At 40.8% G+C, this 128,640-nt stretch overlaps 5 protein-coding genes and 1 long non-coding RNA gene across 13 annotated transcripts; 2 read left to right on the top strand and 4 right to left on the bottom strand.

The window, feature by feature from the left end:
- Positions 1-12,107: 12,107 nt before the first annotated feature.
- On the bottom strand, positions 12,108-14,650 carry LOC145440995 (amine sulfotransferase-like). The gene is made up of 7 exons (XM_080318782.1): positions 14,289-14,650; positions 14,104-14,217; positions 13,932-14,041; positions 13,669-13,810; positions 13,488-13,606; positions 13,269-13,425; positions 12,108-12,639 (listed from the first exon to the last, which is right to left on the bottom strand). Exons 1-7 carry the CDS (start codon positions 14,509-14,511, stop codon positions 12,527-12,529), a joined length of 978 nt encoding a protein of 325 aa, XP_080174908.1. The 5' UTR covers positions 14,512-14,650; the 3' UTR covers positions 12,108-12,526.
- Positions 14,651-23,307: 8,657 nt separating this feature from the next.
- Positions 23,308-59,426, top strand: LOC145440980 (amine sulfotransferase-like). Of its 3 annotated transcripts, XM_080318765.1 has the most exons (8): positions 23,309-23,677; positions 23,751-23,864; positions 23,927-24,036; positions 24,146-24,287; positions 24,352-24,470; positions 24,530-24,686; positions 36,393-36,554; positions 36,695-38,618. In XM_080318765.1, exons 1-8 carry the CDS (start codon positions 23,458-23,460, stop codon positions 36,949-36,951), a joined length of 1,281 nt encoding a protein of 426 aa, XP_080174891.1. In that variant the 5' UTR covers positions 23,309-23,457; the 3' UTR covers positions 36,952-38,618. The 3 variants fall into 3 exon arrangements, with proteins under 3 accessions (XP_080174892.1, XP_080174893.1, XP_080174891.1); XM_080318766.1 differs by lacking the exons at positions 36,393-36,554; positions 36,695-38,618 and adding an exon at positions 58,793-59,426 and having other exon boundaries at positions 23,308-23,677; XM_080318767.1 differs by lacking the exons at positions 36,393-36,554; positions 36,695-38,618 and adding an exon at positions 27,715-35,464 and having other exon boundaries at positions 23,308-23,677.
- Positions 39,398-40,435, bottom strand: LOC145440983 (uncharacterized). Its single transcript, XR_013915669.1, has 2 exons — positions 40,279-40,435; positions 39,398-39,988 (listed from the first exon to the last, which is right to left on the bottom strand). It is a non-coding gene; the product is annotated as an uncharacterized LOC145440983 (long non-coding RNA).
- On the bottom strand, positions 40,597-49,216 carry LOC145440979 (uncharacterized). Its single transcript, XM_080318764.1, has 2 exons — positions 48,946-49,216; positions 40,597-43,364 (listed from the first exon to the last, which is right to left on the bottom strand). The coding sequence occupies exon 2, from the start codon at positions 43,265-43,267 to the stop codon at positions 41,369-41,371; it is 1,899 nt and encodes a 632-aa protein (XP_080174890.1). The 5' UTR covers positions 43,268-43,364; positions 48,946-49,216; the 3' UTR covers positions 40,597-41,368.
- Positions 59,427-74,608: 15,182 nt separating the features above from the next.
- On the top strand, positions 74,609-87,479 carry LOC145440982 (sulfotransferase 6B1-like). Of its 5 annotated transcripts, XM_080318772.1 has the most exons (8): positions 74,609-75,722; positions 76,119-76,257; positions 76,314-76,427; positions 76,490-76,599; positions 76,729-76,870; positions 76,937-77,055; positions 77,116-77,272; positions 79,825-80,601. In XM_080318772.1, the coding sequence occupies exons 1-8, from the start codon at positions 75,684-75,686 to the stop codon at positions 79,935-79,937; spliced, it is 933 nt and encodes a 310-aa protein (XP_080174898.1). In that variant the 5' UTR covers positions 74,609-75,683; the 3' UTR covers positions 79,938-80,601. The 5 variants fall into 5 exon arrangements, with proteins under 5 accessions (XP_080174898.1, XP_080174896.1, XP_080174899.1 ...); XM_080318770.1 differs by lacking the exons at positions 74,609-75,722; positions 79,825-80,601 and adding an exon at positions 77,427-77,634 and having other exon boundaries at positions 75,764-76,257; XM_080318773.1 differs by lacking the exons at positions 74,609-75,722; positions 79,825-80,601 and adding an exon at positions 86,079-87,479 and having other exon boundaries at positions 75,765-76,257.
- Positions 87,480-99,065: 11,586 nt separating this feature from the next.
- Positions 99,066-122,060, bottom strand: LOC145440992 (SRSF protein kinase 1-like). 2 transcript variants are annotated; one of them, XM_080318780.1, is made up of 19 exons: positions 119,268-122,060; positions 119,113-119,194; positions 118,070-118,218; positions 115,626-115,734; positions 114,695-114,782; positions 112,655-112,742; positions 111,643-111,749; positions 110,840-111,005; positions 110,162-110,193; positions 109,967-110,086; positions 109,182-109,497; positions 108,118-108,151; positions 107,893-108,057; positions 107,006-107,095; positions 104,712-104,841; positions 103,698-103,805; positions 103,569-103,638; positions 102,042-102,134; positions 99,066-100,204 (listed from the first exon to the last, which is right to left on the bottom strand). In XM_080318780.1, the coding sequence occupies exons 1-19, from the start codon at positions 119,281-119,283 to the stop codon at positions 100,020-100,022; spliced, it is 2,148 nt and encodes a 715-aa protein (XP_080174906.1). In that variant the 5' UTR covers positions 119,284-122,060; the 3' UTR covers positions 99,066-100,019. The 2 variants fall into 2 exon arrangements, with proteins under 2 accessions (XP_080174906.1, XP_080174905.1); XM_080318779.1 differs by lacking the exon at positions 102,042-102,134 and adding an exon at positions 101,700-101,792 and having other exon boundaries at positions 119,268-122,044.
- Positions 122,061-128,640: the final 6,580 nt, after the last annotated feature.

Below are 128,640 nucleotides of genomic sequence, written 5' to 3'. Positions count from 1 at the left end.
CAGCACAACCTATTTCTTGGGTACAATTTTCTCGTTCGCATGATGTCAGGTAAAGGTAAGCGTTTAAGTGAATCCCAAACATTGGAAGTCATCGCCAAGTTGTGTGTGCCGTCCGCTCCGAGTAAAAGAAGTATCGTAAGAGAGTATGGCATGAGTGAAGCTGATTTCCGAGAAATTTTGAAAAACCGGGAGGTTAATTCGAAAGCGTTCTGCTGCAATGTCTGCAGAGACAAAGACAAAAAAATTTCGAGCATCCGTTGGTCGGCTTCCTGAGCGGGAAGATATTCTATGTCTTTGGATTGATAGCACGCGCCATACAAGTCTTCCTGTTCCCTCTCACTGCTCATTGCAAAGCCAAAACAAATAGCTCAACAATTATCGATATCAGAAGATGATTTTTCAAGCGCCGTCGCAGTGGCTTAGCCGATTCAGAGCACGTCAAGGTTTGCAGACAGTTCTTCTTCGTGGCGAAGGAGCTGAAGCGGATAAGTAAGACACAAAGATTTTGGCTAAATTAAATGATTTACATGCTATAATTGCACGGTATGATCCTGAAAATGTGTATAACATGGTTCAAACAGGGTTGTTTTTTCGTCTGCTACCTACATAAACCTTGCTTATGACATTCGAATATGTAAGCAGCATCCTGGGGAAGAAGAAAGCTAAAGACCGCATGTCTCCTGTTGTTTGTGCAAATTCCACATGAACATACAAAGTTGCATGCACAATGCACATTGATTGGGAAACCTAGATCTTAGGAATCGAGGAGTGCTTCAAGTTGCGCATCATTTGCTGTGTCCTGCCTTACAAGATCAAGCAGGAGGTGCTTACGACAATCTCAAAAGCACTTTTGAATGCTTTCAGCGAAAACTGAGACAGATGACGTGGGAAGCCAAGCGTAAAAAATAACGCAAAATATGCATCAGATGACTATGCACAACATGAACTATTGTTAAGTTGACGTTTAACTTTTCCTGGCATCCAGTTAATTGTGCTTAGCTTACTGCTTGAAATGAATCAATTGTTGAAAAAGTTGAACCCACAATTTCTGAAGAATTTTTGCGTACTTATCTGGGATGCGAACTTAAACGGGTGCGTACTTAACCGGGAGTTAACTGTATATAACGTCTTATCTGACAAAGCACGGTTTTGTTTTTACTCCTCATCCTAATTCCTACGTCCCTCGATAAAAATAATATTATTTCCTTAATTATATACTATATACGCAAATCCAACACGTGCATATATTATAATACTTTTTTCAACGACATACTGCAAATAGTTCGAAAACGTTTTTTCTTATTATTAATTAACGGGTATTTGCGCATCATGAATGGAACATGAATACTTGAATTGTTGTTAATTACGACGCTACGGTTGTCAAGGAGCACGGTTGAATTTATGATTATTCAATTACATGTTCAACAGCAGCAATTGTAATTGTAATTGTAATGTAATTGAAGCATGCAAGGAGTAATGTAATTGCAATTGTAATTTGATATTTTTAGCATGGAGTAATTGTAATTGTAATGTAATTAAAACATGCATGAAAGTAATTGTAATTGTAATTGTAATTAAACTGAAATAATGTAATTGATCCAACTCTGTCACAAAGTATTACGAAGTAGAAGTACAAGTAGAGAAAATCAGATCTACTTGAGTAAGTACCAGAAGTAGAGGAAAACTACTTGAGTATTTTCAAAGAGTAGAAGTACTTCGTTACTGACCACCTCTGCATATATATTATACTGATTTCCCTCACTTTTAGTAGTTTCTATAGTCTCATTTTCAAGTACCTGTATCGATAGATGAAATCCCAATAGTGTGGTTACTTTAGTATTCTTCAAAATTATAATGAAACATCGGTCGTGGCCGTCTGAGCCTCGAGTCATGCGTAGTTTGAGAAAATGACTCGAGTCAAGTCGAGTCATCAGAAAATCGTGACTCGAGTCATTACAACCCTGCTAGAGATGATGGGCAACCCATCGGGACTCGAGCATATATATTATAATTATCAACTTCTGCACTTTTCCCAACTTCATCATCAAACCCAGCTGGGCATTGTGAGTTGGAAAAAGAATTTTCTGAGCATCTACTATACCGAAGAAATGTATAACATCAAACTCAAACGTAACAATTCCACTTTCGTTTTAGTCTGTGCCCAAGTTATAGGAATAGATATGTGCAAATATATTTGTGTTCGTCATTTATCTTTAAGCTGTCAATTGCCTCGTGTATTTTATACCGCGCTTCATGTGTTTACCGCCAATTGCTTGAATGCGAATTGTCTATTATCTTCATGTCGTGCTTGCGTTACAAGTGTTTTTCTTTGGCGAGATAGCGTAGTGTTTGATCCTGCAGCGTTAATGGATTGCGGGTTCGAGTCTGACCGAGGTCGACTCTAGAATTCCTGCCTAAGTGTTGGAAGTTTATCAAGGCTACTCCTAGCCACGTGATCCGCGTAAGCGGTGTCTTATAAAAAGTCTAGAAGTGAGCCGTGCTACAAATAGGGAAATACGGTATAAAAATAGAGAGTGTCGGCCTGGTGTAAAATGACAAATGTAGTCGAAACACCATGAATATCAAACAGGAAGACGTGTGTTTTTGTTGCTTTTTCTGGGCATGTGCTTATCACGAGAAATGAGACGAAGCAGTTGCTGTCTGGCACCATTAGACCGTGACGACATGACCTGTGTCTTCCGTGCTGGGTCGTCATCAGAGGTCGTTAGTAACGACATACTTCTACTTTTTCGAAGTACTCAAATAGTTTTCCTCTCCCTCTGGTACTTCTGGTAGTGTAATCCCCAATAAGAAAGATAGCCGAAGGAATTTCGCGGCTGTTTTCACATATAGTACCAACATTTAATTTTCATGAAGGTCATGTATTACTCAGAATTTTCGTTGCGCTTCGCGCACAGTAGATATGGAGTAGCAAATGTGTTTTAACGAAAGTACCGCTGAATATAATTTAGATACCGGGTTGCGTGGTTCCGTTCACAGCGCATTGTCGCCTATACCAAATATTTTATCACAGTAAGTATGGCACCCATAACGTTTGAAACTACCGTTCTCAATCTGGCAGTTACCTATTCTACCTAGCAGCCCATGACGTGTCCTAATCTGGAAAAGTGGACTTTGACTTTTTTTTAACGTTAGACCTGTTTTAGCAGACCAAGGTTACAACTTTCTGGACAAAAGACATAAAATATATTTTCCGCTTTTTAGAAGTAGTATTTTTATTTCAATTACGAGTATTATACGTTGAGTTGTAATTGTAGTTTCAGTTCTTTTGTCTTGAAAACCTACATGTTGAAGTATAAAAGCAAGTGTAGTAATGCCTTATATTTTCTGAAAATACAGCTGTACACTATATGATATTCTTGCGGTCTGCCATATTTTTTAATTAACGAATACTAATCGCGCAAAGTGTAAAAGCCGTATCCGACACAACTTCTCCGTATTGCTATTCGACTGAACAAAGGGCCTTATAATATGGGGGAGGGCGACATGCCATGATATTCTCTAGATCAGGGGTCACCAACCTGGTGCCCGCGGGCACCAGGTAGCCCGCGAGGACCCGATGAGTGGCCCGCGAGCCTGCTCTAAAAATAGATCGAATAGCAGCATTTGCCAATATTCGTCAGATTATCACCAGTGAGCTTTTAAATATATAAATTGAGTGATTTAGCTATTCTTGTTTCAATCAAACTATAACATGTGACTTAGAAATGACAATACATATATATAAACACTCAAAATGATGATATAAAATATCACCGATTAAAATTAGTAATATACCAACATGTAATAGAATAACAAGAGATCGAAGACGTAGAATACGGCGTAGGCTAATGCCCATACATTCCATATGACGGCATGCCATCCACGGTCTTCTTGAAATGGTGGGGGGCTCAGTTATGGTAGCCCGACGTCCCGGACAATGCCAAAGTAGTAAACAACATTAATATCCGGTAGCAGATAGCGATGACGTACTAGCAGATGCAGTATGCCCATTACGTGTTGCATCTTTTGACACAGCTTGTCCCTCTTACATTCAACGCAGTTTATAGTACCAGGTTTCTAACTTTCTGTAATCGATGCTGCTGTCAGGTATAATGAAATCTGTCATGTCTGGATGCTGAACAGTCCGAGATTGAAATTGTACCACTGCAAAATCACCTCTACGTTAAAGCCCACCAGGCTGCAGCAAACTTTTGGTGCCTTGTTGACACGGAAAAGTACAGTGGTGAATGCGCACTTGCGCAGCAGCGATGAAGGTTGCAAGCGTGTTTGGTTCAACTTATCGTTGTATATCAGCCTTTGCGGACACGACATTGATCAAAAAACAAACGCAGAACACGCCGCACTAATGCACATTGCACAACTGCAACACTCACTCAGAGTTCAAGTGTAAGTTACATACCAGAGTACAGCGCACTAGTTGATAGCATTCAATGCCAGGCCTCCCACTGACTGGTATAGAAACAGATAACACGATGTCCAGTCTAACGTATGACGTGATTTATTTTAAAATCTGAGCTTAGAGTTGTCATATAATAATTTATATAAACACGGTGCGAAGTAACTCGTGATTTCTTAAAAAGTCTTTGTGGCTAGCTGGTTGAAATGAGATGTTTTGAATTAAAAGAATCTCTTGGAAGTCTTACCGCTATGCGATACCTGCCAAATGCTATGAATATCAAAGCGGAAATTCCGTCTGACACAGGTAAACGGTGGGAGTAAATGGTAGCCCGTCGCTTCAATCAGTACCCAAAAGTAGCCCTTGGTTGCAAAAAGGTTGGTGACCCCTGCTCTAGATGAGGTGTTTGAGTAAACAAAGGATTAGTATCGCATTTCCATATCAATACTATCATTTACATCCCATGATGTGGACGATTGCTTATTCTGTCAAAAATTTACGCCTCCTGGGATGCATCAATATCAATCAAGCTTTCTTCACCTTCCGCATAGCTCCATTTGCAGCTTTTGACAGTCCATGCGAACGAATTACGATCGTTTTCACAACTACTTACTTACTTGAGTAGATTTAAAGTCAGTCAATTCTACTTCTACTTCAAGTAGTTTTAGGTTGCTTATGCAAGAAGTACTTCCACTCGTACTTGAGGAGATTTCGTCTTCGCTACTTCTACTTTTACTTGAGTAGCTTTCTTGACTACTTTGACCACCTCTGGTCGTCATTGAATAAATGGCTGCTTGAGCACTTACACGTCTCGTATTAGAATTAGACGAGCTACTGCTACTGCTGTACTTGCATGATATATACTATATTGTCCAGTTATGCTCCCTCAGCACATGTTATCAGATTTAACTTCAGAGCAGATGAAAATGAGGACTCGGAAAGCGATACTAGGAATATATCGTTCTCTCGTAATTGCGAACTGTTATTTTTTGACCTAGTGGCAAGAACTCACGTGAATCTCGAAGAAAACTTTCGACTAAATCTGCCAAAAATATTCGACTTTATATCGATTAGCGAAATAATTTTGGCCCCCTACGAGCTTGACCATCAGATTGCGCCTGATATGGTTATGTGCGTCATATTTTGCGTTTTCTTACTTTGCAGGCAAGGTGGGTGTCTGATCGATTGGGTATTTCAAGTCGTCCTTTAGCATTATATCGCAATCTTCTGGTGTTTTGAATCTGAACTGAACGAAACTGTTTTTATTACCGACTGGAAACCTTTCACCAATATTCATAGTAGATTTAACACATTGCCACCATGGCGTCAAGGTTCTTTCACGCATCGCAGCGATGTAAATTTGACCGCGATCTGAGAATCTAGCCCTAGAAAGTAGGGATGGTGTGAACGTGAGGTTCACGTTCGCGTTCTGTGTGTGAACCTCAGAAATTTAGAGGTTCACGTTCACAAACGAACCTTGGTAGGTTCAAGACTGTGAACCTTTTTAATATATTTCAATTTTCACTTCATTATAACATCTTTGGTTGAAATTTATCGCATTTCAACTGCGGGCCACTATGCATGGCGCTGGCAGCATGATAATATAAATGAACATGCACCTTGACAATCTCAAATATTTTACTTGCTTTGTTACAAAAGTTTACTCGAAATATCCAGCTTTCCGTTTGTGAATATTTAGCGACTCTCTGCTGTGAGCTTGACCCGCAATCACACAACATCTAGAGCAGAGGTCTCAAACTCAAATGTGCTCGCGGGCCATTTTCTAGTTTTTGATGACGTCGCGGGCCGCAGCCTCAATAATAGGGATATTCAATGTATCATTTCCAAGTAGGCCTTATTTGACGGGACCTTGCAGACATGCATTCCACAAACATCGTGGAAATTTAATTTAGGATTGTATTATTCACGCTTGACACGAAAAAAATCACAGTTTCAAATATTTGAATAAAATTGTTTTTGGATCGGGAACAATTTTTTTAATTAATGAGTTTGCATCATGACATCGTAAAACTGTCGGGCTATAATATTGTAACTAGTGGACCTGTGACGTGCCACCATTTTATGTAGAATATTTTAAAATCTACTGAAGATTGATCTGATATCAGACATTTGAGCGGTGTAGCCTAATCCTGGTTTTGATAAAGTCGTCATAAGTATAGGCTATTGTCATTGCCAACTTCAAATTAAATCAGTGTTAGATTTTGCTTTCGATTATTATTGGAACGTATCAATAACAACTTAAATATAATCATTATTGAGCTATAGTAATAGCATTGCTTCTTAATCTTTTTGGCAATCGTACCCCATGTACTTCCAATGAGATTTCCCGTAGCCCCTGTCCATTTTCAGCACAATTTCTGATGGTACCTATATTAAAATCAGAAAGCGTATATTCACATAAAATCGCGCGTAGCGTGAAGACTATTTTCCAGTTGAATTAAATTGGCCAAGAACATATTCCACAACATATAGGCCTCATTCCACAATTCATCTCGCACACCCTGATGTGGTGCTTCGTACCCGGATGGGGTCTACGAACCCTGGTTAAGAACCGCTGGAATAGAAATGTCCAATCGGCGAATAATTCATTGGTGTTACAGCTGTAGAGCGTACTACTACCCTACTCGCCACCAGACATGGGGTAATCGTGATTAGTAATCGTAATCGATTACGACGATTACAACATTTCCAAGTAATCGTAATCGCAATCGATTACATTCAAAAAAAATCCGAAGTAATCGTAATCGTAATCGACTACTTCCCATATCTAATCGATTTCTCTGTGAAAGAACGATTACTTTTTATTTGTACAAGGACTATGACATAACTGAACATTCAGGAACAAGGTAAAGAAGTTATACCAGGTTCGTGACAGCACAAACGTCTGATTTTCAAACACCACTGCTCATTATTACGTCAGAAGCGGCCTATTAGCTTTGCGCGTCATTGTGTAAGAAGTATCCACAGTAAATAGATATTCGATGTACCTACGTCGCCCATTAGTCTGATTGTAAGAACACCCTCCGTGCTGTATATCAGGTTATCAACGCGTTTCACACGTCACTACCTCGCAGCTGTATAATTTATCTCCGCTCTGCCTATAGTTTAAAATATTACCTTATGTGTTGATGTTTGGTTATGCTTATGCTTAGTTAAACGCAGTTTGACCGTTGCTGTTTGGCGAGCAGTAGGCATATCCAGTACGTACGTATACCGGACAAAGATTTGAAATTTTGTACTCGTCAAATAAAAGTTTGCGGTTTCCACAACGAAGCAGCTGGTGATATATAATATCATAAGCGAGCCGTTTTGTCATTTCTCGTAACGACAGCTTTCAGTACAATATCTGTATTAAGTTGAAGGCCGAATTTTATCTTCGCTCCGTCTTATTCTCACATGACTCTACTTGAAACGGACACCTATCGTTATTTCATAATTCTTTATTCAACATTGGGACCTGCAGCCATGGCCATGGGCTTATTTATCATGTTAGCGTGGGTTGTAGCTGAAGCCAGGACCAAAACAGCAATTCGTCCCCCAGTCCAGACGTTGGTCTTTGGCCCCCGTACGATGGTAATCTCAAGTTGAAGACTGAATTTAAAGAAATTTAGTAATTGCTATATATTACTATTAATTTTCAATCATCTCTCAGCCCGCGATGGTCAGATATACATGTAGTGTAGAGTTTATTTGTTTGAGGTAATCATGGTGTTTGTCGACTGCCACAGACATTTACACCGGACCGATTTTAAGCATTTTCGATTCCGTATCTGCCGACTTGTAGCACGGCCTACTTCTAAGCTTTTTGTAAGACACCGCTTACGTGGATGAGGCGGCGAGGAGGAGCCTAGATAAACCTCCAACACTTAGGTAGGATTTCCGTAGTCGACATCGTTCAGACTCGAAGCCGCAACCCATTGGTGTTGCAGCCGTGGATTATACCACTGCGCTATCTCGCCACAAAATGACCTATACCTGTAGAGCTGGGGGGACGCAATTCATAATTATGACCTCTGGTTTCTTGTTATAATTACTTTAGTGTATGTTATTAATTCGTGACCTCCGGTTTGTTATATAATCAATAGATATTGTAGTGGATCAAACGTAGCAAACTAAAAGAAAAACTTTCGTGAGACGCATAAAGAAATTGTCATGTCTTTATATCTGACTCCATGTCTAGCAACTGAAGTTGTAAATTACTATATGGTCAGTGGCCACATTAACTACAACGGGACTTGAAAACATTTTCATCATGGTTAAAAAGCATTCATTTAATGCGGCCGTTGAATTTAACAATCAAGTCAAATTAATCCATTGGTTGGCTGGTCAGATAGCGTTGTATAAAACGTGTTGTAACATCACCTGCACTTAATTAAGTCTGGTGATGAGCAGACTAAAATTTGAGTGACGATCCAGACGCATTTGAGTGTCAGCATACTTTTTGACGTGAGTTAAGTAACGAAATCGTTGCTGAGTAGAGAATCGCTACTCGACATCAAAGGAATTGGTCTTCACCCTAAATTATAAATTCCAGATTCCAAGCAAAGCAAGTGAAATTTTTGAATATCAAATTTTGATTGTTATAGATTGATTTTATATTATTTTTGTTGGGTTTTCCAACGTCAAGGGGAGCCGCAAGTTGGCTAGCTGAGAGACACATGCGGCTCTCGGACCCGCGGTTGGCAATCATTGATCTAGAGACGATTTTCAAATTAAATAGATCTCTCGAAATTACTCTAAACTTTTTGAGTCCCCTTCGAGCTCGCTCTCCACCCTATAGGGAAATTTGGGGTGCGGCAGTTATGGCCCTGGCAAGAATGCAAATCGGTTGGCGCGATAAATTGACCTCTATGAAAATGGGCAACGGATATGACGTAACAGAGAAATGACGCATCTTTTTTAAAGGGAGTTTGTTATCTCATTAGGCCTTTTCAGCGCAATCCATATATTGTCTTCCAACACAGCTTCTAAGATGCAATATAAATGTAATCGTGAGTAATCGTGATTACATTTCCAATGTAATCGTAATCGTAATCGACTACTTCCTGATTTTGCTGTAATCGTAATCGTAATCGCGACATTCAGAAGTAATCGTAATCGCAATCGATTACATTCATGAAGTAATCACCCCATGTCTGCTCGCCACCGATAAAAACATCGATAAAGACAACAAACAACACCCAGCATGTAACCAACTATACGTCACGGGGGTCATAGAATGCCACTGGTTGCCATACTGACCTGATTAGATAGCTATATACCCTACGCAACGCAAGCTACAACCTTTTGATATATTACTATTCCCATGACAGTTTCATAGATTGGTACGTCCGCCGGATTAACAAGTCGCCGTTCCGAGTCGGAAGTCCTTTTCTGATTTTTACGTTTGACCCGACTCAACTCGAGTCAATTATACCCAATCAATCCAAATCGAGTAATTTTACGAAAAGGTCGCACCAAACCAAATCACAATTTTCAGTCACGAATCATCAACGGGTAATGTTTTATCGTCATGAACTAGATATGTGACGTAAGCTGATATTCTACCACATGGTAGCTTTTAAAAGTGATGTGATAGTGAAGTTTGGTGAGATGTCAGTGATTTTCATAGTAGTTTTAGGGTGAAATGTAAGTTCTCACCTATAAAAAATATATCGCACTTGAATATCTTGTTGAGTACTTGAAATTCCAAAATGTCGTCGCGGGCCGCACAAAATGCTCTGACGGGCCGCATGCGGCCCGCGGGCCGCGTGTTTGAGACCTCTGATCTAGAGCGAAATGTAGACAGCGAATGATGATTTCAACCAATCAATGGAATTGATATCGTTGTCTGATTTAAAAAAATATAGGAGGCGTACGGGGCCATGGTGAATGTTGACTTCATATCTTTATTGTATCATAAAAACCAAATCCGTGCAATTAGGGTGTTGACTACTGCAGTATAACTAGTTAATGGGGTAATATCGGTAGCAAGTATATAAACCCGTTTTACACCCTGCACATTATCAACATAGCAATACTCAGACGCCGAATGCATTGTCCGGTCTGGCCTAGACCGTTAAGGCGTAAGCTTACATCCCCTTGTAAGTCCTCGTCGAAATTGCTGGCAGAGCGACGGAAGGATTATTATATCATTTGATTGTCCCAGTTGATACATTGGGCGACGTTTGTCAGCATTGTGGCATTATGAGGCTCGAGTCGTCGCTAGGCATCACGGGCATTAATATAGGCTATCACTTCACTGAAATGTAGGGTTGGAAGTAGCAATATGACGTCACGTGACGTCATGAGGTTCACGTTCGCGTTCACACAGAACCTTTCAAAAAGGTTCGCGTTCACACGAACCTGAACCTTTCAGAGGTTCACACTAGGGATGGTGTGAACTTGAGGTTCACGTTCGCGTTCTGTGTGTGAACCTCGGAAATTTAGAGGTTCGCGTTCACAACAGAACCTTGGTAGGTTCCGCACTGTGAACCTTTTTCATATATTACAATTTTCACTTCATTATAACATCTTTGGTACAGATTTATTGCATTTCAACTGCGGGCCACTCTATGCATGGAGCTGGCAGCATAAATAATCAACACTAAACGAGCATGCACCTTGACAATCTCAAAAGTTATACTTGCTTTGTTACAAAAGTCTGCACGAAATATCCAGCCTTCCGTTTGTGAATATTTAATGACATCTGTGCTGCGAGTTTGACCCGCAATCACACAACATCACGAGCGAAATACGTAGTCAGAGAATGATGCTCATTCAAATTGATATCGTTTTCTGATGCAAAAAATCTTTACTGCATCATTAAAACCAAATCCGTGCGATTGAGGTGTTGGCTACTGCTGTAAAACTTGTTAATAGGGTATTATCGGTAGCAAGTATAAACCCGATTTACACTCTGCTCAATATCAATGAAGCAATACTCAGACGCTGAATACATTGTCCGGTCTGGCCTAGAACGTTAAGGCGTAAGCTTATATTCCCTGGTAAGTTCTCGTCGAAATTGTTGGCAAAGCGACGAAAGATATTGATTTTATGGGAGTATTATATCCTTTGATTGCCTCAGTTGATACATTTAGAGACGTTTAAACGCCAATATGTACTTCGGCATTGTGGCATTATGTGGCCCGAGTCGTTGCTAGGTTCGTCTACATTAGTATAGGCTATCATTTCATTGGAAGATAGGGCTGGAATTAGCAATATGACGTCACGTGACGTCACGAGGTTCACGTTCGTGTTCACACAGAACCTTTCAAAAAGGTTCGCGTTCACACGAACCTGAACCTTTCAGAGGTTCACGCCATCCCTAGTTCACACCATCCCTACTAGCAAAGCTAATAGGCTACTTCTGACGTAATAATGAGCAATGGCATTTAAAAATCAGACGTTTGTGTTATCATGAACCTGGTATAATACATCTTCCTTGTTCACGAATGTTCAGTTTATGTCATAGTCCTTGTACAAATAAAAAGTAATCGTTCTTTCACAAAGAAATCGATTAGATATGGGAAGCAGTCGATTACGATTACGATTACTTCGGATTTTTTTCGAATGTAATCGATTGCGATTACGATTACTTGAAAATGCTGTAATCGTCGTAATCGATTACGATTACTAATCGCGATTACCCCATGTCTGGCCTGATGTAAATCCATCGAATGACAACTTTCCGGTATGGAATTTTAGTTCATATATTTAATAACTTTAACAATACGACAAGAATGTGAAAAAACATCAAAGGGGCTAGTCTGCCTGCTGATGCGGCCACTTATCAACCACGACCACAACAATACATATAAACTGGTATAAAAGCATAATAAAATGATGCCTGCACATTGCATGCAGCGCAGTTCACACTGAATGATAATTTTTATACCCAAGTGAGCGAGGAATAGCAAGTCAAACACGTGCGTTATGTCAAAAACAAGACCATAGCTAATATTAACGTACGAAGGCTATCGATTCAGTAAAACTAGCTTAAATTTTGATTTGGATCGGGAAGCGGAGCTCCAAAGATGCATTAACATCAGCATTGATATGGACTGTAAGAAGTATTAATAAAAAGAGATCTCAACATGTATAGCCTTATAGGACATAAGTAAAACTGATTCCTTTCCCAGTCATCTTTTCCTCCATCACCTTATCGATTAATTCTGATTGTGACACGGTCAACTGGTCCTTCCAGCCTCCCACTTCGCCTGTTATCGAGACAAGAGGGAGTTAATCGGAGAACAGACTATAAGGCTACGACATCGAAATGACCTACCAGGCACACGTCTCAAGAATAGACAACATTAACTGGGGTTGCTTTAAAAATCAACAGTGTTTTAAAACACTTTGTTTAAAACATATTTTAAGCAGTGTTTTAACCAAATGCCTTTAAAATAAAATTTCAAACGTTGTATAATCACGCCATAATTGTCCAAATACTTTTGCAAAAAACATGTAGTATGAACATACGGCCGATTTGCACCCGATATAGTTGACGTAGCCTATACGATATGAAGTGGCTGCAACCCTCGAAATCGTCGTCGGTTTAACAGTTATAGCAAGTATATATAGATCATTGATACGCAATGGGCGTTCTGATGATGATGACCGCCGACCGTTAAAATGCTGCATAAGGATGTAGTCCTGGTTAAAGATATTTTGGGTCTGTTTATGATAGTGTACGTCGACGGAGCCATATTTCGGTTTCACTGCATTGCTTTCAGGCGAAAATGACTACACACCACCAGCACCAACTACATCGTAATGATCATACGATTTCTAGACTGTATCTCCATGATTATTGTAATATGATAGATAGTTAAGGGTTTGACGTCACCTTTACGGACGTTCATCTTCAAAAATCCAGTCTTATCTGACGTCGCCTCGCTTTTCATGGCGGAAACGGTGCAATTTTCCGTCACTCTTTTGACGTCATCAGCGCTCAATTCAACTTCAAGGAACTTGGCAATTCTGCAAACTTCTTTCGGAAAATCCTATGATTGTGAACAGTATATTGGAATCCATGCTTAATCATCAACAATAGCTTCGCGTTCACCTTCTTCAGGGATTCGTACTCAACCGACAAAACATTCTCGTCGGATTTGACGTGTTCCATCCATCCAATCACATGATCCGGATACCATTCTCCTTTAGCTAGCCCCGTCGGGTGTTCGCCTGCAATGTTTTGGACATGACTCGTGTGCATTCAACTACTATACACACTTATGCCGTCATACCAGCAACGTATTTGGCAAAGAATTCGTTCCATTCCTTGCCTAGCACTTTCTCTTTCTGCTCTCTCGTCATGTTCGGAATCTTGTTGGCGAAATGGTACCATGACACTGCCTGGTCCTTGGGGTTTCGATACACGTATATCACCTAAATTACATTACTGGTTGTAGTTGTCGGGATCTAATATGTGCAATAAGCGTATGCCCATCGGAATAATGAAGTCCTTGTCAGGGACATCGGAAAATAGTAGACAGCCGGCTAGGAGTACCTTGGAATTGCTTTCTCTGACTTTGTCGAAGTTGAAAAGATCTGCTGCAATGTGAGTGGCGAAGAATTTGCGGGGAATCGGGAGATGAGGCAGGAAGTCGAATTTTTTCTCTGTAAAAATGCGACAAAATTTGTGTGGATGTCAGTACTTGTTTCCTGGTACACGCCCTCACTTGAGCCCAACTCCAACAGATGAACTGGTATCGGGATAGACTTCGATTTGTTTAGCACAGCCTCGTCGTGGCCGAACAAAATCTGTCGAACGATCTCCATACACCAAGCGGTTCCTGCAAAAACAACGGAGCGTACTTGATTTACAATCAAATAATACTCAACAACAACATGAGAGAATATTCACCTGTCTTGGGATAACTGGAAACGATCACTGAATTTTGAGGCATGGTCCACTCGCCCATCGCGTGTTCCACGCATTCCACAGAAAACCCTGGCATGAATTCCTTGCCTTTATATTGCGTGATTTCTAATCCATTACCAGCCTGCATATTCTTTAGGGAGTTATTCATTTCTTCTAGCATTCTCTGAATCATGTCGCTGCTGACAGTGCCGTTACTTTGCGCCATTTTCGCAGATCTGTTCAATTCTGCTTTGAAATCTGATTCCGGGAACTACTCGCTCGACGTTTAACTTATATAGCGTTGGTGAAGTGACTTTGTACCAAAGCATCGACCAATCGCATGAAGCCTGATCGGCAACCCACCCATTACCCTGTTCTCTCCAATCATTCGAACTTGCATATCATTACATAATTAGGTTGTTAGCAGTTAAGTAGGTGAAAGTTCATATTTATATAAGCTGGTGAAACTCGCTGGTGATCGAACACGTCACACAGAGTTACGTGGAAGCAAACAAGCGGAGAGAGTCCATCCATTCGAACACATGATTTGGATGTATCATTCTACTTTTGCTAGTCCAGCTGCAATATTTCGGATCTGCGTAAAACACATTTATGACGTCATACCAGCAAAATATTAGGGAAAGGATTCGCTGCAATCATTGCCTAGCAATTTCATTTTTCGAATCTTGTTCACGAAATGATGCGATATGTCAATGCCACTATCTGACTACCTTGGGTCCTTGGGGTTTAAGTATACAATAAATGTACAGCAACTTAATCACAATGCTGGTATTTCATCGTGATTTATTTGAGCACATACTAATCACGAAGTCCGATATCGGGGTATGTATAATCGACGATTTAGTATCTCGATGTTGCATTCTCGTACATTGATCGAATTGCACTGCCTGTCTGCTGGAATGTGAGTTGCCATTTTCCTTAGGGAGCATGCTGCTCCGACGATTGTGTAATGTGTATGCATACTAGAAGACACTAAGCGTTATACTGATTCCGCATTCGCCAATTTAGTCGTCTCATGTTCTCGCATTGCGCATTTTGTAACGTCTGTTACATGGTATATTCGTTATATTCGTTATAAAGTCCATCTATATGGTGACCGACTGTAATCGATTACGTATATTCCAAGTAATTTTCAGACGGACTCGCGATATTACTCGAAACTTCGTATCTCAAATTCTTAATACGCGTGATTTGGATCAATTAGCCTAGAAGTGGGCCGTGCTACAAGTCGGCGGATACGGAATCAAAACAAAACTTTGCGGTCTGGTGTAAATGACCATTGCAGTCGAAACACACAATGAATACCACAAACATCAGCAGATTTCAGTCACACGGTTTAATGCGCAGCACAAATTTCCGATATGATAATAAGTTTTGAACTTTCACCTACATAAATTTAGCCTTTGGGCCTCGATTAATATGACATCATTTGAATATACCACGTCATAACGATTAAACAAATTTGTTCGATCTTTTCTCGCAACGTCTCGTGGTCAGAATGACACGAATCTTATTCTGTGGAGACTATTCTGATTAGAATGTTAATATCATGTGTGACCCTCCGGTGAAAGTGCATGGTTAGACCAGGGGTGAGCAGACCTTTTAGCTCGCGGGCAGCACTATATATAAAATTGGGATATTAAGCCTAAACCCAATATTGTTATATAGTGATAGTGATTACAGAGTGACCGACGACATGGAAATAATATATATGTATTTGTATATTTAAAACAAAACAAACATTGATTTGATGATAACGTTCGCGCGTCACAAACATTGATGACAATATATAAGCTGGTCGTTGCTCGTCAAAATTAGGAATGAAAGTCAGTTGTCCCGATTGCTAGAACTGGATGAAAATTGCAGTCAGTTAGCAGCAATCTGTTCACAGATTTGCTGATTGTACTTTTGGTTCAACTCCAGCAGGACACACAATGCTGACACTCTGACAGCATCATAATCATGACCATTTTACCTTTAAATACGCTTCCACAATATATGAATTAGGCCTATATAACTAGACATACGAAGAAGGAATCTATCTAACACACTTGCGAATCGGTTTTCCCAAGTACAGCACTGAAACTTGCTCGTGTTGTTAATCTAAAATCACACTCGCCGTCATTTACGTTCCACTTTATGTGATGTTTAGACATTGAAACCTTTCAAAATGCACGGGCTCGGCTATCGCGCTCTCAACGAAATAAAAATACTACGGTAACAATGTAACTTATCATTACCATGTTGAAATATATTGAGAAAAAGTTTAATCAAGTACCCACAGTAATTCGATTTTTAGTACGCATTTTATCAATATTTTCACATTTCTTTAGGCTTTAGCGGGCCGTACAAAGCGGTGTTACTGGCCGCATGCGGAAACGGCGACACGCACCACTTAAAAATCGTGATTGATAATAATAATAATAACAATAACAAACACCACGGTGGCGTTTTTTGTCTATTCAGGTCATGTGCACCATGGCAATGACATTCTTATTCAGTGTGCAATTGTGTTTACATTTTTACTATATATTTGTAGGCTATCGGTATGAGTTTGATTGACTTGACCAAGTCGTTTCGATAACGAACAAACAAATGAATGTATTTTATGGATTTCAGTTGAATGCAGACAACCTCTCTGACTATACATATATTCTCAGTAGAGGTGGTCACTGTCCATTGGTCAATGATGAAGTACCCACACGTTTTTGAAGTACTCAAGTGATTTTCACCACAGGTACGACTTTCTGTGGTAAATATAATTTTCGGCTAGGCATCATCTACTTCGCCTTATATTTCGTGACTTACTTACTTTTCACACTTACTTTTCACTAGTAACAGTTTTTCAAGTAGAAGTATCATTATGTGGTACCATCCCTGTGGTCGACTCAGTTTTTGACCAGGAGAAATAGCCAGGGATCCTATACGACCCTATGGGAGAGCAGAGGAAAGATAATGAAGCAACTAATGGATAAGCCTCACATCACTGCAACGACGTAGACTGCGTAATAGTAGCAAAATATTGTTCAGTGAAATGTCCATAATTTGATGTTGTATAACTTAATTATAATGCGCATGGCCTGAAATAACATATCAAGCTTGGCCGCGTAGTTGAGTTAGTTCAAAACAGATACTGTTCAAGAGTGCTGCAAATGCGCCGTTTATGAGATGGCTATGTTACATATATCTATTACTGCGCAAATGTTTTCATGAATAACTCGTTTCTATCAATCCAATATCGTTTACTTCACTGGAATCGCTCATAAGTAGGTGAAAGTTCACTGCTTCGCAGCGAGACACGTCGCAGGCATTTGCGTGGAAGCGAAGGAAGCACGCAGAATTCTCCGAGAACGTTCAACTGTCGTTTTAAGATTACGACAATTACGGAGGTTAAATTACAGACAACAGGATGCGATGCGTGTTAGACGGGCTCGGGCATAATGTACACAGCTCGACTACACTTCTGCCATTGGCTATACCGTGAAGTCTGTAATTTAGTTTTTTGCTATGTCTGATTACTAATGTGGTATACAACTATTGAAAAATATACTCACATGGACTTTTATTTCGGAAAATGGTGGGAATGCTGTATCCATTACCTTCAACAAGCATATAATCCAACAATATCATCCAGACCATATTATACAACGTGCATGTTTTGTGTTGTCAGATGATCGAGATAAAGATGAAGAAATATACTAATAAGTTGATTCTGTAACTCCTAAATACGAGGATATTGAGTTAATTTTCTGGAGAGAAAGCTCCTTAAGTGGGTCTACGAACAATCCGCTTTCCTTCCCAGAATTGGTAATCGCTCACTTTCTCAGATTAGGACACGTTTCCCGCTTAAATATCATTTTGTTAAGAGAGGTGCGACTATACAGCATTACAATGCGCACGTGAAGCACACAACTCACATTATGCATGAATATTAATGACCTCTGTATTCGACGAGCTTCTTGGACCAACCAAAACTCTGTCAACAAAAGGAGTTCGTGTACCACCTAAAAATAGTACACTGAACGCTCTCTCATTCGAAATTTCATGCTGGTGACGTCATATTTTGTGATACGATTGTTGATATACAATGTTCTTTCCAATTCTCTACTAGTTGCTGACGATTACCCCTGACGAGTGTCAGCCGAAAATATTCGGGTTCATTTCAATATGAATATACTATTTAATTGTATACCTCTGTATTCGTGAAAACATATAGCTTAGAGTCAGTATATTTCGCGCGAAAAGCGACGAAAAATGTGGATATTTGATAATCTTGGTGAAAAGATTGTTTTCAAGTAGAACTATATTGGAATATTGCTAGGCTACCATCTTTCTCCAGCGCTCCATAAAATCCCAGCACCCACATTTCGCCCATTCCCAAGTATTCCTGTCTCCTCGAAAACCAAAAGCCACCCCTCCGGAACGCCTGCGTCAAGGTTGAGAACCATTCTCCAACTGTTACTGCAGGCGGTACCCTGTGGTAGCATATATGCGCCGGGCTACAATCATGGCTATTGCTCCTGAATTAGCATACGGAAGTGTAAGTCATCGTTCCGTAATACTTTTGGGTGGAAAGGTGGCCCAGCTATCTGTATCGCAACGGGTCTATCGACTTTCAGGGAAAAATTGCACATTATATTTACATGCTCGGCAAAATCGACTTCCCACGGAATATGCATCATATCTGTTCATACTGTGACCACGATAAGCAGGCCGTGTTATTTTTGGCATTTCAGGAGCCAGATGCCAAAACTGCCAAAATTAAAATTTCGAAAATGCCAAAAATAACTAATTTTTGGCATATGCCAAAAATAACACGGCTTGCCAATAGTGTATTTCTTTCATGGTGTTGTGTTAACAGGACCGCATTAAAATCGAGAAGAGCGTGTGTGAAGGGCAGGTTTCTTACTCTATGGGTCCAGCCCACCCATTAGGGGAGAAAGCATGGTGTCCTAAATGTAGTGGGCACAGAGAGATTGAACGGCTGACTTCATTTGGTTTACGTCATACATTCCATTTGTCCAAAGGCAATTTTACGGCCATTTTTGACCGGCTTGCCGAGCGCTAAATTTGATAAAACAGGTATCAATGGAAAGCTGCCGCTGTACTGATTACTAAAATATAAATTGTATTCTGCTCATGGATCTGGAACCTCCAAATTCAACCACGATTTTTGCATTGAGTTGAACATTGTGACCTAACAAACAGTCCGCCTATTTCTGAGCTGCAGTCTCGTTTTGCCAGACAGTCTTGTTGCGTTAATGTTCTTAAACAAGCTAACCTTCCCAGGACTCTTCCATGTGAGTTGGTAATACTAAAGTCATCTGACGTGACAAAAGTCCTCCTAAAATATATCGGTAGACTGATGGAGATGGGATGGTCGCGCTACAAAATAGAATGTGTTGAGAGACAACACAGGGAACTCCTGGAAAAGTATCGGGAAGAAAATTCTTTCCGCGATGAGATCGATGGCACTAGCGCAGTGATCTCTTTTCATGATGCTTGGAAGACGGTTCTGCCCTCCGAAATTTTGAAGCTCTGAAAACCGTTTGTGGAGGACTGGCAACATTCTTTCCCTCAACGGCTACTGTTGAAGCCGATATTTCCCAGATTCGTTGGGCGAAAAATTAATTCAGGAGAAACTTTGCTGACCTGAGTTTGGAAGCACTGTTACAGTGAAAACAATTTAAGTCTATTCAAAAGCTGTAACAATCAGGTGTTGAGCGTGTTTGTTAGGATTCTCATTATTTTTGCTTATTGGCACCGATTCCGAATGGATACTGCACATTTTGTGGTTTCGTTTGATATTATTAACCTATGTAATCGCTAGTTTTTTTCTTCTTCTTATTGTTTGTTGGTACTGATTATAAGTGGATGTTGCACATTTTTTGGTCTCTTTTGATAAACTGACCCAAATAAAGCGTTTTTATGACTAATTCGAGTCTGAAAGTATCTATTTAGAGGTCGATGCCAAAACTGCCAAAAATAAAAATTGAAAAATGCCAAAAAGAAGCTATTTTTGGCAGTTTTGGCATATGCCAAAAATAACACGGCCTGACGATAAGTATCGATAAATGATCGTAAAAGTTCATTTCATCGCCCTGACGCAATTTAAAATGGGTATTTCAATTGCGGTCCGACGGCTACATTTATGTAGGTGAAAGTTCAAAACAGATTATTTTATTGAAGATCTGTGGTGTAACGCGTCGCGTGTCTGGAATTCCACCGCTGATTCCAGTGGACCGACGAGCTACAGTAAATAATATTCCCTCGCGTAACAGAGGCTGAATCGAGCAATGCTAGAACATGAACGAACTAAATTTGGAAATACGGAATCAGACCACTATATTTTTTGAATTGTTCTATTACTGTCTTAGTCGCAGTATATCTGGTAAATATACACATAATGAGGGGTAGGAATGAGTGAAAGTCGTAAGAGTCATTACGATAAAATAGCTCGTATAGACCATCCTATCTACCCAAAACTGCTACGGATCGACGCCTCCGACGACACTTCCGTATGCTGAACCAGGTGCAACAGCCATGATTTTAGATCAGTCCCCATACCGGCTAGTACGTTGTATCATATGCAGAACACCTGGTACATCGGGGACCCCCTTAGGATCGTCACGGACCCCCGCGGACCCCCCAGTTCAAATTTAGTTCAACGTTATCTCGATTATCGTGCAATCGTCCCCTGTCTTGTGCAAATATTACCCGTATAGGGTAGTAATAAACAGAAGCAGAATGACTTTTCTTGAAAATAACATTATAGGCCTACTATGTATGTAGATATTAATCCGCGTCGTTGATTTGATATGAACGAGTGCCGAAAATCCATTTCCACAAAGATAGGTGGTGGTGAATGTAATAATAACGCCGAATACATCCGACGACACCATTGAGTATGATCGCAACATACATGGCACCAAAATTGGGAAACAGATTTTTAACGAACATATAAAGCCCAGCATCGTCATTTTCATGTCGCAGCCCATCTTGAAGTTATTTTGAAGTCGCGGTTATTTATATCATTGGAGAAAATGAATTTTTGCAAACATCTTCAATCAGCGATATGTTTGTATCAGTAGGCTATTGGCAATTTGACGGCTTACTATATGCGAACTGAAATCTCGAGTAGTAGATACGTTTTGTAGTCGCGCGTAGCGCTAAAATTGTTTCATATTCATGAGTGAATTTAGTCTGAAATATTGGTATAGTTTCACATATTACTATCAAATATTTATCCTTTCTCAGCCCATGTGATCAGATTCCCTGGTAGCGTTGATGCAGGGGGTGTCTTCAAAAATGTAGGGAATAACTTATTAATTCTGTGCTGCATCTTTGGGAGGACCAATGTCAGATTATAAAGGACAGTACTGTATGAAAATCGAAAATCAACTCGCATTGAACCGCGCGTAGCGCGAAGAAAATTTGAAGAATAATTTGAACCTTTCTTAAATTAGGGAGTCAGTTCGTAAATTCAATTTGCGTCTTCACGGTCGCCATGCGCCAACACATCCTTCATAAATTAATGTAGTGTCGACGGCCGCATAATTTTTCTTTTACTGTTGCAGATTGGCCACCCACTCAACACCAAAGAATCGATATCAGGGTTAGCAAGACGCGGTACTTGCTGGAAAACGATCTCTTCATAAAGCTTGGTCTTTTGGGGAGCCCGATGTAGATTTTTAAGCGTCTCGGTCTAGGCTAGGGTTATGGTAAAAATCAATTTGCCTCTGATTCTTTTTTTATTTTATATGGTTTTGCTAATAATAAAAACAATAAAACAACATACGATGAAGGACGACCATGCCAATCAAGGTGCTTCAGCGTATCGCATCAACTCAATACTGCAAATCTCCATCGCAAAGTTGAAAATGCTCAACCTCACTGGCAACAATGGGTCGCTAGAATCGCCACTAACCCGTTCCGAGACATTATAAGTATATAGGTGTCGTATACTGACTATCGCGTTGACATAACTACCTGAAGTGTTATTGAAGTAAATGTAACCAATGTGGCTTTAAGCAGCATACAACAGAACACAGCATACCGCAGAACAGAAAAGGATAGAATGACAAGACAATGGCGACAATGTAACTTGCAACAGAAGCAATCAGAGGAAAGCAATGATTGCCTAATTACGGATCATCACAGTGGGGCTGGGGCAGGATTGTAACCAGGTCACAAGTCAATCTCATTTTCACAGTATTGACTCGAGTCAAGTCGAGTCATTTTCAAGTCACCACAGAGTCAAGTCCTAGTCCAAGTCAGGGTGGAGAACGGGCATTATATTTTTGTGGTCGCATAAAGTGTGGATTTTTGAATTTTCCATGTTATTTATGCAGTTGTGATTTCAATAATGTGTGAAACTCGAATACTTAACTAGAAAGCCTAATCCTCAATTTAGAATCGAATCATTCAGATATACTCGATTTCGATCAGCCCTAATGTTGAGTCAAATCGCAATCATCCATAATACGAGCATATGTATCCTATGAGTATCATTACGGATATATAGAGTAGTCTCTGGATGCGAAAAACTATGTCCGGTTTATGTACAATGCACATGGTTGTTCAATAAAACAGCCACAAAAAAATCAATCAAATCAGGGCGGCAGAATTGTCAGGAATAGTGATATTGGACACAGCAAAAAAGCTTAGTGTTATGCTTAAACTGAAATCAGTCCCATCATTTCAAAATGCTTTACCAAGCGTTCTTACAAAATTTCAAATCGGATCGAGAGCCGCATAATATGACCTCGCAGGCCGCGTGTTGGTGACCCCTGACATAGACCCACGAACAACCATCGCATCCTGTTATCTGTTATCAAATATCTTGAATGTCTAAAAACAGAACGCAGTTCACGTGAAGTTCCGCGCGGTTAACTCGCTGCCACGCACCTTCGCGTGACCTGTCTCGCGACGACATATGAACTTTCACCTACTTACGATTGTGAACTTTTTCATTCTATGAAACGATAGAAGAAAACTGAATTAGTTGGTTAGTCAGATGCCAGGCGATTGGTCGATGCTTTGGTATTTCATCGCAACAACTATATAAAAGCTTGACTTCGAGCACTTACTTCAGTAGTAACGGTATAGCATAGTAAACTGCGACGCAGAATAATTCAACTGAAAAGCGAAGATGGCAGGAAGAGACGATATTCCCAGCGAAACAATGAATGGCCTGCTGGAAGAAATGAATAACTCTTTAAAGAATATGCAGGCTGGGAATGGCCAAGAACCTATGCACTACAAAGGCAAGGAATTCATGCCCGGGTTTTCAGCAGAATGCATAGAATACGTCATGGGCGACTGGGCTATGCCGCAAAACTCGGTGATCGTTTCCAGCTACCCGAAAACAGGTATACCAAGTATAATATTATGCAGAAAACTTTGCGTAACTTGCTGGTTATGCTCGCGCTATGTTTTTTGTAGGAACCGCATGGTGCATCGAGATCGTTCGTCAGATTTTATTCGGTCACGACGAAGCTGTGCTGAACAAGTCAAGGTCTATTCCTATGCCATTTCATTTGTTGGAGCTGGGTTCAAGTGAGTGCGTTTGGGAAGAAACAAGCATTGGCATTCGCATCACCGCTGCCACATTATTGCAGAGAAAAAATTCGACATCCTGCCTCATCTTCCGACACCCCGTAACTTCTTCGCCACTCATATTTCAGCAGATCTTTTCAATTTCGACAAAGTCAGAGAGAGCAAATCCAAGGTGTTGTTCGTCGGTTGTCTACTAGTTTTCTGTGTCCCTGACTTCAATATTCCTATATACGCACAACGCTCATGTTGCATCCTGATGAATAGCCAGCATTGTAATTTAGGTGATATACGTGTACCGAAACCCAAAAGACCAGGCAGTGTCATGGTACCATTTCGCCAACAAGATTCCACACATGACGACGGAGCAGAAAGCGAAATTGCTCGGCAAGGATTGGAACGAATTCTTCGCCAAATACATCGCCGGTATGACGGCATAATTGTGTTTCTATATGTTGAATATACACGAGCCACATCCGAAATATTGCAGGTGAACACCCGACGGGGCTAGCAAAAGGAGAATGGTATCCAGATCATGTAATCGGATGGATGGAACACGTCAAATCCAACAACGATGTATTACCGGTTGAGTACGAATCCATGAAGAAGGTAGATATTGATGATCAATTGATTACTGATAGTTTTCGATATGCGGTTCACAATTATAGGACTTTCCGAAAGAAGTCCTCAGAATTGCAAAGTTCCTTGAAGTTGAGTTGAGCGATGATGACGTCAAAAGAGTGACGGAAAGGTGCACCGTTTCCGCCATGAAAAACGAAGCAACGACAGAAAAATCTGGCTTTTTGAAGATGAATGTTCGTAAAGGTAATATGAAACCAGTCACGTGCGGTGAGGTTGATACTATGTGAGGCACTGACCCCTTTAGAGTCAGATTTGCAAACATATAAACTTGCTTAGCTTCAATAAATGAACCGCCGAAAGTATCCGCTTAATTAGCGTTCTTGTTGTAGTCATTGGTATTGAATTTCCGTCTCGGCGACCCCAGAGTAGAGGTCGACCGATATTGATTTTTACAGGCCGATACCGATACCGATATATCGGCTCACTCACAAGGCCGATACCGATATCATAGGTCGATATTAATATGGAAGGAGCAGAGAACAATTTCACCAAAAATATTATATATTAGGCAAGATGGCACTTGTTCATGCCACAGAAAGCTGAACAACAAACGAGAAAACTGAAATTGAAAAGAATTATTGCTTAATTGTGCACATTCGATGAAATTTGGGATAACCCAAAAAGCAAAATATGATACAGAATTGCAGATCAGTCCAGAAAAGGTAGATTGTAGTGCAGGAAGCATCTAGTTTCTCTGCATGCTCACCCAGTTAAACTCGTCCTGCAAGGGTAAATCTGTCATATATCGCCCTTTGCGTCGTCGATTTCTTGAGATTGAGAACACGGAGCATTGAATTTCCGAAATTTTTGAATTTTTTTTAAATATAAAATATCGGCCACGATATCGGCCTTCATAGGCCGATATCGATAATCGGAAAAGCTCTAAATATCGGCCTCGATAATCGGCCATGTCGATAATCGGTCGACCTCTACCCCAGAGCAATATCTATTTGACATAAGCATCACTGTAATTCAAAAATATGTAGCTCGTCTTGGAGCGATGTTACGACATGCCTGCCTCCAACGGGCATTGTACCTTCATTTATTCTGGTTATCTCTAATAAAAGAATGGATACGGACACCCTCATGTTGGCTAATGAAGCTATTGAGTATGACCCACACATATGCGGGGGAATCGGAGATTTGAAGATCCGCTGTCGCAAAATCCCTGATGATGAAAGCGATGTAAAATTGTATTCTAAGATATATTCCAATGGGTCAATACCTTTGTTTTATGTAATTTTGCAGATTATATTACTGCAGTGCGTTACAACACTAGTTTTACATGTCACGAGCTTATATTGTGATTCCGTAATGATTCCCTAATAATATTTTACGTTCCGTCGTCGATGATTGGCAACCTATACATTCAATGTTTCCTATAATTTTTCACGAGTTTTCGAAAACACGCCGACTCACTGCGCAGGCCCTTGGACAACAGTGTGCAACCAGCAACATAGGCTGATAAATCAACCTTATGGGGGGCTACGTCCCCCAGCCCCCCTCGGTCTATGCGCTTTTTGCCGCTGCTTAGCATCTAAATACGGTGTCCGTTTAGTGGGTGTGGCGCCTGATCGCGCGAAGCGCGAAAAATTTCTATAATTCATGATTGAGTCGGTATATTGCTATCAATTTTTATGCTCTCTCTCCTCACGTAATCAGATTGACCGGTTGGGCTGTTCGAGCCTGGTGTATTGGAAAATGTAGCACCCCTAAAAAATAGTTAAACGTCTTCGGGCGTACCTAGTTTTGTCTTCCGTTTTCACATGCTCCGACAACCATTCCATGTTAAACGGATTGCACTTCTTTGTTAATTTGACTTGGTGAAGGGATGAGCATGAGAAACTACCCATTCGTTATGCCACCATTAAAAGCGATCAGTATAAACAGTGACAAGCAGAATTAGCAAGTATTGTCTCAACGTTGTCCACACAGGCAAGCAGCTAGCCAAACACTCGTACCGACACAAATGGACGTTTGTATCTGTGACGTCACAATGAATTCTTGTACATGGTGACATATAGACTACTAGTATTTGAAGAGACTCTTTGGGGTACAGAACTTTAATATACATTTTAATAATATATTCATATTAAAACCCGAAGCTTTTCGAGCTGACACTTTTCAAGGGCAATCGTCAGCAAATGGAGAATTTCAAAAACATGCATCTAGCTACATTGCATACAACCAATTATGACGTCATAGAAACAAACAACATGAAATACAGGCAAACCGCGAGCGCAGCTAGTGGACAATTTTCAGATTCACTAAAAATTCCTTCTGCTGACACAAGCGCGGTCGGTGGATTTTAATATAAGTCGATTCCAGTGCAGACAAATGGAAATTAGTGCGGCCTCTACCTAATATCGAAAATCTTTCATCGCGATAGTTTTTAGCGCAAGTTGCATTCTCAGCCAAATGCTTGCCGATGGCAGAGTTCATAGCCATGGCCTGATTACGTTCTAGTAATCGGAGATCAGTTACGGCTGCGTCTTCGCGAGAGTCCAATATGCGTGATCTAATAACGCTGGGGACATGTTGTTTGATGCGTTCCTGCAAGCGCTGAGTTGTTCTTCCCACGTACCGACAATCACAGTGGCACTTGAAATCATAGACTATATTGCTTTGTTGAAAAGCAGGAAGAACATCTTTGCGCGTTGCAGGAAGCAATTGTTTGGTGGTAAACACAACATTAGTTTTTACGTTATCGTAACAGCGATTTACAGCAGAAATCAATTGCTTTTCAAACCGGGAAGAGATGGGGCCCAGCCACGGCAAATGTATATATACATTTTCCTCAGACCGTGTGTTCGTGTTTTGTGATTTGTTGGGATTGAAATTACTGAGTTTTCTGTCCACAGAACTCTTGATGATGTGTTGGGGGTAGCCGTTACCGATTAGAATTTTGCGGATATATTCTAGCTCCGCGTTTAATTTTATATCCGAACAAATCATCAAGGCTCTGTGCACCAATGTGCCAATCAAATTTAATTTACGGCGATTCGGGCTAAAAGAATTCCAGCGTATGTAATGCCCTGTAAACGTTGGCTTCCGGTAAACCGAAGTGGCAAAGCTAATACCCCGTTTTTCCACCAGAACGTCTAAGAATGGTAACGAGTTAGCACGCTCTTTTTCAAATGTGAATTTTAAAGACGAGTGTAGAGAATTCAAGTTAACAAAGAAATCATCGAACTCCGTCTCATTTTGACAGATAACGAAGGTGTCGTCGACATAGCGACGGTACATGAATGGAGGCTTGGTTTCATCTGCGGCGAAAAGTCTGTTTTCATGAAATCCCACAAATATATTGGCTAAAATCGGGCCAAGAGGGCTACCCATAGCTACACCGTCGGTTTGCATGTAGATGGTATCGTTAAAACTAAACTCAACAGAGCAAGTAGCCGTATTAAGAAGTTCAACGAACACTTTACGCGAGAAGGAAGGTGGTGCTAAATCACCACCACCATATAGCGCGTCCGCACAGATATCAATGGTCTCCTTCAGCGGCACGTTCGTGAAGAGGCTAACGATATCATACGAACCGAGAAACATATTCGGGTTTGGAAGGTCGGTGGTTTTCATCTCGTGCGCGAATGTAAACGAATCAGCGACACAATGCGAATCATACATGGAACGGACTGGTTCCAAAACATCGATAAGCCACTTCGCGAGCTTGTGCTGCGCCGATCCAATCATAGAAAGAATTGGTCGAACGGGCACATTGGTTTTATGAGTTTTTGGCAGTCCGTACATACGTGGCCTCTGTGCTCCGACCGGTCTGATGGAGGCATAGACCTCAGGTGATATGGAGCCGTTTTTCTTGAGGTTGAATAGTCGGCGCTGTATCCGTCTTTCGATCTTGGCGATGTTATCAAATTCAGCAGCGGGACCAAGTGTCTTGAATTTTGATTCGTCACCCAAGATTGCTTCCATTTTGAGTGTGTAATCCCGTTTGTTTAGGATTACAACCCCAGAGCCCTTATCCGGTTTGCTAATGTGAATGTCTGGATTTTGTCGCAATGCTTTTATTGCACGAAAACATTCCTTCGTCATTAAAAAATTTCCCGAATCAATAGGATATCCACAATAGGCATGTGCCAAATCACTCAATCTTGCTTTGAGGGCTGGCAAATTATCAGCGGAGTTGGCCTTGCGATGATATAGTTGAGCCATTAACACTTCAAATTCTGCGAATACCTCTTCACTTTTTATGGTAGTCGGTGGTAAACAAAAGTTGAGACCATGAGACAGTACGAACTCTTCAGTGGACGTGAGCTTGTAGTCCGATAAGTTAACAATATTTTTCCCGTCAGGACTAGCATTGTTACCAAAGCGTTGGGTAATAAGACGGCTCAGGTTACGTTCATTCTTAGCCAAGTTCTCTTTTTCCTTTATGGTATCTATAGATGCCAGGTACCGGGTGAACCGAATCAAATCAAAGAATGACAAAAATCCACGAATTTCTTTCTGTAGTGACCGACATATACGATGTAAGGTAGCAAGCAACTTGTTGTTCTTGTCGATTTCATCATATATAAATGCACGCTCAATATTTGGGGTGAGGCGTGCTCGAGACCTCTCTATCCTACCTTTGATAAACTTCGGTAACGTCTTTTTGGCGATGCAAGCCTTCAGAAAGGCTGTTGTAGATAAAGCTGTTCTCAATCTTCCCCGACTCTTTATCAGCGTATTGATGGTATTTAGCTGCTGCTTGTTGTACCGTTTTCGGAAGTATTTGAAGAGACTCTTTGGGGTACAGAACTTTAATATACATTTTAATAATATATTCATATTAAAACCCGAAGCTTTTCGAGCTGACACTTTTCAAGGGCAATCGTCAGCAAATGGAGAATTTCAAAAACATGCATCTAGCTACATTGCATACAACCAATTATGACGTCATAGAAACAAACAACATGAAATACAGGCAAACCGCGAGCGCAGCTAGTGGACAATTTTCAGATTCACTAAAAATTCCTTCTGCTGACACAAGCGCGGTCGGTGGATTTTAATATAAGTCGATTCCAGTGCAGACAAATGGAAATTAGTGCGGCCTCTACCTAATATCGAAAATCTTTCATCGCGATAGTTTTTAGCGCAAGTTGCATTCTCAGCCAAATGCTTGCCGATGGCAGAGTTCATAGCCATGGCCTGATTACGTTCTAGTAATCGGAGATCAGTTACGGCTGCGTCTTCGCGAGAGTCCAATATGCGTGATCTAATAACGCTGGGGACATGTTGTTTGATGCGTTCCTGCAAGCGCTGAGTTGTTCTTCCCACGTACCGACAATCACAGTGGCACTTGAAATCATATGCCCGTATTTTGAAAAAATTGCTAACACGAGAATTACGTAGTACTCGTATTAAAACGCGATTTAGGACTGACGGAGTTTGGCATTACAAAAATATTCTTAGTCGGCGCCTATCAAATACTCGTTTCAGCTTTAGAACCGGGGAATCGCGTCAGAAAGGTGAGTAATACCTACGTTACCGGTTCGGCACCCTAGCTTATGGTTACTCGAGCGGCTCATTTTTCTAGTTCTGGACAACAATGGTCGGTCACACCTGGCTCGCCTATAAAACAGAAGAGAAGCAGTTCATTTTCGGATTATTTCAGTCAGACTGATACACGCAATGTTATTGAATATGGATTCTGAGAAGAGGGGAGAAAAGAGAGCGAACTATTCAGAATATGAAAAGGAATTATTGGTCAATTTGGTGCCCAGGACACCGATTTTGTTGGACAAATCGACCGCTTGATCCGGGCATCCCTAAAAGACGGAGAAGCGGAGGCAGCGGAGACAGCGGAGGCAGCGGAGAACGGACCCTAAAACGCGGAAGCAACGGAGACGGCGGAGAGAGCCAAAAATGCCGATTCCTAAAAGACGGAGATAGCGGAGGAAACGGAGAGCGGAGCTTTCGGTCATTAACCTTTACAGACACGCGCGACATAGCGGACGGATACTGAAAGCGGAGTTCGGGACCCCGCGAAATGGACATAGCGGACGGTTATATAATATAGAAAGCGGAGATCAGGGCGTATCGGAAGATGTTTCGAAGCAGTGGAGAATAACGGAGAAGTCAGCCACGCGAGTTCAAGGCCAATTTGGCGACTGACTGCCCGTCGATGAGATGACATAGCGGACGGATACTGAAAGCGGAGTTCGGAGCCCCGCGAAATAGACATAGCGGACAGATACTGAAAGCGGAGATCAGGGCGTATCGGAAGATGTTTTGAAGCAGTGGAGAATAACGGAGAAGTCAGCCATGCGAGTTCAAGGCCGATTTGGCGACTGATTACCCGTCGATGAGATGACATAGCGGACGGATACTGAATGCGGAGTTCGAGGCTCCGCGAAATAGACAGAGCGGACGGTTATATAATATAGAAAGCGGAGATCATGGCGTATCGGAAGATGTTTCGAAGATGTGGAGAATAACGGAGAAGTCAGCCATGCGAGTTCAAGGCCAATTTGGCGACCAATTGCCCGTCGAAGAGATGACATAGCGGACGGATACTGAAAGCGGAGTTCGGGGCGTAGCGAAATATATTTCGAAACAGCAGAGAATAACGGAGAAGTCAGCCATGCGTGTTTCAGGCCAATTCGGTGATTGCTTGCCCATCGATGAGATGACAGCGGACGCGTTTCGTATGACAATTTAACTGATGATAGTTGTGGAATATTATACTGAACTACTTTCTACTTTACAAAAACCGAATTGCAAATGTAATTAGTTCATCCAGAATACTGTTCAGGTAGATTTCGAAGTAATTGCGGAACATTACCACATCAGTAAGTACGGGAAATAACCCAAATCTACTTGATTACCCCGAAAAAGTAAAAATATTCAACATATATAATATCTGAACAACGTGATGTGATGAAGCAAAAATAACGTCAGATTCGTATTCAGCGCCCCCAAATTAGGTATAATTGACCTGAAGAAGTCCTGGCGCAAAAATCCTGTAGATCAGCGTTATTGGTGCTGCGGCGTGCGACGCCATCAAACCAGGAAATTGGCCCGTGAGCACATTCTAGTTTGAGACCTCTGCACTAGTGACTATAATGCGAACTCCGTAACAACTTGCTATGAACCTAATATCGGTGCATTTTGCCTGGCCTTAACAATCCACCTTTGCTCGACTCGATCTTCTCCTTATTTGCTAACACATGTCACTTCATTAACGAAATATCTTTTACAAATTATATACAGATGTTACCAAAATGAAACGATGAATGAAACGAAGAAAATATATACAGTCATGATAAAAGGTTAAATAAAAGTTCACGGCTGAATTTTAGCAGCTAAGCAGTTTTTGCGGTAGCAAATGAAGTATGTCATCTCATCAGCCTTTTCATCGACTAGGCAGGACTTGTGGAACCATCTTCGACATTTCACACACATTATTTGCTGATCTTGGTCTTTACTACCATTACATAAGCTGCTGTCGCAATTATCCTATTTCGATTTATTCATGACACCAATGGCAGATGAGGAATCGGCTAGCTCTGCATATGTAATATCACTTTCTGATATTGCATTCCAATCATCCAAAATACAACCGGATTCTGATTGCGTTTCGTTAGTCGGTCGACGGCCGGTTGGCAGTTGGTTCTCAGTTGACCGTTCTCGAATCCCTGCCAAGTAATCTACCCAGACTCGGCACTTTCCAGACGGAAAATCACGCGCTAAAGGTAAATTATTTGTCACGCAATAAGCATTTGCTATCACATGTATGCCGCGGTCAAATGTGTTCTCCTGTTGTTTAACGTCCCTGCACAGAAAGAACTGCCAGTCGTCAATTGTGCATCTCACATTCGCAACCCTGAAGCAAGCACTGACAATTTTGAATGAGTTGGCGAAAAATACCCTCATATCTCGTCCGATTATGAGATATAAAAGAGTCCATCACCAGTACAGTTTTGGTACTCAAAAGTTAACTACTGTCAGTATCCAGCGATTTGGAACATGCACTAGAAAAATGAAGAAGTCTTTGTTCGCTGCTTGGTGCTTACGCGCAAATCGGCATAGCGACGGCACATTGTGATCTTGTTCAGTCCATTGATACCTGTACGAGGTGAAAAACAAAACCAAAGGTTTTTCAGTACAAAATGCTTCTATCGCTCGCTCTATTGTTTCATCATCTAGCCATCGCTCAGGTTTCAAGCATTGGCGTATCACATGCTGCGGATCTTTATCTTCCTTTGACGACGAAAGCCAAGGGTAATCATTGAGGGCGGGCAGCTTCACAGAGTCGGTCGTCAAGTCCAATGGCGCTGTTTCTTCATTGATTTCAGACATCTGCTCGTCGGATATCATTGATAGATCAGAATGCAATAGCGGTTGTTTGGGTTGCTGTTTTCTTGGTGTTGAATGGTGAGCTGGTGTACTATTTACGGTATAGTCAAAATCTACCCGGCGAGGCCTTTTCCGACCGGACTTCCTGGTCCTACCCTTGCGATTTTTCAGGAGCTGACTCAAATTGCAGGGGACCGCTTTCTGTGTGCTGTTGTCTTTTAATGACATGGCTACAGCTAGAATATGATAGCATATTGTTGTGCTTGGGCAAGTACATGAGGAAGGCTGTGGGAAATACCTGACGCAATGAACTTGACGTTGAGTCATTGAAGCAACGGTGAACACACCATTGGTCGACGAGAATCCAACCATATTATTTATCCCGCACCACCTCGCCATAGCGCGCTGGGAGAATCTTTGATTCAACTTATTGTTTGACCTGAAGAATTTTGTCACATTATAGGATACGGTGTAAACACCTTGCGCGATTAGTAAACGCTAATAAAAATATGGTGCATCGTAAAAATGCCATATAGTGTAGCTTTATTTATGCCGCATCCACTGCGCGCGAAACGCGATGAAAATTCTGGGCTTTACTCAACTTTTATGAAAATTAGATGTGGATACTCCGTGAAAACAGCCCCGAAATTCTGCAGGCTATCTTCCTGATTAGAGGATTAGGCTACTTCTACTTGACAAACTGAAAATAGCGAAAAGTAAGTAGATCACAAAATTTTACGAAGTAGAAGTAGTGAAAATCAGATCTCCTTGAGTAAGTACTAGAAGTAGAGGAAAACAACTTGAGCACTTCGAAAAAGTATAAGTACTTCGTTACTGACCACCTCTGTATATATTACAATTGAAATTGTGAATTCAGGCACCAAACATGCTCACAGCACAATTTCCATGAACTCAATATTATTGGCCAAACCGTAAAAAACAAGTGAATGAGTAAGGCCTCGAGTCAAAGGGCTTGACTCGGAAAACGCTTGCTCAATGCTCCAACGCCGCATTTTGAGATCGATCCAACCTCAGATCGTATCAGACCTCGAGTCAAAATTGAGATTGACTTGTGACTCGGAGCCTTGTGACTTGGTTACAACCCTGTGTGACAGTAACGTTAGATGAGCAGTTTCAGGTTTTTAGAAAATTTTGGAGTGAATTATTAGTTCTCAGATCGAAAAAAATATATGTGCCGGTTATTATATATTGTCGAATAGTTCGAAATACACCAAATTGGCCTTGAACTCGCATGGCTGACTTCTCCGTTATTCTCCGCTGCTTCGAAACATCTTCCGATACGCCCGGAACTCCGCTTTCCTTGTATTATATAACCGCCCGCTATGTCATCTCATCGACGGGCAATCAGTCGCCCAATTGGCCTTGAACTTGCATGGCTGACTTCTCCGTTATTCTCCACAGCTTCGAAATATCTTCCGATACGTCCCGATCTCCGCTTTCCTTGTATTATATAACCGCCCGCTATGTCATCTCATCGACGGGCAATCAATCAGTCGCCAAATTAGCCTTGGACTCGCATGGCTGACTTCTCCGTTATTCTCCACTGCTTCGAAACATCTTCCGATACGCCCTGATCTCCGCATTCTATATTATATAACCGTCCGCTATGTCTATTTCGCGGGGCCCCGAACTCCGCTTTCAGTATCCGTCCGCTATGTCATCTCATCGACGGGCAATCAGTATCCAAATTGGCATTGAACTCGCATGGCTGGCTGACTTCTCCGCTATTCTCCGCTGCTTCGAAACATCTTCCGATACGCCCGGAACTCCGCTTTCCTTGTATTATATAACCGCCCGCTATGTCATCTCATCGAAGGGCAATCAGTCGCCAAATTAGCCTTGAACTGGCATGGCTGACTTCTCCGTTATTCTCCACTGCTTCGAAACATCTTCCGATACGTCCCGATCTCCGCTTTCCTTGTATTATATAACCGCCCGCTATGTCATCTCATCGACGGGCAATCAATCAGTCGCCAAATTAGCCTTGAACTCGCATGGCTGACTTCTCCGTTATTCTCCACTGCTTCGAAACATCTTCCGATACGCCCTGATCTCCGCATGCTATATTATATAACCGTCCGCTATGTCTATTTCGCGGGGCCCCGAACTCCGCTTTCAGTATCCGTCCGCTATGTCATCTCATCGACGGGCAATCAGTCGCCAAATTGGCCTTGAACTCGCATGGCTGACTTCTCCGTTATTCTCCACTGCTTCGAAACATCTTCCGATAGCGGAGCCGCTATGTCTATTTCGCGGGGCCCCGAACTCCGCTTTCAGTATCCGTCCGCTATGTCATCTCATCGACGGGCAATCAGTCGCCAAATTGGCCTTGAACTCGCATGGCTGACTTCTCCGTTATTCTCCACTGCTTCGAAACATCTTCCGATACGCCCTGATCTCCGCATTCTATATTATATAACCGTCCGCTATGTCTATTTCGCGGAGCCCCGAACTCCGCTTTCAGTATCCGTTCGCTATGTCGCGCGTGTCTGTAAAGGTTAATGACCGAAAGCTCCGCTCTCCGCTTCCTCCGCTATCTCCGTCTTTTAGGAATCGGCATTTTTGGCTCTCTCCGCCGTCTCCGTTGCTTCCGCGTTTTAGGGTCCGTTCTCCGCTGCCTCCGCTGTCTCCGCTGCCTCCGCTTCTCCGTCTTTTAGGGATGCCCGCTTGATCCATATGCAATGACAAGGAGTCAGCTTGGAAACAAATTCGGCGGCCAAACAAATGATGGATATCAATAAAGAAAATTTCAAGACTGAAGGTGGGCCGTTCAAGGATCACGATTTATCTCCAATTTCAAATAAGGTTTGTAGGCCAACTTCCTTTCGGTGTGACGGGGTTCTTTCTGAAAATTGTTAGTCTAGTTTCTCATTTTGAATAGTGCGATTCCATTTCCAGCTGCTTGCAATGGAGCCCGCTCAATTCAATCCAATATTACCAGACTCTGAGTTGGACACAGAAAGAGCTTCTTTTCCACAGTTTGGTGTGGTGGGTTCATTGCAAGTACAGAAAAAGGTTGGTAATCAGAAGCTCAGCTAACAGTCCTTTCAGCGTTAGATACTATTCGTGTACCGAATCACAATCGTTTACTATAGTTCGTATGCACTCCAGCAGAGATGCAAGCACTCGTGAGTTTGAGCATATGCAATTATGCATGCGAAGATTTAAGTGATGCAGTAATCTTGAGAGAACATTTACAAAAACTTGGTACTAAAGTGATAACATGCACATGCCAATTGCATATATATAGCCTATGTGTTCGAATACACACATCTGCCTGCTTGCATCTCTGTGAGTCTGTGTAATGCATAGAAATTTGATATATATAACATATAGGGGTCTATAGTCTACTTTCTTATTCACTCACCCTTATCATCAACAATCAGGGCTCCCCATAAACATGTCAAAATTTGTGGCTTTGTAATTGATTCAGTGTTAGTTGACCGTTTAAGCATTTGTTACCCTAACGCATCATTTATTTGTTAATCTCATGGAAAATACATGTGTCACCAAGTATCATCTCGTGGAAAGTACATGTGTCACCAAGTATGTCTTGTTTGATTTCAGATGAATTGATCACACTGACAGCTGAGGTGTTGTCTCCCTCGAGCACAGCACCTGCTGACGACTCGCTACTATCGGCTGAGTCAAGCAGACATCCCATCTCTTCAAAATCATTAAGAATGTATGCCACTACTCCGGAGAAACAAGCTTCTCACAAGATACCAGGTATAGTAGCCTATTCTTGTAACTAGCCTATTTAGCTATGTGTTGTATTGCTGTTTGTCTAGATATGTCCCTTGCTGAAAACTACAAGAGATATTTTTTCCGTACTAATACATAATTTTAAAATATAAATATATTTTTAGATGATACTGCAACTGTATCTGTACCAAGAGATTCTGCACACGGCCATAAACCACTTCTAGCTTCGAAGTCAAGTGCAGGCCCACATGTTCGTTCTGCGAAGAGAAAACTCGATATAAAACATATCGATGAAGAGTCGGAATCAAGAAATGAGCTTTGCAAATTGCAAACCACCAAACTGCAGAAACAGATAGAGCTGCTCAACAAACAGCTGCGTTTGGTAGATATTCAACTGGAGCAGTGTTGCAACAAAAAATAGACATTGATGAAATTGATAGTATGCTAGTTCTTTATGGGTTTGACCAGAGGTCTCAAACTCAAATGTGCTCGCGGGCCAATTTTCCAGTTTTTGACGACGCCGCGGGCTGCAGCATTAATAGGGGTATTCTATGTCTTTCCAGTAGGCCTTATTTGACGGGATGAAATTGTCCTATTGAAAAGTAGCCGACCTAACAGACTGACATTCAACACACATCGCAAAAATGTTACTTACTTTTGTAGCAATTTGGACCTGGCACGAAAAAGATAATCACATTTATAACTATTTGAATAGGATTGCCGATGTACTTGATGGATAATAATTATACGATATAGACACCATGCGGATGGACAAATGCATGATGTCATCATAAAAGCTATCGCGTTATAATTTTGAAGCTACTATGAATATTTTGAATTTAACAAATTGATAATAGATATTATTGATCTGATATCACAGCATTTAGGGTTGAGCAAAGTAGCCCAATCCAGGATTGGGGTACACTCCTGATAACTGGGCTATTAATCTCATGATTGTCCTTGGTCAAATACCGTGGAATATTGGGGCATATAAGCAACAATATAAATATATTAATGAATGTGTCAGTAATAAAAATGTCGGAACGCCGAACATCGTCACATCGTTGGAGCGTACCACTGCGGTATTCAGTACCTCTAAGAGGCCATAATAACATGGATAGAGGGACCCAAGATGTAACTAACAGATTGCCAATTGTTGCTATGACGACTTGCTTAGATAGCGGAATACCAAGCTACTACCTTCCGATCTATTACTATTCCCCATGACACGTGAATAGTTTGTTGCGTCCATCTATTTGTAACCAGTTACGGCGTTCCGAGTCCACTTTGAGTCATTCTCATTTTGTCATCGAGTCTGCCGGAATCCGAGTAATTCTCCGAAAGTTCGCTTCCAAGTCACAATAACTTACAAATTTCAGTCACATATCCCTGCACGAATCATCTCTAAGGGTCTGGTTTTATCATCATGAATTGAAAATGTGGCGAAATAGTGAATCTTTTACAGCATGGTAGCGTTTGCAATTGATGTGATGGTGAAGTTTGATGAATAGTTATATATTGTCAAATACTTGAAAATCTAAAATGTCTTCGCGGGCCGCGCAGAATGATCTGGCGGGCCGCATGCGACCCGCGTGTTTGAGACCTCTGGGTTTGACCATGTGCTAGTTTTCATATGTCAGTTCTTCACATTTTGTTTTTGCCACCGATGTTCTTTTCCATTCTAATATCTGATTCGTTATCATGCGTAATGGATATAGATTCAATAACAAAAATTGGTTATGTACTACAGAGAAAAGAGAGGAGGTTCACAAACCATATTACTGCTCCACATGAGCTAGATACATATCTGTAATGATGCCTGATTATCGCGGTATCCTTTTGTACATATGTTTGTATTCTTCAAACTTTTGCCTACCAATTGCCTCATGTATTTTTGTACCCGCTTCATGTGTTACCGCTAACTGCCTCAATTCCAATTCATGCTGTGCTTGCCGCTATATGTGTTTGTGTATATTGTGTTGGTGTTGTGCTTGCTGTTGTTGTTGTATGTTCAAATTGTTCAATTCTTCATGTTGCCTATGACTTGCGCTTGCCCCATGACACTGAATAAATGCCTGCTTCAAGATGTATATGTCTCTGTTGTTCGGATCACGATGCGATTCTCTTTACTATAAGTGGCATTGCGCATGACTCGAACCAAGTCATATGACTCGAGACTCGGGCGGCCAAGACCGACATATCATTGTAGTTTCGAAGAATAGTAATCATTGTAGTTTCGAAGAATAGTAAAGTAACCACCCTATTAGGATTTCGTCTATTGGTACTGGTACTTGAAAATGCGACCAGAAACTACTAAAGGTGAGGGAATTAGTATAATATAAATTCGAACCATTCGATATCACCAAACAGACATAAAAAGTGGGTTTAACAAGACTTTAACTGGAAACTGAGCAGTCAACACAATGACTTGGACTCGAGTCTTATGACCGTGACTCGGACTCGACCCTCTGATCATTGACTTGGACTCGGTGGTGAATTGAAAATGACTCGAGTCAAAACTATGAAATTGACTTGGTTACAACCCAGCCATTCTGAAAGTAGTTTTGTCATGAGTTTGCATCAATTTTCTGCAAAGTTCCCCATGAACTAGTGCCTGTATCAAGATGACTGAACTTATCCTTGTGATACTACTAATGGGTAAAATCTCATAAGTCATTTTGCATTGGTCGCAAAGCCACAATGCAATTTGCGAAGTAGCAACCACCATTTTGCTGCTGTAAGTATGCAATCTCTCTGCTAAATCCACTTTATGAAAGAACCTGAGCACTTTTCGAAGGACATTTTTCTCAGTATGAATGTCTTGTTGATATTACCATTCTCAGGCGACCATTGATTTCACATCAACATTTGTCCAAGGAAAAGAATTGTATTGAAAATAGTATGAATTGCAACAGCATCAGGTCAGGTCACATTTAGTTCTGCACAGATGTAAAGTGTAATCTTATCAGTTGCTGACGGATCGCAGAAGCTTGTGCGTAATCTGTACGTTGGCCTTGTGGCAAAAAATCACTATCGTCCACCTCATCATCCCTTAATTCATCAAATGATGCCTCAATCATGCCACGTTGCCTGAGGAAGTTGTACATGCAGACACAAGCTGGAATTACATGTAGAGTTGTGCTGACTTTCAATCTCAGGCCTGTTCTTAGGCAGGAAAATACTCTCTTCAAAACGCCAAATGCACGTTCAATTGTCAATCTGGTCTTTTTGTGACTTTTGTTATATGACAGTTCAGGCTGACGCAAGGGATTGCGTAATGGTGTCATCAGATAACTAGTCAACGGGTATCCTTGGTCCCCCAGCAGCAATCCATTTGAGGTCGACTGATTTTCCAGATATCCATACAATGCAGAATTATGGAATATCCTTGAATCATGTGCAGAGCCGTACCATTTAGCATAAATGTTGGTGAATATAAGTCGAGCATCACATACAGCCTGAAACATGAATGCATGTATTGGTATTGTGAATTACTACTGTATGCAAAACTTGCACTTCATAATGGCATAGTGGGCAAGGTATTTATTACTAGAAATTAGTTCATTGAATAATAGTTTCAAGAAATCCTCCACACCTGCACCAAATTGTACGATGTAACATATCTATATTGTCATATAATATTGCAACATGAGAATACTTGTTATATTTATTGATAGGTATTGTTATGGAGGCTTGATGCAGGTGTTGCCTATATCGCTATAGCTTATAAATCAGTTATGACATTCACCTGGCAGTTTATGGAGTAGCCTTTTCGGTTTCGGAACCGTTCTGCATTCTCACCACCTGGACTCTGAATACGAACATGAGTGCAATCAATTGCACCTATCACATCTGGAAATGATGCGATTGCAAAAAATTCCTCCTTCACACTCCGTAGGTTGGAATGAGGCTGTGACAGTAGGGTTATATGAGGTATTATTGTCTCTGCAATTAGAACTCAGACGAGTAGTTGTCCTGGCGTAGGCTGCACTCTGTCTGTACTTAACTGAGAGATAGAACGTCCTCTTCGACCGCTGTCGTATCGTGAACTCTTCAGACGAATATATTGTTCAGAACACAGTTTATTCTTCAACGTAATTTCAGTAGGTTAGCATGAATCTCCTCGAATTTGCTATCGCACGAGTTTATATATGGTCGATATTATCGTAATAGGAAGTTACGTCACTTACGCATAAGGCGTGCAATACACTGTTGTGACACGCCTACGACACACCGTTACACCATCTCCACTTTGAGGGAGCGGACATGCAATGAGCGGAAGTAATTAGAACGAAGGTGTCACAACAGCAATACGGTAGCCTAACGATACCACTGCTTAAACAAGTCCAGACGCTAAGACTACGAGAGAGATGAACAAATTTTCCACAGCTTTTATAATATACAAGTTAGCCTAGCAGATCACAACACAATTCCAGATTAATACACTAGAATACGTAAAAGTAACCTAACACTACACAACCATCCCGATCAACATACAAGAAAGGGTAGCCTAACAACTAACTACATTAAGCCTATACAATACAACACAACTCCAGATAACCAGAGCAAGATTGTTATTCCACACTACACTATCAGGATAAATACACTACAATAGGTAGCCTAACAAAAAAAACAATACACAATACATTCCAGTAGGCTTGCTCAAGTGCAATACACCAGCCAAGTCTGGAAGGCTATTCAACTTCAACAACAGTCAATGACCACGCATATATACAATGTGGTCGTTACATACGACAATTGTACATCGCTAGTACAATGTAGATTGGATAGAATCGACGTCTATCTCAACCAAAAACGCGTGTGCGGTGCTCCTCAGTTTACTCATCCGTGGCAGGGCGATTGCCTGAAGTCGTCGGTGACTCAGGTCTTACTATGGCTGGGGGTTTCTTCGTTGGAGGCGGCGATTTTCGCGAAGCCGCTTTAGAATCGTGACGGGTCGGAACGGTATCAGGATCATGTACCATTGAGGTAGGTACGATTTGATCCCCCTGGTTAGCGTCCAGGGAGATTTGTGGTGAGAGCTGTGCCTTGGTCACCTCGGTTATGGCCTCTTCTTGCTGCAAAAGCGGCTGCTCGGTACCGATTTCGACTGTATGACATCTGGTGCTTGCATCCGAGTCATTCCCGTCCGACAGTCCCCCAGTTTTATTCTCGCCAGTATCGATCGATTGCATTTCAATGTTCTGATCAAAGTGGGCGCCACGTGTTTCAACCGGAGCACCGCTTCCCGCGCGTTTCGAAACTCGCTGTCGCAACGTGTTCTCCGTTTCTGAAATAAACTTCAACACGGCAGTACGTCTGTCATGAAAGGACTTACGCATTACAGCACGTTTCGAACAAAATAATTTACAAGTTAAATACAATCCCCAGATCATAGCGTTCAACAGACAACAAAGCAAAATGTATTGGACAATTGGGCTCGTAACACTAGCTAAAACGTACAAGATGCTGCCCCTAAAAGCTTCATAAACAATTCTAACCGGAAGTGAAGGATCGGCATCGACGTGATCGCCGATTGTACTACGATTAGCTAAGTGGGAGGCTGATAATTCACGCAATTTTTGAACTAACAACATGCTATGGGACATATGGGCCAACACGCTGTCATAATCCGTACCAAGTGAAGGGTCTATTTTACTGAAAATATCTAAAAACGTTTCAGTCAGATTCACCGGATGAGTCGATTCTATAACAGAATCTAAACCGTCATGCATTGAGAATTTTAACTCAGTAACCGACGCGTTCCGCGAAATTAATAAGCCATTTTGAAATTTGAAAAATGACTTCCCTACTTTAAAAATTTTTGTCGTGTTTTTCGAGCCGAGATCTAAAGTTACCGGACCTAAGTATGCCGTTCCATTATCTACTAAGGTGGCCATTCGTGATAAGTTTTGGCCGAACCTTACAATTGGTCGCGCAGATAGTCTACCGCCTGGCAAGAACAAATTATCCTGTACTACGACAGTCTGTCTAAAACATTGTTCAGCCTGTATTACATCGCCTGCTTGACGAAACCGGGGGCGCCCTTTGGTTGGCGTCAAGTATAATGCGGCGTTCGTATTGAGCGGTATCAGCGACTTTTGGATTGCAAACATCTGTTGCTCAGCGTTACATTCAAATGCGTTCAAATTGGACACCAGACTTCGGTACCGAAAATCAGATTGATCTTTTACCTCTTGTATAGTTGCAAGGAGTAGGCGCATGCTTGGAGTTGTACGATTAGAACTTGCGGCCGGCTGCCCAATCGATAACCTTCGCATATCTCCATCTTTACAACGTTTCGGTACGACGAAAAAATCGTTGACGAGACATATGATCGGGGTTTTCCTGATACATCTCGTGGTCTCCGATTGACACGATTTCCGTGACCTAAAACTCAGTCCCAATGTCGGCATTTCAATTCTTGTCGCATATGGATAACGCTGTCCATAATGGATCACAACTCGTGAATTCTTTCCTATCAGCACTGTTGGGCAACGGTATCTAGTCAATGCGCCGGAATCCCAAACTACAGTGGCCAATTGGTTACGGCAATGCCCTTTATTGGGGGCACATTGTGACAAATCAGTCTGGTCAGATCTCAAGGCCACATTCAGAGTGTCATATACAATATCTACGTCGTGAAAAATCAAATTTCGCAGATACCCTTCGTCTGTCGTTGGCCATGTCCACTCTACGTGCAAGGAATTATTGGTAGCATACAAGCCATCCCCCATGTCCTCCAGATTCCCGTATTGTGACAATTTAGTAATAATGGCATGCTGACATTCCGCCAATGGAAGCTGGTAACGAACCTCCTCTGATACCTCTTGGCTGTAAGTACCAAAAAAGAAGTAATGAGATTTCCACTTGCGCTCCGTAACATAACACATCTGTCCACTAAAATGATGGAAGCGGTTACGCAAGGCATAAATATCAGCGGTGCATTTCTCCGAACGAGTCACGGGGTTATTTACACACTCATCTGGCGGGGTAATGTCTATAAATTCAGAAACAGCATTCTTTGTACAAACGTCAATGTTCATCGTGATATCCGTGCTATTCACTGGGTTCGTTTGAATCAACGTCACGGATGACAGCACAATCGCCAGCCACAGAATTGACGGATACGCCATAATCCTTCAGCCACGTCGGTTTCTTGACAGCACGTCCTGACTTCGTTTTAACCGGAGTAACTATATCGTGTCTGGAAGCAGAAATTGGCAGGTTATTACTTGTTACCTCCTGACTGAAAGGCGCGCTCGCTGGTCTGTCATTGTCCGCATTTCCTGAAACTCTGGCGGGCACTGTATCCCCTGACGGCTCACTTCGATCTGAAGGAAATAGCTCGGCACAATCATTATGACCGAGGTGCTGTTTCACATCGACTGCGTCCTCCACGTGTTGTTCTCCCTCGCAATTTTCGTGAGAACCGGATGTCACAGTCGTGTTCGGTGTTGGCGGCAAAAAATCTGATAGGCCGTCTCCTTCATAAAATGCGACCTTCGCACGATCCAAGGGCACGTTCATTTGCCTGCCTGAAATTGCAATTTTCAGATGATGTTTGCCCCGGTACAATACCTCGTAAGGTCCCAGATAAGTCGGGCGCAGTCCATGCATCAAGCCAGGCTCTTTCACGTAGACAAACTTGCATCGGGCCAAGTCTTTTTGTAACACTTCAGTGATTCTGTCGACCCGCGTGCCCGTCGGTTTCATGCCATCGAGAAAGTCGTAGATTTCGCTGACGTATTCAATCTTCTGCGCAGGTCTCGACGTCGGATCACTGTATTCAACCAATTCACAAGGTAAGCGGACATTCTCACCAAACATCAGTTCATATGATGTGAACCCCAGATCTTCCTTGACCGTTGAACGAATGCCCCACAGCGCCAAGCCGAGGTGCGACACCCAATTAGCCGGATTCCCATGTGTTTTCAGGCTGATTTTCAGATCTTTTATGCTTCTTTCAACCAAAGAATTTGTCCTGGCACAGTACGGAATAGAGAATTGTAAATCGGTGCCAATCTCCTGCATTAGGGCAGTGAATGTAGCAGATCGGAAGTAGCTTGCTTGATCACAAATAGCCACTTTAGGCGAGCCAAACATACTAGCATACCCCCACAGAAAAGCATCACTTACGCTTGCTGCGTCACACGTGATCATTGGCACAGCAGTCATGAACCTTGTAAATCTGCACACCACGACAAGCACGTAACGGTATCCCCTGCATTGAGGCAACGGTCCTGCGACGTCAATATTCACGCTCATCCATCTTTTATGCGGAATTGGCAAGTTCGTCAGCTGTGGTCTGTTGTGAATCGTGATCTTGCAAGCTTGGCAGTTGTGGCATTGTTTTGCCCACGATGCTATCTGCTTCCGCATGTCCGGCCAGAAATGAGAACGGCTGATCAGCTCTGCTGTGGATTTCATTCCTGGGTGAGAAAGATTATGAATCATTTTGAAAATACGACGTCTCAAACTGGCGCAAATAAACGGCCGAGGCTTTTCCCTATCCGATATTCTGCACCAAATGTGGTGTTCATCAAATCTGCGCTTTACCAATCCAATAGACGTTTCCGGCGGCGCGTCAATCAAGGCTTTCAGCTCTTCGTCGTCCTCCTGCGCACGTGCTATTTCGCCTGTCGAAACTATATCGGCATGGTCAAGAATCACGTTGTTAATGCAAGGGTATGGCTCATTTGGTAATTCATGTTCATCGTCACTCTGCGTGTCATCAATGGAGATCAATTTATCAAGCATTAAATCTGGTCGTGATAAACAATCTGCGACCGTGTTCTCCGCACCCGCAAGTAATTTTAAACATGGATGATAGTCCAATATTATGCAGCGGTATCTATTTTGACGTGCTAGTTTCAAATCACACGTGCTCGAAGTTAGTGTCTGGAACAGCGACTTCGAATCCACAAAAAGATCAAACTCCCTTCCGCGCAAAAACGTATTAAAATGCACCACGCCATTTTTACATGCCAGTAATTCCTTGTCAAAAATGTCATAAAACTTCTGATTCGCTCGAAAGGCTTTGGAGAAAAAGCCCAGGGGTACGAGCTTACCGTCAGGTTCATATTGATGCAATGCGGCCGCCATGGCCGTCAGCGAAGCGTCAGTGTATAACGCTAACCTTGCATTTTTATTCGGGTGTGCTAGCGCGGTCGTCTCGGCAAGCAGCGCTTTGATGGTCTGGAAGCTGGTCTCTGATGCTGTCGTCCATTTTAACCGTTCGTCCTTCTTCGTGCAAGAAGATATCAGGTCATACATAGGTTGTGCTGCTTCGGCAAACCTAGGAATTAAACGATGGTAAAATGCTGCCATTCCACAAAACCGTCTCAGCCCTTTTAACCGTTCGGGGCGAGCAAAGTCCCTGATTGCCGCAGATTTGTCATTAGTCGGCAATATGCCCTCAGGTGTCACCAAATGGCCCAAGAATTCCACTGAACTCAGGCCAAATTGACATTTTTCCGCATTGATAGGAATGCCTACCCGTTCCATAATTGAGAAAACTTCAGTCAATGTGCCAAGATGATGGTCCCAATCGCAAGATCCTACGAGTATGTCGTCCAGGAACACGAAAGTATCCTTCACATCATGGAATAACTGTCTCAAACAAAAGCTGAAGAAGTTAGGACTACAACTGGTCCCCATCGACATGCGTTTAGGGGCATATACGGCAGAACCTACCGCAAAAGCAGCAATCTCTGATGCCCTGTCGCTCATCTTAATGATATAGTAACCGTCCTTGATGTCAATGGCCGAAAATATGGAACAGCCGTACAACTCATTCGTAAAATCGCGGAGATAACTGATAGGATATGCAGTCTTTACTGTCCATTCATTAATCGCACGATAATCAAAGCATATACGACACTCCGCTTTATTTTTCTTTGCGACAATGTGCGCTGGGCTAGAATAAGGCGAGGTACTTTCGACAATCCAACCACGATCTAGCCAAAGTTTCAATTTCTCCTTTACTTGATCGCGATAGTGAAGCGGTATTTTGCGTGCCGGCAATTTGATGATCGGCGCCCCCGGTTTGAGGCAAATGTCAAATTCATATCCTTCTAGCGGCGGACGATTCAAGTTAGTGTCAAAAAGGACCTGATATCGTGACAACAACGCGGTGAGCTTCTCATTCTCGCGTTCAATGGTCAGGTTAGAAGCTAATCCTGCCGCTGTAATGCTAGACGTAGCCGTCAAAGTTAGGTTACGTTCCTCGTCAGTAATGGTCTGATTTTTCATATCAATAACCCAACCGAAATGTTTGATAAAATCAGCTCCTATGATGTCATACGGAACCTCAGCTTTCTCAAACGGAAAGGTGTACGTGAAGTCAGAACCAAAAGTCAATGAAAGGTCTTCTGTGCCAAAGCCGAATAACCTGGTATTGTTGGGACATCTGAAGGCGACCGTAGGCTTAACAGACGCGCAATCCATCATTTTCTTAAAGCAGCGTTCGCTGCCCGAATCCACCAACAACACACATTTAGTAAGCAAATCGCACAAAAACAAAAGATTCGATCCAGTGAATGAAGGGGGGTTCTCAAGCTTTACTTCATTTATTACAGGCATATTTTCAAGCTTGTCACCCCTTATTGAAAATTCTGACTCTTAATAGTCGCGTCAGAGGGGCCATTATCCTTTTCCCAGGTGCATGATGGGGCCGTGCATTTAGTGGCTTTTCGACCGTATCGAAAATGGAACCAGCAATACGGGTGTTCAACCTTGGATTTCTCAACCCCTGCCCTAGAGTCATTTCTTTTGTTCGGCTTCTTACTGTCATTGTAACGCGAATTGGATTGATTACTGTTCACTTTCAATACTTCACGAAATTCCGACCGTAGATCTTCAAACATTTTACGAATACCCTCGGAATGATCACATTTATTCCTAGGTTCCCAGGCCTGTTTGTTCACTGCATTAACACGGTCCGACGCTACAAATGCTGGGGCCAACGGTGAAAGGTTTGAATGAACTGCATTGACATAACCAGTGCCGGTCGGAAGGCTTTCATCCGCGCGCTGAGCAATCGTCAATAATTCGTGTGTATCAACGTCATCACCTTGAGTTACTAGCGATGGTCTCAACCTAAGATCCAACATTTGGATAAAGATAGATCGCCATGATCGTCTGTTGGCCTCACAGTCCATCTGCCCGGACATGTACTCGTTGGTGTAATCGAAAGCTTGCTCAGGCGTCCATCCACCTTTCTTAACCAACGCCATAATGGCTGCAAAATTATTGGCCAATTTTTTCGATTGTGGCATATACCGCTGAAGCAAAGCGCTCTTGGCCTTCTCGTAACTATTCACGTGTTTCGTATCTAGTCGGCCATTGAATGTCTGTTTAATGATGCCTTGGCCAATGTTGAGCATAACAAACGTTGTTCGTGCCTGATTAGAAGTTATACGAAACGCATCGAACATTACTTCTGCTTGTTCAAAGAATTGCTCAGGATAACGTGTTTCGAATGTGACTTTTTTCAGTTTATTCACAACTTGATGCATTTGACGCTGTAATTCCCGTTCCTGAGCCGTCAAGGGAATTGGTTCAAAATTCCTATTCTGCTGCGGTAACATAACGGCGTCTGTCGAATTTGGTGGTTGCGCTTGACTGGGCCCAACCGATCGCGACTCTATATTATGCACCGGAAATTGTTCACGAACCACGTTCTGCTGCGTTATATTATGCGGTACGGCGTCCAAACTAGGAACTGCAACATGGTCCGCGAAACGCTGGTCAACTCTTGTATCAAAAATGGCATTAGGGGCCATATCCCCTGAAGGATCGCGGATTGTATTAGCCGACGGCGCTATCTGCCTGGTCGGTCTTCTGTGAGTTACATTAGTCAAATCTCCCAATATTGGTCGTGGCGTAAGAGCTATATCGCTTAAAACCACACGATTGACCACGTCTCGATCTCCACGTGGAATAATGCCAGTATTCAAATCAATCGCCGATTCATTCTCGAAACTCGACCTTGAGGAATCACCTGGTCTAGTACCACCTATCGGGCCAGCGGCGTGACCCGACAATACAGACGCACTATCAGTGTCTGTCTGTTTACGACGAGTACCACCGTGAATTTCAGATTTGGTTTCATTTTTTATGCTAGGAGGAACAGCATCTACACTCTGATCAGAAGTACCGGGTATCACAGTTTCCTGTGAAACAATTTTGGCGTTACTGTCCTCAGAGTGAGGTGGGTCCTCATCAGACTTAATTGTAGTATCTGCGTTTGCGCTAGCCATCTCAGGATTGTAAAATATCCTAGTCTACACAGATAATAAATCATACACAATAACAACAATATATGCACACAATAATTATATGTAGCATGCACAATCAACTAGGGACTGCCGTATGAAGTCTATATACCAGAACGGAATAAAGAACACGTCACCTGAGTTGCGAAGTTAAGCGTTTCTTGATGGTAATACGTATCGAGTCTGTGCTGGCGATATATCCAAATAATCTCGTTCAAAGCACCATGTGACAGTAGGGTTATATGAGGTATTATTGTCTCTGCAATTAGAACTCAGACGAGTAGTTGTCCTGGCGTAGGCTGCACTCTGTCTGTACTTAACTGAGAGATAGAACGTCCTCTTCGACCGCTGTCGTATCGTGAACTCTTCAGACGAATATATTGTTCAGAACACAGTTTATTCTTCAACGTAATTTCAGTAGGTTAGCATGAATCTCCTCGAATTTGCTATCGCACGAGTTTATATATGGTCGATATTATCGTAATAGGAAGTTACGTCACTTACGCATAAGGCGTGCAATACACTGTTGTGACACGCCTACGACACACCGTTACAAGGCCATCGTACGAAAGTCCCGAGATTAGCAACTATGACTTATGAAACCTGTAAATGAAAATAACTGAATTTGCAAAAGGGCAAGCAATCGAACACCATCACTTCCTTACCTCCTTGATTACATATTTGATACTGCCGGCTGCGAAATGCCTTCCAAATTTCCAGAAATCAATTGAAAAGAACCGCTGCTTGTGAAGCGTAAGAATATCAACATTTTATGCAGTACTGGTAGAGCAACGCCTTTACTAAAATGTCTGAAGTCATTCTGAATGATCGCAATGAAGTCATGAAGGCCTTGTTTTGTGAAGCGATAGCGTGCTCTAAATTGGTCGTCAGAGGTATTTTCCATAGGGTTTTGCAAATGTGCCAGTCGACGTTTCGGTACTCTTTCATGAACTAAATCACGATAATACTCTTCCCCAGTCCACCTCATGAACTCTAAAAAGTCCATCTTTTCATCAGCAGTCGCGCAGTACAGCTACCACGATCCCAACAAATGAGAGATTATTCTCCGTTTTTGGCGACTTACATTTAACACGTAAACAAGTCTTACCGAGCGAAGAAATTTCTTCCATGATACCATCACGGATCCACTGGTTTCATTCTCGAATTACGCTCGGCATCACAAGAGTCGTCGATGCGTGACCATAAATAATTCCCGTCTTACGAAATAGTTGTTGTGATGCGAAACCGAGTATAATTCGGCGAATTATCGTTAATACGAGTTTTACATTGGTTTCGAAATACGGGCAATAGACTATATTGCTTTGTTGAAAAGCAGGAAGAACATCTTTGCGCGTTGCAGGAAGCAATTGTTTGGTGGTAAACACAACATTAGTTTTTACGTTATCGTAACAGCGATTTACAGCAGAAATCAATTGCTTTTCAAACCGGGAAGAGATGGGGCCCAGCCACGGCAAATGTATATATACATTTTCCTCAGACCGTGTGTTCGTGTTTTGTGATTTGTTGGGATTGAAATTACTGAGTTTTCTGTCCACAGAACTCTTGATGATGTGTTGGGGGTAGCCGTTACCGATTAGAATTTTGCGGATATATTCTAGCTCCGCGTTTAATTTTATATCCGAACAAATCATCAAGGCTCTGTGCACCAATGTGCCAATCAAATTTAATTTACGGCGATTCGGGCTAAAAGAATTCCAGCGTATGTAATGCCCTGTAAACGTTGGCTTCCGGTAAACCGAAGTGGCAAAGCTAATACCCCGTTTTTCCACCAGAACGTCTAAGAATGGTAACGAGTTAGCACGCTCTTTTTCAAATGTGAATTTTAAAGACGAGTGTAGAGAATTCAAGTTAACAAAGAAATCATCGAACTCCGTCTCATTTTGACAGATAACGAAGGTGTCGTCGACATAGCGACGGTACATGAATGGAGGCTTGGTTTCATCTGCGGCGAAAAGTCTGTTTTCATGAAATCCCACAAATATATTGGCTAAAATCGGGCCAAGAGGGCTACCCATAGCTACACCGTCGGTTTGCATGTAGATGGTATCGTTAAAACTAAACTCAACAGAGCAAGTAGCCGTATTAAGAAGTTCAACGAACACTTTACGCGAGAAGGAAGGTGGTGCTAAATCACCACCACCATATAGCGCGTCCGCACAGATATCAATGGTCTCCTTCAGCGGCACGTTCGTGAAGAGGCTAACGATATCATACGAACCGAGAAACATATTCGGGTTTGGAAGGTCGGTGGTTTTCATCTCGTGCGCGAATGTAAACGAATCAGCGACACAATGCGAATCATACATGGAACGGACTGGTTCCAAAACATCGATAAGCCACTTCGCGAGCTTGTGCTGCGCCGATCCAATCATAGAAAGAATTGGTCGAACGGGCACATTGGTTTTATGAGTTTTTGGCAGTCCGTACATACGTGGCCTCTGTGCTCCGACCGGTCTGATGGAGGCATAGACCTCAGGTGATATGGAGCCGTTTTTCTTGAGGTTGAATAGTCGGCGCTGTATCCGTCTTTCGATCTTGGCGATGTTATCAAATTCAGCAGCGGGACCAAGTGTCTTGAATTTTGATTCGTCACCCAAGATTGCTTCCATTTTGAGTGTGTAATCCCGTTTGTTTAGGATTACAACCCCAGAGCCCTTATCCGGTTTGTTAATGTGAATGTCTGGATTTTGTCGCAATGCTTTTATTGCACGAAAACATTCCTTCGTCATTAAAAAATTTCCCGAATCAATAGGATATCCACAATAGGCATGTGCCAAATCACTCAATCTTGCTTTGAGGGCTGGCAAATTATCAGCGGAGTTGGCCTTGCGATGATATAGTTGAGCCATTAACACTTCAAATTCTGCGAATACCTCTTCACTTTTTATGGTAGTCGGTGGTAAACAAAAGTTGAGACCATGAGACAGTACGAACTCTTCAGTGGACGTGAGCTTGTAGTCCGATAAGTTAACAATATTTTTCCCGTCAGGACTAGCATTGTTACCAAAGCGTTGGGTAATAAGACGGCTCAGGTTACGTTCATTCTTAGCCAAGTTCTCTTTTTCCTTTATGGTATCTATAGATGCCAGGTACCGGGTGAACCGAATCAAATCAAAGAATGACAAAAATCCACGAATTTCTTTCTGTAGTGACCGACATATACGATGTAAGGTAGCAAGCAACTTGTTGTTCTTGTCGATTTCATCATATATAAATGCACGCTCAATATTTGGGGTGAGGCGTGCTCGAGACCTCTCTATCCTACCTTTGATAAACTTCGGTAACGTCTTTTTGGCGATGCAAGCCTTCAGAAAGGCTGTTGTAGATAAAGCTGTTCTCAATCTTCCCCGACTCTTTATCAGCGTATTGATGGTATTTAGCTGCTGCTTGTTGTACCGTTTTCGGAAGTATTTGAAGAGACTCTTTGGGGTACAGAACTTTAATATACATTTTAATAATATATTCATATTAAAACCCGAAGCTTTTCGAGCTGACACTTTTCAAGGGCAATCGTCAGCAAATGGAGAATTTCAAAAACATGCATCTAGCTACATTGCATACAACCAATTATGACGTCATAGAAACAAACAACATGAAATACAGGCAAACCGCGAGCGCAGCTAGTGGACAATTTTCAGATTCACTAAAAATTCCTTCTGCTGACACAAGCGCGGTCGGTGGATTTTAATATAAGTCGATTCCAGTGCAGACAAATGGAAATTAGTGCGGCCTCTACCTAATATCGAAAATCTTTCATCGCGATAGTTTTTAGCGCAAGTTGCATTCTCAGCCAAATGCTTGCCGATGGCAGAGTTCATAGCCATGGCCTGATTACGTTCTAGTAATCGGAGATCAGTTACGGCTGCGTCTTCGCGAGAGTCCAATATGCGTGATCTAATAACGCTGGGGACATGTTGTTTGATGCGTTCCTGCAAGCGCTGAGTTGTTCTTCCCACGTACCGACAATCACAGTGGCACTTGAAATCATAGACTATATTGCTTTGTTGAAAAGCAGGAAGAACATCTTTGCGCGTTGCAGGAAGCAATTGTTTGGTGGTAAACACAACATTAGTTTTTACGTTATCGTAACAGCGATTTACAGCAGAAATCAATTGCTTTTCAAACCGGGAAGAGATGGGGCCCAGCCACGGCAAATGTATATATACATTTTCCTCAGACCGTGTGTTCGTGTTTTGTGATTTGTTGGGATTGAAATTACTGAGTTTTCTGTCCACAGAACTCTTGATGATGTGTTGGGGGTAGCCGTTACCGATTAGAATTTTGCGGATATATTCTAGCTCCGCGTTTAATTTTATATCCGAACAAATCATCAAGGCTCTGTGCACCAATGTGCCAATCAAATTTAATTTACGGCGATTCGGGCTAAAAGAATTCCAGCGTATGTAATGCCCTGTAAACGTTGGCTTCCGGTAAACCGAAGTGGCAAAGCTAATACCCCGTTTTTCCACCAGAACGTCTAAGAATGGTAACGAGTTAGCACGCTCTTTTTCAAATGTGAATTTTAAAGACGAGTGTAGAGAATTCAAGTTAACAAAGAAATCATCGAACTCCGTCTCATTTTGACAGATAACGAAGGTGTCGTCGACATAGCGACGGTACATGAATGGAGGCTTGGTTTCATCTGCGGCGAAAAGTCTGTTTTCATGACTACTAGTAGAAATACACGCACGAGAATGCACTTCAAATCAATACTTTACACGCGATCGATGTAGACCAGTGGTTCTTAACCTTTTTTCCTCCAGCGCCCCCTTTCAAAAATTATCGTGCTGCAGCGCCCCCCATCTCATATTGTAAGGACTGTAATAAAGACAATGGAGAAAAGGGAGAAGGGTCGTAACAGCACTTCGTCAGCCCTCCTAAAAAAACGATTGTCTAGCGCACCCATAGCGTGATAAACAAACGTCTGAGGGCTTCGCCCTCAAGAACCCCGACGCGTGATTTCGATGGTGAGCAAAGTTTGTGTGACCTGGTCGCCCTAGACGCCAAAATTCTCTATAATGCATGAATGAATCGGTAATTGCATATCTATGTCGCTATAAACTTTTTATCCTCTCAGCCCACGTAATCAGATTTACCAGTAGCGCTGAGTGAGCTGATGTATTGGAAAATGAAGGCCACGTAATTAATAATTGAACATATTCGGGCGTGTCCGTCGGTACAATTAATTCGTTACATGTTGTTATTTTGTTACTTCTGGTCCGCCATATACTCAAAAGATATTGAAACGCATAAACGTATTAAATTAAAGTAAGCACACGATTCAAAATTAGTACTTCTTCACTGGCAAATAATTTTCTCTGATGGATGTTATTAGTCCTGAGGGTTGCAGATTGCGACGACATGATAATTCGGCACGAGCGAAGTTTGCGGTCAACATAAGGGCAATCCTCTTTGGCTAAGGTTTTCTCGCTGACGATCTTTTTGACACACTTCTCGGATACCCATATTGACCGGAACTTCATATGTCTTCGGGGCGTGCTAATGGCCGACGCCGAAATGCTTATTTCTATTTTCTATAATTATGAGTATTCTTCCGTGGGGATTCGTCAAAACATGATGTGTAATTTACGTTCATTCACCGAAATAATTTAGGGCACCCTTCGAGCTCAGCGATTGGGGGTTTGGGTTGCAGCAGTTTCGGTCCCGGTAAGAGGTCAAAGTCCAGTCGGTCTTTTCGAGACTTTGGTATTGTAAATATTTCGCGCTTTAATCGCGCTCGAGGACCATTCGACTATAATAAATCATATAATAATTATGTGTGGTATATTCAGGGTCAAATCAAGGTTGTTATAACAAAATTCGGGTACGGTCTCATACCCTGTGGTTCGAACCATCCCGAATTCATATCTGCGATTAGCAATACGGGGAAATAAATGGTATGGGATTTTGTTTTAGTACTTTGTGTAACAATAAGTAAGTCAGCTGAGAATGGGATGCATATATCTTCTCGCATTGAATTTAGTACTGTACCCAGTTATTAATGCATGTACAATGTACATGAATGAACATGAATGTATTCCAAACAAAGCAAACTCATATTATCTAACGTTCCTGTGAGGTTGTGAACTGTAACACTAGATAGTATCACCCTTTACGATACGACGAATAAATATTCTGACGATTTAATTTTGTAGCTCTCAAATACAGGTATATTTAGTTATTCATTTCGTGCACAAAGCTTCAACACTTATTTATGTACAAGGAGCTCTCACTCTCAAAAGTGATATACAGTGCCTCCTTCTTCGATTTTCATACACAACAGTGGTGCTTTTAGCCTGCTGAAGGCTTTGTGCTCCACGACAGTACGATTTTTGTACAGTACAACGAATGCATTTATTCGTGTCTTTCATTTTCTGGCACTCTCTCAGGCAGCCTCTGTCACGCGCGCTTCATCGTTTCTTTCGCTGCCGACTCATAGCTCGGCTCACTGTGATTGTATTTTTTAAGTCACTGCGACCGCAGTGAGGTCGGCGATCGGGATTTGACATGTTTTGTGGAATGTTAATTTGCTCTGAATACTCATCAAGGATATGTCCTACTACCGCATAATCTACTGCGAAGCCATTTGTTTTCAGCGCCCCCCATATCGCCCCCCCCCCCTGATCCCAGCGCCCCCCATATCGCCCATGAGCGTTTCCGCTCCCTTCAAAATCGCCAGCGCCCCTAGGGGGGCGCTGGAGGCAAGGTTAAGAACCACTGATGTAGACCTACCGCGTAAAAACACTGATGTGACTACTTAATACCGGCAATGCACTCATTACTATCAGGACAAGCAGTCATATATAATGATACGAATATTCAAGTCTGACTGAAGCAAGAACAATATTATCGTGTGACCTTATCGACAAAAGATTCCCGTTCAAACGACTCGAATAAAATCAAAATTTGTGCTGCTGAGATGCTGATGTAATTCAACGCCCTACAGTGCGCATTGCACAGTTGGAGCATTTCCCGATCAACGTTTGCAAGGGGATGGATTTTTCAACAATATTGGTGCTTGTACTTGCATATTCTGCATATTATCCTATCTCGCCATACGTGATCAGATTTGCTTGATGCAAGTGATGACTTCGAAAGTTCACGGCATGTAATTGTACAGTAAATCTTATGCAATGTTCATGCCACGCGGAGTATACTGTTCGTTAGTTTCTCGATGATTAACTTCGAGCTAGCCCATTGTTATTTCGCCATTACCAGAAAAGATTGCGCAATTGAAATGATATCAGTTTCGCTTACGCGTACGAGACCATATACTAAAAGAAAAATCTCTTTCGTGAGGCGCACGTCATTGCAAATTATCATTTCCTTACAGAGCGCAATATTTACCTTGACGGACCGCACTTGTATCTCGGTTTCAGACTTCAGCGATAACTCTATTTGCCCCTGGCAGTGTTCCCTCTAATTTTTCACGAGTGTGCGCGCTTGCGCGGTCCCTTGGAGAACAGTGCGCAGCGACTAAAAAAAGTCATCACTTCAGATTTTTTGTGCGCAGCTTGGATGTTCTGTGCGCAGAGACCGTTTCAGCACTGCGCATTTGCGCACGTGCGCAACTTAGAGGGAACATTGCCTACATCACTGACATGTGACAAAAAATGGGGATAGAATTGGTGCATCAGACCTGTTTAAATTAATAATTTCATCCAAAATAATAAGAATATGAACGCCAGAAAATTTCCAAAATATAATATTATCTGAGAGGTTGGGCAACTGCGAGAGTATGAAAAAAGTATCAAATATGGTATGGAAGAATGTTGCTATAGTATGGAAAATTGCAAGTATGGTATGGACCAATTGAGGCGGGTATATGGAGAATGGAATTTTCCCATTCCATACCATACCATGCCCTGCTTGAAAGTATACATTTCACCTTATTTACAAGTAGCCTGCAACCTATGCTATGGTGGAAATCTAATAATGCACCTATTTGACCACCGATGGATATATAGTCGTTCGGTCGTTATCTATATGTCGATTACATACACTACAGGTACATCTAAAAGAGAAGGTATTCGCTCTGCAGTATGTGTTGGGTGTTGGCGTTCTTAACTCCACAGTTCATATTACGCCGTCGGTTCGCGAGGTCCCTAGCCGATAGCGCATTGTCTCACTGCGCTGCGATAGCCACGGATGGTTTAGTCGGGTTCCTATATAGTCGGATTGTAAGCGAATACTCGCTGATGCGGATTACTTGCTGTCCCACCTTGTATTGCTTCACTTCGCTGTTCATTGTTACTTCGTAGCAAACCGAATTTCACATTCTTTAGTGGGGGGTTGAGGGGGTTACGGTGCTATATGACAATAATATTATTTGAAGTTTCGGAATCACTGTGACCGAACCATTCGATGAACACCAGTTCTGCGCTGTATATATTGAATTGTGCTATAAAAAGCGAGGCTTGGTTTGTGTATGCCCCACCTTTGCCTCACCTCTTCTTTCGTCCTATTTTTGAGCGATAAATATGAAAATTGCATCATTTCGGGAGTAAAAATGTTTAAAATTGGAAATTCATGAATATCGTTAGAAAAATACCGGTAAAATCATTGAAGGTTTTCACAGTTTTCTTTTGCTTACGCTCTCTATAGGCGAGGCGCTGCCTCACTTGCCTCTAGGGTTGCATTTAAAACAAACATGTTTAAAACAAGGCCCTTGTTTAAAACATGATTTTATTGTTTTTTCGTTTGTTTTTCAATCGATGACGTCACGAGTATTTAATTGTGACGTCATAGTGAATTGACATTGACAATTGAAAATATAGGGACGAAATACGTACTATAGCTGTCGAACCGACTATTTTGAGGTTTCCAACCATCCCATATCGTATACGTCGGCTATATCGGGTGGTAATTGTTTGCAGGCTCATACAGCATGTTTTTCTGGAAAGTATTTACACAATTATGGCATAATTTTACAACTTAAGAAAAAACAATTTTTTTTGAAGGCCTTCGTTTAAAATACTGTTTAACATGTTTTAAACAAAGTGTTTTAAACAACCATTCGTTTTAAATACAACCCTACTTGCCTCCCCTGACCTCTGTTAGTGTATCAAATCCTTATCTATACCATTCATACGCGCCATTGGGCAATAGACAGTTACATCAATCATTTATGAGTTACGGCCTAGAAATCGTATGAGCCGCACGATGTACAATACTATATAGCTGTAGGCTATCGACGCAGTATGGGCTGGGACACGTGATGATCGGCTCGCCATATTTACGCAACTGCTTGTTGTCCGGCGTGAAGCTATTTTTCCGCATATAGACTAGTGCTTCCCAAACTATGTGCGGCCACAGGTTCTTTTCGCGAATCTTTTGGGAATTATAGAAAACAAATGTATAAATATTGAAAATAGGGCACGCAGACAACTAATTATGAAATTGCCGCTGAAGTAGGATATTTTCCTTTCTCAAGGAAAAAGAATTAAATGCCAGTGCCTTGGCTGTCTGCTTCTTAATACAATTTCCATGGTCAGTGGGCAAGCAATCAAAAATATATTGGTATTTGCATCTATGTTACCGTGGCTATGTCACCATGGCTTTTCTGTTTTAGTTTAATTTAACCGTCATACACCAAAGATATTCCTTGGAATTGAACGCGAAATGTGGGTGTGTTTCTCAACAATGCAATTTCGTTTTAGTGACATATGTTCGCCAAAACAAGCACATCCATCGCCTAACGAGCAAAATATATTTAGGCTTTTCTTTTGTTCTCTTTTGTTTGCCGCTAACTTCATGGCCTGAAAACAAATTTGCAAATTAAATTCACTGCCTATTGATCAAAAGTTTTCATTGGATTTGAACCCGAAAGAAGGATATTACGGGCTATTTTGTCCGGTGCGAACGTCGTTTATTCCAGAAAATATTGGCATTTGCATGTTAGGCCATTGCGGTCATCATAAGGCGGTTTATTCTTTGCTTAACTCCCCATTATCTCGATAACAGGCGAAGTGGGAGGGTGGAAAGAGCAGTTGACCGTGTCGCAATCGGAATTGATCGACAATGTGATGAAGGAAAAGTTGTCTGGAAAAGGAATCAATTTTACCTATGTCTTATGATGTTTCGCAACATCTTGAAATCTGTGTTTATTACTTACATCTCGTGTAGTCCTGATATGCACTGATTTTTGTAACGGTACCCGATATAAGAGATATATTCATGCAAGTGAGAATCAAGAGCTTGTGTATAAATAGTATACTTGGTCTAGTCTTGGTTTTGACATGTCTATTCACCCAAGAGCTCGTTTTCCATTCACATATTTTCCCTACTCAATTGGGTATAAATTTCATCGGTCTGCGCATGTGCTGTGCATTGTGCAATGTACATGCCTCATTTTATCGTGTGTTTATACAATTATAAATAAGTAGGATATCTACTCTACTATACCTATGTATCTCCAATCTTGGTGTGTAGTCAATAGACTTCACGAAGTAGCGTCGCCATCTTCTTATATCCTTTCACTTTATTGTGTATTTTTGAAATGATCAAACGTCTTATATTCTCTGCATTACTTTTCATTCAGTATGCATTCGGGCTGTCCATAATTTGGAAAATCTCACAAATGATGCGTATCCATGTCTCATTCTATAGATTATTGATAAAAAACGTCAATGAGCCTGCATTTTAGGGCTGTTCAAAAATAACCTTTTTTCCTGAATCTTGCTGGTTACGTGATTAAATCGTTAGGTTGCCTTAAAAAACGACGCACACCAAATTTGAATTCATTCCAACAAATATTCGCTGGTTTCGTAGAGTTTGAAAATTTTGAATTTGCCCAAAAACGCAAAAAATTTTTCTCTTCAAATTTTTCTGCCAACCCCGTGAATTTGTTGGGCTGTCTTCAAAAACTATGCAAAACAAATTTGACTCAATTCCAAGCCGTAGACGCGGAGTTATTCCAGTTTTTCGGTGATAATTCTTGGATTATAGACCGATCATGGATAATCCCAGAATTATCGAATAAAAACTGAAATAACTCCGCTTCTACGGCTTGGAATTGAGTCAAATTTGTTTTGCATAGTTTTTGAATACTTGGTTGCGCCGATAGCAGACGATATATATAAACGTAAGACCTTAGTAGCTTTCACACTCTATTTAACGTCCACTTGCGAATGAATATAACTTTATTAGTTACACGAGCTTTCGGAGCGCTGCTCCTTCATCAGGTGTCATGGGTAGTTTTTGAAGACAGCCCAACAATTTCATGGGGTTGGCAGAAAAATTTGAAGAAAAAAAAATTTGCGTTTTTGTGCAAATTCAAAATTTTCAAACTCTACGAAACCAGCGAATATTGGTTGGAATGAATTCAAATTTGGTGTGCGTCGGTTTTTCAGGCAACCTAATGATTTAATCACGTAACCAACAAGATTCAGGAAAATAGGTTATTTTTGAACAGCCCTCCCTGCAATAAGCTCACAGGAAAGTGGTTAAGATTTGTCTAAATGCGTTTGAAAGTACCTGCTGTAGAGTGGGCGTGCCAGCGACCATAAAACGGCGAGAAGACTAATAATCACGAAATCACGGCTCATGATTGGCTAATCAGTCATGCTTGAATGATCACGACCGCAGCAACTTGCTGATTACGTGCTTCTGCTCATTAAAGAAGTTTTCTAATGGCGATGATTCTGTAAGGGTATTGTAGGTTGGTGATTTACCAATAATATGTGACACCTGGTGATTTAATGTTTTAGTTCAAAAGTCGCTTACGATAGGTTTATAGCAGCAATAGCCTATTGCAGACATGGCAGAGGTGTAACAGCGAATGATTGTGAACTTGTAGAACTAAGTATAAATCCGAGAAACATCTAGTCTGATATTCTTGCGATTACGCCGAGTCCTCCTGCTTTTCTGGGTGCAGGTAAAGTATTAGCCATCGCCAAACTGGTGCAGCATGTGAGATGGATGCTGCGGAGCACAATCCTGTATGCTTATAAGATGATACGTGGACCGACCAGGTAGTTACATTGGAACTCTGAAGAAGTGTAACTACCGCATCAATTAAATGCATTTATATATCCATGTCTGGTTTGATTCAAACATTAGTCGTGATGCAGCCAGTGATGATCTATGATTCATTTGGGACAGGCTAAGCTCTACAAGCAAACTGTAGTTTTGCTGACCCTACCAGCATAGTCTGTGCATACCTTTAGATCTCTTTCTGTGGTATGATTGAGGTCTTTGACAACACTTACGGGTAGATTCATTGTGCTGTAAGAATTGGACAGGTGCCACGCATAAACGGACGATTCAGCTCATCCTTAGAGCATTCAAGACTCAAATTATATACCACGACCAGAGCCTAATAAGATCAGACAAAGTATGATCACTGTTATGATTTATATTTGTAATCAATGATGGTACATCCCTTCTGAAACTAGAAATTCGTACGCTACTTGCATAAGAGCCACTGCAATGTTTCTTTGTGTGTTTTAGTGCTTTCCCTCGATGAAAGCAAGGTACACAGAATACAACGGTTACCTTCACAATAAGCCAGTCTTGTTTCAAACGTTTTTGTGAAGCAGTTGTCTTTTGTTCGTTATGTGATATGTTACTAAACATATCCCGAATCAATCTCAAATCATCATCTGCGGACCAACCTACAATGCGCTTACAGATTCACCGCCGTTAGCAGACTCCTCGAACTGCTGATCAGCAAGCCGCCACCGCCGTAATCATTCAGGCATAGCCGCTTACCCAATCAAGCGCCGTGATTTCATGATTACTAGTCTTCTCGCCGTTCTATGGTCGCTGGTACGCCCACTCTGTAGCAGCCACTTTCAAACGCATTTAGACAAATCTTAACGACTTTCCTGTGAGCTTATTGCAGGCTCATCGACGTTTTTTATCAATAATCTATAGAATGAGACATGGATACGCAGGATTTGTGAGATTTTCCAAATTATGGACAACCCTAGTATGCATGCATCTTCTTTACTTCGCATAGCTAGGCCCTAGGCTAAGGTGGGTGTCTGATCTAAAAGGCTACTCCAAGTTGTTTCGACACCTTCCTATCTTTTTACTGTATCGCAGTCTTGTGATGTTTTGAAATGATGAAAATAAAAAACAGATTGATTGATTGAAACGAATAAACCAAAATTTAAATACGGAAAGATGTTATTGGATTGATGCACGTGCAGATATCATATTTAGTATTTATCGAAGAACTTTTAGCACAATTTCTAATAGTTGATCCACGCCGCTCATTCTCTTTTTATGGCACATCTTCGCGCAAATTCAATCCAGCTGCCAGTATGCGGCGGTACTACTCTGTTGTTACGCAATCGATCTGGCATATTACCGCGCACCGAATTATCAATGGGGCGATAGATTGTACCAATGTAATTATATACTCTAGCTATGTTACCGGACCTGGTGTGGTGATGAATTCAAGCATGACAGCTCTTCAGTTTAAGTCAGGGGTGACCAACCTTTTCGGCCAATGGGCCACATGAGACTTACGAACCATTACGCGGGCCACTTGAATGTTGATGACATTTTATAAGTCGTTAGATAGGAGCGAACCGGATTAGGTAACGTTGAAAACAAAACTTTTCTTACTACGCATCAAAATCGATAACAACTATATGTCATGAAAACCCAGCGTGCATGAAGTGCCTAGCCTCGCTAAGCGCGAAAATTTTGCAAATATAGTAACTGAATTCGGTCAATATGTTGCTTGCGTATATTCAGGGTTGCCTCTATATACCGCTAGGCTGATTTGGCAAGGACAGGATTATTAGGCGCTTGGACATCAATATCGGAGGTTTCGGGGAACATGCGTCTATCATTTTGTGCCAAGGTTTCGTCGCCGACGATCTTTCTACGAGTGCACAGTGCACACTCGAAGTCGTATGTTGGACGACCCTTTTTTCATAATTGCGAATATAGTTAGACTCAACTCTTAAAGCAAAAAATCGAGTGACAATAAATCACGTGAGATTCTAAGAAAAATTTCAAGTCAAATAAATCTATACCTCGAGATGTTCTAGTTTATGGTCGTATATACGAAGATCTACAAAAATGTGACTGGCCCCTGACTACGTTAATGCATCGGAAACGATATTTTAGCCATCAACATCCCAAATTTCACGGTCAGGCTAATCAAATTTTTGTTTGACCTTGCAAATTCACAATAAATTACCTGGGTACCACTCAAAACCTTCTCGCGGGCCACGGGATGGCCGCCCCGGAACATCCATGAACAAGGAATAGTGCAATATTATATCAAGTTATTTATAGCAGAATGGTCGGGTTTTCGAATTCCACTGTTCATTATTATATCAGAAGTAGCCTATTAGTTTTGTTGCATTGCTATCGAATTATCCACAAGTAGTGAACTTATATACGATATGACAGTGATTGAAAGAACCACCACCATGCCGTGTATATGTGGTATGTCAGGTTATCAATACACACCAGACTCCGCTACCTCATAAGAAGAGGATAGTAATCACCACTCTGCATAGTTTCAATCAAATAGTAACGTAATTAATAATGCTTGGCTATGCTTATTTCAGCACAGTTTAAACATTGCTGCTAGGCGGGCAATATGTGCACCGGACAAAGATTTGAAATTTTGTACACGTCACATAAAACATGACGATTTCCACAACGAAGCATTTAAAACCAACAGCAGCTTATATCAATCATATCCGATCTGTTCTTTGCCATTACTCTTAACTGTACAGTATCTGTATTAAGTGGATTGTAGGCAATAGGCATACGTATGTTCAACAACCAAAAGCCTTATACATTATGGCAGAATTTTATGTACGCTTTTTCTTATTCTCATACGGCCCTACTAGAAACGGGCACCAATCGTTATTTCGCAATTCTTTACTCCGCTTATACACCAAATTAGCGTGGATGTGGCCCGAGGTGGTAAGCACACATGGGGTAATCGTGATTTTGTAATCGTAATGCATGCTATTATCTCTTGAAGTCGCATCAGGATTGTCGGTATGGATAGTGGAAAGATATTGGAATCGCCTAAACGTATCAGAAACAAATTTCCTTTGTGAGGAGCACACGAATACAAGTTGGTATTTCTACAAAAGGCGCATCATTTTCCTCTGCTGTTCGCATATGTTGCTGTTGTGTTTCATGGTGTTTCGACTAGATTGGTCATTTTACACCAGGCCGATATTCTTCATTATCATTCCGCATTTACCGACTTTTAGCTTAGGCTTTTTAAGACACCGATTACGCGGATCAGATAGTGATGAGGAGCCTAGCTAGCAGAGATGAGCATGGATTAGGATTGAGATTTGAAAAAAAACGGATTTGTGAAATTTTGTCGGATTTGGATTGGATTTGGATCAGAGATTTTTTCTGAATGGATTGGGATTTAGATTGGATTTGCCAATTTTCTGGGAGATTGATATGTCCGGTGGCGAATGACGACAAACTTTATTCAGATCAGGTAATATTGTACTTACGGTACACTACACTATGGTACACTCGGTGCCAATGAACATGAGGGGTGCAGCCCTATACAAAATTATCATAAATCAAGGGAATTGTTGGTTGTGAAAGAAAAATTTCCAATTCCTCCCTTGCATAAATTAGCATTTTTTCCTAATTTCAAGTTAGAATCGGATTATGATTGGACATGGATTTGAATACACAAAAGTTCTGGATTATGATTATGATTTGGATTAGGATTTGAACCTTCGGATTTGGATTTTATTAGGACATAGGAATTCCAAATCCGCTCATCTCTGCTAGCTAGACCTCCATCACTTTTGTAGGAATTCTGAAGTCGACCTCGGTCTGACTCGAACCCGCAACCCATTCGTGTTGTAGTTGTGGAATGCACCACTACGCTGTCCCGCCATCGTTCGCATTTGTACTGTGGGGATCAGATTGCAACGGGTGCTGCTATATTCAAATTGAAAAACCACATTGAACCACATTGAATCGCGCAGTGCGCGAAGAAAATTACAAGATTCATTAAAATCGGGAGTCAATTCGTAAATTCAATTTGTATGTCGACGGCCTCCGACACATACTATTGAATTACGAGTCGACTGCCGCACGAATTTTCTTCTACGGCCGCAGGTTGGTCACCCCTTCTGCGTTAAAATACTGATATGGCGTCCTAATACAAGCAATGCACGCTATCAAGACATACAGTCAGATTTAAAATACGATTATTCAAGTGTGACTGAAGAAAAATATGAGCGTATGATCTTATCAATTGAAATCCGATTTCTGCCGAATGCGCAATTTGACATTGAGTTTGGTACATATGCATTGAATATGTTACCAGTCTGCCCAGCGGCGACCTAGTTAATTGGAATATAGAAGATTCCCGTTGAAACGAATCAAATAAAATCAGAATTTTGCTGCCGAGAAGCTGATGTTTGCAAAACCCTGTTCGGTAACTATTATGCGCAGCAATGAGTTGCAATTCGCAGGCATACACAATAACACATCGTCCAATTTCGAACTCCAATTAAAAAGACTAACATGAAAATCACTCACGAATTTTTACATATATTATTTGTACATTTGTACATCAAAATTGGTCGTCAATTTGGTCAGATGAGCATCATTGCCTGCTGCGACAGACATGGTGATATTTTTTTCGGAACTAAAGATATATTGTTTTGGCTTTGGCTCGAGTCCCGTTTTACCCGATTTTTTTACGAAACTATGACGTTCGCTGCGTCAGGGTCGAGTTTTTGATCGCATTTTAACACTTTTTTTATAGAAAATGAGGACAAATTCCCCAAAAAAGAGGACACATGTTGATTTTGAAAGTGTTCAATACCGAGATGGATGACGGCATTTCGTATGGTATATTTTGATTATGTTATATAATATTGGGGTAAGTTGCAAGATTGTCACTCAATGATTAGCGTGGTAAAACGGTTATCGAAGTCGAGTATATCTAGCTCCCTCGTTTTGATTTCAACTATAGTGCAGAGCTATAGTAGCCTATCCAACGCAGTGACCTTGAGTATGAACTATCCACAAGTTTTTTTTTGCAATAAATTCAATAAATATTACATACATATTTAATGATCGCTCTGGTGCCATGGCGACACAAAATTATACCCTTCACAACCCATACTTTAATAACCATTAAAGAGGTTAAAATGTACGTTACATGTTACAGTGACTTGCATAATGTGAGTCTCTAATGATGGCATTTAGTGCTATCCTCGTGTCTCGCGTTAATCGAGCTGTTATTACTAGGGCAAGTTTTTGTTGCACTAAAAATCGCGAGAAAATTGCACTTAATTTTACCAAAAATGCAGTAAAAAGTTGCATTTACAATTTGTTAGAATTATTAGGGTATATGAGATACTCGAAAGTTTCCATTGGATATCCCAACAGTATACAAGATTTGGAGGATATCTACTTGTTTCGTTTGTTTCTTCGTTATTCAATCGATCATGCATACACTTTTATGTTCTTTAAGATTGAACCCTACATGACAGCATTTCGCTGTCAGCTCCTGCAGCGCTGTCGAATTCGCTACTTCCCCATTTCACGGAGGGCATATGGCGGGACTGCCGAAAATTACATTTTTTTCTGGTAAGCAGCAAGAAAATAACGCATTGCGGAAATAATTTTCCGCAAAAAGCCGAACAGCAAAGCGATAGTCCATAATACAAATCAGATACCATGTTCCAAAACCATAGATCAGCGAACTTGGCCCAAGGCATTGCAGTGTGGCGACTTCTTCAACAAAATCAATAGCTTGAAAAGATGACCCAGTGAAAATATAATTTTCGGCGGTATCGCCTGGGCGAGCGTGAAAAACAATTCTGGTGCAATTCTGTTGACTGGGTTCAGTCAAATGGGGGAGTGTTTGCGATTGCGCATGTTTTATTTGTTCTGTGTTTGATGTATTTAGAGGAATCAGTTTCCAATTCAACTGTCCTTTATTTCTATCTCGCTTTTCTAATCATTCTAATTGTCTGATTTTAATCCTGATTATTTGATTATTACTGTTCTACTTTCCTATTCGCTTGCCTTTATATTTTCCTCGTTGCCGTTGCATCCTGCTCCATTCCATCGAGCAACGGACGAGCGAGCACTATTGCGAATCTCGATCATGCATCTTCCTGTTCCAACCAACCAAAGCTTTGTTCCATTAGGAGTGCTTGGTTGTGTTTTATTGAATACAAGACTGATACGCAAGGTTTACCGAGTCCAAGAGCAGATTCAGCTGAGCAGACAGGGTTCGACGCCTGGTAAATCGGCACTCCTTGACAACAATGGCGCGTCGAAACACCCCTGACATAGATAAAATTTGACGTTATTTGCAAATTACAATTAAGTAGCATAGAGGAAAAAGAAGCAATATGCATCTTCGCGATGCAGTCACAAATTGATGCAATTTTTGGAATTATACCATGCATGACAGAGCAAACATATCGTCTGGTTGTAAAATTGTTGTAAATATAAACAAACGCTCCTTCCCACTTGACAAAATTGAAAATATTTGTAGTGTAGAGCTACTTGGGTCGAACAAATAAGTAAGAAAGACTGCAAGTCCTAGTCTTTGAATGTTTCACTAAATGCATGTAGACCAGAGTTGGATCAATTGTAATTTGTAATTGTAATTGAATGTAATTATTACATTTTTCAATGTAATTGTAATGTAATTGTAATTGAAGCATTGTTATTTTGTGTAATTGTAATTGTAATTGTAATTTGACAAAAATTTTGCTCAATTACAATTTCAATTACATTAAATTACTATTGAGACCTGACAAGCACATTTAAAATAATTGACTTATAATGCATTCTCTTTAAATGTCGACAAGGAATTTGATGGATCCATTCGCGGAAGCCCTTGACTGCGCCCTTGCAGGCGAAGTTTTTTATTTTTACCGCTATGCTGGCCTCGGCTGCCATTGTATACAATTATTAGATTACTAACCAACGGATGGATTCGCAACACGTGACTCACGATTGAATACGCCGAGAAGCGAACTGCTGAGCTGGCTAAAAGCAGCAGAATTGATAGTCCAATTGCTGGCGATCCAAGCGTCGAAATTTGATATGTATGGTCCTAATCGCACTGATTCCGCAATAAAAGTATATTTCCAGGCAATGGTACCATCCCAAAATAGTCGTGAAAGTCTGGGAATCGGCATTGTTCTGAACAATCGCTGGGCGTAATTGGTCATTGTTGTGGTCATGCTGCTGCGGCGCTCTCACTTTTCAGAACAGTCGGCCTTAAACGGCTATTTTAGAGCAGTTACATTGCCCTGACGAGATTTTAATTTGTATTTTCGGAATTAGTGCATCAATAGCTTACGATAAAGACCAGATGCATCAAATTTGGACGCTTGGATCGCCAGCCCTAGGACTACAAAGTTTGCTGCTTTTAGCCGGCTCTGCAGTACATTTGTCGGTGCATTCATCCGTGACTCACATCTTGCGCATCTAGCCGTGGGTTGGCAATCTACAATACGATTTCAGATCACGATGCTGCATCGTTACTTCGTCTGGCTAACTAACCAGACCACTGGATATTATATAACGTCTTATCTGACAAAGCACGGTTTTGTTTTTACTCCTCATCCTAATTCCTATACGTCCCTCGATAAAAATAATACTATTTCTTTAATTATATACTATATACGCGAATCCAACACGTGCATACTGCATATATTCTAATACTTTTTTCAACGACATACTGCATACTGGAATAGTTCGAAAACGTTTTTTCTTTGTATTAATTAACGGGTATTTGCGCATCATGAATGAAACATGAATACTTGAATTGTTGTTAATTACGACGCTACGGTTGTCAAGGAGCACGGTTGAATCAATGATATATATACATATATATATATATATCATTGGTTGAATTTATGTTTATTCAATTACATGTTCAACAGCAGCAATTGTAATTGTAATGTAATGTAATTGAAGCATACAAGGAGTATTTGTAATTGTAATTGTAATTTGATATTTTTAGCATGGAGTAATTGTAATTGTAATGTAATTGAAACATGCATGAAAGTAATTGTAATTGTAATTGTAATTGAACTGAAATAATGTAATTGATCCAACTCTGATGTAGACTAGACATATGCTGTTTGACTACTTCCTAACTTTCGTTTATGGCCAATGTCTATTAGTAGTGAGAGTGTGTGTGTGCTTGTAATCAGTACAGTGTGTAATGAGAAAATTAGTAAAATGCATCTCTGTATTTGTTGCTGACTCCTACACAAGAGCAACACTTCGATTGTTTTATCTACATTGTAATTATACTGGATATGGGATATATGTCGTGTATGAATGATTCATACATATTCAGGTTATTAGAGAGTCCATGTTATGAAAACTGATAAAATATGAAAGAAGGAATGATATTTAGAAAGGCAATCTTTCATGCATAGTGAATAATTCGAGCTGTGCCACAATGAAACAATTTTGCATGCCATCGTTAATCATATGTTTGCTTATGTTTATTAGTTATATGATAGTCATTTAAACGTCACTGTGGCATATAATTTCCGAAGTAAATTGGTAGTACCGTTGGAGTCGGGGTCGGAGTCTGAGTCGGACTCGTAGTCGGAGCCGGAGTCGGTACGTTTAAGCATTCAGGAGTCGGAGTCGGTCCATTGAAAATGCGTGGAGTCGGAGTCGGAGTAGGAGTCGGTGGTAAAATTTACCGACTCGACAGCCCTGCTGGTGAACCTTCAAAAATTGAAATCAACCGAAAATGTAAAGTATGAAATCGCTTCTTTGCACGTATGGTACTGGTAAGTGATATTTTGAGGGTTTTGTTTATGATAGTATTCATGTGATTTACGGTAGCTAGTCAGCTGGGTCGAGGTAAAATTATTTTACCCAAATAAACACGCACTAGCACCGAGAGTCGATTACAGTTTTTCGCGATGAAGGCCGCGGATTAACCGACTACGCCAATTCGAATGATATTTTTCTCTTCGATAATATCTAAAGAAGAAGTGTTTCGGAGTCGGACCAAGTCAGTGTTGGCATGACTCGAGTCATATAACTAGACCGATGTCACCTTTTTCAGAAAACTTGACTTGACTCGGCGTCTCAAAAATGTGGATTTACTCGTGACTCGAAGCAAAATTTTCGGTACCGGGCGGTGTCCTAAAAATGCCAAGAAGTGGGCCTCGCTACAAGTCGGCAGCTAAAGAATCAAAAATAAGGAATATCGGCCTGGTGTAAATGACCATTGTAGTCGACAAACACCATGAATACCACAAACAACAACATTGACTTGAAGCAAAATTTTCGAGTCAATTTCAAGTCATCAAATAATGATCAGTGTCGACTAAATCGTAGTACCTGTACATAAAGTACATGCTGTAGACACGCTGATACGATGTGTTAGCAACCAGTCATTCAACGATTATACAACCTAGGTTTCCTCACCCTCCATCGGCAAGTCACAAATAAATTGACCGCAAACGTAGTGATTAGAGCTTATGTTGTCGTAAACTAGTAGTATTCTATCTGTAGCAGTGTCTTTCTGCTTAGTAGGCTACTAATCAGGGCTTTGGAGCCGGAGCCGGAGCCCGGAGCCGGAGCCCAGGAGCAGTGCATTTTTACCGGAGCTGGAGCCGGAGCTCTACATAATATTCAGCCGGAGCCGGAGCCGGAGCTGGAGCCAGTTATTTGAGGGGTAGCTCCGGCTCCGACGTATTTAATAAGATGCTATTATATATACAACAACTATATCTGCCGAGTTCACATAATTCAACAGCAGGCCTTCGCGAAATCAAGACTATTTTCCTCTTTGGCGCTACCTTTTCCAACTAACCATGTTCCTGGGGATTTAACAGCAGAGCATTCATTTGTTCAACGTTCAATTTTCATACATGAGTGCCGAACCTCGGTATGCGAAATATGCCTGTGAATATTGTGGGTATTCGGCATACCCGCAAATTCATCATCAGCACAATTTTGTTGGCCAATTGTATACGGTTCGAAAATAGTGATCACTATGTATTACGCGAAATGGGAGAGAGGATAAAAACGTGATTTCGTTACACATGTCGATATGATGAGCACGAGCCGAGAAATTCCATCTTATCGTTGCTATGAATCGGATAAGCAAATACTCGTTCTTTTGTGATAGTTCTCTAATCGGGCCGCAATATTGGACAGTGTTATTGAGTGTGCAATTATGCATGCTAATCAGATTCATTACTGCACATCATCGTCATTCACTCCAGTAAGGATTTTCGAGCGTAAATAGGGGATGGCAGAGAGTAGCCCAAAACCCCATGGTATTTTATGTTGGAGACAAATTACTGATTTGATACGCGATTTCCAATTTGTAATCATCTGTTTCATTAATTCATTCTTGATGTCTGCTTGATACTCTAGTATTCCCGGATTATCGGGCACTGTGACTTGTAAATGTGCAATGTGCATACTGCATATAGTTTAATTCGTTATGGGCATGGCTCAATGTGCATGGCACAGTGTGCATGGCGCAGTGTTTAATTCGATTATTCGATTTGTTTGAACCGGAAAATATTATATTCAGATAAACTTGATCGACACCGGATGTACTGGTAACGAGTGCACCAATGTCGAACGTCAAACCATTGGCCATTTGGGACAAATCGAGTTTCTATTGATCACGTCGTTATATCCGGCCATATTGCTCTTACTACAGTTACAGTTGAATAATAATCGCACTTTTAAAAATTGAATTGAGCTGTATGGCTTAATGTTAACGAGTACAGTGCCAGTGTTAAAACGCCGCATCAGAATTTTAATGCTGTACACAGCAATGGCACGGAGTGAAGTGCGTTCTAGTGCAACTATGATGTTATCGGCAATTGACAAGTATTCATTATGTCGTCATAAGCCAGCGTCCGTTGTTACTGACGCCTGAAAGACTCTAGATTACTATAGATAACTAACCTACAGGTAAATTAGTAATCTATATAGACCAGGGGTGGCCAACCTTTTCGGCTAAAGGGCCACATGAAATTGACGAACGAGTGCGCTGCCCACTATAGCCGCGCCAGGCGCGTAAAATTTCCAAAGTTATTATTATTACTTGGGTATATTGCTGGTCGACTGTATACCACCCGCTGGGGTCAGTTTGCAAGGACAGGACTATTCGGCATCTGCACATATCGATATCGAAGTCTTCCTCTAATATACGACAATCATTTTGGGCCTACATTTCATCGGCGACGAGCTGTCTGCGAGCGCAAACGCGAAAATACTTTCTCTCGTAATTACGAATATAGTTAGACTCGATCGGCTAAATCAGGCGTTTTTTTTTTCATTTTCAGGTGGGGGTAGGCTACAAAGAAAGAAATCATGTGACAATTAAACACGCGAAGCGTGAAGAAAATTTTTACTACTAGCCTATATTAATTTATTTTGATGTACGACGATTTACTAAAAATGTGACTGGACCCTGGATCTGCCATTGCGTCAGACTAATCATATTTTTGGTTGGCCTTGCAAGTTCACAATCTGAGCAATTCAATTTCAATAATATAACAGAGTGTTGATAATATAGTGGGAAATTAGCTCGCGGGCTTCTCAAAACCTTCTCGCGTGCCACATATAACCCGCGGACCGCGGGTTGGCCACCCCTGATAGACAGACACCTTCGATAGTTTTCAGAGCCGGAGCCGGAGCTGGAGCCGGAGCAGTGGTAATAATGCGGCTCCGGAGCTGGAGCCGGAGCTAATCTTTGATAGAATAAAGCTCCGGAGCCGGAGCTGAAGCAATGCAAATTTACGGCTGCTCCAAAGCCCTGCTACTAATATCAACGAACCTCTTGCATAATTTAAATCGGACTGATATATTGGTTAATACATTTTACTCGTCAACAATTGGTAGATGCTTCAATTGTATCGTATGGATATATAAGTGGATTGTGTGTTAGATCATATCTATTTGTTTCAACTTCTGAGATTTCATATTCTGTCATCTATTTGGCGGACAGTTACCGACGTGGCCTAGTAATTCTACGTATATATGAGTCATACAACGCCCCGTTGAAGGTGTAATTACCTCGATATTCGTTACGTGATTCATAATTCATAGTAAATCAATCTGTACTTCAATCATCTCACAAAATGAAATGGCTTGAGTCGTGCTTCGAACTTCGAAAAGTCGACATGACTTTGTGACTTGTCTCGTGACTTCACTTGACTTCACTTGACTCTGGCCAGAATGTGCAATGACTCGAATTGACTTTTGACTCGAAGATAGTGACTTGATCCCTAACTGGACCAAACACCGTCTCGTGCTACTTTGCTCATTTCCCACTACCACCAGACGTACTATGAATGTAATACGCTGCACGAAAACACCTGGCAACAGCGATTTGGGGTTATCCACAAAATGAATGAATCGAAAACGACTGATCGTGCAAACTGCGCGGTTTTAACGAATCAGCTCGTACTTGTCGCTCGTATGTCGTCAAAAGAGACCGCTTTTTTGTTTGTGGGCTTGGGATATTCATGGTATTTGTTGACTACAATGGTCATTTACACCAGGCCGATTTTCTGCATTTCTTATTCCGTATGTGCCGACTCGTAGTACGGCCAACTTCTAGGCTTTTTGTGAGTCACCGCTTAAGCCAGTGGTTCCCAACCTTTTTCCACCTACGTACCATTTCGAGGTTGTATGCAGTGCTCGCGTACCACCTACATCCACCATTTATGACGTCATAATGACGTATTTGACCTGTACGAGGTGTAATGACAAATTCTATTAAACTAGGCATTATCAGCCAGGGTTGATGGAATGCATGGAATTGTTATTTCGCCACCAGTCACAAGAAGAACAATATAATGAAATAACAACAAACAACAAAAGTCAATATGTTTGTTTTCCACGCTTAGTGGTTCCCAACCGAGGGGGAATTTTGTGATTTTTATGGGGAGATTTTGCTTTAGAATTGTTACGGATTTACCAAATGTTTGATTTCCGAACTGTAAAGTAGTCAACTAGTTCTTTCTAAGCGTATGTTGTTTAATGAGCATTAAATAGACTATTTTGGGGCAAATTCATTTAACCTGAAATAATTATGAAATATTTCAGTCTGCGCAGTAGGCTAGTACGGGATCATTAGGCACAAGCATATCCGCGCTAGGACACGTCATAAACGTTTCGCGAAATCTGCGAATCCGCAAAGTGTGCTTCCAAAAAGATCGACGGTGATTACAATTTAAGAATCCAAGATGACCGACAAATGTTTACCGAAACTGTCGATATTAATATGACTGCCCGGCTCCGAAATAATGGCTACGAATAGTCCTGCTCTTGAAATCTGAGCCCAGCGGTACAAATGCGACCCGATGAGAAAAACACATCACCCGGTCAAGAACTACGAATTGGGAATCTTTCGAGTAGCCAAGCCACAGTCTTTACCGGAAGTCACGAAATAACAACATGCATCAACAAAGTAATGAGGACAAATCCGAAACTTCATTAATAGTCGTAACTGTGTGGCATATGGGTGTCCTAAATTTTCGAAGACAATTTCCATCAGCTCCTGCAGGAAATTTGATCACGTTTATGCTATAGATGAATTATGGAAGTTCCAATATTATTGACCAAATCCATACATAAACTAAAGAAAAAAACATTCACGCGACTAGAAGCCTAAATCTAGTCATACTGATTTTTCACAGCATTTATAATAGCGATTGGTGCACGGGGAGCCGACAAACCTAAATGATTAAGTTTTGCATTAACCGTTACCTATAGCAAGGCCAAATCTACGAATCGCGTAATACCAGACCTAGTTCGTAACGGAAATGGTGTGTAATTGCGTGAGTTTGTATTCAATCATTCAGTTTTATTAATATTTTCATCATTTCAAAACATCACAAGACTGCGATACAATGAAAAGATAGGAAGGTGTCGAAACAACTTGGAGTAGCCTTTAAGATCAGACACCCATCTTAGCTTAGGCGAAGTAAAGAAGAGGCATGCACACTGAATGAAAAGTAATGCAGATAATATAAGACGCAAGCGACAAAATGAGGTGGCATGTGGCGGAGGGCGAGGTCGATGTTACATCGTGGTCCGGTAATCCTGAAGGCTGGCTAGTATTCATTTAGAAGAAATTGCTTGTATTTCGACTTGAATGCGGACATCCTCGACGACTGTCGGATAGCCGGCGAGATGCTGTTCCACAATTGGGGTCCGGCATACTTGATAGAGCAATGCGTTTTCTTGTATTCCGTCCTGATCAAATGGGGGTTGTTCTTTGTTGACGCGCGTGTGCTGTACTTTTGACTTTTGACAAGTTGGACTTGTTAGCGAAGCCTTCCAGGAGTTGTGTTAATTGGGACAAATACTATTGTTTTTTGGAGGACGTCAAAGTATTGTCGCGGCCCTCCTTGACACAAACACTCTGTAGCGTCCGTCTTATTCTTCGGTCAACATGTGTGTGCGCGGGGAAAAAATGACTTTTCTTAATCATTGGGCTGAGTTCTCCTAGGGGGAATCTCGGCTCAAATTTATGCCAAGGGGTCCACGAGATGAAAAAGGTTGGGAACCACTGCACTAATAGGGGTATTCAAAAATGACTTATTTTCTCAAATTGTACTGGCTACTTGATAAAATTGTTAGGTTAGCTAATTTAAGCCTACCAAATTTGGTTCAATTCCAGCCAGCAGCCGCATTGCTACAGGAGTACAAAGTTTCTATTTATTATATAAAAATAAATGAACAAAAACTTCAAAATTTTCTGTTGTCCCCATGAAAGAAACCACTGGTCTACATCACAATTTTCATCATGCACTTTTTGACATAAGAACCAATTTCCACGCAGTCTTGCTTCAGTTAGGACAGTGGTTCCCAACCGGTGGGTAATTCCCCACTGGTGGAGAATTCAATGGTTTCTGGCCGGGAACCCGAAGGATTGCAGATTAGCGTAAGTGTCTCCCAGTTTAGTAGGTATCAAGGGTGACTGGTCTAAAACAACAGCACTACCACGGCGTTGGCATGAAATTCTGTGCAGGTTGTCCTTGTGACGTGCCTCACGACTAGATGTGACCTTCCAGTCTATTAAAATGATCTTTAACTAATAGAAGAGAACTTACTTCGTGGCCGGATTAGATGTCATGCTTGGCCGAGGCTTTGGTCTTTCATCTCACTAACGTTATAAAAGCTGTCCATCGATCGCGTAGTAGTGGCATAGTTGCATATAGTAGCCTCCAAAGCAGAGCAAATGCACAGATGTACGAAAATGGCTCGTTGTAACTACAATCCTAATGATATGGTTAAGGGCGTGCTGGAAGAAATGACCAATGCTTTAAAAAACATGCAGTCTGGGAATGGACTAGAAATCGCGCACTACAGAGGCAAGGAATTCATGCCCGGGTTTTCAGTAGAATGTGTGAAATACACCATGGGCGAGTGGGATATGCCTGAAAACTCGGTGATCATTTCCAGCTACCCCAAGACAGGTGTGTATGATCTTATGAAATCCGTGCGGTTATGCCCGCACGCTCTGTTTTTGCAGGAACCGCTTGGTGCATGGAGATTGTTCGACAGCTTTTATACAGTCATGACGAGGCTGTGTTGAATAAATCGAGGTCTATTCCGATGCCATTTCATCTTTTGGAGTTGGGTTCAAGTGAGTGCGTGTGGGAGGGAACAAGTATTGACATTCACATAACTGCTGCCGAATTTTTGCAGAAAAAAAATTCGACATCGTGCCTCATCTTCCGTTTACCCGTAACTTCTTCGCAACTCATATTTCAGCAGATCTTTTCAATTTCGACAAAGTCAGAGAAAGCAAATCCAAGGTGCTATTCGTCGGTTGTCCACGTTGACTGTCAACTGGTTTTCGATGACCCTAATAATGGGCTTCATTATTCCTATATGCTTATTGCTAATATCAGATCCTGATGAACAGCCACCATTGTAATTTATAGGTGATATACGTGTACCGAAATCCCAAGGACCAGGCAGTGTCATGGTTCCATTTCGCCCACAAGATTCCAAACATGACGACGGAGCAGAAAGCGAAAGTGCTAGGCAAGGATTGGAACGAATTCTTCGCTAAATACGTCGCTGGTATGACGACATATATGTGTTCCGCGCGGTTGATTGGGCATACGAGCAGCAACCAGAATATTTCAGGTGAACACCCAACTGGGCTAGCAAACGGAGAATGGTATCCAGATCACGTAATCGGATGGATGGAACACGTAAAGTCCAACAAGGATGTCTTACCGGTTGAGTACGAATCCCTCAAGAAGGTGAACTTGCATCTTGTTAATAATTACGCAAAGATTCCGATATACTGTTCAAAATCATAGGATTTTCCAAAAGAGGTACGCAGAATCGCCAAGTTCCTTGAGGTTACATTGAACGATGATGACGTACATACAATGGCCGAAAGATGCACCGTATCAGCCATGAAAAAGGAAGCAACCTCGGATAAATCTGGCTTTTTGAAGATGAATGTCCGTAAAGGTGATATCAAGCCCTTATATTTCACAATATTCACATGTATAATTATACTATTAAGAGAGTATAACAGCATGGCAGTTCTTATTAATATTTTCTCACGCGAAGCATGGACCTATCTAGCATCTTGTGCTTCTTGGGAATTCGTTAATATCTTTAGGTCAGTGGTTCTCAAACTGGGGTGGCGTGAAATCACCCGAAGGGCGCGCGAATCCGCCTGAGAGAACTCAAGTGTCTTGAACTCGCAATGAGTTTAATGAACTTCATTGTAACGAAATCTGAACCTGTGAAGAATTCCAGAAGTTACATCGCGCATTTTGGTAGAAATAATTGAAATTTGTTGTAGTACAACGAAAGATACTTTCCTACATTCTCTGGTAAAAGTGTCTGTCCTTACCCAGTAGCTTGTCAAGAATGCAGAAAGAACGTTCGACAGCAGCAGTTGTTGGCTGGCAACGCTGAACTTGTGCGTACACTGCTGGTGACACACTTCAGTTAGAATATTGCGGTACGTTGAGCATAACACCATGTCAACATATTTGTTTCATTTGACCGTTTCACCATGAGCAGATAATGGGCCGTCCTCGACGGTAGGCATATAAAGTAGGCTACAAGCTGTAAAATGTCAAATGATGAGTTCATGGACAGTGCAAAATCTACGATACAAACGCAATGTAGGTTGTAATATTTTTTTGACTTTGTAAACAATTTTGACAATTTTTTGACCTGGCGCTACAATTTTGACACATTTTTGACTTATTTTGACATGTCAAAAAATCGTCCTTGTTTTACCCAATATAATAGTGGGAGCTTTTCCACAATAGACTGTATTATCCATCAGAATGGGCTACTTTACAAACCTTACAGAATTATAAAATTATAATTATTGAATTTATAGATGATTACCGTATGTATGGGGCTAGGCAAACAGTATTATAGGATCTCCATATTATGTTATACTATGTCTTCGCGGGCCAATTCAGCTATTCAGTATCTAGAAAGTAGAAAGTTGAAGCGGTTTTGATATCACAAGCATCCACGATATTCGGTGTTGCGCCTGCATTCACCAACATATACACAAAACATCTATATATATATATCTATTGTAAGTCTACGAGCAGGGCCGAAACAGCACTTCGTCAGCCGCTCAAGACGTTGATCATGGGCCCCCATAGGGTTGTATAGCAAACTTCCTATATGACTGGACCTTTTGACCACTAGTTGTCAGTTTAATTTGTTTTAGGGTTTAGTAAGTCAATCGCCAAATCGCGCGAAGCGCAAAAATTTTCTACAATTCATGATTGAATCGGTCAATATAAAAGGGAATTGCATAAATATTGCTATCAATTGTTCATCCTCTCTCTGCTCACGTAGTCAGATTTACCGGTAGAGCTGAGTTAGGAGTTGTCTTGGAAAATCTAGGGGTCGTAAATAATATATTTAAACATTTTCTGGCGCCCCGTTGGTATAATGACTTTGTTACGTGATGTTATTTCGGGATCGCATGTCTGTTATGGTGACAAAAGATATTGAAATCGCCCAAACATACTAAACTAAAAGACTCACACGATTTCAAATTGGGATTTCTTCACTGATTTTTCTCTGTATTGTGGGGTTCGGATTGCCAGGACAAATACATTCGTCGCCAGCCATTTAGGCGTCTGTGGACTTTTAAACATAAGTGCTTATATATCGAAGTTTTCGGTCAGTATATAAGGGCCGTCCTTTTCGGCCAAGGTATTCTCGTTGCCGATCGTTCTGGCACACTTCTCGGAGTCGCATGTTACATGGCCTAAAACTTAATACGTCTTGGTGCATCGCGGCGCGGTAATGGCCGTCGGCTATTTCTATAAATCATGCGTGTTTTTCTCGTGTTGGGTACCAGATAATCAAGATAATTGGCAAATGTAAAAGTTGCGTAAATTTAAAAAAAACTCTATAATTTATGGTAATTAACGATATAATTTTGGGCCCCCTTCGAGCTCGCCCTCCTCCAATTGGGGTGTGTGGGGTGCTGCAGTTATACGGTCCTGTCTATACGGGTAGCATACGAACGAAACACGATAAAAAATTTCAGCGAAGCACTATCACTTGTCTAACGCGAAACAATAACTTCATATGATTAATTTATTCGCTGAAAGCTTTTCGACTGACTCTCAGTAGCGAACGTCAGTAATAAGGTGAATCAAATTTGAAATGTAGGAACTATCTTGTATGGCGTAAAAATGACAAAAACAAACAACTATTTTGTATACGAAGTCAATCTAAGATTACAAGATGAACTCACAGAACCAAGAACAACAATAAAAAATGAAACATTGTCAATAATTTAGTGCGTCGATTACTGCTGTCGGAACGACTTAACAAGTTCGCAAGAAAATTTCATTGCGTTTCAAAAGCGCTTACTGCTTTTGATCCCCAAAGAAATATTTTTTCAGGCTGTTATCGCCGGCCCAGATGCCGTTTATTCAAGCAACCTTCATATCATTACGTGATCACTGATCAGTCATCACATAGGGTCCGAAAGTCTGATTAACTCCACATTGTCGCGATAACAGGCGAAGTGGGAGGTTGGAAAGACCAATTGACCGTGTCGCAATCCGAATTGATCGACAAGGTGATCAAGGAGAAGTTGACGGGAAAAGAAATCAGTTTTACCTATGTACTATGAGTTTCTCAAATCTGTGTTTATGGAGCCTCGTATTCAGTAACATTATTATTATTATTGCTGTTGTTATTGTTACAAACATAGTAAAATATATAGTGACTCTCCTCGGATTAAAGCCTTTTGCGTCACTACAACGCATGCATATTACAACCAGCACATTAATAACAGAACAAGACAGAAAGAAGGAGACCAATATACCATCACAATGTTACAAAACCAGTTCAAACGATGAGGCCCTACTGTTAGCTATACCGATTCATTGGTGATAATATTCATAATTCATCCATATCAATACTGACGCATCAGTGGAACAGAATCCCGCTGTCTATCAGTAATAGTCCTTGAGTAAGTTCACTCTCGGGATAAAATTAAGTAGCCTGTGGTTCCTACTTAATCTACACTAGCCTTCGTTAATATTACCCGGTCTAGCTTTCGGTATGTGAATTAACCAATATGTATGCCTGCTTCATGCTTATTTGTGTAAAAACTTTCTCGTTTGGGTGGCAGTGGGAATGCTCAGCAAATGCTTATTTTAACTTGCTTTATCATAGTACTTTTAAGCCGAAATTAGCGTGCGGTAGATAACGTGTACTAAGTCGCGCGACAGTATATTTGTGCATTCTTACGGTATTTTTGAAGTGATGAAAAATACAGAAAAATGTTGTTCTATTGGTGTACAGTACAAATGTAGGCCTGTACAATTGTACGTACATATACAATACAGTATAGAGTACATTACGGACTAACAATACACACGCTACATAACAGATAACATAAGCTGTTATCGAGACAGGTTAACCGCAAGCAATCGATTCGGTCTGACATGTTGCCGGACACGCTGCCGATGCATGCACCATGCTGGTTATACATGATATTGGCATTCCATGACTCGCATGATCATTTAATCAAGTGATCAAGGTGTGTCATAAATGAAGAGACGAACACAATTTAATTCTCATTTGACTAGAGATCACGATACGAGCTGCAAGTTACCAAGTCACCGATTTCGGACGACTCTTTATATCAGTGGTTCTCAAACTTTTTAAACACGCCCTCCTTTATGACAGTGAAAAATCTCGCGCCCCCCTTATCGCCATATCACAAAATGAAACATGAATGCTAGCAATCCCAACGGATAGTTTAATGCATGGAAGGTTATGACTGTTGATGAAAGAATTTTCAAACATGAAATTCGGACCATACTCAGAGTAATAACTATGAATTGGACATAAATCGCGCGAAGCACGAAAACATATTCAGTTGACCGCAGCTTCGCCCCCCCCCCCCCCTTCACGCCCCCAGTTTGAGAACAACTGCTTTGTATGATTCTATCGCTCAATTTCGAACAAGTAGCCTATTCAACGGCACTTTCGATATATAGGCGAAGTTTGCACAGTTAGCACGGGTAAATCCGCTTTGAGGAGAATCTGCGAAATGCCCGAGCCCTTACCTCAGTGGTTCTCAACCGGGGGTCAGCGAAGCCTCATAATAGTTGATAACCTAATTTGCATTTTTTTAAATTCGGAATATCACGCGGCAGTTTCGCTTCATTACTAGTTAAACTCCAAAGCTCACATCAATAGAATGGCTATCTGAGATGAAACATCCTACTGTGCAGACGACTCATTTTAATTGCTAAATTGTCAATAGCCTTCAGATACAAACATTTTGCTCTTTAGAGATGTTTTGTTGGGGATTGGGTAAAACTATAGTTGGATGAGTAAAGTCAGTCACCGTGACTTCATAATGTTTACAAAATCCATTTTATCCTATGATATAGCCTACATATTTATTTTTTCATAATAACTTCAGGATATGCTGCTAGATAAAAATGACCAGGCTTGACGTTATATAATCATTGAATAAATTTGTTTGTCTATTCTAGTGCCATATTTGTTGTCATCATACCCAACTGTGTTGTCGGAAGCGTGACGTGTTATTATTACATTCGCCACCACCTATATATGGGGAAATAGAATTCATACCAAATCGAAGGAGCGGATTTCGCCACGTATTTCCAGAAATGCAGTTGCAGAATTTGCTTTGAAATAATAGCAGTCGACCCAATTTTTACATGAATAGTATGATCTTATCTTCAAAAAAAAAGTGATTTTGTTGCTGTTTATCACTAAGTCTACACTTATCATTTGCACAAGACCGATTACTATTGCACGATAATTGAGCTAAATTAGAAATAAAACTTCGTGAGGGTCCGCGGGAATCCGTGACGGTCCATAAGGGGTCCGCGAAGACAAAAAGGTTTGGAACCACTGCCTTGCCTAATCACTAGGGCGATTTTTTTTTGACATGTCAAAAAAAGTCAATATTAGGTCAAAATTGTAGCGTTAGGTCAAAATTTGTCAAAATTGTTTACAAAGTCAAACATTTTTTGACCTCTGCATTTCGTTTGTATCGTAGATTTTGCGCTGTCGTGGAACTTATCGTTAGATATTTTACAACTTGTAGCCTACTTTATAGGCCTGCCGTTGTAAACGGCCCATCGTCTGCTCATTGTGAATCACAAACGGTCAAATGAAACAAATAGTAACATGGTATTATGGTCAACGTACCCAATATCCTAACTAAAGCAAGACTGCTTGGACATTGATGTTCTTACTTCAAGAAACGCAAGCTGAAAAATTGTGATATAGACAACATTGTCAGAATGAAGCAACACGGTGTGTCACTAGCAGTGTGCACACAACTTCAGTGTTGTCAGCCAACAACTGCTGCTGTTGAACGTTCTTTCTCCGTTCTTGACAAGCTACTTAGTAAGGACAGACACTTTCTACCGGAGAATGTAGTAAAGTATCTTTCGTTGTACTACAGCAAATTTTAATTATTTCCACCATAATACGTAATGTAACTACTGGAATTCTTCACAGGGCCAGATTTCATTGAAATACTAGTTTTTTTTATGTAAAAATTTGTCAGTTTTTAAGCCAAAAACGTTTTTTCAGGCCAATCTACTTTGTAAGGACAGACAGTTCTAACTAGAAATGAAAATAAGTAGTACAATTTTAACAATATGTGCGAAAACACCTAATTTACATACGTGAAGTCAAAATTTGGTCAAATTTTAGTTTTTTTAGGTCAAAAAAGTCAAAATTAAGATTTTTTAGGTCAAAATCTTCCGTTTTTTAGGTCAAAAAAAAATCGCCCTACTAATCACAGATCCTGTAGAAAAATTATCCAGCTTATTCGCCTATGTAAAACTACCTATTTATTTTTACGTGGTATACGGTCGTAAACCAAACTTTACGCTGATTGGTCGAGAGACAGTGGCCATGGATACGGCGCAGCAACGGAGGACGCTGCATTTACCTAAGCCTAGTGCGCACTACGATGTATTCCTATAGCCGTGTAGACTGTATAAAAACGACAAGATTACAGTTAAATGTTTATTTCTTCATCAATAATAAAATTAGGAAAGGATATTAAATATTTAGTAACGTATACTAAAATATAATGCCGAAATACTGCTGTGTTTATAAATGCAGTGCCACCAATGGCAATGAACTGGGGAAGAACAGATTTTTCCATTCATTTCCTTCCAACGCAAAGGTCAGGAAGGCTTGGGAATGCAGAGTAAGAAGGCAGGATTTCAAGCCTACTTCCACAAGCTTCATTTGCTCCTCATCGCCGACCTCACTGCAGTTGCAGTGACTTAAAAAGCCAAGAAATCACAGTGAGCCGAGCTACAAGTCGGCCGCTAAAGACCCGATGAATCGCGAGCCGATGCATGAGAGAGTGGAAAGAATGTAAAAGACATGAATAAATGCATTGATCAGTTCAAATACTGTCATGTCGTGGAGCACAAAGCCTTAAACAGGCTAAAAGCACCACTGTTGTGTACAATTATAATATTAATAATAATTTGCTCCCACCACTTTTGCAAGGAAGATTTTGCTGCTAGTGCATTATAGATACACCAATACAGTCACGTCTAAAGAGAGGTGCGATTCCCAGTCGCAATCTCCGTGGTGAAGCAGAATATATGCGCATTGCAAAGAGGCGGACCCTGAACTCCATGCCGTGTCAACTGTCTTCCTTCAATGTTGTGGATGCTGCACATGCAAATCTTACATTGCCATCTGGTGATCCTGATCTAGAATCGCCATCGTGTAGCCTTGAAATGGAATCTTCAAATCCATCACCTGAATCTTAGGGTTAGAAGCCAACGAAGTGAGTCATATGTAGATTAGCTACCTAAGCCCACAGGACATCAGAACAGAGAGGATGTGCAGAATGGGGTAAATACATAGGGCTCTTCGACTCACAAGTAGCAATTTTGGTAGGGTTTTGGACTGCTTTGCGGGGAACAAGACAGCAGGTACTCCATATGCAACATCTCTTTTCAAATCACTTCAAGGACAGTACAGTATGAACAGGTATTCAATATTGTGGGGGTTATTGCACGAAGAAAGGGCCATTCAAGACTACTAAGCATCACTCATGTGAATGTAGCAAAGATTGGTCTTGTTCTTTTCCATATGGATATATGGGTGCTTCACATGATAGAGTGATTCTAGCTGAGCAGACCTCATCTGCACTGGTATGCTTAAGGTATCGTAACAGCACATGCGATGAGTTCATGAAATTTGAACTTAAGCAGAAATCACAGAAAAATAGTTTTTATTTGACTGCTGCTAGATAATTACAAGTAAATCACTCTTATTGGCATCAAATTCAGGCCCAAATGTATGTCACAAATAGTCCTGCCTTCTTATATAGGCCTACTCTGCCTTCCCAAGCCTTCCTGTCCTTTGCGTTGGAAGAAAATGAATGGAAAGATCTGTTCTTCCCCAGTTCATTGCCATTGGTGGCACTGCATTCATAAACACAGTAGTACTTCGGCATTATATTTCAGTATATGTTATTATATATTTTATTTCCTTTCCTAATTTTATTATTGATGAAGAAATAAACATTTAACTGTAATCTTGTCGTTTTTATACAGTCTACACGGCTATAGGAATATATCGTAGAGCCGACTATAGGTTTAGGTAAATGCAGCGTCCTCCGTTGCTGCGCCGTATCCATGGCCAATGCCTCTCGACCAATCAGCGTAAAGTTTGGTTTACGGCCGTTATTTCCTTTGTTGTCGGTAATTAGGTAAGTAATTGAACTTTCCATATTATCCATACTCGTATGATGTCATAATGAGCTATAATCGACTAGACGCCAGATGCTCTCTATTGCTGTAATTCTCGATGCTGCCCAACACTAATCATCGATGAGCGTTGGAAAAAATTCGCAACTTAATCTTGTACAACATTAACATTGAATGCCTTTCCCCAATTATAAAAATCAGGGATATCATCATTGGTTTATTAACAATTTTATCAGTTCAATACACCACAAAATGCGATACAATGAAAAGATAGGAAAGTGTCGAAGCGACCAGGAGTAGTCTATGGAATCAGACACCCACCTTGGCCTAGGCGATGTAAAAAGGAGGCATGCACACTGAATGAAAAGTAAAGAAGATATCTCTCAGAAGACCTCCACAACAAGTAGCCTGTGATATATACTTCAAATGTTTCATGTTGGTATAAAGTGTTGCTGAGATCACACACATCTGGTGCATCTCCTTAAATTCTCTGAGCTAGTAATTCCACGCACTCTGCTGTCAGCAATAACATGTTCATATCATAGGAACGAGGGTTTCTTAAAGTATGGGCCGCGAGGGGTTTGAATTTGGGTCGCGACCGCACAATATGCTTGTACCATTTGCCGAATTTCGTGCCGCGTAAATTTTCCTCCTACGCTTCGCGAGAGCCCCTGTAGATTTTTGTGCATTTCCAAGGCCACTTTGCTGGGTAATATGTTCAATAAGCAACACCCACAGAAGCGTTATCACTAAAATATGGCTTGATAATGAAAATGTACAGACGATTATATTACGCAAGTCGTTGTGATCACATAATAGAATACTTGAAATTTGACTTCTCTGGAGAGGTCAAATTTGCGATGAAAAGGGAAGGGTAGAGGGGAAGAGAGCAGAGCCACAACTGCCACACCACGAACCTACCCATCCCGACCTGCCTGTTCCAGATTGTCTTTGTTTTGTTTTGGTATTCATGGTGATTGTCGACTACTATAGTCATTTACACCAGGCCAACTTTCTTCGTTTTCATTTAGCGCATGGCTGCGGACTTGTAGCACCGGCCCTCTTCTGGGCCTTTATATGACACCGCTTACACGGGTGGGATGAGAGGGAGGAGCCTAGATAAATCTCCAACACTGCAATAAGAATTCTGGAGTTGACTTCAGTTGGAATCGAACTTGCAACCCATCGGAGTTGCAGCTCCAGATAATCTCCACTACGCTATCTCGCCGCTTCCGGACAGGTGAAACACGAGCTACCGAACTTCGTTCGCTACGGAAAGAGCGTGTATGTGTGTTTGTGAACAGCATTGAGAAATGGCAGTGACAAAATGAACCGCTGATAACTGCTGTAGCATCCTGGTCCCGTCTATCCATCCAGGTCTTAGTCAAATCAACATTTCGCTCGCGAAGTACGCAAATGGTTTTAGGCAATGTTCCTTCTGAGCTGGGCACGTGCGCAATTGCTCAGTGCTGACAAGGTCTCTGCACACAGAAAATCTAAGCTGCGTTCAAAAAATCCGAAGTGTTGACCTTTTTTTAGTCGTTACGCACTGTTGTCCAAGGGACCGCGCAGTGAGTTGGTGAGTGCGCGCAGACTCGTGAAAAATTAGAGGGAACACGGTGCTCGTAAATAGACCTGAGTTGGAGACCATTGATGAATTTGTAGATCACTATGCAAGAGTCGTGAATTAATACAATACCACGAAGGAGTAGGCTAGCCTAATATCATGTGACATCAACCTCGCCGTATCAAACTCTTTTTGTCGTGAATCATGTTTCATAGAATTGCGTTGCGTACAACTTGTGTGCACCTACTCTATCCCATGTCTGTCCCCATAAATACGTACCATACTAACATTAGAAATGCAATTTTCCCGATATGGGAGTCGCGTGTCGAGCTATGTCAATATAGCTCAGATTTTGGTGATATATGTGATATATGTGATACTGAATTTCTTGAAACCAAAAAGGTCATGGAAGGATATATGTCATGTGACATCAACCTCGCTGAATCAATGGCTTTTTTGTGATGAATCATACATGTTTCATACAGCTGAGTTGGTTGGATGCACCGTCTCTATTTTAGAAATGCCACCATTAACGTAGCATACTAACATTAGAAATGCATTCATTTCAATGTGTGAGCCTTGGGTCGCGAGATGTCGTCAAAACTCAGATTTAGGTCGCGCTCTAGAAATTTTAGGAACCACTGTAATAGGTTACTAGGATGGGTGTAATGTCGAGAACTGAATTGATCGGGGAACGAGGACTAATATTGTGCAATGAAGTTGCAACGATGATGTAGTTTTGACATAATATGCAATATGGCATCGCTATCATCAAGATCTATGATTCACTCTCTCGTCGATAGTTGTGCCGTGTTAGAATGACAACATATGTTGATTCAGTTTAATACAAGCGTTTTAAATGTAATTGTGATTTCAATACTCGTAATAGTTATATTTTCAGTTTATAGCATTGTATTCAATTGAGGTACAGAGGCCAGCGTTGTGACCAAGTCACGAGGTTACCAGTCACACCTCATTTCAACTTTTGACTAAGTACGAGTCATTTTCATTTTTTCAAGGTGTCAAACCCAAGTCATAAGCCGAGAGGTTGAGTGCGCGAGTCACAGTTTTCCACCACGAAATATCTGCGGGCAATGTAATGAGTACCACATTCAGAATGACGTGCATAAGGTTTCAGCACTTTGTGAGCAAAACGCAATAAATCATAATGAACACACAAACACATTGCATTTTGATATCGAAATTGATATATGCATCGGTGTCATCTTCTACAGCAACTTGCTGAACTATCGCGGAAGGGTAAAAGTTATACTGCTGTTTATATTAGGGTTACCATATTTTGGAATCGGGAAAGGAGGACACTTTGACAAGTTTTTCAGACTCAGGATTATGGAGTAAAATTCTGAAAAAATGATAAATTAATCCCGACTTTGCGGTTGCTTGATTAAAAAAAGGTCGCCACTTTCGTTTAAACCACGAATTCCTATTTAGAGTCATTTATGCCCATTCCATTCTCACTACAATCTGTCCACCATATTAGCTCTAAAAGCTGTAAAGGAGGACGAATTACCACAAAAAGAAGGACATTTAGGCGTCCTCTGAGTACATTTTCAAAAACCCGATAAAGGAGGACAAATTCTCCTAAATGAGGACGTATGGTAACCCTAGTCTATATTGTCAATCAGAACATATTATAAAGATTATATTCTCGTGGACGTGGTTGATTGCGAAACGCATATGCAGTAAAATTTTTGCGTCTAAATCTTCAAAACTCCAAGCCTAACTGATTTTACAGAGTATGCATGGCCTATAGGTTAGGGTTGCCATAATTCTGCAACCCGAATTCCGAACACTCTTTAGCGCCCACTAGTCGATTTCAAAAATGGGTTCATGACGTCAAACAGGCAAAGCTTTGCTCATGGACTGGAGGTGGTCACGATCCGGTTCAGGAGTACGTGGCTGTGTGTTGTGTAACTGGGGCCGAAAGCATATGTTTTCAACCCCTTCCCGCCCAAATAAGCAATGATTTTGAGCCCACACTATGGGGTAATCGATGCAACTTCTGGGGAGGGGGGGGGGTGGTGCTTGCTATATGAATCTGTTTAATATATGCATCTGCTCGGTAAATTAATTGAATTAATTCTGTCAATAATATTGTTTATTCCATATTTTACTATATAGACACTACTCTCCACCCACATTATCAGGGTTTGCGGTATAGAGCTGGTGGAGGATTATGAGTTCGAAAATACAGGGAGCGAATTTGCACATCGTTAAGTCATTTTCAAATCCTACCGATAAGATTTTTATTCAGCCTTATGCCGGTGCGCACAATGGAGCTTTATAAACACCCCCACATCCTGTGGTATTCTAACCTTTTATGGTCGCGACTTCATCTCCAATTTGAAAATGTTCCGTGGCGCAGATCAAAATAGGACGAGCTGATTACTAAAAGAATCAGCACCTTTGCCAAGACTTATACTCACGGGCTATTTTGGAAGCTGATTACGTTCAACATATTCGCAAACCCCAGAATAAAGGCAAACGACCCCCCCCCCTCCGTTTGGAACAAGCAGCTTTGATTAAAGCATTTAAACGGCCGTAACGCAGGTTGTTTTTATTTATATTTTATTGCAGTTTTTGCGAGGGTGGTAGTGTCCATATTAAAATAAAGAAATGTGATGGTAAATCGCGCGCAGCGCGAAGAACAATATCGTGCTGCAGCACAACTATTCCCCAAAAATATTGTTTTTATGCTGATTTACGAAAAAATTATGAGCCTATACGTCAAGTCTTCAAAATTCCGGACATTTGGCATATTTTAGAAATTCCTCCCGGACGCTAGTTTGAACAGTGAAATTCCGGACGTATGGCAACCCTACTATAGGTACCTTACATAAGTGCTCCCCAACCAATTTGTCTCCGCAGCGACCAAACAGGAGCGAGCTGAAGATGTAATTGTATTTGAACAATTGAACATGCATTCAGCTTAGATGCCTTAGGTGCCTTGAGTAACCCTGATCAGATCAGGCTGATCTAGACCAGTGGTTCTTAACCATGTCGCCAGCGCCCCCCTGGGAGCGATTTGGATTTAAAAGGGCTGGAACACTCAGGGGCGATAGGACGCCGAAGAAAAATGGCGTAGCAGTACTGATGGGGTAGTAGGCTAGTTTAGGGTTGCCATGCGTCCGGAATTTCCCGGACATGTCCAGAATTTCACTGTGCAAACTTGCGTCCGGGAGGAATTTCTAAAATATGCCTAAATGTCCGGAATTTTGAAGGCTTGACGTAGGCTAATAATTTTTTCGTAAATCAGCATAATCGCGGCCATAAAAGGTTGGAAACCACTGGATGTGGGGTGTTTATAAAGTTCCGTGGTGCGCACTGGCATAAGGCTGATAAACAATCTTATCGGTGTGATATGAGCATGACTCAACGATGTACAATTGTACGCTCCGTGTATTTTCGAAGTCATTATCCTCCACCCTGTATTTTCGAAGTCATATCTTCCACCAGCTCTACCGCTAACTCTGATCATGTGGGCGGAGAGAGGATCAAACTATACAGAAATATGGAAGAACCAATATCAGTGACTGAATTCATTAAAAAAATTGAACGACCAGATGCATATAGAAACCAGATGTATAGCATGCCCCTCCAGAAGTTGCATCAATTACCCCATTGTGGGTATAAAATGATTGTTTATTTGGGCTGGAACGGGCTCAAAAATGTGGTTTCGGTCCCAGTTACACAACACACAGCCACATACTCCTGAACCGGAACGTGACCATGACCATCTCTGGTCTATAAGCAAATATTTGCTAGTGTGACGTCATATTGACAGACAATGTGCTCATACCTCATTTTAAAATCCACTAGTGGGCGCAAAAGAGTGTCCGGAATTTGAGTCAAAGAAATGTGGTAACCCTAGGCTAGTTGCCATAGGGATGCAAAGTTCTATAGTTATATATATCCTTGAGATCCGGTTGCAAAATTCATTCGTTTATTCCGAACAAAATTAATCAATTATCCAGAATTTTGGACGATGTATTTCGTATTTCCACGAATGCAGTGGTTACTATATTTCAGTGGCGGCTCGTGACAATATCGGGTGGTGGGGCAAGGGCTGCAACTCAGACATGGGGTGATTACTTTATGAATTTAATCGATTGCGATTACGATTACTTCGGAATCACGCGATTACGATTACGATTATGATTACAGCAAAATCAGGAAGTAGTCGATTACGATTACGATTACATTGAAAAAGTAATCACGATTACTCACGATTACATTTGTTTTGCTTAGGACTATAATCTTAAATGATATATGGGAAGGCAATACAAGGATTGCGATGAAAAGGCTTAATGAGATATCAACTTTCTTCATACATCTTGCGTCATTTGCTTATTACGTCATAATATATCAATTGCACAACTTTATAGTGCATGATTTATCGCATCCAACGATTTGCATTATTGCCAGGTCTTTACCTGCCGCGTTCCAAATTCCTTAATAGAGTGGGGAGCGTGCTCGAAGGGGACTCAAAAGTATTTCGTAAACCAACATATATTATAGAGCATTTTCGAGAATTTAATTAATTCTTGTAAATGTTTTTCGAGCTTTGCGATTCAAATATCTCTAGTACAGGGGTCACCAACGCGGACCAAATGAGTCGTCCGCGGTCGCTGTAGTATAGTGATGGCTTTTGGGGTGGGCGAGGTGGGCGGCCGCCAGGGGGGCTGGCCGAAGGGCTCCCCTATTTGGATTATGCGCTTTTTTCAGGGATAATAACGAATAACATGGAAATCCGTGTAAGGCAAGAATAGGATTCCGTACAGATGTGTCAATCATCATCAAATCTCTGCATTTGTTAGAAACGTACCATATGCCGATAATCATCACGTCTCTGCATGCGGTAGAATTACTTAGTTTTAATTTCGTCTATCTTTGCACACATGAAAAAATAGACACGGCCGAATCCAGCGCCTGACCAAACCTTGATAGATAGATAATAATAACAGATGCGAAAGAGGGGTCTGGGGGGCGAAGCCCCCCATACGTTACGGATAGATACTTATAGGGCGGCCCCCGGTAAGTCTCGCCCAGCCCCCCCCCCCCGTTCGTATGGCCACCACTGCGCTGTAGCAAATATCCAAATGAGAGATTTGATAGTTGAAGCTCGTTTCATATGAGCAGCAGTTGAACATGGGTCGGCCGACGCCAAGGAACATATGAACGCAGTCGCTCGGGGCATTGCTTGTCTTCGCCCACGCGGCGGCTCAACGGGAATCTATATAGTTAATATTCCCGAGTCTAGACGCGGAGATCGGCGCTTCTGCGCGCACTGCAGCAACGCAATTGAGCTTGGAGGAGCTGGTGTGAGTCCCTGCGAGTGAGCGTTTTTTTCTTGGTAAGGGGCGGAAACCCGGCCCAGTGCTCTGATTGTCTTACTCTAAGTGAAGAAATCCAACTGAACATGGATAAACGACGGGACTAGGCTACGTGGTAACCCGTCGGTCGTCGCAATAATCAGTACACATTACACAAGAAGTAGCTTTTTGTTTCAAAGCAGTTGGTGACCCCTGCTCCAGTAGATAGCTGGGTTTGAAATGCATACCTGTTCCCTCAAGAAAAAACATACATAGGCTATATTTTATGGGAACAGGCATTTCGTAGCCGGTCATTACCGCGCCACCATCCCACAACACACCAAAACATATAAGCAGTTTCGGCCAACACGCAACTCCACGGGATGTGATACCAAAGAAATACCTTGGCCGAAACTTAGGGTATTTTATTGTCAATAGCCGCGCTGAGTGGGCGGGACTAATAACTCCTGTCCTTCCAATCTGGTCCCACAATGCAAATGTCACCCGGCGCATCCACAAAGGAATAAAGCCATGATAATTTGTGTGTGCGTCTCACAAAAGATATTCTTTTAGTCTGCTACGTTTGGGCGAGTACAATATCTTGTGATTATACAACGGACTGGAGGTCGCGAATTAACAACATACAGTAATTATAACAACATACCAGATGCCATGAATATGAATTACGTGCCCCAGCTTTACAGGTAAATCTGACACTCGGGGCTCAGAGAGGTTATACATGAATAGTAATATAATGCAATTACCAATATTATTGACGAAATTCACTTTTGAAAGTTGACCAACGGTTGAACAGGGGAATTGCTGTTTTGGCTGAATTGCTGATTCTAGCTACAACCCACGCTAACATGTCAGGCTATATAAGCGGATGGTTATGGCGGCAGGTCCAAATGCTAAGTAACGAACTCTGAAATAACGATTGACGCCCGTTTCAAGTAGTTATATGAGAATAAGATATGGTTAACATAAAAATTCTGCCTTCAACTTAATACATATACAGCGAGCTGCTGTTACGAGAAACGGCTAACCACGGCTAGGTTATGATATATATCAGCAGCTGTTTATTTGTAATGCTTCGTTGTGGAAACTGCAATGTCTTATTCGACGAGTACAAAATTCCGAATCTTCGTCAGGGGCACGTGCGTACGTAGGTCTCCTGCTCGCTAAGCAGCAATGGCAAACTGCGTTTAACTAAGCACAACTAAACATTAATACATAAGTTACTATTTGAAACTATAGGCAGAGTGGTGATCAATATCCTGCTGCGAGGTAGCGGCTTCTGTAGTGTATTGATAACCTGATATACACCACGGGAGGTGTTCTTACAATCACACTACAATGTCCGTCGCATGTCTGTTTACTATATGTGGATACTTGTTACGCAATGACGAGCGGAGCTAATACTTCTGACGTAATAATGAGTCAGTGGCGTTTTAAAACAGACGTTTGTGCTAACGCTAACGTGGTATATTATCTCATTCTTGTTCACGAATATTCAGTTTATGTCATAGTCCTTGTACAAACAAAAAGTAATCGTTCATTCACAAACAAATCGATTAGATATGGGAAGTAGTCGATTACGATTACGATTACTTCGGATTTTTTTCGAATGTAATCGATTGCGATTACGATTACTTCAAAATGCTGTAATCGTCGTAATCGATTACGATTACTAATCGCGATTACCCCATGTCTGGCTGCAAGCGACTTTTTATCAAGATGACGTCACGATGGCGTTTTCCAACGTAAACAAGTAACTTGAAAATACCAAGTGACTTGAAGTGTGGTAACTGCGTAAACGGCGTACGGAACAAAGATTCAACACGGTTCATGTTCGCACTATAGACCTGACTAATTATCTGCAGAAATGGAAATGACTATAACTCGAGAGATAGCGTAAGCCAAATTGGAAAGGTCAACGAGTTCGGACAGATACGCAATTGTTATCTCATAGATTGGGCCTGTCATATTGAAATCAAAACATCATTCTAAAGAACTAAGAATAGCAGCCTCGGAAATTCGGTCTCGGTACAGCAGAGGTCTCAAACACGCGGCCCGCCAGACCATTTTGTGCGGCCCGCGACGACATTTTAGATTTTTCCTAATTTGGCATTATATAAGTGTCACATATCTTTTCAGGTTGTAAATTGAAAATCCCCTCCTAAATTGCTCCGAAAGCCCTAAATTATTCATCAAACTTCACTTTCACATCAATTGCAAACGCTACCATGCAGTGGAAGATTCACTATTTCGCCACATTTCCGATTCATGATGACGAAATTTGAGCCTTAGACGATTCGTGATTGAAATTTGTGAGTTGGACTTGTACGCGACCTTTCTTAGAATTACTCACACTCGGGCTTACTCGATGGCAAAATGAAAATGCCTCGGGTGGACTTGGAGGGACTCGGAATGCCGTGAATTTGTTTTGCCATAGGCGCAACAAACTAATCGCGTGTTAGGAAAATAGTAATAGATCAGAAGGTCGCAGCTTGGTATTTCGTTAACTAAACAAGTAGTTATGGCAACCATTGGCAATCTGTTGTTACATCTTTAATCGCTAAACCATGTTCATAAAGGTGCCGAGTACCGTAGTGATACGCTCCCAACGATGTAATAGCAATGGGCCGTTCGGCGTTCCGACATTTCAATCACTAGGACACATTCATTAATATATTTATATTATATTTATATTTTCTTCTGCTCCTATATTAGAAGATATTTGGCCATGAGATTAATAGCCTACTTATCAGAAGTATACCCGAATCCAGGATTGGCATTACAATGCTCAACTTAAAATTGTTTTGATATCAGATTAGTCTCTTTTATCAATCTGTTCAATTCAAAATATTCATAGTAGCTGAAAAATTATAACCCGATAGCTTTTATGATGGCACCATACATTTGTCCACCCATATGGTGTCTATATCTTATAATTAATATATATCAAGTACAACAACAATTTTATTCAAATAGTTATAAATGTGATGATTCTTCTCGTGCCAGGCCTAAATTGATACAAGAGTAAATCACATTTTGACGATGAGTGTTTACTGTCATACTGCTGGATCGGCTCACTTTCAATAAGACAGTTCATTCCCGCCAAATAAGGCCTACTTGGAAAGACATTAGAACACCCCTATAAATGCTGCGGTCGCGGCGTCGTCAAAACTGGAAAACTGGCCCGCGAGCACATTTGAGTTTGAGACCTCTGCGGTACAGCATAGGAGATTTTGGCCTTGAAACTGGAGACTGTAACACGACACATACGGCTTTATTACTGTCTATAGGTCTGCTGCGAAATCACCTTTGGAAAATATATTACCGAATAAATACTTGGAAGCCTTAAACTTAGTACACTGTTACATGACATCATCGAGAAGTGGCCTCATGGCCCTTTTCGGTATGGTACACTGTCAAAATTATTGCGAACAGACCAACACCGAATTTTGCGTAAAATTTACTGAGGAATAGGCTGATCATGTGATCAGCTGTTAGCCGCCATCGAAAACGAAATAGCTATCGCTCTTGACAGAGGGTTGTAAGCAAATGGCTTGAAGGCCACGCAATTTCACGGTGAAATTGACATTGGAGAATATAATTAATATCAAAGTAAATATTCGAATGCAAACTGAGAATGATATCATCATCTCAGTTAACGTTACCGCAGATACACCGGCTTTTGCGTGAAATCCGCAATGCGTTGTAGGCTAAAGTGTCAGATCGGAGCACATCTCTACCATACTCGACCATGATAACGAAATTACTGCCCTAATCATTGAGTGTCAACCTTGAGACTTGGCACAGCGTTCGATACTAAAATCAAGACATACCGTGCAAAAGCTTATGACGGATCTAGGTAAGGAGCATCGTTAAAATCAATAGAGACCAATACCATCTTTGCGTATAATCTGTTAGCGATAAATGACGAGTCAGCTCTCACTCGAATTAGGAAACGAAATTACCACTAACACAGTTCAGTGACAAACTTAAAACTTGGCACAGCGTTCGATACTAACAGACTTACCGTGACAAATGTCATAACCGATCTCAGTATTGAACATCGTCAAAATCAATGGATACCAATACCGGCTTTTGAGTAAAATATGTTTGCGATACATGACGGATCAGCACACACTCAACTTCGGAAACGGAATTACTACCCTGAACTTTAAGTAGAAACCCTGAAACTTGGGGCAGTGTTAAATACCACCATCACGACATGACATACCAAGTTTCAAGAGTTTTCATGGTGTGAAACACCATCAAAATCGACCTATACCAGCAAAGGTCGACTAAACGCATATGACGGTAACCGAGTTCAGCTAACCGGTTGCTCGGTAATTTTATGAATAGGAGAGAGTAAATCACCGTTTCTTTATTGTGCGCGGCTTTGAGAGAATAGACAGTGAAAGCTTGTTATGAGCGCTACCGGGACATGCCCCGGCTAGGCATTCGCAAAGCGAAAACACAGAAGAGAATTCGAGTTTCGCAGAGACTTCGCTATATATGGGGGAGATGTGGTACCGATGGATCAAAAATTGGAAAATGATGGCTGGCCCCAAAATGTTCAGCCGAAAACAGCAGATCTTTTGCTGGCTCAGCACTTTGATACAAGCTCTACCTATCGCTCACACATACATGAATATCCGTCTTTTCAAAAAATATTTATGAGCGTTCAAAATTTGTTGCTCGAACGTATCATCGGTCCCCACCCGTTGGGTCCAATGGCACACGACCCGGGGACCTATGAGACATACTCTCAAAAATTCAGATGTGACAGCTTTTCTTGCTGTGTATATTATAGTCTAAGCTACAGCAAGCCAAAGAAGAACGTTTGGTCGCAACCGTCAAAAAATAGAATTATTATTAACTCAATTGTTGCCATAAAATCACTTTTCGATTTAGACTCGATCTTATAAATTTGAGAGTACATACATATTGCCCGAAAATCGACATTGTGACTTCCAAATACCTCGTTATAGCGATAAAACATCACATACAATTATTACATAAAGATCTTCTGTACGTAGGCATGTTTCAGTTGTTGCATGATTAGTATGCTTGATTATTTTGCTTGATTTGGCTATTGTATCATCGGTGCCCACCCTACGAATTTTATACATGAATCGAAAAAAATTCCACTCAAGGAAGTTATTTATTAAAATAATATGTGCCATTATATAGCCTGATACAAGCCCTACACTTCATAATAAAAATGATTGCTGGTTTGTTCGTGTGTTGAAGGTTACAAAGAAAAATGTATGAGTCGATTGAAATGTAGTTTACACCCCCCAAAACAGAAAACATCTGTCAGAGACGCCATAGCTCCCGCACGTCGAATCTTTTTGTATGTGAGGAAAGATTTAGCCAGCATGCAACTGTAGACAAGCTCACGGAATGTAATCATGGAATTATCATGGAGAATTTTTCAAGTATTTTCGGTCCCAGTGATCCATCGGTACCACATCTCCCCTGGGCATTTACAAGCGAAAGGACAAGAAGAATACGACTTTCGCTGTGATTTCGGTATACATAGATTGGTGTGCGTCTATAAATGGTAAAGAATTGTTATTAAACAGAATTTTAGGTGGGGCAATGCCCCAGTTGCCCTATAGGACGAGCCGCCACTGCTATATTTCATTTAAAATGTGTTTCTTACGCTTCATGTGCGTACTTTTTTATAGCAAAATTTCTCTTCACACAGTTCGATCACACTAGATATGCGTTTTCCCGACAAAATGTTTTGAACTAGAGGTATTATATGCTGCAGCACACTGCGCCTCAAAATCTGGAAGCGTGGATCTATACCATTTTTGAGGGCTGTTTGTACAAGTACAGTAGACATGATTTAAAGCTTTTCGACCAGAATGGTCCTTGTTTTCGAGAGATACAAAATACCAGTGATGGGATCAAGTCATTACCTTCGAGTCACGAGTCATTTCGAGTCATTGCACATTTTGACTCGAGTCAAGTCGAGTCAATCGATTTTCGAAGGTGACTCGAGTCAAGTCAAGTCAGGTCACTCGATTTTAGGAGGTGACTCGAGTCAAGTCAAGTTGCATTTTCGAAGTATGAGGCATGATTACGTCATTGCATTTTGCTAGCTGTCTGAAATACAGATTGAGTGGCCATTCACGCAAGAAGGCGCTGCATCGCTCACATATACGTAGAACTGTTAAACTACGGAAGTATAATTACATAGCCTCAGTTTATAGTTACCAGCAAAAATAGAGAATATAGAAACGAATTGATAAGATGCAATACATTACCCATTTACAAATCGATATGATACTATTCGAGCCTGCGCCAATGGCTGAGGACTATATAAACCATATTCGAGTTCAATTTCAATAAAACAAGAGTTTATGCTAAGGTAAAAACATAGAACAGAAATAGACATTTTGCTATTTTATCACTTTACTACTAGTTTGCAACAACGCCAGCTCTAAGCTTCGATCACTTCGTTTGCAGTCAATTTATTTGTGAGAGAACAATGGAGGTGAAACGCACGATTATTGAATGATTGGTCGCTCTCACGGGTTACACCATTGTTTCGCGAACAATCCGAACATATGTAAGATACAGTGATTTTTATCGACACCGATTACTTGATGACTTGAAATTGACTCATGAATTTTGCTCCGAGTCACGAGTCAATCCACATTTCTGATACGCCGAGTCAAGTCAAGTCAAGTCATTTTAGCAAAGTGACTCGAGTTGAGTCAAGTCATACGAAAAAGGTGACTCGAGTCATCCCAACACTGCAAAATACGTCACCGAATCGGGGTGTGTATACTGGGCTTGGGTGCGAGCGCGTACCCAACAGTTGTTATATAATGTTGCAGCAACGTTACTTTGATCTCGAATATAGTGCATTCAATCAATTACTAGATAGCTCCATCGTTTTAGCACAGTCAGTAAAATATGGGGGGCGCTGGGAAAGAAGAAAGGCCAAGAACCACTGTTCTAGAACAAGGTGGATGTCTAATCCCAGACACTTCGACACCCTCCACCTTTTCATCATAACACCATCTCGCAGCAAAAATTCCAATAAAAGACTGACTAAAACAACGCCACACAAGACATAACAACTTCACTTCATGATAACGCTCTCAATTTTATTACACCAAAACATGCTAAGCGGTAAAAATAATGAAATATGCAACAATCTACCGTCAGAGCGCCCCCGGGAAGGAGGCAATTATTTTGAAAATACTACTCCACTAAATCAGTTTCGAAGCGCACGGCCAGGATACGACCGTCGGACAATAAGGGGGGTCTATAACACACGCGATTTTCGATCGAAGAATACCAAGAGAGGGGGGTAGCACAATAAACAGGTGCTGGTAATCGAAAAGCGTGCAGGTACCCTTATAGTGTAACCGCGAAGATAGCATCTTGGTAGAGACCGGCACAAAAGGATTGTCCAAATATAACTTTTTAAAAATTTAGTAGCTAGTTGATAAAATTTAGCTCCTTCCAACCCGGAGAAGCGAAGTTGTTGAAGTACCATAGCTAAATGATACAATTTTCCAATGTAAATACCATTTTTTTCAAATACAAGTTTCTTCTCCAAAAACTAACATGGGAAAGCCAGTATATTTTGATAATTGTTGCATTTCTCAAACAAATATCAGATCCTCGACCCTTACTTACTACACTTCTACAGGTCAGAAGCGAGCCAAATTTTATCCACAGCGTTCTTTTAGGCAACCTAACAATTTTACCAGCTAGCCAGTAAATTTGAAAAAAGTCACACTTGAGCAACCCCGCCACGCCATACACAGCACCGTAAGCACCAAAATCGCGTCCCTTCATCCATACTGCAGGGGGTGGCTTCATAGAATTCGGATCTAAAATTAGTCGATGTCGACGGAAACACATTCGCCACAGTCGTAGTTCCGGTCAAACACGGCCGCGTCGCGATACATAAAAGGTCATTAGAGTTCGAGTCTGAGTGCAAATATGTTCATGTGGTCGCGGTGTGTCAAAAAGCGGCATGGAACAACAGCAATAGGGCGTCAGCGTTGACGCAACGCGCAAGTTCGAGGTCACGAGTTGAGCCACGGATGCTCCAGGCACTGGGCGGCCGTCGCGCGCCGCTCCGGCACAATCTCGAGCATCGGCAAGAGAAAAGACGCAAACGCCTCGGCTTCGTCCTCGGGCCACTCGTACTTTTCTATGAGCACGTCGACCAGAGGCCACATCTTCAGCTTGTGGATGTGCCGTAATTCGCCTGTGTGAAGAAGAGAATAATTCAGTGGTGTCAAACATGCTTAGGATGACATTATCCAACCATATCTAACAGAATTTGAAATTTGATTAAATACTTTCCTGTAAATAATTACTCAAGACGACATATGTTGAGCATGTTAATATGACATGCCACAACATAACCATCCAACAGCAGAGTTTCGTTTTCACTCTAGCCACCAGTATGAAGAAGTCTGCGTGCGATACTGACATAAACTTCGAAGAAGGCAAAAATAATGCACGCTCCGTTCGAGTTTTCTGGGAAGATGGGTCAAAAAATAGTTGGTCGAAAACGCCTATGAACACCATTGTATGCAAGTTAGAACCAGAATGGTACTTTAATAATGATGAATCAAATTCTAACGTTTTCAATTAGGGTCGACGACATATCACGACTAAATCAAAGGGATAGTGAAGTATTTGTATCATCGTTTGAGCCACCGTTTTACTGGTTTATAACTGTATTTCATTCCAGTGGTTCTCAAACAGTGGTACGCGTACCACTAGTGGTATGCGAGAGCTTTTGAAGTGGTTCATGAAGGGATCTATGATTTCAATTGTATTGCCTTCAATTTGCTGTCTTTTAGCAGTATCTAAAACCTCTGGAAATACGTGATGCAATAGTTACTTTGGCAGTGTAACAATTTCGCGTCGGTAGTATTGCGTCAAAGCAGATTCACATCAGAGATAACCGCGCAACTCATGAGATTGGCTTACTAGGTTATTATAGCTAATTGATCAGTAAACTAATTCAGAATGAATGTTAACCTTGCAAAAAAAGTATAATCCAGAACCAGAATGCATAAAGAATGGATTCATCACATTCAAAAAGGGATCGTAATAGTTGCCACAGTGCGTGGTTTGCATGAACACCATTTCACACATGGCCATCTAGCCCAGCCTTTTAAAATTGGTCTTCCTTTTGAACCTGGTGGATAAGAAATAACGAGATACCAGCCTCAACATGTGAGTGTTAGTTAGCAAGGGTTCTCGGCCTTGATAACCATTTCAATGGTCTACTTAAGCCTGTACATAATCACTGCCAGGCTGTGAGCATTTTATACATCCGATATACAAGTTCGTGTACTGGAAACAATTGCATCTACCACATTACATTGTATTATCTTGCTATTCATTGGTGTTAACTAATAACCAATAAATACATTTGGAGTGAAATAAGTCTGGTGGTACGCAGTTTAAAATTAGTGGTATGCAAACTGAAAAAGTTCGCGAAACACTGCTGTGTTTGCCAATTCCGATATTGGTAAAAGTAGATTATCATGTAATATTATGTATAGAATCGGACTAATATTTGTAGGCTTGATAATAAAGCATTCCACTGAAAGACAAAGACAGGTTACATTTTGGAACCATTTGACTGGTCCAGGCCTGCGAGTGATCAAAAGACTTAAATCTGTCCCACGACCCAAGATCTCCGGCGTTAGAACAAGTAAACGAACAAACATTAAAGACATTACCTCGTCGATTGAAAAACTCTTTGGAATACTGCCCGCTAGCGGAAAATTTACGCGGCAAAGGTCCCAACAGTTCGATCATGAGCGCGATATGATCTGCTCGCCAGTTTAGACACACCATTCCACATCAATCCATCCGCACAACAACGAAACACATGCAAATTGAACACGACAGTTAGACAAACGCTACGGGCGGGTATTTTTCTTCTGAAAATACCGCTCGAGTATTATTATTAGCGCGGGAGTACCGCAGGACAGGACACAAAACCTAGGAAGGGACGGAGGTTATTTCCATTCGAATACTCTGTCACACGGTTACAGCAAGCGAGCCGCCAAGGAATATACCTCTCTTGGTGAAGTAGTGGTGCGAGTATTTGCCGGAAAACGCAAAGTACCGTGGCATGGGTCCGATAAGTTCGATTATCAAAGCTAAATGATCTGCAAGCAAAGGGGGAGGCGCCGTGAATTTTTCAATTACGAGACAGAGCCCTGCGTCGCTCGACAGAACATACTTCCTATCTGGGAGAGGTGGTCAAAGTAGTCAGGATTGCTGCTCAAGTAAAGAAACAAAAGTACTTGAGCGATTTACAAAACGTATCAGAACCCCTTAGGTGGAAGCAAATTACTCAAGTTGAGAAGTTTGAAAAGCATATTTTGCCGAATGGTCGGATCCCGGGGATTCACCGATTAAGTTGTGAGATTCGAAGCCTAAGAAACGCTGAACACCAAATTTGGCCCAATTCCTACCAGTAGAAGCAGAGCCAATTGAAATTTATTACTTTATTATAATTGAACGGCTTCTTGGTAGTACAGAACTTCAATATACAATTGAATAGTATATTCATACTGAAACGAACCCAAATATTTTTAGCCGACATTCGTCAGGGGAAAATATTCGGGTTTATTTCAATACGAATATACTACGGTATTCAAATTGTAATTTATTATAAGAAAAAATTAAATTTTAATCCTCAAATTTTACTGTAAACCTCGTGAAATTGTTGAGTTGTTTACAAAAACGATGCAAAACAGATTTGACGCAATTCCAGCCAGTAGAAGCGAAGTTATTCGAGTTTTTCATTAATAATTCGGGGCTTTCCGATCGTTAGTGCTATTTTTGCCGATTTAAAACTTTCAACTTGAATAAATTCGCTTCTACGGGTTGGAAACAAGAAAAAAATTTGTTAACGCATCGTTCTTTCAAGCAACTTTACAATTTTATGGGGTTGACAGTAAAATTTTAATTTTTTTAAAATTTTTTCATAATAAATTCAAGAATTCCAATTGACTCTGCGTCGGCTTTTACTGGTTGGAATCGAGCCAATTTTGGTGTGCAGTTATTCTTTTAAGTAACCTGACAATTCAATCAGTGAATCCCCGGAATCCGGAAAAAAAGGGTATTTTTGAACCCTAACAGGGGCATACCTTTAGCTTTTATTCGCAGATGGCTCCTTTCAAAATTGCAAAACCTAATTGAGTATTTCAACGACTCGAAGTACTTGGTTACTGATAAACTCTGTTATTTCACGATGGTCGAGCAATTGCTGCGAACGGTTGAGATGAAATTGATCTACATGTCTGAAAAGTACTAAGCAAGAACTTTCTGACACTTTCATTTTCTACTTGAGCTTGAAGTAGCTTTGACACATTGCTACACATGTCAGTAAACTTGCAATTACGCAGAATCCTTCGAGCAGCACCAATGCTGTAAGTAACCTTGCAATTACGCGGTACCTTAGTGACACCACTTGTACTAGCCAATGGGGCAAGAGCACCGTCAACACTTATTTTGACCACCTCTGCAGGGAACTATTGCCAGAATTTCAAGTGCTCAAATTACTCCGCTTGAGGCATCAACAAAACCAATCTGACCTTCGTCTCTTGAATACTCGTCTCCGGAATGCGGTTCGAATAAATAGTCGCCGGTCGCGAGTTCGAAAGCCTATACAAAGGAGTCCATCAAACCACTACCGTAAAAGCACAATCGACAACGCCACTCACCATACAAGCCGTGCTCCAAATGTCAGCCGGTGTGCCGTAACCGCAACCTAACAGCACTTCCACTGCCCTGTACTGCCGGGTTTGAATATCGTCGGTAAAATGTTTGTGCTAAAACATGAGCAGACTGTTATTAACATGAAAGGCGAATAATACTAGGCCAACTACTCATGGTTAGACCTCAAACAACTGTTGGTTTGATAATAATACTTGTCGATGCCATATTTAGAAAGAGATGTCGGTATTTTTGGCCATATGCGGTAAAACATCAGTAAGTTTTGTGATATTACATAGTTGGGAGTCAAAGAATTATAATCTGCGGCCGTTAGGTCTGGGAACATTGATACATTTCTTCATAGCTTTCAACAGGTGTCTAGATGCAACCTTTCCAGTTAATGTCATGTTCAAGCATAGCAACGGCTGTGAACCTGTTCGACTTGATGTTCTTAAGTTTTGGAAATGCGTCTCAAGCTGGATGCCATATCTTTTGAGCATAGGCTGAATATATCGTTGTTATCGGTACCTGCTCAAAAAACCCCATCGGGCTCTAGTTTCATTTCTCTATTAATGGACAAGCGTTATAGTTGTTGCATTTTAAGAGACTCTTGGACATACAGGAAGGACTTCAGTATACTGTTGAATAATATATTCCTATTGGAATAAACCCGAATCTTTTCGGCTGAAACTCGTCAGGAATTATCTTCATCAAGCAATAGAGAACTGAAGAGAGCATTGTATTGCATATTATACAATTGTTGATGTAGAATAAAATGTTCTCTTCAATTCTCAATTAGTTGCCAACGATTACCCCTGCCAAGTGTCGATCGGAAAGATTTAGGTTTATTGCAATATGAATATATTCTTGCATTTTGCAATTGAGATATTAGAACTGCAACAATTTGGTGAACAGGTGCCAAAGTGACAAAGAACGGCACAGATGGTTAAAAACCACCGAACTATCGGACATTTGGGGAGAACAAAGCACTTCCATCGCTATTCAATTTTCGGGACACGCACCGTCCAACAGGCGTTTCCCAGATCTGCAATTTTAACTTTGATCTGATCAGCGCAGGTAGGGTCAAGCAGGTTCACGAGAAGGTCATTCGCAGAACAGGAGGTCCGCCAATCGCCGCCTCTTGAAGCTTGGCTAAAGTAAGAAAAGAATCATATCAACGACGGCAGCTCCAAATGAAATTTGTCTGAGTGGGATGAAATATTTGATTGGATAATAGGGTTAACAGGGCTGAGCAAAGTCGAGTATTTTGAAAAGTAGAAAGTAGCCTCGGGATAGCTACGCGTCCCTTTTATGCATGAAAGTGTCGTAACAACCTTGTGTAATGGTCATCGTTAGTAACTGTCGAATAAACTGTAGACGATTGTACCTGCCTACTTCTACTGAACAGTTTTTAAGCAAAATAAATTAACATTTTACGTTTTGAGTCTTGAAAAGCAAAGCAAGTAGTACTTTTGTCATGAGTTTGCATCACTTTTATGATCGAAATTGTCATAAGAACTATGTGAAATAGCCCTTGTATTACAAAACTGAATCGATTTTCAACAAAGTACCTATTTGTATAGTCATTAGTTGTGAAGACGCATCCTGTAATTTCAAAAGTACCCGATTCCAAGTAACTGCTTAAAGTACATGACCCCCCCGGACAAATCTACCCTTTGAAATTACACAAGCACTTCTCAGAGTGTCTCGGGAATTGCAACTTCTACTCATAATTGCTTATCCAAATACAGTCATTTTAAAATTTATTAATTCAATGTCGATCTATCGCTTTCATATAACAATAGTGATCACACTACTGATGCCAAATTCATTAGTAAACCCTCAAAAAGGTCAACTAAAAATACACTCCAACCGGCAGGCTAGGCCGAAAGTGATCTGTAAGTTTTTGCAACTTTTTTTACAGATTCCGACAGCTTCCTGGATACTCTCAATCTATGTACTATGTTTTAAGCTGTTTGGAGGATTTTATTATGCAACTTTTGGCAACTTTTCTCTATTTTTCATGCCAATTTTTACTGAAAATTTTATCAAACATTGCGGTAAAATGTAATGGAGTAATTTGAAAATATGCTATCAACTATTTCCAGTATGGTTCTATTCGCTTTGATTTGCAAAACAAAGAGTTATATTTGAAGAGCTTCTTGGAGGTACAGAACTTCAATATACAATTAAATAGTATACCGTATTCATATTGAAATGAACCCGAATATTTTCGGCTGACACTCGTCAGGGGTAATCGTCAGCAACTAGTAGAGAATTGGAAAGAACATTGTATATCAACAATCGTATCACAAAATATGACGTCACCAGCATGAAATTTCGAATGAGAGAGCGTTCAATGTACTATTTTTAGGTGATACACGAACTCCTTTTGTTGACAGAGTTTTGGTTGGTGTATTTTGATAAAAGTTGATTCCAAGGCACACAAATGGAATTGTGAACGGCCTCGACCTACGATTCGAAATCGGCCGTCTCCATTTGTGTGCCTAGGAATCAACTTTTATCAAAATACACCAACCAAAACTCTGTCAACAAAAGGAGTTCGTGTACCGCCTAAAAATAGTACATTGAACGCTCTCTCATTCGAAATTTCATGCTGGTGACGTCATATTTTGTGATACGATTGTTGATATACAATGTTCTTTCCAATTCTCTACTAGTTGCTGACGATTACCCCTGACGAGTGTCAGCCGAAAATATTCGGGTTCATTTCAATATGAATATACTATTTAAAGAGTTATATGATGGGTCAGCTGCATCTCACTGTTATCTAGGACATGACGACTTGCAAGCAAGAAGTTCAACTACCCCTGCCAAGCACGACCGTGCCCGAACAATATTTAAATAGTTCGCTTTATTAATTCTGTATTAAAATTTGAAAATTTCCCATTTCCCGAGGGCCCAGGCGAGACCGCAGAAATTTACATTTTCACTGAGTCCCCTTGTTCAGGCTATTGCTTTGTTAAAGTTTTTCTTTAATGCCTCGGGTCAAGTTTACAGACCTGGGGGGTTTGGGGTGTGTTATTTTACTTGTTTTAGGGGGAGGCGGTTATCGCTATGCTGTTTGGCTTTAGGGGGGAAATTATTTCCACATAGCGTAATTTTCCTGCCATGTGCCGGGAAAAATGTAATTTTAGGCGCTTTCGCCAGACCGTGCGTTAAATGGCAATAAAGTAACCACTTTTACAGCTCCGCAGGAACTAGGAACTAGTCATCAGCTTCTCAAATCTCGCACTCGGGGTGCTGCTAGGGTGCCGCAATGTGGCACATCAGGATAAAGATGTCGTCAACATACCTATCGGAAGACGTCCCCCTCTTGAAATTGCCGCCCTCATCTCGACGGCCGGACCGGTCCTGTTCAGGGCGGGCAGATGTGCTATTTTTGCTGAAAAATATAGGATCGATTCACGACGCATAGCAGAGCGAAGAGTGTTGGCAGAATTTTGATATAACTACACAAACACACCCACAGAGTATTTCTACTGCAGAATTACTCACCGTACCGTCAGTTTATCTGCATGTAAATTTTCGAGCAGATCGAGCGTCTTGCTAAATTTTCAATACAAACGGCGGCAACTGGGTTATGACTAATTCCAAATGAAGTAGAAAATTTTGTAATTCCTATTGAGTTGTGAGTGTCAATGTTTTCGAAGACTGGAACTTACACACTCATTTCCACAGAGACACATTTTAATTTTAGTAACGAAAATCAGCCGCTAGGCTGAAAATATAGTGTTGTTCAAAAATTACTTGAAAAAATGTTTCTTCTTTTTGTTTTTATAATCAATTCAAAAATTTCAATTGGCTCTGTGTCGGTTCCTACCGATTGGAATTGAACCAAATTCGGTGTGCAGCGTTTCTTTCGGGCAACGGAACAATTCAATTAGCGAATCCTCGAAATCGGGAAAAAAAAATTACTTTTGATCAAGTCTGCAATGTAGGCCTACATTACAAGTGTATATTATATTCTACATTTCCGTGAAGTGAGGATTCCATGGTCGTTGGCTCGTTGCTAACAAATTTTCAATCATGGTTGCAGAAAAGGTACAGATTTGAAGTCTTGCTTTATTACGTCGCGACGAGCATTAATCGAATTGAGATCAAATCGTTCCAGAACAGCCGACATATGAAGTACGATGCACATGCCTCGAACTGAGGATACTAAAAAAATCCTAAACAGACCTCTTCTCGTTTCTGCGGTCCCCGCAATCGCCGTTAGTCTCAGCGACACCGTTCTCTTCTATGATTGTTTCCGGCTGATCGCCTTCCGCCGGTTGCGTGTCGTCGTCGAGGCGCGCCGGAGACTCGGCAGCAGATTTGAAGGAAATATCGTCCGGCGGACTGTGGCTAAATGCATTTTAAATAGTCTAAGCGTGCCGATTCGGCAACTAAAAACGAGACACGAACCATTGTGTGTATTCCTCCGCTTCCTGATATTCATCTGCAAAAAGAAATGGTATTAAACCAGTGTGCCAGCACAGTAAAATACTCCAACAAAGTCAAAGTGGCCAACTTCGGTGCGCAAGTAGCGCTAGAAGTAATGTAAAATACAACCTAAGTAAAAGTGGAAGTGACATACAAAGATTAAATTTGAGCGAGTAGCACAAGGCAAAATCTATTTAATAGCTCACAAAAAGTACAAGAACTTCGTTACTGGACCACCTCTGAAAATACCCACATTTCTACGTTAAAAGAGCTTCTTGGAGGTACAGAACTTTAATATCCAATTGAATAGTATATTCATATTGAAATGTAGCCAAATATTTTCAACTGACACTCGTAAGGGGTAGTTATCAGCAACTAGTAGAGAATCGGAAAGACATTTGGAAAGGCCATAAATTCTGCCGTTGGCTAACATTCGTTGGATAATCTTGTTTGCCCAAATAATCATCGGGACGACAGATTTCGTGTTGACAGGAGAGGCCGTTCGCACTTTCATTTGGGTGCCTAGGAGTCGACTTTTGTTAAAATATGCCGACCAAGTGTGTGCCTGCAGAAGGAGTTTACGTACCATTTAAAAATAGTACATCGAGCTTGAGTGCTTTCTTCACCCGGATTATTCGAAATTTCATGCTGGTGATGTCATATTTTATGATACTATTGTTGATATAGAATGTTTTTTCTATTCTCTACTAGTTGCTGATGATTACCCCTGAGAGTGTCAGCCGAAAATATTCGGGTTCATTGCAATATGAGTATACTATTCAATTTCCAAGTGATGTCACAAGGGTAAATGCCGAAAAGCAAGGGATTACAAGACTGGTGACGACGATTAGGCCTAACTTACCAAGTCTAATTAGTAGACTTATCAGCTTCTAATTAGATTTGGGGCACAATTGACCATCGCCAGGCAATGGATAAGGACATATAGACCTACCAAATATCGTGACAATGATGAAACAATGAGGGACCAGGTGTCAGAAGCTTAAATCTAAGAATGCCAAAAAAGCGAAGCAAAAAAGCATTCTCACCCTCAACGACTGTCACGGTGTCGCCCTCATGTTGCTCTTTCGCGTCTATAACGTTGTCGTACTCTTCCTTCTCGTTAGTCTCGTCTCGTTCGAGCTCAGCAGAGACTCCATTCGCGACGATTGCAAGTTTGCTCTCGCTACATTGTTCATTTTCTGGATCGTCAGACTCATCGGCAATGCCACCATTTCCGTTTACTTTCTCGGTGTCATGCTGGGCGTCTTCCGTTCTGCCGACCGCGTAATCTTCACCTTCTTCTTGCGAACTTGGCTTTTCTACCTCGGGAGATTTGTTTGGGTTTGCATCTTCACTTTCCGGCTGCAGATTGAAGATCGCATGATAACTAGAGCTTAGCTAGACAAAAATAACATCAATATGAAGATTCTGAATTGAGTATCAATTCTTACAATTCCAGGGGAGCGGTGGGAGACATTTTTTTCGAATAGTGAAATTATACGCTCCTTGTTAAATTATCAACGAGCATTATAGTTTCTACACTGGTTTCCACGGTGGGAAGCCTTGAACCTTGGTTGTATGGCAGCGTACAAAAAATGTAGCAAAAAGCTCGGACCAGAACGATTTATTGACAAAATAATTCTTAGCTTGGAAGATAGCTTGAAGAAATATGAGACTAACATGACCGAAAGGTCAGAATTCCAAGAGCCAGCGATCCCATACAGGCATGAATTGTAGGCCTATGTTGGCAATGATACACTACTGCCAGAGCGTTAATAGCCAAAAGGTAGAAATATATATCTCATATCGAATCAGATAAAAAGACACTTACGTTCATGAGAGGCTTGCCTTCCCGTTCGGTCTCTTCTATTTGTTGGATCTGCATTTCCAAGAGTTTTTGCTGTTTCTTGGCTTTCTTTTTCATCTTTTTCCGTTTATTCTTAGAAATTTTCTGATTTTGAATAAAGGAGAATGGCGATTAGAACTCATTCCGACAGGAAAGTAATTGCAAATAAAACACACCAACCTGAACAGGTCTGCATTGAGGCGCTGTGCTAACTGTAACACAACAAAATGAGATATCAGTTAACATGAGGCTTACTCGAACAGAACAGTCTTAATTAGGTTTTGGAGGTAACTAATGAGATTACATAATTTTTAATGTGACTGAAATACAAGCGCTAACCCGTAGGACAGGTGTATTAGAAATGCGGCAATCAGGATATAGTATAAGAACGTTTGAAGAGTCGGTACAAGAGTGCAGAGCTTGCTCGACAAGTACTAAGTCACTGAATACAAGTGAAAATCCCTGGGACAACTTGACAAGTGCATAACATCCAAACTTTGCACAATACTTTACAAACAAAAGCCCCACTGCATCATCCTTTAACTGTGCCAAGCGATAAAAACAAGCATATTGCGACGATTCATCTCAGAAATTAATTCAGTTCTTAAAAACAAGGATTGTTCAAATTCACACCAAGGGTGTAGAATTCTACTGGTAAAATGCGAGCTACACAGCCATATTACAAGGCAGCCCGAACAGTCCAAGTATTCAGAATGATACAAGCGCAGTGTACGTGTCAAAACAATCAGACCTCACTCTTAACGATGTTAAGATTTGCAATTTCGATACACATCCGTTTTCCAAGACACAACATCGCGTTTTAGCATTGAAGAGACCAAGAGAACACATCCACATTACCGAGGGATCCCGAAGGCGGCTTTCCGCCAAGCTGTTGCCAGTGATGCGCGTCGGCGGCGATTCTGCGCACGTACGGCTCGTCGACACAAAGCAAGATATTTTCCGGTTTTATATCTGTGTGTATGATATGACATTTGGCGTGGAGATAGTGAAGGCCTTGGAGTACCTGCATAAATAATTTCAGCATTCAATAGAAGATTGGCGCAACTGCGCAAGATAATGGCTGCAGTTTTACGCCGTACGCCCTACCTATTTAGTAACGCTGCGGACCAGCACGGGTTTAGCTCGCGAGTGACTGGGTTCTTAACACACCGAGTAGTACTTGAACCCAAAACCTCTGGCTTGCATAAGCAGAGATGTCACCACTAAGTAAGTTACAATGGCTGTCAACTGACATATCCATATATGACCCAACTATAAAATCAATAACTAACAGAGCGAATAGAAAACAGAGCGAATAGAATTTGACAGAATTGGAATTTACAGGCTCATTAAAAACTTCGTTCCGACTGCGAATGATTGACTATTCCAATTCGTACGAGCCTTCGCATGATTTCAATTTATTTTAGGGGGTCAATTAACATTTGTTCCTAACCGGAAATAATTAATTCATCAATTAATCACGTCCCAACATAATTTCTACACCACTAATACTTCCAGACAATCAATGAATAGCGGGCTAGGAATGAACTTTCGTTGAGGGCTAGGAAGGAACTTTCGTTGAATCGTTAGATGTTTCAAAAATGGCATATGTTGCAACTGCCCTAGTAGATTAGAAATTCGGAAATTTCTAATTGAATTACCTGTTTCATAACGCTTTTCACGCACGCTATTGGCATTCCCTGATAATTTGATTTGATTATCCACTTCAGCAAATGATGACCTAGAACTTCAAACACCATGCAAACGTCTGATAGTTGAGTGAGTCAAGGCCCAGAACATTACACAACCAAGATACAGTGTCTTCATAACAACTTCATTAACCAAAATAAGGTTTTTGAACCAGATATCGCAGATCCATTTCGTAAAACAGTTGAAGATGCAATTTGGAGCGGAGTGAAATGGAGCCTCAAATGGAAGATGATTGGCCAATAAACAGTCAAATTATATTTCTGCGTCAGTGAACACGGTGCAAGTTACAAAGTCAATAAACAGAACACACATAACACAGCCAGAGACTGATATTCTAATCTCAAGATGAGAGATATTTATCCATGAGATTTTAATATTGAAATAACATTAAACCAAAATAATTGCTGGACAAAATAATAGGGATGTGGGGTGCCATTCAACTCGTCCAGTGTGTTGACCTGTTTCACATCTCAAAAGTTCATCGTATTATCATTATATTCGAAATTTAACCAATTCAGATTGCGCATCAAAACGCATGCCACATACTACCAGAGGTGGATAAAGTACTCAAGTGAAATTTGAAGTAACGCCGTTAACTTCTACTCGATTAAAAGTACTGAAGTAAGTAGTGTGGTGACTGGTGTGCTGTGAGTTTGACAAGTATAATCCTACTTCAAGCCATAAAGTCTACACAGCCCTTTCATAATTGGTAAGCAAACAATATTACCAAGTTATTCTACGAAAATCACACCACCTCCATCAAAGCATTTATAAGTATCAACATAACAGGCATGAAAAGCTGACTGACAGCTGCTGATCACAGCTCGCATCACTAAGAACGAAGATCAAACTTTAACCCATAATAGTGATAGTTAATTACTTGCCATGGCAACCGTAACTGAAAATTGACCATTTTCTAACTAGCACAACAGCTATCGCACTGATAAGTTCAACAAAGGATACGTGTGCCGTTAGTCCCATGGATCTTAAAATCGTCGAGAAGTTGTACGGAGCGGTCCCTGTTCGCATCATCAGAATCGCTTTCTCTGACCTTAAACACAGAATCCAAGTGAAAATGACAATGTATATAACACAAGTACAAATGTGATAATCGTAACCTATATAAAGCTTTGACCAGCCATACTGAAATGGTTAAAAAATTGGGGTCCCAGAAGATGATAGTGACATAGTAATGGATTAGAATCATGATGACGCTTATTTTCAATGTTCCACCCAAGTTAACCAGCCAGGCCAAACACAATCTAATACAGAGGTTTCGAACCTTTAACTGTCAATGCAAAATTCTAATACACACACAATACTAAAACAACACAATAACAATAACAATAATAATACCAATAACACAATACTAAAGTGCAAGAAGTTGGACGCTTGACCAATCCTCAGCAAAATAGAACATAAAATTTAATTTTAGAAGTTTAGATTGAATTAGAAGTTTGGCATGGTGGTTGGTTGCAATAGTGAGTTCATGATCTACTTTGATTGTATGTCATAATGGTGCAAGTGTTGTACAAAACTGTAACTCGCTACGGCGATTTTAAACAAGCTTCGATAAATTCCTACAGCACAATTAAGCGACACTTGTCAATTCGACAGTATAATAGAAGCTATTGCAAACAGCAGTCGAATCTCCTTCAAAGGAAACCGAACAATTCTAATCAAGTTACTGGTCTTCAACAGCACTTATATAAATATATCGAAAAGGCAGCATAAAATGAAGTTTCCATTATTACATATGTCGTTACAATTGTTGTTATAAAATCACAGGTAAATTTTGATTTTTCAAGGTGCACATTTGATTCGAAGCTTTACTGGTCCACGAAGTCAACGAGGTCGAGAACCACAAGTTTAGGTACTACATTGCACTCAGACTCAGACGTGGGTGTATATCTGGACAAAGGTACACCTTAACGGAAAGGGCGTGCGGTTGTCATTTTAAAGGATAATTGACTCTATTCAGAATGTAATCGATGACGATAGTGCGCTGTTATTACTAGGTTCAAAATCCCTAGTCAAGCCAACCAATACGCAAACAATGCACACATTGACAGTTCCAGCATAGTAAAACGGCTTCGAAAAAAAGAAGCCTCTTATTGCAAATGAATGAACGTCATGTATGAGCTCGTAAAATATCATTTGAAATCTTGTAAAATAATAATTATGTTCACATCCGGAAGCTTCATCGAGCTCGGCTGCTGTGAAATTCATCAACAAGCCAATCAATAATTCATACGCATTACGCATGAACTTTTAATGTGCGCAGGGTCAGTTCAAGGCACCATCTTGTTTCTTTGCAGTTTCAAGGGACTGCTATGCAAACTCGAGTTTGTTGTTGGATAAATACGAAACGATTTTGGGATTCTACCCAAATAGTTTCAACACAGAATATTTAACCCATCAGCAATGTCTAATAAAATGGTGACATGGTCTAAAGTTCTATTTGTAATAAAATAAGAATATAGTGCTAATCTAAAAGGTACAGTTCAAAGTATCTCAAGGATAGCTCGAAAAGCTTCGGGTTTTAATATATTTGTAATATGAATATATTATTAAAATGTATATCTTAAGGTGATAGACTGCATCTGCCACAAACTGCGGCCTTAACATTATAGTATAATCTACAATAGCTATTAATATTTTGAGGTATTAAATAGGCTATGATAGTGGAATAATAATATTCAACATTCAAAACAAATTACCCAAAACTTTATATTCCCGTCATCAGCTGCCATGTCACTGTCCCTGTTGAAAACTAATTCCACAGAGGATAGCTTAGTGGGAAAACGGCATTGTTGTTTGGAAATTGGCACCAACATGACACTATGCATATAGGCTACATATAATTTTTCACTACACTAAGCTACTTGAAGGAGCGCAAGACGAGTATTAGTGGCTTGTTGACATGTATGTCTGTCAGCTACAGGCAAAACCCGGCAATTACTTTGATTCTCAAATACGGCCACCCTCACAAGTGACACTTACACATTTCAGGAGCTTTATTTCATCCAACGCCGTTTCAGTGTAATGCTGAGCGCTCTTCACAACTTTCATAGCAACAAATCTTTTCAGCCTACAAAATAAACCAGTTGTAAAATCAATGAGAGCAATCCCTCATAAAAATTTATGGCGAATATTTAGACTAGACAGCTTGAAGTGAAAATTAATGAACCAACAGTTTACAGTTTCCACAGGCGGTGTTAGTGTGTGGTTCTTATCACTGACGCCCTGTTATCACTTTCAAGGGAAGATTACACTGTGAACAGATGTTCGCTGCATTCCCATCAAATGGCAGCATTTTAATCAAAAGCGCAAGCGCAATTCTCCATGTAAGGAGCATTAGTAATCATTTTGCGGCGAATTTGTAGAATTCATGTTTAGAATTCATGTTTCCGTACACAGGTGCCCCAAGGCAATGAACAAGAATGAATTACACAGCAAATCTCGACTGCAAACAACACGAAATTAGAGACACTATGTAGGCCAGTAATTTCAAATGAGTAGGTTATTTCCGAAGCAGTCTGTATTAGAACACAACATATACACTTTGATGGGATTTTGTCGTTCTGTTCAAATAGCCACAGCTATTTTCTATGAATAAGCAAAAAAGAGGCGCAGGGTTATCATCATTAATAGATACAGACGTTTATCGATTTTTGTGCAATAAAACAAGACAGGAACATAGTTGAAGCTGCACAGAGCATATTCATCGCAAAAGAACATTAGGATTAATAGTAAATGTGGTTGTTCATAAAACAAAGCCATTTTGGTCTAGAGTCATTTTATAAAAACGGAAGTAAACTGTCAATTTACACACTGCAAATTGATTTGTAAACACGATGTATTGATCTTCAATTCAAAAATAAACGCTGCAGGGGAATACCATATCATTCAGAAACCAACAATACAAACTTACTTCATATCCCAGCATAGCCAAACAGTTGAAAAATGTCCCCATCCTAGTTTGCGCACAATATGATAACGATTCACAAATAAATCTCCGATTCTCACAGGATGGTATCCACCTGAAAAAAATTGTATAACATGAAATTTTCAGCATTTTCTTCACTCGACTGGTGATCAGGTAGCAGCGTTGTCAGAAATAAACATGATCCCAACGGCTATTGTCCCTTGTGATTTTATGGCAGATTTCATTCAAAAGTAGGTAGCATCATAGACCATTCAGGCGTTTTGTACACTTCAATCACTAGAGGCACTTCAATGGGAGTGGTAGTATACACAATACAGTGAATGAGAAAGCAAAGGAAAACTGACAAAAGCGAGTATTTAATTGCTGATCCTACGATTGGATTAACAGCCCTGGATCAACAATACCGAGTAATGACAAAATCTAGATGACACAAACGAAGAGAAACAAATTGACCAAATCATTCTTCTGGGAAAGATCATTATTACAATTCACTAATGTGATGAGACAAATCTCATAATGATTCATGAATCATGAGTGTTAAGCCAGACCCTATTTACAACCTTATAAAACTGATCCCACGCCTAATTGCTATAACAACATAATATGGGGGAATGAAAGCCAGAGTTTAATTGCAATGCCAACAATATTCACGAGTTTAACCAGCTGTTGTCATCAAGATCCCACTGAAATATACAACAGATATCAAAATAATTCAACAAAATCCACGAAAAAAACTATTACCGTTAGACTGCTACTGTTATTTAAACAATTGTGCGGTATTATATGTAGTTGTATCAAGTAAACTATTATTAGTACCATACCATGCCATTTTCTTTCTCAAGTAAAAACGTCTAAATGCTGGGATTTGCAACCTCAGAACCACCTGTTTCACAATCCACAAGAGTATGCTGTGAATAATTAATGAAAATGTACCACAGCTGACTTTATCGACGAAATGTATACTACTATACAAGGCAAGGCACTTGCTCTAATTCCTATCCAATTTTTCTGATCAGTGAATCCAGTGACACGCGTGCATTCGATTTCCAATATGCAGTGCAGTAGACTTGGGTGTTCACTAAACAACACATAAAAAGGTATCAAGTCCGAAGCCCACCAATAGTATATCATTTGCACGGCTAAGTGCATCATCCAATGGGCAAATGGTTTGGGAAATAAGTGTTTCTGCCTTGTGTATTTATTGTTACCTTCAATTCATGAATTAAAAGGCAGTAGATAATTACAAGTTCCAATCCTACATTAGCCACTACCTATCAGATGGTCAACATCTCTTTTCTAGATGAGCAACATCTTACTCTTACATCAAAGTGGTAAACAGACAACAGATCTTCTAATTTGTCTTACAGGACGACAAAATAACAAACATAGGCCTAGACAGCAAAATTGGTGTCTGTGTTTAGAGTACAATTCTCCAAAGTAGCAATTGCAAATACAAAAATGCATCCTACTCCTACATATAAAGGATAATATTCTTCGAAATATTTTTCGTAACAGAAATTATTATACTTTTGAATCAATCTCAGCAATATATTCCTTAATTCTGAATATTTTTGTATCAGCATCACAGTTGTATAACAGAAAATATCGTCTTCGCAATGTCATGACAGTAATTAATTTGGTCATTCAAATGACAATTCATAATAAGGAAATAGTTATATTATGATGATAGAACAATAAATAGTAATCGGCAATGGTAAGGACATTTAGGACAATACTTAAGAGTCAGAAGTTAGATATGCAATCAATGTTATGAATGGTAATAGGTGCTGGACTCTAGTTAATAATGAAGAATGACTATGACTAAATTCTATGAACAAATGGATTCAATGATCGGAATTATTCTGACTAAATAATAGACACTCAAGCAGGCAATCCATACTGCTTGCATGTTCAGCACTTATAGAAGCGAGAAAATCTGCAGTACCAGTACAAGCAAAATTCTACATGAGAAGGAAAAATCTGCTTACACATATTTCACAATATTCTCGGCAGAAATTCGTTTCGTCACCACATTTACAAAGAATTTACGCATTTCTTAGAACATCTTACAATGCAATAAATGAGAAACTGCGACCTAGTAAAATTTCGAAGAAGTTTTCTAACCAAGGCTTTGGAGTCTTTCATTTTTTCACTACAGTAGTAGCCTACTTCAACAATAATCTAAAAATACAACACTTACAGAACTTGGTAATTCGGAATTATACTGTGATACAGCTTCTTTTCTAGAGAGTGTTCTGTGCGACTCCACAACTTAATCAAGTAGGTAATGACATGTATACATCTACATCATAGAACACATATCTATACATGATAAAATCAAAAAAATCTGAAGCCCATCCAGGATGACTTATAAATGCACACACGAAGAGGCGAACAGATACATCAACAAATAGCTAAAGCTGTCTCACCCTTGCAATAATCGTTTGGATCTTCCTGCTCATCATCATCGGACCCTCTCAATTCATCTTCATCAGAGTCTTCTTCCGGCTCGCGGTCTTCATAATGATCGTCATGGTGTGCAATACTATTGGAATGGTTCCGTGATGAATTTTGATGACTTGATTGAAAAACAAAACATGATACAGATGATTTTACTGATCACAGCATTACACACATTCAGGGTTCTGGTAGTATCTCATTTGAACATTTAACAAGTATGAAGAACATATTTAATATCAAGGCACAGGATTGGAGCCGAAATAATATCAATTGACAGCTTTGTAGCAATGGTCAGCACATAGTATTGATTCTAAATTTGGACGACTAATTTTCAAACTGAAATGACCTCAACTGAAAACAGGGCAAGCATCTAGTTAAGTTGACACTATCGAATCACTTTGCATGCGACTTGTCTAAGATTTTAAATTTTTGCCTTGATCCGTTCAATGAGCCACAAGAAGCTTTATCCTTACATTAAACAACGTAGGTAAAAACATCAGTCATGCACGCTCGTCTGAACGGGTTATGAAATTTGCATATCAAGCAGGTGGACGCATTCGAAAAGGGTACTAATGGAATTACTTAATCAGAATGTGATAAGAGCAGACCATGAATTGTAAAAATGATTGAGATCTTGGCAGGTTCACAAAATTTTTGGTTGAAAACCAACCCAGAAAATGTGCAAGATCACTAAATCACCAATTCAATACAAATCAAAAATTTACAATTTACAGTGACTATTCGCTATCCATGCTATGTGTAGAATTAAGGCCTGTGGTACAACAAAACTCTTCGTAATGCCATTCCGTGAGGGCTATTAAGGTACAAGTTCACATCTAATAGCATTTTACACTTCAACAATTCAGCATGATACCATCACAGCCATTGATGATGATTGACCCGGGAGCATTACCAACAATTTGTAATTTGTAATTTTCCACCTGATTAGCATACAATTAAAATAACGTTCGTATGATGCGACATTGCGGATATCATTTGTACAACTGTATACCTGTGAGAATTGTGTACGTCCTTCTTCTTTTTATCGGGGCGACTTTTGGGCTTTCGTTTTTTCCGTGCTTGAATAGCAAGAACTGTGAGATTCCAAAAATTTCAAAAGTAGAGTTAAAGGCAAGGTTTCACCAATAAGAGATGATATCCACATACCTTTCTTAGAACTCATTTTAGAGTATACTCCAAATTGTATTATTCTTCATAAATTTATAGGAGATGAAACAGCCAGTTCGCGATGAACTATTACAATACAGCACTAGACCAAATTTCAAAAATCGCAATTGCTTTAGAAATGAGCTTTGTATCTCAGCTTAAAAGAGAATAAACCAACAATACCAACAAGTAGTAACGAATATGTGCAACTCAAGTATGGTCAGTCATAGAGCATTTTGGCATCATAGTCTCACATGGAAATGACAGTGAAAAAAGATCAAAAGAATAGCGTGTATTTCAACTATTAATAAATCCTTCTGAAATCTATAGCTCGTTTCAAAACTTAAGAGTACTGGCCGAGAATAACTAACCCCTTTTCAATAAACACCAAATCAGTTACTGTGTTCCTCAAAATCGAATTGTCATTACAAATATCCGGTGCGAATCTCAGCACCTTTCTGAAATTACATTGCTCGAGGCAATTAGATATAGCTGAAACATAGCATACCATGTGTAATCTTGTAGGAACTCAGAAGTATAAACCGGAAAGACTGAAATCCTCCTCCCTCCCTATATGAGCTGCAGTAGTAATTTGTTCCTTTAGGCGTGAAAAATACAACTATTTCATGTTATTTCAGCAGTCTAGGCCTACATACATTAGAGATGAGTGGATGCGTTGATCTATTTCTATTCAACATATGGAAATAATTTTATATAGCCACAAAGTGTGGTACATAATTTCATGTGGCTGGCTGGTCGTGTAAGTTCACAAGATGTTGATTCCATACTAAAAAAAATCAAGAGCTTCTTGGAGGTAGAGAACTTCAATATACAATTGAATAGTATATTCATATTGAAATGAACCCGAATACTTTCGGCTGACACTCGTCAGGGGTAATCGTCAGCAACTAGTAGAGAATTGGAAAGAACATTGTATATCAACAATCGTATCACAAAATATAAAAAAATCAATATCGTTATCAAACTCCTACAGAGTTCACTGTTCAGGATAATCATAAGCATAATTGAAGGCATGACTGGAAGCTAGTTGACAATCTTGACTAGTTGACATCATGACACTACTGTGCGGTGCAGTGTCAACATAAAGGTAACTATCGTTCACAGATATCTGCAATACTTTCAACAGCCTCTATACATCACCATGGGAAACCATTTAATCCCCATCATACCTATCATGTATTCTCAGATGATGTGGAAATTTCTACGTGTTCATGTCGACAATGTGCAGAAAGATTTTGGATACGAGACGTCAGATGAGTATATGAGCAGATATTTCATAACTATTTTTATCTCAAGAATTTATAATTGCAGTATACACTGAAATGAAAACAGTAAGTCGAATTGAACTGGTAAAGTCAATCAATCAAACTTTCACATTCTCCAACAGATGGTAACAAAAATCGAAGCAAAAGGGATACCAATGCACATTCATACAATCTGAAGAGACTTTGTGGGGTACAGAACTTTAATATACATTTTAATAATATATTCATATTACAAATATATCAAAACCCGAAGCTTTTCGAGCCAACACTCTTCAGGGATAATCGTCGGCATAAAGAGAATTTCAAAAACTTGCATATAACTACATTGCATACAGCCAATTGTGGCGTCATAGAAACAAAACAACATTAAGTGCAGACAAACCGCGAGCGCAGCTATTGGCCAATTTTTAGCTACAGAATTATCAAGAAATGAGCTATATTGTTATTGGTTAAGTTACTGAATATATGTCTTTAAATCAGACTTCAAGGTACTTCCGCGTATTGATTTGCTAGCATTAATAGCGCTTGCCAGTGAACTCGGAACTTGATGAATTTGGCCCTTGGTGAACTCGGTATAGTTGAATTCGGCCCTTGGTAAATTTTGTATTAAAATGAACGAAGAACTATAATTATGCATTAATAAACTAATAATATTATTATCAAGTGATTTGTCAATATTGTACGGAGGTCACGGCGTGATTAGGTCATGTGCTCACAGATTGCGTAAGCTTATATTGCACAGCGATCACATATCGACCATGCATGGTCTTCTTGTTATTGTAACTGTAGGTTGGGGAGGGGGATATTGGGGTTGGGGAAAGGGGATATTAGGGTTGGGAGAGAGGGATATTAGGGTAGGATGTGGGGGGGATAAAAGGGTTGGGGAAAGGGGATATTAGGGTTAGGAGAGATCGATATTAGGGTAGGATGTGGGGGATGTTAGGTTTGGATGTGGGGGGATATTAGGGTTGGGTATTCTAAGATTAGGGTTGGGGGTGATAGATATTACTCAATGGTTGGATGTGAGGGATATTTGGGAATATTGTGGGGTGGGTTTATGTCAAAGTTGGGGTTATGGTATCTCAACATTAGGGTTGTGGCCAGAGGGGAATTAGTGGCAAATGTCACGCGCAACTTTTCATCTAATTCTTTAATTATTCTATGGAAGAAACCCTTCTGTCACGCGCAACTTATTGACGAAAACAACCACTGATTCCAGTCTGGGGTTGTGGTGTGGGACACGATACTCTCAACCCTGAAATCCATCACACCCGACCCTAATATTGGGATACCCAAACTCCAACTTTGACCCTAACCCTTTGTCCTTATATCTCCCACATCCAACCTTAATATCCCCACATCCAACCCTAATATCCCTCTCTCCCAACCCTAATATCACCCCTAATCCAACCCTGATCTTGGTATACCCTAACCCTAACCCAGACTGGAATCAGTATGGTTGTATTCGTCAATAAGTTGCGCGTGACAGAAGGATTTATTCTATAGAATAATCAAGGAATTAAATGGAAAGTTGCGCGTGACGTTTGCCAACAATTCCACTCTGGACTTTAACCGTAACCCTCCCTAACCCTAAAACCCCCTGCCCGACCAACAGTTACAATAACGAGAAGACCACACGTGGTCGATATGTGAGCGTCGCGTTATATCCAGCGGCCAACGCTCACGTAATCCGCGATATAATCACGATGTGACCTCCGTACAATACAGAATTTCCTAAGGACCGAATTCAAGACGGGCTGAGTTTACCAAGTGCCGAGTTCACCAAGTACTGAGATCGTGAGGCCGAATTCACTAAGTGTCGAGTTCACTGGTAATCGTAACAGGAGTGACCGGCAGTACAGACTACTGGAAACAGAGGTTGTTTTCGGCAAGTTGCGTGTGTGTGTGTTACCAGGTTTCTTGCATTGAATAGTTTGATAGTCAAACGTAAGGTTGCGAGCAACGTTGCCACCAATTCCACTCTGGCCGCTGTTGACAGGTGAGTCCTCACCCCTTTGTGAAGGAAGGTGGAGAATATGGTAACAATTGCGGTAATTGAAGTCTGATTTGATAGCTTGTTCTGACAAAAGACTTCACTCAGTTTGAATCATCAGGCCTACAATATTAGAAATGCTTTAGTGGAACGATCCTTGCTTGATAGGCATCACTTCACTTTCTTAGTATCGATTCCCACAACGGACGACCTCACAATTCAAACATATCTACCTTTCATAGTCTTATCGCCATCGATATAGCACTCGTAAAGTAGCGCACCAAACTTCAAAGACATGGCTTAAATCTAGCGCCGCTATTGATATTGAGATGAACCTACTTCTTTCCGCAAAATCGAGGTCTTAATTCCCAGAAAACTGAACTACAACGCGAGCCGAGGGACAGCGCATCCACATGCCTTGGAGAACCTTCTGTAATTTGATTATGAGTTCAAAGAGGCTGAGCGGCAAAACAAACGATCCTTCAATACATGGTCACGTGTGTATGACGTCAACACGAAATATTATCTGGATGTCTGCTGTCCGTCAAAATCGGAATCATTTTATTAGATTCAAAATGAATTTCGATACCATGCCAACAACAGAATGAGCTGAAAGAATAACTATAAACTATCTCATAGTACCATGATTGACTTTCGCAAATCACAATAAATAATTGTCGGGTAGAATATACATTATTTTGGGGAGATTTAATCGACTTCAATATTTCCTATAATTACGATCTTGATCCTACTGTAAATAACCGACCTAGGTAGGTTATAGTTATCTATAATCCTACGCACTACGCAAGAATATCGCGTCTTGATCATAATATGGCTAGGTTATGTTGGCTGAAGCCTTCAACACATTGTGCCCAAATGTGCATTGTGCAAGTGCATGGTCCATATAAGTGCCTGATGCCCGGCAACGAATAGTCCTGGTCCTGCAATCTAAACCCCGTAGTATAAAATGCCAACCGCAGAGGGAAATGATGCGTCTCGTGACAATATGCCAATTTGGAATCGAGTGTGTCTCACGAAATACGTTCTGCTTTCATATTAATGTGGGTGCATGGTATAAATCTAGAAATCGTGAAGTTTATGCATCAGTTCCATTCAGTGGCGTGTAGCCGCCAGCCAGCCACTTGACGGTTGTGGCTGCGCCAGGGACGGCAGGCTCCAAGGGGGCGGCAAAATGAGGCTGCTCACTGCTCAGTGCACAGTGTGCACAACCGGCTAAAAGCAGCGTAAATGGTAGTCCTATAGGTGGCGGCCAGAGAGCTAAGATTTAATCATACTATGGTCTCACACTGATTCCGACAACACAAATTAAAATGTGAGCATGGCAATGGAACCACTCCGAAATAGCCGATAATAAGGCCGATTGCTCCGAACAATCGGAGCGTCACAACACAATGACCAATTGACCATGATAACGGAAATTGTATCGAACGATTATTCGGAACAATGCCGATTTTCAGACTTTGATGGCTATTTCGGGTGGTTCCGCGTGGCCCTGACCAGCTTTTAAATTGTACTTCCGGAATTAGGGCAACAATAGCTTTCGATTTAGATCAGCATTGTTAAATTGGCCCTGGCAGATTCCGGGTCGTAGGTTATTCTGGGATTCTCTTCCCCGCGTCACCGTCCTTATACGGCGACAAAAAAGACTATAAAATACCCGATGAAAGTGAGCAGCACTCACAAAGGAATGGAGAAAGACCAAAACACCGCGGGATAGAGACTAACATCGAAAAAGGAACCGTGAAATCGGGCTAGTGCCGAGGCCGAGGTGGATGCCAGTTCAAGAGACCAGTACTGAAAACGCAACTGGACGTCAGGCATCCTTCTATCTGTTCATTACATCGCATTGTGTCTTATCGCATTGTAGGCCTACATTGTGTGTGTGCAGTGGTGGCTTTTGGGGCGGGCAAGGTGGGCGGTCGCCCGCCCCCCCCCCTGGTCGAAGGGGCCCCCTATTCGGGTTATGCGCTTTTTTTAATGATATTAACGAATAAACAATGAAATCCGTGTACCAAGCAAGAACATGATTCCGTACGGATGTGTCAATCATCATCAAATCTCTGCATTTGTTAGAAAAGTCCCGTATCCCGATGATCATCACATCTCTGCATGCGGTAGAATTACTTAGTCTTGATGTAGTCTATCCTTAGACACATACAATAATAGACATAGCCGAATCCAGCAGCTAAACCTTACCGCGGGAAAGGGGGGTCTGGGGGCGGAGCCCCCCAGAAGTTACGGTTAGATACCTATAGGGTCCCCCGGTAAGTCTCGCAATGCGGAGAAAAAAACGGTATTTTGAGCTCTGAGCGCGAAGTGATGACCTTTTTTCTTTTTTTTAGTCAACCGGTCACGAAGTAGGAAAAATTCACCGGTTTTTGAGAATTCTACTCCAGTTTTGCAAGTCACTTTCTGAAAAAGTGTCCTCTTTTTAGATTTCCAAAATATGGTAAGCCTAGTTAAATCACATATACCTAAACTTGATTCGACACTGATGCTTGTGTCTGAAAGTTTGTCTGGCCATTGGTGTTTCAATTGGGCCATTCCCAACCTGGACAACAAAAGTTGGAACCACCACATTCCCAAATCTTCTGAAATTTGGTACATGCATAGATGAGTTAATTTGGAACACAATAAACTTTATTTGAGGAAAATTGATCCCCGGGGTCAAAAGTTATGTCATTTTGAAAAATTGACGATTTTCTGCTCATTTAAGCTCTGCAGCCTCCAGGTTTATCAATGTAAAATTCAAAAAGGTGTAAACAGATGTTGGATTACAGTTGAGATTTGGCATTGGGACGCAACAATGCTGTCTGGCGTAACGAGAGAGTAGCTCAAGAGAAAAAGAGCCAGACCCAGTGCCAATCTCGATAACAATGAAAAATTCGAGGCTTATTGTGGGAGTTCCAGGGACACGAGCGGAATAAAATTTATATTTTCGTAATCAGTGGAGAGTCAGCTTTCGATTGATACCCGTTTTACCAAATTTAATGCTCGCCAAGCCGGTCAAAAATGACCGTCAAATTGCCTGTAGCCAAATGGAAATTGTGACGTGATACAATTTCACTGAGGCGTGAGATTTGCCTGTGTCGACACCATACAGGACACTATGGTAATTCCGTTAACAAAGTCGGCAATATATCGGTAGGCTACGCGCTCATCTACCAAATACTCGACTTTGACAGCGACATTACTATGCTGCTAATCATTGAGTGAGCCTTGAAACTTGGTACAGTGCTAGATGACAGCATCAAAATGTACCATACTAAATCCTGTCACCCAACTCGATATGGAACACAGTCAAAATCAATAAAGACCAATAGGGACTTTGCCTTTAATTAGTGCTGCAGACGGATCGACAACAACGAAGTCATGAAAGGTATCAGGGTGTGACGGTCACGTAATTTTTCGAGTGTCCACACTATAGATTACTAACCTACGGAGTTAGTAATCTATAGTCCACACCACCTTCGAGTACACGCTGATATCTGGGTATTAGGGTGGAGTAAAAATGACTTTTATTTCAAATCGAAAAAAGGGCTTCCTCAATCCTGACAAAAATGACCTAAAACTTCAATAAAAAGTGACTTCAGGGTATTACCCCCATTTTCCAGCCGGCAACCCCCCAATTTCTGCGCGTGGGGGGTAAAATGGCCCATCTCGGAAACCGCTGGTCGCAGAGTCATGATATATAGCTCAAAATCTGCGGAAACATCCTGTTTCTATCTGTCTTAAGAAGAAAGTTTTCTCTATTGTGAACACAAAATGAGTTATAGCCAAAAAATATATGCGCACATTTTTGTTGAAATTCAGCATTTATTCTGACAAATTGTGATCTGTCACTCGTTTTTTTTTGAAAAGAAAAGTAACACACTGACAATACCGAATATTGGGCCCATAATACAAATATATTCACAACACAGTCCTTTTAAAATCGGTTCAAAACATCATAATGAAACACTCACATTTAACGACTTATTGAAAATGCATTTTTTCATCAGTTTACGAGACTTAATTTTTTGTCGAATGAGGCCATCTCGTCTTTCAAATCCCGAAACTTGTGCTGATGCTTCTGTTACGAGCTTTACGTGTCGTTCCAATGGTTGATTGTGGCATGGATGAAACAAAATCAGAGGCTTCTCGCGGCATTCTTCCAACTCTGCATCAGTTAAGTGCCCAATCGCTGGAGGAAGTTGTTGATAAGTTTCAATATCAAACAACTCGTGGTATGGCTTTGCTTCCAAGTTCAACTTTGGGAAACAGAATAAACAATAGGACCGCAGTTCAATTGGTTGGAACTGCTATGACTTTCAACATCCATAAGTGAATTTTGTTCAGCGGCATGTTTTCGAATCGCAACCACCTTGGTCACACCATAATTTCGTATGTCGTCAATATCATCTGCCAGCATTGCAATCATAATATTTTCGAGGTGATCGAAAAAACCGTTTCTTATCACCACATTCAAAGCAATTTTACGAACGTTTTGGTCAGAGAAATTCAAAACCCGTTGAATCAAGTTGAAGAAGTTTAGTTTCTGGATCCATGTGTTATATGTTTGTTTAGCTTGATGTCAAACCAAGTCGGAAAATATACTTCAAGGCAAAAACGAACCAGAATCTCCTGGTTCAAAGGCGGTTAATCAGCTGTCACATAATACCGTAAATCTCTGCATCCCAAAGTTAGCCATCTAGAATGCACAACTGGTCCTACCTACAAATAAGTCAGATCATCATCAACATTTCCTTGAATAATTGCCCAGCATATTTTATAAGCATATAACTGGTCCTTAACCGTTTGGCGCCGGCGTGGGTATTTTTACCCATTGCCGTTAGAGGGAAGAGTACTGTATCAGAACCACTATATATCCCGTTCTAATCGTGCTTGGTCGTTGCTGTTTATTTCTACGGATAGATATTGTTTGTGCAAGTTCATTGATACCATAATATTTGATATATATTATATCTAAGACGTCGAAATCGGATATCAAATACCGCAGATAAATATGTTGCAAAATACACTCTTTCGGCAACGCGCGCGTCATTGACCACTCTCACATAACGTACTGTATGTTTTGTTCTAGCCGTCTTAGAGCATAGTTGTTTCTTTCTGTGAAAAGCTAGTGTCCATACAAGTTCACACATATCTTCGTATCTGATATTAGTTACATATAAGGTGTTCAAAATCTATGTGATAGGCGCGTGACAAAGATATCCGCCGACCGCATCATTTCGCGGAAACGTGCGTTCCCGATACCCGTCATAAACCCTGTCGTATATTTGGTTTTATTCGTCATAGCCAGTTGTTGTAGTTTGTTTCTATGAATAGTGCTTGTCAGCTTCTGATTTTCTTGCTAAAACAACGATACTAGTTATGTCTGCATCGCTCAAAGTTGCATTTGAAAACCGGGAAGAGAATTCTCGCAGCCTACCGTACCAGCTTCAAGCAGATGGATGAATACTGGTCACATAACGGGATATGTATCGAGTTCTAATAGTGATATACCTTCATAGATTGTGTCTGTGAATAGTTGTTGCCTATACGATTCTAAATAATGTCTTATAGTCAAGTATAATTCGGGCTAAATACAATATTACTCAGCGCATATAGCTACGCAAAAGTGTTCATCTGGATATACAAAGAGCTGTCGTGTAACGATATATATCTTTCGTTGTAGTAATGAAAGGCATTCACGGATTGTCTCTTTCAATAGAACTAGCCAATCTCCACCTTCAAGGCTAAAATAAACAACATTAGTTATGCCTATGTCACACCAAGGCCGCTTCTAAAAATCGTGAAGAGAATTCCTGCAGACTACCACACTAGTGTCAAACGCAGGGACGAATATCCGTAACATAATGTGTTATATCCTGAATTTTATCGGTAGTAGACATTCTTAGATTGTTTCTGTGGAGAGTACATGCCCCTAACATTATAGCTATACATCAGACTAACAGCTAATAGTGATGTATATATCGCAACAAGACCAATTCTACACGCTGTGTATTCCCCGCAAACGTGTGTATCATGTTTGTATGAAGTGCTACCAACTAACGTCATAAACCTTACGTTG

The sequence above is a fragment of the Botryllus schlosseri genome, chromosome 6 (assembly GCF_051294905.1).
Source record: "Botryllus schlosseri isolate E-star chromosome 6, Bs_hap1, whole genome shotgun sequence".
NCBI lineage: Eukaryota > Metazoa > Chordata > Ascidiacea > Stolidobranchia > Styelidae > Botryllus > Botryllus schlosseri.
Note: the sequence above shows the minus strand (reverse complement) of the source record. Positions and strands in the feature narration are given on the sequence as shown.

Coding starts and splice junctions, on each gene's coding strand:
- LOC145440995 (XM_080318782.1), bottom strand. CDS start 14,511: ATGGCGCAAAGTAACGGCACTGTCAGCAGCGACATGATTCAGAGAATG. Junction 14,218..14,288: donor TTCCAGTTATCCCAAGACAG/GTGAATATTCTC, acceptor TTGTTTTTGCAG/GAACCGCTTGGTGTATGGAG. Junction 12,640..13,268: donor GAAGATGAACGTCCGTAAAG/GTGACGTCAAAC, acceptor TCTCGATAACAG/GCGAAGTGGGAGGCTGGAAG.
- LOC145440980 (XM_080318765.1), top strand. CDS start 23,458: ATGGCAGGAAGAGACGATATTCCCAGCGAAACAATGAATGGCCTGCTG. Junction 24,037..24,145: donor TCAGAGAGAGCAAATCCAAG/GTGTTGTTCGTC, acceptor ATTGTAATTTAG/GTGATATACGTGTACCGAAA. Junction 36,555..36,694: donor AGCTTCTCACAAGATACCAG/GTATAGTAGCCT, acceptor ATATATTTTTAG/ATGATACTGCAACTGTATCT.
- LOC145440979 (XM_080318764.1), bottom strand. CDS start 43,267: ATGGGGGATGGCTTGTATGCTACCAATAATTCCTTGCACGTAGAGTGG.
- LOC145440982 (XM_080318768.1), top strand. CDS start 76,020: ATGCACAGATGTACGAAAATGGCTCGTTGTAACTACAATCCTAATGAT. Junction 76,428..76,489: donor TCTTTTGGAGTTGGGTTCAA/GTGAGTGCGTGT, acceptor GAATTTTTGCAG/AAAAAAAATTCGACATCGTG. Junction 77,056..77,115: donor AGTACGAATCCCTCAAGAAG/GTGAACTTGCAT, acceptor TCAAAATCATAG/GATTTTCCAAAAGAGGTACG.
- LOC145440992 (XM_080318780.1), bottom strand. Junction 107,096..107,892: donor GACCGCAGAAACGAGAAGAG/GTCTGTTTAGGA, acceptor TATATTTTTCAG/CAAAAATAGCACATCTGCCC. Junction 100,205..102,041: donor CCACTACTTCACCAAGAGAG/GTATATTCCTTG, acceptor TTCTTCACACAG/GCGAATTACGGCACATCCAC.